General features: G+C 39.9%; 1 protein-coding gene across 5 annotated transcripts; it reads left to right on the forward strand.

Moving 5' to 3' along the window:
• The first annotated feature begins 27359 nt into the window (after positions 1-27359).
• MAP3K7 (mitogen-activated protein kinase kinase kinase 7) lies at positions 27360-94972 on the forward strand. 5 transcript variants are annotated; one of them, XM_059700916.1, is made up of 17 exons: positions 27362-27691; positions 47797-47907; positions 50822-50887; positions 51365-51410; positions 52497-52635; positions 54734-54858; positions 57120-57248; positions 59471-59601; positions 61779-61860; positions 64289-64419; positions 65023-65152; positions 67788-67868; positions 71666-71730; positions 85517-85625; positions 90623-90684; positions 91366-91481; positions 93252-94972. In XM_059700916.1, the coding sequence occupies exons 1-17, from the start codon at positions 27572-27574 to the stop codon at positions 93430-93432; spliced, it is 1824 nt and encodes a 607-aa protein (XP_059556899.1). In that variant the 5' UTR covers positions 27362-27571; the 3' UTR covers positions 93433-94972. The 5 variants fall into 5 exon arrangements, with proteins under 5 accessions (XP_059556903.1, XP_059556899.1, XP_059556900.1 ...); XM_059700917.1 differs by lacking the exon at positions 67788-67868; XM_059700920.1 differs by lacking the exons at positions 90623-90684; positions 91366-91481; positions 93252-94972 and adding an exon at positions 84674-84741 and having other exon boundaries at positions 27360-27691.
• The last annotated feature ends 49207 nt before the right edge of the window (positions 94973-144179 follow it).

A 144179-nucleotide genomic window follows, 5' to 3' on the forward strand; every position in this document is an offset into this window, starting at 1 on the left:
CTTACATGACACAAATGTTTCCTGTCCTAAATATGTTTTCTGTAAGGCATGAGAGAATTCCACGGTTACCTGTAGGCATTCTTTATTCTCTGTGCTTTAGAATCAGAGAGCTTGTATATCCCTCTGACCTTCAGGAAGGACTAAATCAAAAGCATCCCGGGAAGAGACCAGTGTATTTCAAATTGTGTTCAGCAGAGCCCTGGGGGTTGTCAAAAGATTATAAGAGGAGAAGAACATGGAGAGAGGCCCCTCACTCCCAGCTTCTACCAACTGGCTCTGCTTTTATCATTTTATATAAATCCAGTAAAGAACTGGTATAAGAAACGTCCTGATGCTTCCTGCACATTTATTAACAAATGCACTTTAAGAGCAGTCCACCAGGCTTCCACATGCCGCATTCTTTAAACACACACACACACACACACACACACGCAATTAAAAACAGAAGTATATTAAGTTAAAAATCTCTGTATCACAACTCCAACCATTCATTTCCCAATGTTAAAATAGCAGTTAACATTTTGGTTGATACCCTCCCAGAAATGTTATCTCTGTGGGCAAAGATACAGGTATGTGAGCGCTTTCTCTCTCTCTCTCTCTCTCTCTCTCTCTCTCTCTCTCTCTCTCTCTCTCTCTCACACACACACACACACACACACACACACACACATACACATACACACACAGATTATTTGTTTTAAGAAAACAGGATTATATCATCTTTGTTTTCTCTCTCAATCATATCATAGAAATATCTGTGTCATTACATACAGAACCTCCTAATTCTTTGTAATGACTCTATAATATTATCCAAAGTATAATTTATTTAATCTCACATCTATTGTTGAATAGTTGGATTTCTGCTTTTATATCATGTTCTTCCCCCTACCAAAAATACATTTCCTACACTCTACTGCAGCAGTTCTCAACCTGTGGGTCGCGACCCCTTTGGGGGTCAAACGAACCTTTCACAGGGTCGCCTAAGACCATCGGAAAACACATATATAATTACATATTGGTGTGTTTTTTATTATGCTTTGAATATGTTCAATTTGTAACAATGAAATTGGGGATCACCAAAACATGAGGAACTGTATTAAAGGGTCGCGGCATTAGGAAGGTTGAGAACCACTGCTCTACTGGCTAACGTCTACATACACACAAGTTTCTGTTTTTTATGTTACTTCAAAGTAACCACACTAGCAACCTATGAGAAGCAACAATTTCAAAAAATGTAAAACATAATTTCTCAATACAATATACTTCTCTACCCAAACATTTTAAACACAATAAAACAGGATTGGTGTTAATTTCTTTTCAAGAAAACAACAAACATACATCCGTTTGAGATTGCTGCAATGCCTCAAGAATGGGATTTATGCTTTTTGGAGCAATTTGGCTGTGTCTATCAATACTTAAAATGTGCATATCTTTCAACCTAATACCACAGTAGCTTTTCTATAGGACTATTCATACAAATTCATTAATTCATTCAACATATTTATTGAGCCAATCTAAATGCTAGCAATTTTGCTAGATTCTCATGGAAGAGTGGTTAAAAAAAGAAAAAAGAACCTCAGGGATGCATTTATCAGTAGGATAAATCTACACTGAATAAATAATTACATAGTATATGTGTCATTAATTGCAATAAATAGCAATAGAAAAATTATAATAAACTATTTTAACATTGGGGTTTTTTTTCTCAAAGAGCTACAAACTGTTATACAATCTCTCATTATACTTTACCTCTTAAACCCATCTTTGATAGTATATTTCTAAAGCATTCTGCGTATGTCCTTTCATTTTTTAAAAATACACCGCAATATACAGACAAGCCACTTAAGTCTGATGAACCTTTGATTGACCTTGGTAAATCACTGCTTTCAGCTCACTTAATAATTGTAATCTTTGTCCCAAGTTCATTGTTAAGATACTTAGGCCTTTATGTCTTACCATCCCCTTCATTTTTCTATTATGAATTCATTTTTACAATAAGGATAAAATAGGATTTTCAAATATTTAATAAATACTGTGCCTAAATAAAACCAAGAAAGGTAAAGCTAAATTTTTGTCTGCCAGTCAGTGCCAAACCTGCACTATTTCAAAATCATTGATGATAAGATGGTTTAGAAGAGTCCAAATTCAGTTTGGATGTACCATTGTTTAATGGATTCAAGTCTGCAGTTTAATACATGAAAAAGAATGTATGAAAGCTAACATCCAACATAAAATATAAAGTATTTGTATTGGAGGAATAAGACCTAGAAAAAAGATGTGGCCCTTATCAACAGTTTAGTTTTCAAAGATGTCATTTGGAATAGTAGCAACAGATACCAAGATGAACCCACAGAAAATGTCTGAATATATCTAGAGGACAAGTGAGATTTGACCACTACAGGTCTATTTCTATAACAGACCAAGGATGCTCCTGGGAAGTAACTCATCTTTAGGTTAGCAGCCACTTTAGGAGTACCAGTGAGGTACCAAGTGTAACAAGCTAATGTCAACACTAAGGGATACTTTTGGCCACATTAGCAAGCTTATGTGAGATGTGTGGAGACTTCCTGAAAGCACTGGTAAGAATTTAAGAGGCCAGAATGATCTCAGAGTGGGGCCTGGGGGTTTGAGGGGAATAAGAAGGGTGGAAATGGAGGGGAGAGCATAACCAGAGAAATATTATTTTGTTTATCTTAGTGTAACCCTGTGACCCTTGGCCCTGGTGCACCCTAAGGAATGTGAGTTAAATAACATAACACAATGCCCTAACTGGGAAAAGTCATTAGGAAGTTGGCCCTGTGCCAAGTTCTTTCTTTCAAGTTTGGGTTGATTTTAAATTTTGGAAGCAGAGTTCTTTTCTATTTGAATCATGAGTAGAACAGATCACTAGAGAAAGATTATTTGAGGGCTCATTAATGACACTAACTGGTGTAAATCAATGTCTTGAAACTATGATGGGGGTGGGGGGAAGAAACCCTGGCCTCTGGAGTTTGAGATAGGAATTTACAGGGAAAGGGGCATGAGGAAACTTACTAGAATGGTAGTAATGTTTTATATCTTGATTATATAGGTGCATTTATTTGTCAAAACTCAGCAAAAGTACACTAAAGAGCTGTGCATTTATTATGTGTAAATTTTACCTCAAAAGAAAAAATTTAAAAAATATTGAACTCTTGTTAATGATATGAATGCTGAAGTATTTAAGGGAAAATGTACCAAGGTCTGCAATTTACTTTCATCAGTGAATACATCAAAAACTAAATGCAGCCGGTTTGGCTCACTGGATAGAGCGTCGGCCTGGGGACTAATGAGTCCCAGGTTCGATTCTGGTCAAGGGCATGTACCTTGGTTGCAGGCATATCCCTAGTAGGAGGTGTCCAGAGGCAGCTCATTGATGCTTCTCTTTCATCAATGTTTCTAACTCTCTGCCCCTCTCCCTTCCTCTCTGTAAAAAATCAACAAAATATATTTTTTTAAAAAGAAAACTAACTGCATTGCCCTAGCCCAGTGGTCAGCAAACCGCGGCTCTCGAGCCACATGCGGCTCTTTGGCCCCTTGAGTGTGGCTCTTCCACAAAATACGTCACGTGCAGGCATGCACAAACAGTGCGATTGAAACTTCGTGGCCCATGCACAGAAGTCAGTTTTCGGCCTGGGTGAGTCTATTTTGAAGAAGTTTTATTCAACGTACCTATAGTTTAACTAAGACTTAAAACTTTAAGTAAAGTTTATTAAGTTAATTTTAGGGAATGTTGTGGAGTGAAAGAAGATGTAGTGTCGAGGATTGAGAAAGGTATGCTGAGATGGGTTGGACATATAGAGAGGATGAACGAAAGGAGATAGATGAAACAAGCATACAAGACGAGTGTGGATGGGAGAGTTGGAAGGGGTCAACCTCAGCGAACGTACCTCAATCAGAATGAGGACGTTTTTAGCAAAGGCCAGCTTAGGAGTGCCCTAATTAAGTTAATAACAATGTACCTACCTATATAGTTTAAGTTTAAAAAATTTGGCTCTCAAAAGAAATTTCAATTGTTGTACTGTTGATATTTGGCTCTGTTGACTAATGAGTTTGCCGACCACTGCCCTAGCTGGTCTGGCTCAGTGGATAGAGTGTGGGCCTGCAGATTGAAGGTTGTGGGCTCGGTCCCCAGGAGGGGGGGGGGGGTGAAGGAGGCAGCTGATCAATGATTCTCATTCATCATTGATGTTTCTATCTGTCTCTTCCTTTTCCTTCCTCTCTGGGATAAATAAAAATATACTTTTAAAAATAAAATATTGAGGAGAAAAATTAATTCCTTGGATACAAGATTTTAAGTTTAAAAGAGGCCATAGTAGGCTAAGATTTAGTGTTTACATCCCATCTAAAGCCAACAAAGAACCAGAATGAGATGGGACTAGGGAAGATCAGTATGTCAGCTATCTCACTGCTCCTGCCTGACTTCCCCAGCACCCCAGGTTATACTGATTCTCCCACCTGGAGGGTCAATCTTTGCCTGTTTATCCAGTCATTCCATTTGCAGTTAATATGGAAACATAAACAGCTGTCCACTTTATAACCATCCCCGACTGACACACACATCGCCCTCCAAACAAAGAAGCTTAGAAGCTGACACACTTGTCCATATCTCCAGTATTATCACTGGCTTCCATGTGGCTTCCTGAGCCTCTTCTGCCCACAGTCAGGCTTCAGATTCAACACCCCTATGATGACCAATGATTTCTGGGAATACTCTGGCCCTTTTAATTCCAGCTCTGGGAAACTAGTTGTAAGGGTGGAGTTTCTGTTTTGGTTCTTGTTATCTCATCAGGTTTCTGTAGTCACTCTCCCAGTTTGGTGTCTGAGGCCCAGACTATCACATAAATAGATGATGACTGCTGTAACAGAATGACCCCAGGACAGGCGGCTAAAGGAGGCTAAAAAGGGTCCTTGACTTGGAAGGCATGAGGCTCACAAAAGGGTTGAGATGATAAAAGCTACATCTAAAGAGGTGGAGATCAAGCCCCTTAGTTATGCAGCAAATATATTTAAGTTCCTACAATGTGCTAGGCACTATGCCAATCACTGAGTGGCGAACAAAACAAATATAGTCTCTGACCTCACAGAGCTTACAGTGGTGAAGAGGAAGTAAATAAACACTAAATAACAAATACATATACACATTATTATAAAAACTGCAAAAATAGGGTTCTTTGTCAGAATATTAAGGAGATCCACTTTAGACTGGGTGGGGAGTAATGTCTCTCTGAAGAAGTGTCATTTAAGCTGTGACCATGTGAGGTGTCAGGGGGAAGAAATTATCAAAATGAAAACGAGAAGATACAAAAGTTTATGAGACAGATTAATGTTAGAGGAAAGGGAAGAAAATTTATTTGACTGGAGCAGCATGAGTGAGTGGGTATGAGTTCTTAGATATGGTTTCAGACAAGTGAGCATGGGCCAGTTCCTGGTGAAGGCCTTTGGATTTTATTTAAGTACTAGAGGCCTGGTGCATGAATTCGTGCATGGGTGGTGTCTGGCTGGCCCACCCCGATCAGGCCAGTTAGCCAGCTGCATTGCATGTCATAGTGATTTGTTGTTCCGGTCACTTGGCTTTTATATATATAGATAATGGGAAACCACTGGTTTTTAGACACTGAAATGAAGTCTTCCTGAGTATATTATCTGCTCCAGAAATGGCTCCAGTGCTGGGTACCAAGTCTTCTGAAATAATATAAGAATGTCAGTTCTAAGCAATCAGGAATTTTTATCTATGTTGCTCACTGCTCTAGTTCCATGCCCAAAGTAGTAGGTAAACATTTGTTGAATAAACAGTATATCTTTAAAGATAACAGATCTGCTATATGATTGTAGATTTAGGTGATACTTAGAGTTTCAATGGTTCTGTTCTCCTTTATGCACCTAACTATGGTTTTTACACCATAGACACCTCTTATTGCTTTACAGTAAAAAAAAAAGTAACTCTCTAGCACATACTCTAAGAGAAGAAAGGCTTTTAAAAGAGAAGACTATTTATTTGGTGTTTTGATCACAAGTCTTATTGGGAAAGGGAGAGTCTCCCTTATAGTTTCATATAGTCTATACAGTAAGCACTAGGAAACCTACAGTTGCAAGTAAGAAAAAAATGTAAACTGTAAAGGGTGATGGGAGAGTGTTGGTGGGACAATTGGAACTCAATGGTTCATGTAAGTAAGCATCCAGAGAAGGATACCCAGGCACCACTGAACCCAGATGCTCAGGCCTCGTCATAGGATGCTAGTTCCCTCCATCCAAGCTACAATTCACTTTACAGGCTTTGTTCTCAAGCAAGTCTTCCTAAGTGGCCAAAAAGACAGTTACTAGTAGCTCCAGATAGGCAAACTACCAGTCTAGCAATCCTAGCAAAAAGAGAATGCCACTTTCCCACAGTGCTAGCTGAAGTCTATTGGCTCTGATTCCCTGACTTGATTTACATATTTGCCGAAGCCTTTTGCAGCAAGGGTCAAGGATCTGGAGAAGGGGCTGCACATAAATGGGTACACTAGACAAGAAATATAAATTTAGAAGGCATGGGGGAAAGTCAGGCGGAGATCTTACCCTCTAGTGGAGTGGCCCCCTGAATCTCCGGACCCATCAGCTTTTACTAGAATATACATGTGCCCTTTAGGAAAGCAAACACACATATCAAAGGTAAGGTTTGGTAAACAGTAAAAAATTATCAGGTTAGGAGATTGCCTTCAGCCACCATTGTCTCGACAGAACAATCGGTGCATAGCTTTTAGCCCTCGCTAAAAGCCCAAGGTCCATAAGCCTTCTAAAAGGACTTCTTGCATAATTATGACCTACTGGTCTTAGCCTCCAGCACATATCCACTCCTGAACCAATCACTGTGGCCAAAAGAATGTACTATTTTTCATGGCCACACCTAGTTGGTGTTCCCACCACTGAAGTGGGGGAACAGTCAATTTTGCCTAGAACCCAAGTACAGAGAGGGGTCATTCTCCAAAGGAAAACCAAGATGCTTATGCCAGAAGAAGGGAAAGTGAATGTTGGGTGGACCAATAAAAAGCCAACGAAAGACTAATAAGAATCATTTCTATGTGCAAAGAATATTAAAGGCAGAGAATGACTAATAAACAATTGTGTATTTTTTTTCCAAAGGAACACACATACGAGGGCAAATCTTCAAATTACAGAATCTATGTATATAAACTTTCTGCTGTTTCCTCCAGGTCTGGATGAGTGCAAATTTCAAGTAAACACTCCAATCCAATGCATGAACATGAAAAAAAAAACAAACCTAGCTCTTAAATTATAAATGTTTACCCTGACATATGTCAGGAAGACAGTAACCATTTATAAGAATTTTGTGCATTTCTAAAGAAGTTTTAACTTAATATTTTATAAATTAAGCTGAAAATTGCTGCAATGTGGAAAGCTAAATGTGGTACTTATTTCAAACTGCTAGATGCTATTCTGCATAACATTAAGAATTTGTGTGTTGTGAAAACATAATACCATATACAGATGAAGTATTATAGAACTGTATACCTGAAACCAATATGATTTTATTAACCAATGTCACCCCAATAAATTCAATGAAAAAGAAAAAAAAGAATCATTTGTCTTTTGGACCAGTTATTTCCATAATTTAAAATGTATTCTGTTTTGAGCATTTTATACTTAATCAAAAACTAAAAATCTTAAGTGTAAATATCATTGAACCAGATATGAGAATATTGAAAAATGCTGATCTCAATGAGACATTAGTGGAATAATAAAGTAGACCTTGAAACAAAAAAATTATACAATAATGAAAAGTTATTTTTGAATAGAATTCTTGAAATAGAAGAATGACTGAAACTGAAGAGAGAAAAAAAGAATTAAGTAGACCTACCAAAAATGCAAAATCAGTTAACTATAATTAATAGGAAAAGCTTAACAGAGGAAATATACTACAACTCTAAATCTTGCAATATAAGTACTGAGGTGAAAATTAAACACATTGAGTAAAACCAATGACCTACTAACAACTATTAACATTTGCGAGACTAGCATACATTTGCAAGAACATCATGTAAACATAGCTGGGAACTTTAAGCTTCCGTGAGTGTAGAGAGTTAAAACTAAATAATCATTATTCTTACTCATTGCTATATTTATAAAGCCTAGCATAGTGCCTGCCACATAGTAGGCATACAATAAGTTTCATCCAATTAAAGAATATATATAAAGAGATAATATGCAAATTAGCCAGGACAGCGTAATGTCACAACCTTTCAGGAGGCTGTGCGCGCAGGGGACTGCGTGCACAGTGAGGCAAGCCACAGATGGCGCAGGCCCGCAGAGAACAGGGCCTGCCAGCCACACACGCCGACAGTCCCACCTCTGCACGTGAGCTGCAGAGGAAACACCTTTTCTGACCGCTCATTGGCTAAGCTCCCTGTACGCCACTCTCAGTGTGCTTGGCAACTTGGGTAATAAGAATCCAAGAAGGTGATCTAGGGTTTTTACACCTCACTCCTGAAGGAAAAAATGAAGGTCTGTTGCTGGAGAGGCTAAGAAATGTCATATTCTGCCCTAGCTGGTTTGGCTCAATGGATAGAGCCTCGGCCTGCCGACCGCAGGGTCCGGGTTTGATTCTGGTCAAGGGCATGTACCTAGGTTGCAGACTCCTCCCTGGCCCGGGCCCAGGTCAGGGCTCATGCAGGAGGCAACCAATCAAAGTGTCCCTCTCACACTGATGTTTCTCTCTGTCTTTCCCTCTCTCTTCCTCGCTCTCTAAAAATCAATGGAAAAATATCCTCAGGTGAGGATAAAAAATAAGAAAGAAATGTCATATCCTATGAAAGAGATATCTTGAAAATGCCTAAAGAAAGTTGTCATTTTTTCGTGGTAAAGGGACTGGAGTCCATGTTGATGAAAACACCTTGGCGACTACGGCAACCAGCAGTGGCAGCAGGAGCGGGGTGATGGGGGCAGCGCCTTACCCTGACCAGCCTGGTTGCCTCCTGCAGAGGGAGGCCAGACTGTGGCTAAGGGAGCAGGCCTAAGCCATCCATAGGACATCCCCTGAGGGCTCCCGGATTGGAGAGGGTGAGGGTCAGTCTGAGGGACCTCCCCCCCCATGCACAAATTTCATGCACTGGGCCTCTAGTCCTATATAATAAAAGCCTAATATGCAAATCGACAGAACGGCAGAACGACCAGTCACTATGACATGCACTGACCACCAGGGGGCAGACACTCAATGCAGGAGCTGCCCCCAACCCGCAGGCCCCAGGCTAGCCAAGGTGGGTGCCAGCAGGGGGCCCCCCAATTGCCCTGCCAGTAGCCCCACAGAGGGAGGCGACTGGTGGCAGCAGCGGATGTGGGGCCGGCAAGCAGGTGGCACCAGGCCAGCCAAGACAGGTGCCAGCAGGGGCCCCCTGATCGCCCTGCCGGTCACCCCACAGATTAGCCCTGATCGTCAGCCAGGCCTGGGGACCCCACCCATGCACGAATTCTGTACTCCAAGCTTCTAGTGGCATATATAATCACTTAACCCAGTTATTTCCATTATTCAGTGGGTTATTTGATCTGGAAGTGAAACTAGTTAATCCAATAAGGCATCTACATAAATGTAAATCTACAATCAAATATGCCACTCATATGTTGGGGTATGTTTTTCAGGCCTGAAAAAGAAACAAAACCCTGCCATCTGTAATTAGCAGAGTTGCACTGCCACAACCAAGATCCTTTTTGGATTGTTTGCAGAATACCAAGGTCTTAGTTGGGTTTCCCCTAGAACAGTGGTTCTCAACCTTCCTAATGCCACGACCCTTTAATACAGTTCCTCATGTTGTGGTGACCCCCAACCATAAAATTATTTTCGTTGCTACTTCATAACTGTAATTTTGCTACTGTTATGAATGGTAATGTAAATATCTGATATGCAGGATGTATTTTCATTGTTACAAATTGAACATAATTAAAGCATAGTGATTAATCACAAAACAATATGTAATTATATATGTGTTTTCCGATGGTCTTAGGCGACCCCTGTGAAAGGGTCGTTCAACCCCCAAAGGGGTCGCGACCCACAGGTTGAGAACCGCTGCCCTAGGAGCAAATCCTAAGGCAAGGATTGAGTGCACTTGATTTATTTGGAGCAGTAACCCTGACAGAGGGGTAGGAAAGTAATAGAAAAAAAGAAAGGCATCCAACACAGGGACATTGTTAAAGCAACTACCCCAGTTGACACCACAAGAAAGCTCTAGAATTATTCCAGCAAAGGGGTGAAGAACCTGAGTATGTATACCAGTGATGGTGAACCTATGACACGCGTGTCAGAGGTGACACGCAAACTCATTTTTTTGGCTGATTTTTCTTTGTTAAATGGCATTTAAATATGTAAAATAAATATCAAAAATATAAATCTTTGTTTTACTATGGTTGCAAATATCAAAAAATTTCTATATGTGACACAGCACCAGAGTTAAGATAGAATTTTTTAAAATGCTGACACGCCGAGCTCAAAAGGTTCGCCATCATTGATTTATAACTTTACCCCATAGATCACTGGGTTAAGGGCCATCACCTGAGGGACATTAGTTTCCACATTTTTTTCAGCCTACCAAGCATGTGGACAAAGTGGAGTAAAGTTAGCCCCTCAACAAAGATGTAGTTGCTGGGCCCTTGGACGTCAAGCTGGGATGGATGGAAAGTAGTAAGAGAATCTGAGAAGATATGGGTGAGACACTCATAGTGTCTGCTACACTAGGCAAACAATAGCAATCTCTCTATATAAAACCCTAATATGCAAATAGACCGAACAGCGGAACAACCGAACAACCGGTCACTATGATGTGCGCTGACAACCAGGGGGCACGCGCGCGAAACATGGCGGGCATTGGTCGCGGTGGGATGGTGAAGCAGGTGAGTGGGGGCCCAGACCAAGGCAGGGGGCTGGTCACTGTTATGAGGGTGAGCCTCTGGTGGTTCCTGAAAATTCTTTGCTCCCGCACTGGTGGTCCCACCTGGCGCTCGCACCTGCTGCCGGCACCAGCCCCACTCGCACCCTCAGGGCTTCTGTACCTCCCCCTGCTCCTGAGGGGCAATCAGGGCTGGCAGCTGCCTCTTGCACCCGCTACTGGCAATGGCCCTGCTCGCACCCGCTGCCGGCACCTGGCGCTGGTCCCAATCACTTGCTGCCATCAGCGGGTGTGAGCAGCAGCTGCCAGCCCCAAGGGTAAATTGGGGCAGCAGTTGCCACTCGCACCCGCTGCTGGTGCTGGCCCTACTCACACCTGCTGCTGGCACCAGCCCCAGTAGCTTTGCACCATTAGCGTGTGGGAGTGCCAGCAGCAGGAGCAGGGCTGTTGGCAGACAAAGGACCAGGGGCAATGGTGGGAGGGGCCAGGCAGGGGCGCGGAGGATGGGCCAAGACCCGCCGCTGTGCCCACTGCAGCCTCATGGCCCACAGTTCCTTTCAGGGTGCACGAATTTGTGCTCTGGGCCCCTAGTTGTTATATAGCAGAAGAGGCCCTAGAGTAAAAAATAGGATATGATAATAAAATGATTCCACTTTGTTAGTTTAATAACGAAGATGGCTTATATTGATTAATTAAGCTTTGAATTATCTGGATGTATGAGGAGGGTAAAACTTACTCTCAGATGATCATGTATAACTTCTTAGCACCAAGCTAAATAGCTTTTAAGGGCACTATTGTTAGTGGCCTCTACTGTCTACCCTCAGTGAATCACTGTTGCTTGATGAAGGAGTGAATAAATGATTTATGACTGAGCTATCCAGGAACACATATGCCAGAACACAACATGCAGTCATAGCAGCCCACTTGCTATGAATTTAAATTTTTTTAAATTCACTTTTGACAACAGGGATAACTTTGATGCAGGACTTTTTCTTCTGTGAGACAGCCATATACTCTTTTAGCCATACAGTAGCAAGAATAAAAATAATAGCCCTACCCAGTTTGGCTCAGTGGATAGAGGGTGGGCCTGCGGACTGAGGGGTCCCAGGTTCAATTCTGGTCAAGGGCATGTACCTTGGTTGCAGGCACTTCCCCAGTGGGGGGTGTGCAGGAGGCAGCTGATTGATGTTTCTCTCTCTCATCGATGTTTCTAGCTCTTTGTCCCTCTCCCTTGCTCTCTCTAAAAAAAATCAATAAAATATATTTTTAGAAAATTAAAATAATATATTAAACCCCAATAATTTCCCCCTAATATAAACACAATTATACAGTAAATTAAAAATCTAAAGTAAAAAAGCATCTTGAAAGACATACGGTTATTTAACTTCTTTTTCTCTGTATGTTCAATGTCACACATTCTTTCTCAAGATCTAATGGCATTTGAAAGCTAAATTTTTAATATAGATTTTATGTCTTATCATAAACCTCCAGTTAAATTTTGTTGCTTTCAGAAATCGTTTGTATGACTGTTCAGTATGCTTCAGTTGGAGGTGAATTATCATTTCTGGTACATATTTTTCTTTACAAATTAAGCTTAAGAAACAGGAAATAATGTATTCTTTGTTGTTCAAAGGGGATCGATTTGAGGGTTATTAAAGTTGATAATGAGTCCTTTAAAAAAAAGTAGAAATCAATTCTGAGCAAGAAAGTTAAGGTAAGCAATATTATAAGAAACTGAAACCAAAGATGACTTCATTTTTGTTAATTTAATAAGTACCATGTGTCAATTCGAATGTTATTGTTTTTCTTTTAATGAAGATGGCTTATACCAATTAAGTTTTGAATTATCTGGATATATGAGGAGTTGTAAAACTTACTCTCATTTAGGTTGATCAAGAATTGCTTAATTTGATCTCAGAATGAAATTTCCCTTTAGGCTATGAATTTCATCCAGTATAGACCAGAATAATGATATACTTTAAGCAACTGCCATTTATCAAGAAAACCAGAAGTATTTACTAGAATAAATTTCTAAAGAAATTTAGAGATTTAAAACCCTAACATAAACTGATGATAATATTTAATATTTTTCAACCTCCCCAAATTATCAGTATCTCCTTAATGCCATGCAGCATAACAACATTACATTTAATGCACTCATTACTTTGAGTAAAACAATAAAATGGGAGTTACTGAATTTATAAAACCAAAGATTACAGCCAAAATCAAGTTGTTCTCAGCAAGGTTAATTGTCCCATGGACCCAACTGTAAACAGTTTTCAACTTTAATTAAAAGAAATATATTACAAATCAGAACAGAATCACTAACATCAACTTTCTTCTTTGAAACAATAGGAAAATGGGCCCTCGCCTGTTTGCTCAGTGTTTAGAGCGCTGGCCCCTACACCAAAGGGTCTAGATTTGACTCTCAGTGAAGGGCACATACCTCAGTTTCAGGTTAAACTCAATGTGCGTGATGCAGGAGGCAACCAAATGATGTGTCTCTCTCAAATCAATGTTTCTCTCCCCTCCCCCTCCTTCGTTCCTCCCACTCACTCTAAACATCAATGGGAAAACATCCTCTGGTGAGGATTAAAATATATATATATATATATATTAAACAGTAGGAAAATGGGCCCCAAATTAAAATACCAATATATTTTAGTTCTTCAGAATGAATTAAAATTATTTATTAAATATATGCCAGTGCGTATATATGACATTAATGGTTCTGAACTCTGACTGAGCTATGAAATAGAAAGTAAGGCTGCCTCAGTCACATCTTAGACCTACTGTATCAGAATCTCAAGGAGTAATACTCACTAACTTATCTGCAGGCTGAGGCTAACTTGTCACATCATGTTATCCATTTCTGTTCTTCTATATAGAATTCATTCATATTAACATTTTGGGGCACCACATATTTTCCAGGCACTGTACTATATATTTTCACATACTATTTCAGATACATTAAGCCTTAGATAAAGACTGACATGTTAATAGTTAACAATATTGATATGATTAATATCCCTATTAACAACACAAAGTAATTTATTTATTTTTGTTAATCTACAACTGAGGATATATATTTTTTTCCGTTGCTTTTCAAAGAAAGAGAGTGGGAAGAAGGAAGGGGGAGAGAGAGAGAGAGAGACATCGATTGGTTGCCTCCCACACAAGCCCCAACCAGAGGTGGGAAATGAACCTGCAACCCTGGAACCTGTCCTCGATTGGGAATCGAACCCATGACCCTTTGGAGCACAAGCCAATGGTCTGACCACTGAGCAACACTGGCCAGGGCCACAAAATATTTTAATGTTGATAGGAATATAGTATAATTCACATAGCATAACCCACTTAGCTCAATACTGACCTCACAGCTAGGTTTCAAATATTAAAAATCTACACTAATGCCGAAACCAGTTTGGCTCAGTGGACAGAGCGTCGGCCTGCAGACTGAAGGGTCCCAGGTTCGATTCTGGTCAAGGGCATGTACCTGGGTTGCGGGCACATCCCCAGTAGGAGATGTGCAGGAGGCAGCTGATCAATGTTTCTCTCATCATCAATGTTTCTAACTCTCTATCTCTCTCCCTTCCTCTCTGTAAAAAGTCAATAAAATATATATATTAAAAAAATCTACACTAATAAAAGACAAAGATACTAATTGACTGTACCTTTGCTATGCCCAAGCCACACCCACCAGCCAATCAGAGCAACTATATGCAAATTAACCCAACCAAGATGGCAGCTGGCAGCCACAGAGCTGGAGCAAGCCAGAGGCTTGGCTGTCCCGGCAATGGAGGAACCAAGCTTCCTGCCTGCCCTGGCAGACTGTGGCCTCTGCAAAAGGCAACAAAGTTTCAATTACAGAAGCTAAATAAATCCCAGATACCTGCTTCCAACCAGCCTCCACTGGGAGCTTGGGTGGCTGTGGCCAGGCTGCAAACAGCCATCAGTCCCTCACCAGGGCTGGCCAGGCACCCCAGCGGGGACCCCCACCCTGAAGGGGCTGTGGCCAGTCTGCAAACAGCCATCAGCCCTTCACCCAGGCTGGCCAGGCAAACCAGCGGGGACCCCCACCCTGAAGGGTCTGTGGCCAACCTGAAAACAGCCATCAGCCCCTCACCCAGGCTGGCCACACCCTCATGGGGTAAGGGTCCCCGCTGAGGGGCTTGGCCAGCCTGCCAACAGCCATCATCCCCTCACCCAGGCTGGCCAGGCACCCCAGTGGGACCGCCACCGTGATCCAGGACACCCTTCAGGGCAAACCAGCCGGCCCCCACCCATGCACCAGGCCTCTATCCTAATAATAAAAGGGTACTATGCAAATTGACCCTAACAGCAGAGTGACTGGGAATGACTAGTCACTATTACACACACTGACCACCAGTGGGTAGACGCTCAATGCAGGAGCTGCCCCCTGGTGATCAGTGTGCTCCCACAGGGGGAGCTCTACTCAGCCACAAGCCAGGCTGCCAGTTGCCAGTACAGCAGTGGTGGTGCTAGCTCTCCCGCCTCCTCAGCAGCGCTAAGGATGTCTGACTGCAGCTAGGCCTGCTCCCTGCTGGCAAGTGGACATCCCTCGAGGGCCCCAGGCTGCCAGAGGGATGTCTGACTGCCAGCTTAGGCCCAATCCCCCAGAGAGCGGGCCTAAGCCAGCAGGTGGTCATCCCCCAAGGGGTCCCAGACTGTGAGAGGGCACAGGCAGGGCTGAGGGACTCTCCTGAGTGCACAAATTTTTGTGCACCAGGCCTCTAGTTTATCATATTAGCCCTGGTCAGCATGGCTATTGGTTGGGCTGCATCCTGGGCACCAAAAGGTTGCTGGTTGGATTCCAGGTTGGGGCACATGCCCAGGGTTTCGGGCTTGATCCCCAGTGAGGGTCATGCAGGAGGTGGCCAATGGATGTTGAGTTCTCACATCTCTCTCTCTCTCTCTCTCTCTCTCTCTCTCTCTCTCTAAATCAATAAAGATATATATTTTTTAAATTATCAGATTATTTCCTTGTTTAACAATGCAAGCTAAAACTACTAGCGTGGGTTTAATAATCCATGCTAATATTGTCTTCTGCAAGGAACAGTTGTCATAATTCATTTCCTAAATGTCTTATAACACTTCTAATATTTCTTCAAATATCTGAGCACTAAATATTGATTTCCCAAACTTAGATAGAACAAGTGAATATTAAAGATTAAACTAAAACCCCCTTTGATGACTTCCTGTTTAGACTATTTCCCTTAATGTTCTGAATGCCCCTGGGCATAACTGAAAGACCCTGTTACTTTTCCCGTACCATTGTGTTAAAGTTTAAGTGAGTTACATCATTGACTCGATTAACAGTTTTTAGAAGATTAATTAGCATCCCAACAGAAATTTAACTGAACTTTTCATTAACACCTTAATCTTGATAGTATCAATTTTCCTCTCTGAACACTCTGAATTCCCAGAGACGGCTTCTAAATATGGAGCCTCTATTTACTTAATGGAGCTTTATACCACTGAGAGCAGCTCTGTGGGGTGCTGGGGAGCTCAGAGGAAGATGTGAAATGGGCCGCTTACGAAAAAGAATGCAAACTAGGCCCTCTCAGCCTTGCAAATTTCAAGCACTATATATCCCTTACCCTGATTGCAACTTCAGCAGAGTGAAGTGGTTTGTTTATTGAAATAATGAATAGTAGATGGCATCCATTTTAGTGGAAAGTTTTAATTTGTGATTCCCTGAGGCTGTGTGAAATGAAGCACCCTTATTTATTCCTGTAAATGAAGCCAAATTACTTCTGGAATTTCTTCAGAGAAAGACCATCAAGAACACTGATTTGACACATTAGTTTCTGAAATAAAACATTTAATGAATGTGCTTTTGTAATGAAGAACACTATTTCTATCAAGATTATTTTTATTCCTGAAGTATGTTATTAACTGATTAAGTTTCTACTTTCAAAAACTAATGCTGAGGACATAGTTTTTGATGTCCTCAGAAACTCAGAAAATAAAAACCTCTATTCTGTCTGATTTTACATTTATTTTAGTTAAAATATCAGTTATTTCTGAAAGCGATCATTAGCACCACAATAACATCTTATTATTAAACTTCAATGAGCAAACAATTCAAATGGATTAAATAGTAGTGAGTTTTTAGAAATACGAGACTAAACTTTACCCTTGCCAAATCTTAAAAGAGAACTACCTTAAAAATTCATAATTTTAAGAATGGAGAGATTTAAATTGCCTAGGAGAACAAAACAATTTCAAAACTCTCAAATACTTAAGAAATATCCATGATAGAGAGGAGAACCAAGATGGTGGTGTAGGCAAACGCCTGTACTCACTGCCTCCCACAACCACATCAAAATTACAACTAAAATACAGAACAACCATCATCCAAAACCACTGGAAAGCTGGCTGAATGGAAGTCCTACAACTAGAGAAGTAAAGAAGAAAGCACATTGAGACTGGTGGGAGGTACAGACGTGTGCTACTTAATCGGGAGGGAGACTGCCTCTGTGGAGGCTGCCCAGAAGAGCAAGCGGTCCAAGGTCCACACCAGATGCCCAGCCCAGGGTCCCAGACCTGGGAAAACAAGTTACTAGCAGTAAGAACTACCAGCTGTAAAAACCAGTTCAGACGAACTGAGTGACACACAGTCTGCTAGAGACCCAATTACTCCTCTTAAAAGGCTGGCACCACAAACTGAATTTACAAGCTCCTGCTTTCTCTGAGCTCCAGTGGCAGGTGAGGCTTTGGGGGACCCAGACACATATGAGGAGAAACTGGACTGTCTGGCACCAGGGCAGGAACTTGGGGGTGGCTTTCTTCTAGACAGAAGTGTTTGCAGGGATCATTGTTCCCCTGCTGAGACCTCCCTGGTGCAGGGCTGACTGGCAGCCATTTCTGTTTGCTCTGCCCTGGTGATTCCCTGAAACCCCGCCCCACCCAATTTACAACCCCAACCAACCTGTATGCAGCAGCTTTTGCATATAAATGGCCTGTTCTTTCTCAGGTTTAAAAACCTGTCAAACAAGTTGCAGCTGGGTCAGGGAACTTGAAACCTATCAATAAAAGGCCCAAGACCTGGCACCGGCCCCAGCACCAGCCTGCCTTGCTTCACAGCTGGGCCTCATCTGGGCACTTCCAAACACGATAAAAAGAGGAGGAATCTGCAGATCACTCTGTAGCTCCTGCTGGGTGGCCCCAGACAGTGGCTGACTTTGCACCTCCCTGGAGACCCAAGAGCCAGTGTACCCAGTGGTCAGTGTCAGACCATGCCAGATTACAACTCTTCACAACTGTGTGCCGAGCCAGCTCAGCGAAGGGATCCACAAGTCTGAGTGAGGGCGGTGAAGGATGGAGAAATGACAAAGAGAATAAGCTGGGTCTAGGTGGATCTTCCTGTGCCTGGCTGAGACCACAGAGAGAGATCCAGAGGCAAGCTGAGCCTTTATTTTATAGCCAGAGGTAAACAAGATAGTGGTCACCATAGTTACAATGTTCTTATGAGTTTCACTTGTTTTGGCAGCACTTGCTGCATCTCCCTCAGCCCATTAGCTTCCCAGATAAGATCTAGGGAGCGTCATAAGGTCAAGCCTAATTATGCTAAGAGGACTATGCCCTCTAAGCTGGGACTTGTTATTGGCTTTGCCAACAGGTCAGTCTGAGGCTTAATCCTATAGTTGTGCCCTACAATCCGTAAGAGACACACTCAAGGGGCAGACTCAGTGAGCAGCAAAGCCCCACTGAAGCAAGTCCTGCTCCATAGGGGTGGCTCCTGCATAGGAGCTCTCCCACTGTACTCAAAGCTGGTCCTCATAGCCAATTGGCCTGGAGGTCAATTCCTCCCAGTGACACCAACAGCAATCAAGTCTCAACTACAACAAAACTGTGCTTACAGCCCACAAAGCGGTGCACCTAGAGCCTCCATCTCAGGTGACTGGAGAGGCTGAGCCAATGGGCCCTATAGAACACCTACTACACAAGGCCACTCTACGAACTCAAGGAGACATAGCAGCTCTACCCAATGCATAGAAACAAACACAGGGAAGCAGCCAAAATGTGGAGACAAAGAAACATGTCACAAATGAAATGAAATGAAATGAAATGAAATGAAATGAAATGAAATGAAAGAAATGGAAGAAAGCAAACCACTGGATAAAGAGTTCAAAACCATGGTGGTAAGGTTACTCACAAATCTTCTAGAAATCTCCAAAACAATGGAAAAGGACCAGTCAGAAATTAAACATACAACGACTGAAATAAAGAATAATATACAGGGATTCAACAGTAGAGTAGAGGATTCTGAGAATCAAATCATCAATTTGAAATATGAGGAAGCAAAAAACACCCAACCAGAAGAGCAAAAAAAATAAATAAATAAATAATCCAAAATTATGAAGATAGTGTAAGGAGCCTCTGGGACAATTTCAAGCATACCAACATTCACATTATGGGGGTGCCAAAAGAAGAGAAAGCAAGATACTGAAAACCTATTTGAAGAAATAATGACAGAAAACTTCCCCAACCTGGTGAAAGAAATAGACTAACAAGTCCAGGAAGCACAGAGAGTCCCAAACAAAAGGAACCCAAAGAGGATCCCACCAAGACACATAATTAAAATGACAAGGTCTAAAGACAAAGAGAGAATCTTAAAAGCAGCAAGAGAAAAGCAATTAGTTACCTACAAGGGAATGCCCATATGACTGTCAGTTGATTTCTCAACAGAAACTATGCAGGCCAGAAGGGAATGGCAAAAAATATTCAAAGTGATGAATAGCAAGGACCTACAACCAAGATTACTCTACCCAGCAAAGCTATCATTTAGAATTAAAGGTCAGATAAAGAGCTTCACAGACAAGAAAAAGCTAAAGTATTTCATCACCAGTATTGTATGAAATGTTGAAGGGTATTCTTTAAGAAGAGTAAGAAGAAGAAAAAGAAAAAAATATATAAACAACAAAATGGCAACAAATACATACCTATCAACAATTAAATATAAAAAATCAAAATAAACAAATAAGAAATCTAATGAACAGAATAAACTGGTGAATAAAATAGAATCAGAGACATGGAAATAGAATGGACTGACAATTCTCAGAGGGAAGGGAGTGTGGGGATGGGAAGAGATTAAACAAAGATCTTACATGCATATATGCATTACCTGTGGACACAGACAATAGGGTGGCAAAGGCCTGGTGTGGGGTGGGACCCGAGTGGATGGGGGGCAATGGGGGAAAAAGAGGAACATCTGTAATAATCTCAACAATAAAGATTAAAAATAAATTTTAAAAATGCCATTGCTTTCTCACACCATGTAATTTTAAAAAAATAAATACACAGTATTAGAGATAATATTAAACACTGAATTTGTATAAATATCAAATATATTTTTCAAATTTTTGGTAAAAATTTTAATAACTTTTCTTCATAACTTTTAATATAAAAATGTTTCCTTGAAATGCCTACTATCAATTCCCGATCAAGACATTTTAAGAATGAGCTCTTTGAATTCTTGATTGTCATCATCAAAGAAAACTTTGTTCACACAAATAAATAAAAAAAGTATAAATATTTTTATAATCATTTTAAAGTTTACAAAGGTTGAAATTATGTTAAAGACTAATAATTCTTCCTTTTCTTTAAATGGCAAATGTAATGTTCAAATTCTTGTGATAATATGAATAAATGAATTTTGAAACCAGTTGAATTTTTCATGCCAAGTATTTCAAAGACAATGATACTTTATCTGCAGGACACAGGGGCACCACCAATGCAACTGCCTTGCAGCGAGCATGGTTGGAGGAGGGATAACATTAGCTACAAAGAGAAAGGTCAGCTATCTGTAATGTCAGAGGAAAGGCTGCCTTGAAGCTGCATCTACCAGAAGACTCTACCTTCACAGACATACTCTTACCAGCCACACAAACCCTTCTAGCAGCTCCATGGTTCTGTGAAAAACCTAGGATGAAGATGTGGAATAAACTTAAATATTAAAGAAATGTATACATTTGGGGAGCTTCTTTCCAGCAGTGTCATTGAAATGCCATAGCTATCTTCTGTGTATTGCAGTTTTGAATACAGTGCAGCAGAAAACTACTTCTGAACTTCCTGAAAAGACTATTTGATCAAGTTGGACTAGTTTGGTTCTGGGAGAAGGAGTTAAAAGTAGCACTTTTTAGGTACAGAGCTCAGCCTAAATAGACTTATGAATAATGAACATTTGTTGGTTGTATACCATTCCCTCCTTTGCACCTCCTGAGAGTCTTCAGATTTTCCTCTGGTTAGCAGCTGCTCCTTCTCAAAGCCCATGCTTCCTTAAGTTCTGGATCTAAGCTAACTAAAATATTTGCAACCTCAAACCTCGTGGCCTCCATTCCTCATTCAAGGGTAAAGTTGCCAAGGGCTTTTTCTTTTTTAAATTTCCTTTTCTTTTTCTTTTTTTATTTCCATTGCTTTCCAGAGAGTGGAAGACAGGGAGGGGGAGAGAGATAAACATCAATTTAAGAGACACATAGATTGGTTGCCTCCCGCTCACATGCGGAAGACCAACTGGGGCTGGGATACATATATGCCCTTGACCAGGAATCACACCCGAGACCCTTCAGTCCCTAGGCCTACACTCCAACCACTGAGCCAAACCAGCCAGGGCACCAAAGGCTTTTGAAAAAGAAAGTTCCTGCTCTTTTGAAATCGCTACCAAAGAGATTCTCTCTGTCGTAACATTGGAAACTGCAGTATGTCAGATGAAAAATGACCCACAGGGATGAAAATTGGGGAAAGGAAAAAATCTTACTCTTTTTATGCATAAACAGAAATATGCACATAGTACAAAAACAGATATATAGGATATCTGTGGTATTAACACTTTAGAGGGCATTAGAAAAAGTCTTAAAATACTCCTTAGGGGGGCAATTCTATATAATAAAAGCCAAGCGACCAAAACGGCGAAATGTCCAGAATGACCAGAGGCCAGAATGACCATGGGCCCTCACCCAGCCAGCCCCACCCCCAGTGGGAACCCCCACCTCAATGGGGGGCATAGCCAGCCTGCAAAACCCCCGCAGCTCCTCACCCCTGCCCCCCAGCGGGGACCCCACCCCAATCCAGGGCCCCCATCAGGGCAGGCTGGTCAGCCCCCACCCATGCACTGGGCCTCTATCCTATATATATATATATATATGTAATATAATAAAAGGGTAATATGCAAATTGATCCTAATGGTGGAACAAACAGAACGCTCACTTGACCAGTCACTACCAGGCACACTGACCACCTTTTGGTCTCTTTCCCTGGCCGGCAGGCTCTGATTGCCTGATGGTGAATGGGGAGCCAGAGGTGGGTAGCGGCCCACCAGTAGCCCCACACACAGAGGGCAATTCGCGGCGGGGGCGGCGAGCAGAAGGGGATGGCTGACCTCTCCGTCCCTTCCCCCTGCCATCAGGCTCCAATCACCTGATGGCAAATGGGGAACCGGGGTGGGTGGCAGTGGGTGGCGGGGCCGGCTGTGGGCAGCCAGGGAAGATGGCCCTGATCACAGGCCAGGCCTAGGGACCATACTTGCGCATAAATTTCATGTGCCAGGCCTCTAGTAATAAAAATAAAAAGGTTGAGAAACACTGTTCTAGGGCAATGGCAAATACCATAAAAGGCAGAAGACAGTAATGGAAACTCATTATTTTTTAAATATTTTTATTGATTTCAAAGAGGAAGTGAGAGGGAGAGAGAGGAGAGAGAGAGAGAGAAACATCAATGATCACTGATTAGCTGCCTCCTGCATGCCTCACACTGGGGATTGAACCCACACCTGGGCATGTGCCCTGACCAGGAATCAAACCATGACCTCCAGGTTCATAGGTCAACATTCAAAAACTGAGCCACACCAACTACGCAGGAAACTCATTATTAATGCTAGCATTAAGTTTATGGATCAAAAGACACCAAAAGCCCATTCTAGCTCTTGAACTTAGCCAATAAATCCACTTTTTTGTTTAAGCCATTTTGTGTTGAGTTTCCTATCATATATAACAAGTCATATTAACTGACAAAATATGGAACTCTGCATCTGATATATTATTATATATGCCAATACAACAGAACACTGAAGTGGAACTATTTTAGTCTGTTTCTGCTAAGCCTCCATGAAAACAGATGCCAGATATCTTTAAATTCAAAATAAGACGAGAATCCCATTTAGAACATGCAAAAAGATGGTGGGAATGGATCTCAAAACTCTTTTGGCTCTCTTCCCCTGGATAGTGTAAAAGGGTTAAAATTGAAGACAGAGTCCAAGGTGAGAGAGGAGTTACGAGGACACTGACATAAAGTTGGGTGGGGAGAGTGCTCAAACTGGGAGGAACTTGAAGGAGACCACTTAAATAGCTTGATGTGCATCTTTGGAAATTTGTAGACACACAATAGACTAGTGAACCAAAGTTGATGTGAAATTATGAAGTCCAAGTTTCCATCCTTAACTCAGTTAAAGGGAACACAGTAAAAAAACTGAGATTAACTAAGATGGGTTCAGCTCCCCTCCTTCATTTCTCTATATTGATCCTTGAACAACACAGGGGTTAAGGACACTGATCCCTGTCATGCAGTTGAAAATCCATATATAACTTCTGACTCCCCCAAAACTTAACTACCTTTGGTATCCAAGGGGAATTCATTCCAGGACCCCTCACAAATACCAAAATCTATGGATGCTCAAATACCCAATATAAAATTGTGAAGATCTATGCATACAGTTGGTCCTCCACATTCGCAGACTCCTAAGCACAGATCAGAAACAACACAGATATTTACTGGGGGGGGGGGGGGTGAAAGACACCCACAGCCCTAGCCAGTTTGGCTCAGTGGGTAGAACATCAGCCCATGGACTGACAGGTTCCAGGTTCAATTCCAGTTCTGGGCATGTACCTCAGTTGCAGGCTCGATCCCAACCCTGGTCAGGGCTCATGTGGGAGACAACCAATCAATGTGTGTCTCTCTCACATCCATGTTTCTTTCTCTCTATCTCTCTCTAAAAATCAATGGAAAATATCCTTGGGTGAGGATTAACAATAACAAAATAAAACAACTCCCACAAATCTGCATATAAGAGAACCCACCCAATTCTAACCCATGTTGTTCAAGGGTCAACTGTGCTTAGGATTCTGATCTCAAGTGACAAAAATACAACTTGAATTACCTTAAATGAAATATGGAAATTTATCAGTTCACATAATGAAGTCACAGAATGGAGAGGTAGATTTGACCTTGGGGATGACTGAATCCAGGGACAAAAACACTGCTGGGACTTTCTTAATAGACACTAGTGAAAAGGTGTCAGGCAGACACCCCCCTCCCCCCCCCAAAAAAAAAGACAAGATGGTCTTCAAGCAAATAGACATGAATTGATTTTAGACTAATATGAATATCAGAAGTCAAAATTGGTGGATAAGACACAGCAGCAGAAATATTGGGGGTAGATGTTCAAAATCATGTAGAAAATTCACTTTAAAATGCATCCAACAACAAAAAAATAGAGCCTGGCCATTGTTGCTCAGTGGTTGAGCATCAACCTATGAACCCAGAAGGTCACGAGGGTCATGGTTCATTTCCGGTCAGGGCACATGCCTGGTTTTCGTGCTCAATCCCCAGTAGGGGTCATACGGGAGGCAGCCATTCAATGATTCTTATCATTGATATTTCTATCTCTCTCCTTCTCTCTCTCCTTTCCTTTCTGAAATCAATAAATATATATTTTTAAAAAGACAGATTCATATATGTATGTATGTATGTACTGGACAGATGTGATAAATCAAGCACAATAAAATATTAATGGTAGCATCTTGGTAATAAATATGTCTTCACTGTAAATTTTTCTGTATGTTTGATATTCTTCATAACAAAATGTTGGGGGTAGGGGGTTACAGGCAGAACAGCAGAACAGCTTCATGGCTATATATAGTGATTAGTCCCTTGTCAGCAGAATTCTAGTCCCAAACCAAAGGTATAGAACACACCTCTTGCATTCTAAGGAAAGGGAGGACTGGCCAAAGCTATTCATTCATCTACAACATATAACAAATATTTCTTGAGTTCTCATTTGGTAGCATCCACTGTATTAAAATCAAGGTGTTAAACCAGATATGACCTGCAGAGTCAGAGCACAAGGTTAAGAGGTGACGATTCTAGCTTGGGAATTCGTATAGAAAAACTACAGGTAAAAAATGGTTATCTCATTGACTTAACCTGCTTCAAATTGGTTTTATTAGTGCAGTAAGCATCATTTTACATGTAGAAATAAAGCTGATTTCTCACTTGGACAACTGAGTGGATGATGGGATCCTCCATGGAGACAGAAAATGCACACAGAACAAGTATGTGGTATGTGATAACTTTTAAATTTGCTTTTGGAATCTTGAAATTTATGTGTTACAGCTCAATAGAGATGTCCAATGGGTTCAGAATTCTGGAAAAAACCTGAGCCCTAGGAGAGATTGGGAGTCATCATCATAACAGTGGTATAGGTCATCAAAACCCTGAGTAAAATCATCCAGAGTATCGCGAGAAGATATTATTCTTTCATTCTTTTATCCATTCACCAAGCTCTCATCAAGTGTTTCTAGAACTATGAAAAAAAAAAAATGAGTATTTTCCAGGAATTCATAACTTCTCTTTCTTTTTTAATCTTCACCTGAGGATATGTTTTTATTGATTTTTAGAGAGAGAAAGGGAGAGAGAGAAACATCAGTCTCTTACTGAGAGAATTTTACATCCTTGGTCCTTAAATCTTCATCTCTAACTCCAATTTTCTCATTAGGCTTCAAGCCAAACTAATGAAATAAAGAATAACAGCTAGTTTAAAACAAAAAAGTTGTGTTGATAGCACAACACAGGCCCTACTTTCCGCCTTGGAGATACATTGACCTAGGACAGTGACGGCGAACCTTTTGAGCTCGGCGTGTCAGCATTTTGAAAAACCCTAACTTAACTCTGGTGCCGTGTCACATAGAAATTTTTTGAATTTGCAACCATAGTAAAACAAAGACTTATATTTTTGACATTTATTTTATATATTTAAATGCCATTTAACAAAGAAAAATCAACCAAAAAAATGAGTTTGCGTGTCACCTCTAACACGCGTGTCAGAGGTTAGCCATCACTGACTCTAGGTTCTCCTGGCTTGTGAGGACCACAGTTGTTTCAACAAGGAGAAAAGTGGGATGCTCTAAATGACAGCCCCTGAAGAGCGAGACAGAACTGTTAGTGTGTTATGGCTGCTGCTCACGCTCCTTTATTGCTGGTTGGAGTTTGGGGTTCATATCCAGGTGGCTATCTCCATAGATTATTTAAGTCAGGCACCACTTAACTCCAGGAGCCTCTGCTTGCTGTGGACACCTGGGCTCTCCAGAACGCTGCCCACAGCCAACACAGGAGCAGGCATTTCTTCACACGGACCTAGAGCTGGCCTCACTTCACCTCCTCCCACCCGCCTGCTTACAGCGAATGTATGTTGCTGATGTACAAAGATGCTTGCAAAACTCTACAGCTAAACATGCTGTCTTTTCTACCCAACCATGCTTCTTGTGATTTGGACTTCATGTCCCAAGACTGGCCTTCTTTTTGGCTAGCATTCAGGCTCAATGAAACCTTACTTAAAAATACACTTCACTGTGGAAGTCAATTTTTTTGTTTAACATTTTAATCTTGGAGTCTATTTGCTCATGCCCCCAAGATGGCAAACATTTTTTTTTCAAGGCTATTGTTAATGGTTAATTATAAATGCACGGTGCTCCACACTCTATGTGTACTATTAATGCAACCCACAACTTCAGATAAACACAACACGTTATATCAAATTATAAATATCTACTTTACCTAATATTAACTTCCGTTCCTGCGCACTCAGCCTACGTATTGCTATTCAGGTTACAGGCGCTGGCTTGCTCTGTATTATTTGCTTTAGAATCTCTCATAGTCATGGGTTGGCTCAAAGTAACAGTAGTAACTGCTTCCTGGCCTATACATTGAAGGAAACACATTTTCCAAGGATTCTTTAAAAAAAAAATAGTGCAGCTTGGTTTAGAAGTAAAACTACAAAGTAAGTTTCGTCACAAAAACAATCCAACACTACCCCGGCTGTCTGCAGGTCTCTGACAAAACGGGAGCGGGTCCATAACATACTTCAAGAACCAGAGTCGGAACCAGAGCTTTCAACTTTCCCGCTGGCTCCTACAGGGCCAACCGCACCGACGCTCCGTCTTGCTCTGCGCCACTTCCGTTCGCGCATTTTAAGGACGTCAGAGCGTCAGCTCTCGCGGTATCATCTGTGGCTGGGGCACTTTAACAAAGATCTCGCGAAGTTTGTTTTACAGCTCCAAGTTGGCCTCTGACCCTCCCCCACCGCACCCTCAAAACTAGTCTTCCTTTCTCTGTCTCGGTTACAACATTCTTCCCTCCCTCAGCTCTCGTCCCACCTCCCGTTTCCGATTTCAAGCCGGAACCGGAAGTCTAGTGGGCGGGGCTCGGCGGCGGAAAGCGCAGAGGAGCCGGAGCGGGGACTCGGCTGTGGCCGCTGCCCCTGTCCCTTCCACGGATCGCCGTGGCTCCAGGCTGACGGCAGGTCCGGAGGCGGGTGGGCGCGGGTCTCCCCCGGAGTGTCCGGGCGGCGGCCTCCCCGGCCCCCCCGGGCTCCGCGAGAGATCATGTCTACAGCCTCCGCGGCTTCCTCCTCCTCCTCGTCTTCGGCCAGTGACATGATCGAAGCCCCCTCCCAAGTCCTCAACTTTGAAGAAATCGACTATAAAGAGATCGAGGTGGAAGAGGTGAGCGAGGCCCGGCTAGGCGGTGCGGGCCCCGGCCGGTCCCGCCTCTGCCTAGTCCCAACTCTTACGGCGTCTCTCTGTCCCTCTGATTTGCGGGGCCCTCGGGGTTCACCTGGGGTCCTCATCGCCCCACGGAGACCGGGTGTAGAGGAGCTCCACGCGCGCCGCTGCTCCGAGGTCGCGCTCTCTGGGCCTTCCTTAGGCATTCTCGCGTTGGATTTGAGTCATCTCAAGGGGGAAGATGAACTGGGGAGACCGTTCATCGGTTAAGGCGTAAATTCATCCCAGACCGTGGCCGTTTGGAGCGTCATTGCACCGAGACGCGGCGCTCTTAAGGGCCAAGGCTTGTCCTCTCGCTCTGCCTGGCGCGTCCTGGGCGCTCGGTGAATGGTCAGCTAATGCATCTTCATGTATAACGAGGTGTTTCCCCGAGTGTGGAATGGTTTCTCTCGCCGATTCCTTAGAGCAGTCGTCAGAATGCTACATGTTCCGCCTTCCATTGGACTAATTTAGATGCATTTCAGCCTTAGTAATACAGGCTGGTTAGGATGAAAAGCTATTTCAAGGAGCATATTCTGAAGAGATAACTAATGATTTCCGTGATCAGACACCTCTGCTAGAAAATCCGAATCCATTCTCTGTGCTGTCGTAATTTAAGTTTAGAGCAAGGTAATATCGTGTCTTTAGTACATTGCTTCTTTTCAGATTCACAGAGGAGTAGATTGGCTCTAAGGACCATCACATTTAGAAAAGCAAAAACTGTACATGTTTTAAAGACTCGCTTTTGTAAAGGGTTAAACTTTGGTTGAAAATACTATCAGATATTATTTGTGCATCATTTTAAAAATTATTAAGTACTTTGCATTACATATGCCGTGAAGAACCCTGTATGTCCTATATTATAGATTCTCAGTTTTCACTACTTTCAAATTCCAAAATTATTTTTAAGTAGTGGAACACTAGAAGTAGTGAGGTAATTTTCATTTAACAAACAAGTGGTTTTCTATGCATGTTTTGGAAAAATATTGTATTAATCATATTTTTTATTTCATAAGGTAACCTTAGAGATCACTGAGAACAACCTTATTTTACAAGGCAGTTATAAGTGGGATGAGAAAGGCCTTTGGAGTTAGAGGAAGGTCCAGTATATCAGCCATACCACTTAATAGCTGTGTGATTCAGAGCAAGTTTCCTATCCCCTGTGAGCTTTAGTTTTCTAGCTATAAAATAGGGGTAATTTCTATTTCATTTATTTGTATAACAGAGCCTACTAGGCAATATGCAAACCACCAAACACAGTGTCTGACACATATTACTCAGAAACTGAATTCCAGAGAGGAAGTGACCTGCTTTAAGGTCACATGGCTAAAAGAAGGACCTGTATTTTGAAAAGGGGGGGAATTTTTTTCATGTGTAAGTGTTTTGTTTTGTTTTTCCTATTGATGCTATGATAAATTCCTTTTTCAGAAGTGGGTAGTTGATCCAGCTTTCATGGCTAGCATTCTTGCTTTTTTAAGAATAAAAATTCAGTGAGTCAGTATAAAAGAATTGCAGTTTTTAAATAAACATTTACGTCTACTCTGGTGAACTGTCATACTTGTAGACTACAAATTGTTATATAATAATAACTTGTACTTCATGGTCAACCAAATGCTTTCACAGACTTACATCATTTGATCCTTACAACTTTAGTTTTTGCACACTACTTTCTAAAGCATTTTACATTCTTGCTTGGAGGAATGAAAGTTACTAAGGAAACACTTTGCTGCTCTTCTCCCAAAGCCATTTAACTTCTGATTAGGTTTTTTTATTCCCAAAGACCCTTCTTTGAGTTCAGATAATGTTTCAACCTTTCTTTGGTATATTTAGGACATTCCTGAGATCTAGATTTTTGTTTTTAAATGAAAATTTCTAATATTAGGCAGTCATTTAGTTTTTTTTAAAATATCCAGTTTATTTGCACTTTAAGGTTGACTTTCAGCCTTCCTGATGTTGAAGCCATTACATAATTTCCATCATATATTCTTCATATGCACACATTAAAACAGTGTTACATGATCCAGGGTGTACCATGGATTCTCAGTAACTATTTCTTTCTTTCTTTTTTTTTAAAATATATTTTATTGATTTTTTACTGAGAGGAAGGGAGATAGAGAGCTAGAAACATCGATGAGAGAGAAACATCGATCAGCTGCCTCCTGCACATCTCCTACTGGGGATGTGCCCGCAACCCAGGTACATGCCCTTGACCGGAATCGAACCTGGGACCTTTCAGTCCGCAGGCTGACGCTCTATCCACTGAGCCAAACCGGTTTCGGCAGTAACTATTTCTTAACTTCGATTCTGCGTCTAGGTTAAAGTCATGAATAAGAGAATACAGAAAGATGACCAGAAACAAAAAGTATTTTATATTGCTTTCAATATTTTATATGTATACATAAATTGCCTATAAATAAAAGAAAATCATAATCTGTATTTCTCACATAACAATGTAATTGAATCAGAATTATGTCAATTCAATTAGAAACTGTTAGAAAAACATTCCAACTACAAGTCAAATAAATATGCAATCATGTAATAGGTGTATATGTTCCTGATATTGTGACTCAGTAATATCAGTGTGGCATTTCCTAAATTCAATTCTGATATCAAATTATGTAAGGCTTTAGCCTTAGAAATCTACATAGGTACTTTTTTTAAAAAGTAATTTAGTTTTTACTATCTGGATCTAAGTGTAGAGAATAAATTGTGAGGTATCTACTTTGGAAACTAGCTTGCAAGAAGTGGTGAAAGGCAGTGTGGTATGGTGACAACTATACTGAGCTGGGTATTTAAAAAATTTAGATGCCATACTGATTCTACCATAATGTAGTAATTCAGTAAATTTGAACAAATCTTCTGGACCTCTGATTTCTCACATGAAATGAGGGATTGGACAAGATCATTTAAGATCTCTTTCCATTCTAAAATGAAAGCACATTTATTGTTTCCAGTATTTATGCTTTAAGGACAGTGATCATGATCTTCCATGGAATAGTTGGACCAACTAATCCAAATTAGACAAGTGATAGCCCCATTTTATAGATGCTGACAAGTGATCATTGAGTTTGATTTGTCAGAAGCCTTATGCCTAAAATGGTAGAGTTAGGAATTGAATTTGAGATTTCCTGAGTCAGTTGCTCTTACCACTGGATGTTCCTTTAGTTCTTCCTAAAGTACAGTAGGTCCTCGGGGTTACGTGGGAGATCCATTCCTACGGCACGATGTAATGCGATTTTTGCCATTAAGTCGGAACCCACCTACATAAGCAACTACGTCATTCATAAGGAGCATATACACAGCAGTAATGAAGTGAAATAGTAAAAAAAATTTAAAAGAAAGATAACAATTCCTGACCTTTACTTGTGGTAAATAAATAGTAAAAAACATAAAGCACATATGTACATACTTTGAAATGACGGAATTTTTTTTTTTTTTAATAAATAAATGGGAGATGGCGACATAACTACGAAACAACCTACATCGAGTCTGACATAACCCAAGGACTGTCTGTAATCTATAACCAGACCTTATTTTTCGAATGAGGAAACAAATACTGATTTCCTTGATAGTAATTGGTCCTGAGCACTTAATGAACATTCTCCTCCCTGCACAGTACTGCTAAGGTATTGAGAAAAATGAATAGAAGAATCTTAGGATTCTCTCCTTTGAAATAGTCACTTGTGAGACAAGAATAAACGCAGAACAGTTAACACATTTCGTACTGCTCAGGAGTTTTCTCGTGTTTTGCGCGCCATCTGTTAAAGACCGTTCACGAGTGTTCTCGTTTTTCACACCCATGGAAAAAGGAGCGAATCTAGATACCTATGTAAATTTTGTTTGGTCCCTCTTCATAGAGGAAAATGTTTTACGCAGTACCATACGTTAAAAAAGTACTAGGAACTTTAATTGTTTAATTGTTTTTGTAAATAAAAATGTTACAATTATTGAAAAACAATACCTAAAGTGCATTATGATGATTTAAATAACATGCAGTTTGCCCAAAAACGTGCGGTCCCTGGCGTATGTCTTAGAGATTTCTATGCGGTACTCAATGTGTTAATAATTACATTTTTAGGACCGACCACAAGTTTAAGACTATGAATCCTATATAATAAAAGGCTAATATGCAAATCGACCAAACAGCAGAACGACTGGTAGCTATGATGCGTACTGACCACCAGGGGGCAGACACTCAACGCAGGAGCTGCCCCTTGGTGGTCAGTGCGCTCCCACGGAAGGAGTGCCACTCAGCCAAAAGCTGGGCTCACGGCTGGTGAGCGCAGCAGCGGAGGTAGGAGCCTCCGCAGCAGCGCTAAGGATGTCCAACTGACGGATTAGGCCTTCTCCCTGCTCAGGCCAGCCAGCAAGTTGTGGGGAATGGGCCTAAGTTAGCAGTCAGACATCCCCTGAGGACTCCAGGACTGTGAGAGGGTGCAGGCCGGCCAGGCTGAGGGATCCCCCCTGCCGAGTACACAAATTTTATGCACTGGGCCTCTAGTATAATATAAATTGAGCACTTAAGCTATAATTTGAAAGTAGGTTTAACTCCAGAAGACTTCATTGAGTGGAAAAGAGTTTAAAACTAGATTTTGAATAAAGTAAGCATCAAAGATTGAGAAAAGTACTAAGATGAATTTTTTACAGTTGTTTCTCTGCCTGGAATGAATGCTCTTCCCCCCAGAACTTCAGGGCTGGCTCCTTCTCACCATTCAAGTCCCACCTCAAATGTCACTTTCTTAAAAAGCTTTCCTGAGCAACCTACATCTTTGTCACGTCTATTTATCCTTATGGTGCTTCCCAGTAACCAAAATTGTGTATCCCCCAGCAAAATGTAAGGTGCCTTATTCATACCTATAATTCCAGTGCCTAGCACCTAGAAGTTTTTCTATAAATATTATTTAAATGAGTAAATGAAGTTATTACAGCATACCCATGAACACTTAGTGACCATTTGGGTCTATTACCTATGATAAAAATAGTGGTTAAGATTAGTTAGTGATTTGGCTAAGGCAACATTTATACTAGAAATGAAATTTGATTCTTTTTAAAATGTTGATTTCATAACACTCCATTATACCTAGCAAATACTTTTTGTTTATCAGGAGTCAGGTGCTGTGAATAAGCCCGGTATTGGTGCCTTTAATAAAATGCTAAATAGATCATATGTGGTGTAGTTGCTTTTTAAAAGGAAGACTCACAGTGTTCACCTCAATTGTAGCATACTAGTGGCCCGGTGGACGGATTCGTGCACATTGGAAAGAAATTAATTAGAAGAAATATTTTAATATCGCTATTCACCCTTTCTCTATAATAGAAGTGTCAACTAAATTCACAATCAACAATGACACATCAAGACACACGCCTGCGATTGGCGCCAGCGAGAGCTTTATATGTATCGTGCATGCATATAAAGTCAACTTAGCCTTTTATATATAGAATAAACTTGCTTAATTAGACCTGTTTTCTGAATTAGCTAAACTTTTTCCAGCCCAGCGAAACACCCCAACTTCTCTTTCAGGTAATTGTCAGCAGCACAGCAGTAAATATCAACACAAAGCAGATTATTATTGTAGATAACGCAGGTAGAACAAAGGGCAAAATATTTAACTGCAGCGGTGTTTGACTATATTCAGCACAGTGAGAAAATCTGAAGTCATTTTCAAGGTCCACCATTTCTTCTTTTCAGTCGGGTCAAGTTTCTAAACTTTCTAAATCTCCGTTTTCCGGCTAATGAGAAGAAAATAGAAGAAAATAGGATTCTACCAAGTCTCCTATCTACCTACTCCAGGATTTCTGTGAGGATCAAATGAGATGAGGCACGGGAAAACACTTCACAGACATTTGGTTAAAGTGTAAAATGTTTGCACCTGGCTATAAAACAAGTGGTGTTCCTGGGCTGAAGAAATTGCAAGGAGGCTAGTTGCTAGGGAGGGGAAGCCAGGCATTGCTACATGACATCATTACCCAGCGCCCACAGCGACTGTTTCAGGGCTAGGTTCGGCTGTGGGCCGCATTTTGCGTCATGGGGTCTTGCAGCACTGGTTGCGATTTGGTGGGTTGTCACTCTGGGGTGCTGCGGGGCCTGTGTCCCACTTGGGGGAAGCAAGTGTTGCTTTGTTGGCGCCAGGTCTGCGGTGTTATTTCTTTGTAAATGGCCAGTGCACGTCATGGCAGCTCCTGCGTTGAGTGTCTGTCCCCTGGTGGTCAGTGTGCATCATAGCGACTAGTCGGGTGGTCGGAGGGACACTTAGCATATTAACCTTTTATATATATACTAGAGGCCCAGTGCACAAAAATTTGTGCACTCGGGGGGGAGGGAGGGGTCACTCAGCCCGGCCTGTGCCCTCTCGCAGTCTGGGACCCCTCAGGAGATAACTACCTGCTGGCTTAGGCCTGCTCCCAGGTGGCAGAGGGCAGGCCCAATCCCTAGGTGCAGCCCCTGATCGGGCTCAGAGCAGGGCCGATTGGGTGGTTGGGGCACCGCCCCCTGTCACACTCAAGGCAGGGTCGATGGGGAGGTTGCGGCGCCACCCCCTGTCATGCACACAGCAGGGCCCATCAGGGGGGTTGGGGCTCCATATCCTGTCATGCACAGAGCAGGGCCCATCAGGGGGTTGGGGAGCTTCCCCCCTGTCACACAGAGCAGGGCCCATCAGGGGGTTGAAGAGCTCCCCCCCTGTCACTTACAGAGTAGGGCCGATAGGGGATTTGGGGCACCGTCCCCTTTCACACACACAGCAGAGCGGATCAGCAGGTTTGGCGCCGCCCTCTATTACCCACAGAGCAGGGCCAATCAGGGGGTTGGGGCGCCGCCACTGTCACACTCAGGGCAGGGCTGATGGGGAGGTTATGGCTGTACCCCGTCACACACAGAACAGGGCCAGTGGGGGGTGAGGGGGGTTGGGGCACCGCCCTCTATCACCCACAGAGCAGGGCCGATCACGGGGTTGGGGCGCCGCCACTCTCACACTCAGGGCAGGGCTGATGGGGAGGTTATGGGCTCTACCCCATCACACACAGAGCAGGGCCCGTTGGGGGGGGGGGCGATTGGGGTGCCACACCCTGTCACACACACAGCAGGGCCGATCAGGGGGTTTGGGTGCTGCCCCCTGTCACACTGATCCCGGTGCCGGGAGGCCTCGCAGCTCTGCTGATCCCGGTGCTGGGAGGCATATTACCCTTTTACTATATAGGATAGAGGCCTGGTGCATGGGTGGGGGCCAGCTGGTTTGCCCTGAAGGGTGTCCTGGATCAGAGTGGGGGTTCCCACTGGTGTGCCTGGCCAGCCTGGGTGAGGGGATGATGGCTGTTTGCAGCTGGTCACACACCCTTCAGGGTGGGGGTCCCCACTGGGGTTCCTGGCCAGTCTGGGTGAGGGGATGATGGCTGTTTCAGCTGGTAACACACCCTTCAGGGTGGGGGTCCCTACTGGGGTGCCTGGCCAGTTTGGGTGAGGACCTGAGGGCTGTTTTCAGGGCTGGGGGTGACTGGAGCTCCCAACCGCTTCTTTTTTCCTTTTTTTTTTATTCTGGGCCAGCTTTAGCTTGAGGCTTGGCTCCAGCTCTTAGGCCTCCGCTGCTGAAAGTAGGTTTCTGGCCTTCGCTTACAATGTTGCGATTCTGCTGGCTGAAGTATTTGTTACATAGTTTCGTCACTGAGGCAAGCAAGCCTCATGTTAGCTTCAAGCTGCCTGGCTGCTCGTTGCCATCTTTGCTGACAGTTAATTTGCATATCTCGCTGATTAGCCAATCGGAAGGGTAGCGGTTGTACGCCAATTACCATGTTTCTCTTTTATTAGTGTAGATTAGAGGCCCATTGCACGAAGAGATTCGTGCAATAGGTCTTCTCCTGGCTGCCGGCACTGGTTTTCCTCCGGCACCCAGGACCCAGGCCTTCGCTCTGGCCGGAGCCTTCAGCCTTCACAGCTCCAGATGGAGCCTTCAGTCTTCCCTCTGCCACTTCACCCTATGTATGCAAATTAACTGCCATCTTTGTTGGGTTAATTTGCATACTCCCCTGATTGGCTGGTGAGTGTAGCGGAGTGACAGTTAATTTACATGTTTGTCTATTATTAGGTAAGATATATAGATACGTAGATATATAGATGAGCAAGGCACATATAATAGCACCATTTATATGTTCTAAAGCTTCATTATAGAGACATGCAAAGGCTTTGTTTTAAAGAGAAACATGTAAAGAACTTTGGAAGTGATGTATACTTTGTAGTTTTAGGTTATGAATATATGGGCAACTGATAATAGAGAAAAATCTAATTTAATAATAGCCTAAAAAATCTGAGTCCATATAATAATTATGGATATCCAAAATTATTAAAAAATTCTTCTTTGTGAAACTTAGTGATCCTTCGTCTCAGTAGATCTGGAATGTGATCACAGTGAAGAGGTAGCCCAATGATAACTTTTATGTTGTGTATGTATAGTTTAAAAGATGATACAAATATATTATTTGAAAGAAAGGCCTATTAAATGGGTCAGATGTCTTATGGCAAGCTTTGAAGATTGCATGAAAATTTCGAAAATAAGTTTGAATAATCTTTTGTGTTATCAAGTCTGTTTTGTCAGCCCATGACAGTTGTACTCCGCCACAGTTACTTAATAGATTTTGAAGTTCTGAAATAGTTGGAAGCTCTGAGTTCTAATTAATAAATGAAAGATCTATGCTTGTTCTATCATGTTCCAGATTTCTAGCCAGTGTAGTGGCAGCATAGCTAGGGTCCATTCATGTAGTCCAGTGGTCGGCAAACTGTGGCTTGCAAGCCACATGCAGCTCTTTGGCCCCTTGAGTGTGGCTCTTCCACAAAATACCATGTGTGGGCGCGCACGTACAGTGCGATTGAAACTTTGTGGCCCATGCACAGAAGTCAGTATTTTGTGGAAGAGCCACACTCAAGGGGCCAAAGAGCCACATGTGGCTCATGAGCCGCAGTTTGCTGACCACTGACATAGTCCATAGAACAGGCCAAACCAAACTGACAGCTATAGTCACTGAACTAAAAATAACATGAACTTTGGACAATTAAGAATTATTTCATAGTAAATTCAAAGAACAAGTGCATACATCTTTTTTGATTTAGTTTTGTTTAGATATTTTTCTTTTTAATAAACTGACTTGGGTGAAAGAATGGAGTAGTCTTCTATCCTAAGGAAATTAGTTTTTTTGTTTTGTTTATTTTAATTAAAACTTTATTGTTCAGATTATTACATTTGTTCCTCTATTTTCCCCCCATAACTCCCCTCCTCCCAGTTCCCGGCCCACCCTCCGCCCTCACTCCCCACCCACTGTCCTCATCCATAGGTGCACGATTTTTGTGCAGTCTCTTCCCGCATCTCCCACACCCCTTTCCCCCCCAAGAATAGTCAGTCCATTCCCTTTCTATGTCCCTGATTCTATTATGATCACCAGATTATTTATTCAGTTGATTCTTAGATTCACTTGTTGATAGATGCATGTTTGTTGTTCATAATTTGTATCTTTACCTTTTTCTTCTTCTTCCTCTTCTTAAAGGATACCTTTCAGCATTTCATATAATGCTGGTTTGGTGGTGATGAATTCCTTTAGCTTTTCCTTATCTGTGAAGCTCATTATCTGACCTTCAGTTCTGAATGATAGCTTTGCTAGATAAGTAATCTTGGTTGTAGCTTCTTGGTATTCATCACTTTGAATATTTCTTGCCATTCCCTTCTGGCCTGCAAAGTTTCTGTTGAGAAATCAGCTGACAGTCGTATGGGTATTCTTTCTGAGTTTCTTTCTCTTGCTGCTTCTAAGATTCTCTCTTTGTCTTTTGCTCTAGTATTTTAATTATGATGTGTCTTGGTGTGGTCCTCTTTGGATTCCTTTTGTTTGGGGTTCTCTGTGCTTCCTGGACCTGTAATTTATTTCTTTCACCAGGTGGGGGAAGTTTTCTGTCAATATTTCTTCAAATAGGTTTTCAATATCTTGCTCTCTCTCATCTTCTGGCACCCCTATAATTCTGATGTTGGTACGCTTGAAGTTGTCCCAGAGGCTCCTTACACTATCTTCGTATTTTCGGATTCTTTTTTCATTTTGCTTTTCTGGTTGGGTGTTTTTTGCTTCTTCGCATTTCAAATCTTTGCCTTGATTCTTGCGCTCCTCTGGTCTGCTGTTGGGAGTCTGTATAGTATTCGTTATTTCAGTCCGTGTATGCTTAATTTCTAGTTGGTTCTTTATCATAACATCGAGGGTCTCATTAGATTTCTTGATGATCTCACTACATTTATCGGCGGCTTCTAAACAGTTCTTGAGAGACCTTAAAAGTGTGGTTCTGAACTCAATATCCTCCATTGACAGTTTTGTCCTGTTTCTTTGTCTCTGCATTTTTATGCTTTCTTGGTGCACCCCCTAGTGGTCTTTGTGCGCAGTCTTGTTGTAGTTAAGCCTTGATTGTTGTCGGCAATACCAGGGGTGCTTTGACCTCCAGGCTAACTGGCTATGAGAGTCAGCTGTGTCTGCAGTGGGAGAGCTTCTGTGCTGGATCTCTAGGGCGGTGCTAATCTAGCCTTTGCCTGAGGCTATCCGGCAAATGGCTCTGTGCAGGGCTTGGGCGGGGCGGGTCCCCGGGGATCAAAAGGGAGGGCCGGAGCAAGCAGTTATGGCTGCTCTCAGTTCCCTCCCTAGGGGCTCTGCCTCTCAGAGTCCCAGCAATCGCTGTAAACCTCGGAGAGAAAGCTGCCTTCGAGTTCCGACGGAAGCCAGACAGTCCCGCTTCTCCGGTTTGAGTCTGGGTCCCTAGAGACTCACCTGGATCTGGAGCTCAGAGTCTGAAACTCCCTCCCGATTGAAAACAACAACTGCGCCCTCCGCCGTCAGCCCGCTCGCGCGCACTCCGCACCTTAGTATTTCACTTCAGCACTGCGCCTCCTCTGAGTCTGGGTATGATATTTTCTTTCCTCCTAGTTGTAGAATTTCCACTCAGCCAGCCTTCCTGTGGTTCTGGATGATGTCGGTTCCGTCTTTTAGTTGTTTTTTGAAATGGTTGTTCGAGGCAGCAATCTCCGGCGTTAACCTATGCCACCATCTTGGTTTTTTCCCCCCGGAAATTAGTTTTTAAGGAGTTGCTTTTTTTATACACACACACACCAAATTCTGATTTTTATTATTGTGCTTTTTAAAGCTATTTGCCTGGAAATATCTTACATATCATCTCTCTTATTTTTCTGTTACATTTTTTATTAAGAAATTAAATTTAAGTCTGCTTTACTACATGAGACTAAAATTGTGGACTCCAAATCAAAAGGAGACTAAACCGTGGGTGGTAGAGATGCATATCGTAAAAAATAAATATTGATCTAAGAACATTTTAATTTGGAAAACATTCATAAATTTAGAAGGACATATTTGTAAATTGACTCTTTTTAAAACCAAAGCCCTCTTTGCATTCCTCTGTTCTATTTTTACAGATGAGCAATTGTGAAAAATATCTGAAATATTATTTCTAAGTTCACCATTTTAGATAGATGTTTATGATGGGGGAGGTACTTGTAATTTGGATGTACACCCTTTTTTACATTTTCGGTGAAAATTGATCCTTGGAGAAAGTTGTCATTAAAATAATTGTTATGATAATGTATCAAAGAAACTTGTTTTACTTATATATGAATGCAATCCAAAAAGCATATTTGATTTGTGAACTTGAATTAGAATTTTGGTAAAGTTTTGTAGTTTAAATTTAGAGTTTTGTAGTTTAAATTTAGTTTTTTCATTATTTATCTCACTTGCCAGTGTGTGTCAGTTTGCTGTCAATGCCACTTTTTTCTATGTGGCAAGAAAAACATTGGTTTGCTCACAAGAATTCTCCTTTTTCTTTTTTATGCCCAAGATGGAATCTCAGTGCTCTGGAAAATTTCCATAAATAATATCAACAGCAAGGGCGGACTCTCTGGTTTATGTGATGGCTTGCACTGAAGTATCTTGTCTCAGTGTTAATTATGTTTTTAATATAACCTAATGCAGTGGTTCTCAAATATTAGAATCACCTGAAGGGCTTGTTTAAACAGATTGCTAGGCCCATCCCTTGGACTAAGTCATTTGGAGTTGGAACCTGATAATTTATATTTCTCACAAATTTCCAGGTGATGTTGATGCTTCTGAACCAGAGACCATCCTGTGAGAGCCATTGGCTTATTGCTTTTGCTGTTTTTATATCTGCTTCTTGAAACTCTTCTCTAGGCTTCTTGTGACACTCCCCTGGTTTGCCTGTCTCCTTATTGACTGCTCCTTCTCAGTTTTTGCAGGTTCTTTCTCTGTGTTTGAAGTGCTTCAAAGCTCACTTTTGGGACCCCAGTACTTACTTAAATATTATTTTTTGGTGATCTCATCCAATTGATTGACTAGAAATACCAACTAAATGCTGATGACTGTCCCAAGTTCTTATCTCCTGCCTGACTTCTTCTTGACTCATGTTTCCACTTTATTTCTTGGTATTTCCACCCAGATATCTTGTAGGCATCTGAAACTTTGTATGACTGAAACAGAACTCTGTGTTATTTTTTAAAAATCTGCTTGCCGAATTGTTTTTTATCCTTTATGAACTATGTTGCCTAGTCTACGTCTTCCTCTCCACCCATTTTACCTACATCCAAACAATCAGCAAGCTCTTTTGACTTTCACTGTAAAATATAACCCAGATCTGCCCATTTTTCTGCACTACCATCAACCTTGTCCTCACAGCTACCCTCTCTTCCTTGGGCTGCTGTAATAGCCCTCCTACCTGATCTCTGTTTGTATATTCTAGCTTCCCTCCAATCTATTTTTCACATAAGAGCTAGAATGAATTTTTTTAATGTGAAATTATATTACATCTTTTCTCAAGTCCCTCCAATTGCTTTCCATTGCTCTTAGACTGATATTCAGAGTCCTTATTATGGTGCAGAGAACCATTCAGGATCTAGATGCCCATCTCTCCAGCCTTATTTTGCTTCACTCTTCCCTTTTCCATCTATGCATTGCCCACACTGAACAATATATCTCCGGGTCATTATTAAAATGTCTTGTTTCTCAATGAGGCCTTGCAGGACTACTATGTTTAAAATTGGAGTGGGGAGAGTTCATGTACATGTATATACACACAAATTACGCTCCTTTTCTTCTTAGCACATTTATCATTTTCTCAAAATTATATATTTTTCTTATATCTTCTTCTTTGTCTCCACTAATGAGAATATGAACAGTAAGAGGAAAGATTTTGGATTGTTTACTTCTGTGTCTTGAGTGCCTAGCCTATATAGATGGGTTCAAATATGGTCCAATAGGGAATGTGGGGGTTTTCCCCCTTAGGGCCTTTACGTTAGTTATTTCTTCTTCTTTGGTTGGTTCCTTGTATGCCATTCATTATAAAGTTAGTAACCTCCTCAGATGCCTCTCCCATACTATCTTGCCCTAAGTTTCCACTAATGTCTTCGTCACATCATCCTATTTTTTCCTACATGGCATTTTTTTAGAATATGATATTTTTTTTATTCATCTTTATTGACTGTCTTCTTTCCCTTCCCCTTTAATTGAAAGTACATTCCATGTAGATCAGGAACATTGTCATATTTACTGCTATATTTCTGATATCCCAGAGGCATTGAAGAAATATTGGTTTCAGGAGTAAACAAATGAGGTTCATTGTTCTCTTGGCATAAGCCTCACTTTCACCTCTTGAAAGCAGGAGATCTTACCCCATTTCTCTCTGCTTGCTGACTAGATCTTCCTCTTTGGCTTTTACTGATTGTCAAACTTTCTATATATCTGCCATCCCACAGCTTCTGATATAGGTTCCAACACTGTGCCCAACAACAGCCTCCTTCCTGCAACCACAAGATTCTTTAATTTTCAGTTACCTTGCTTTTCTCTTGGCAGGATTTTTTCTGTGTCATTTCCATGTCTGTTGGGGCTGAGCAAACCTGAGTAGGGCTTCCATCTGTCTATCTCCCTTGCCATTCTTACTCATTTGTAGCTTCCCATGTTGGCAGAGCATATTCTATGAGGCTGCCTCCTCCAGAGGTTCTTAGTGAAAAGTAGGGGGATAAATCCTTTGTGCCCTCTAATCCCTCAGCTTGTTCCAGAAGGGGAAGGGGTGGTTCTTAGCTGCTGTCATGTACTCTCATTTTTGGCTTTCTTCAGCTAGGGTTTAAAAAAGTGTTTTGTTGTTTTGTCTTTAATTTCTTCTTTATCTCACTGTTATACCATAAAGTCAGGGGTCAATTCTTTATATATTTTTTAATTTTTACCCTTAATATCTCTACATTTATGCCATTTTAAAAAATGAAGTCATTTTTTGATACTGCAACATGATGATTTATAAGATATATATATTTGGTCTTTGTTCAGGGTTCCAGGCTCACAGCTCCCCAAAACCTCAGAATTTCATAAGTGAGGAGAGCCATAAAGGATGTCTTTTGTTATGTTGATGTGGTTACTGTTGGACCACACCTGAGGATGGGGGCTGGTTGCCAGGACAACCAACCTTATGATTAGACTTTTGGAACTTGAAGTCCCACCTCCCCGACCTCCATGGAGTGGCGATGAGTTGGAGGCTGAATCAGTGGCCAATAAGGAATGATTAAATAAACCATGCCCATGTAATGAAGCCTCTACAAACACCCAAAAGGACAAAGTTCAGAGAGCTTCCAGGTTGATGAACATGTGATTAGAGGAGACTGTCACACAGATTGGGTATAGGAAGTTCCCATACCTTGCTCTATGCATGCTCTCTGCGTTCCTGAATTATATTCTTTTATAATAAACTGCAATCTAGTAAGTAAAATATTTGTCTGAATAGCTGCTCTAGCAAATTAATTGCACCAAAGGAGAGTGTGGTTGGTCAGAAGCATAGTCTTGTAGAATTGATCCTGTAAACTGTGAGATCTGTTGCTATCTCCAGGTAGTGTCAGAATTGAGTTGAATTGTAAGACACCCAGCCAGTATCTGAGAATTGCTTGGTGGTGTGGATAAACTTCCCCACCACACATTGGAATTGGTGATTAGACAGGCTGACATTTAAATTCTTTAAACATTGACTCTATGTGTCTAACTCTAACCTCACACCTTTGAAGTTACAGCAGTTATTTTTTCCTATCATGTAGTTCACTTTATATGTACAACCTGGGTGGGCATCTTGGACTTTATTATCATTTTTAGATCTGTTGTTCCACCATACTTATAAAATAGCTTATGGCCTAATTTAAGTCAAGGCTTTTTGAGGCATGGACTCTCATCTTACACGACTATGCCTATTTTGTATTTGAGTGTTCCAAAAAATTGCTTTCTTAAGCATTGTGTTCCCATAGTTTTAAGTTGAAAGCTCAGAGTCAGCCATCATCTCAGCACTAGGTGGCACTTGTGCATCAGTTAGTCATACATTCCTAACACAGTTTCTGCAACAAGTGCATGATCCACAAATAAAATGTTTGGAGTCCCTATGTGGACATTCCTGAGAATAGGAAAATGAAACAAGAGGAGGCCTAATAAATACTAGTTGCTTTGATGTATTTGTAAGTACATGGTTGAAGAATATAGTAAATTACTGCATAATCATTATTTCATAGTAATATCAAATAGGTAGGAGGGTCTACATCCATATCTTCTTAGCCTATGTTGCCATAAAGTTTAAATTTCATTTAGGATCTGTTTGCTATTTATCAAGATCAATTATAGAGAAATGAGTAGTGCAGCACTGGTTCATACCCAACTCCAAGTACTTATTGTTCTTTTGTAGTGTTTAAGAAATGCCTGGTTTTGATTTGTGAAACCTATGGATATTCACTGAGTAAAATGTCAGCATCTCTCTTTTACTGTTAAGAAAACAGGAGCTCAATAACATTAACTTGCCCAGCATCATAACTAATAGGTAAACAGAACCAATATTCAAACTCAAGTCTGTTGGATTCTAGAGCCCAGACATGCTCTTTCTATTATTTTGATGGTGCCAGGTTTAGCCAATACCCATTTATGTTAAAGCAACTGAATGACAAGTGCAAATTACTGATGTTGGTTTCTTTCTCTTATGAGAGGTGTGGAGTAGAGCAAGAATCTAAAGAGCAGCAAGGACCTGAGCACCCTGGGCTAGAAAGGGAAAAAGGGAAAGTCACCAAAGGAAAGACTGGCTACCAAATGTGTTGGCTTACTTTTGCCTAGCGTCAGTACAGTTTCCTTTAAATAAACCGATGACGCACAGGAGCTGAATAGTGAATTGGTACTGTAGGCTTTAAATCCTGGTTTCTCTGAATACTTACTGACCATGTGATCTTGGGCAACTTGCAAACTTGTGACTTGGTTTACTTACCTTTAAAATGGAGGAGGATTAAATGTGTCATTTTATGAAGCACATAGACTGGTACCAGGCATATGGTAAACAATAAATGTTAACCATTTGAGTGGTTTCATATATTAAGCAACATGAGAAATGTCTATAATTACCCTAGCACCAGCCAACTTTGTTATAGAAGAGTTTTGTGTCCAGGAATTTGTTCATGTAATTTTGGCTCAAGTGAAGACTCCTCCTTCAAGGGAAGCTATAGCTGCTACTTTCTGAGATATAATACAGATATATATGTACAAATTAGCATTCTTAACATTCTGGTGTTAGATTGCCTGGTATCAACCAGATTGCTATTTACTAACCATATAGCTTTGGGCAAGTTAGTAGGCCCTTGTGTTGCCTACTACATAGAAAGTACATCAAAAATGAGAACCATATAGGGAGGTAGAGTTTTCACTTAAGGAAAAATAAATAGATCCATTGGAAGTTGAAAGATTGCAGTAAATGGCACTTAAATAAAGTTCTTTATAATGATAGAATCCCATGATGGTTCTATTTTGTTTAGTTGTTATTTTTATATTATGTCAAGTCTCAAACATTTATAAAAGTAGACTAGATTGAGAGATCAAAGAACCCATGAGGGACCTATCAGTTAACTTCAATAATGATATAATACATGACCAATCTTTATTTTATAATTTTTAAAAAAGTAACTTTAGTGATGTATTTTACATGTCAGAATACATGCATTTAAAGTGTTACAGTGATATGTACAAATTACTGTGTAGCCATTACTATAATTCAGTTTTCAAACTTTTTTTTTGCCTTGGTAGTATTCCTCCTCCTCATTTACTGTTAATCCCTATTTCCGTGCTCAGCCCCAGGCAAACTTCTAATTTACTTTGTATCTCTATGGATTTGCCTTTGTTGGACATCTACACTAATAAAAGACAAAATGCTAATTGACGATACCTTCGCTATGCCAATCAGAAGAGTATGCAAATTAACTCAACAAAGATGGCTGTTAAATTTGCATACTGCAGGTGGGGTGGGCAGCGCAGGATCCAGGCCTCGGATCTGTGACCCAGCGAGGCGGGGCCGGCAGTGCCCGACGCTGCCTGCAGGATTGGGCCTGCTGTGGGCGACCTCAGGCGGCAGGGCGGGACAGCGACATCCACTGCCCACCCCACCGCGGGATCGGGCCTGCCATGAGCAACCTGGGGAGGCGGGGCAGGCACCGTGGGATAGGGCCTGCCATCTGCCACCTGGGGAGGGGGCCTAAGCCAGCAGGTGGTTATCTCCCAAGGGGTCCCAGACTGTGAGAGGCCACAGGTCGGGCTGAGGAACATCCCCCCTCCACCCCACCAGTGCACAAATTTTTGTGCATCGGGCCTCTAGTCTACACTAATAAAAGAGAAACATGGTAATTGGCGTACGACCGCTACCCTTCCCATTGGCTAATCAGGGCAATATGCAAATTAACTGTCAGCCAAGATGGCCGCCGGCAGCCAGGCAGCTTGAAACTAACATGAGGCTTGCTTGCTTCAGTGACGGAGGACTCCAACGTTCCCTGCCGCCGGCCGCTGCAGGCCTCTGAGCCTGCAGTTTTAAACATTGTAATAAATACAGACGCTAAACAAAACTCCAGAAACCAGCTTTCAGCAAGCTGGGATCTCAGAGCTGGAGTTGATACAGAGTTTCGATTGTAGAACCGAAACAAACCAGATACCTGCTTTCAGGAGCGGAGACCTAAGAGCTGGAGCCTCAGAGCTAAAGCTGGTTCAGAATAAAAAAAAGAAAAAGAAAAAAAGGAGCAGTTGGGAGCTCCAGTCACCCCCAGCCCTGAAAACAGCCCTCAGGTCCTCACCCAAACTGGCCAGGCACCCCAGTGGGGACCCCCACACTGAAGGGTGTGTGACCAGCTGCAAACAGCCATCATCCCCTCATCCAGGCTGGCCACGCACCCCAGTGGGGACCCCCACCCTGATCCAGGACACCCTTCAGGGCAAACCAGCCGGCCCCCACCCATGCACCAGGCCTCTATTCTATATAGTAACAGGGTAATATGCCTCCCAGCACTGGGATCAGCGGAGCCACGAGGCCTCCCGGCACCGGGATCAGCGTGACGGGGGCAGTACCCAAACCCCCTGATCGCCCTGCGGCTCTGTGTGTGACATAGGGTGGGGCCACAACCTCCCTATCCGCCCTGCTCTGTTCATGACAGGGGAAGGCGCCCCAACCCCCTGATCGGCCCTGCTCTGTGTGTGATGGGGTAGAGCCATAACCTCCACATCGGCCCTGCCCTGTATGTGACAGTGGCGGTGCCCCAACTCCCCTATCGGCCCTACTCTGTGAGTGACAGGGGGGAGCTCCTCAACCCCCTGATGGGCCCTGCTCTGTGCGTGACGGGGGGGGGAGCTCCCCAGCCCCCTGATCGGCCCTGCTCTGTGCGTAACAGGGGGCAGCGCCCCAACCCCCTGATTGGCCCTGCTCTGTGCGTGACAGGGGGTGGCGCTGCAACCTCCCCATCCACCCTGCCTTCAGTGTGACAGGGGGCGGTGCCCCAACCACACAATCGGCCCTACCCTGAGCGTGACTGAGGGTGGCATCGAAACCTCCCAATCCGCCCTGCTCTGTGCATGACAGGGGGCGGCGCCCCAACTCCCCAATTGGCCCTGCTCTCAGCCCAACCAGGGGCTGCACCTAGGGATTGGGCCTGCCCTCTGCCACCTGGGAGCAGGCCTAAGCAAGCAGGTCGTTATCTCCCAAGGGGTCCCAGACTGCGAGAGGGCACAGGCCGGGCTGAGGGACACCCCCCCTCCCCCGCCGAGTGCACAAATTTTTGTGCACCGGGCCTCTAGTCCTATATAATAAAAGGCTGATATGCAAATCGATTATGCTATGATGCACTTTGACCACCAGGGGGCAAACGCTCAACACAGGAGCTGCCCCCTGGTGGTCAGTGCACTCCCACAGGGGGAATGATGCTCAGCCAGAAGCCGGGCTCAAGGCTGGCAAACGCAGTGCAGCAGCAGTGGTGGGAGCCTCTCCTGCCTCTGCGGGAGCACCAAGGATGTCCGACTGACAGCTTTGGCCCGCTCTCCTTGGGAAGCGGGCTGAAGCCATCAGTTGGACATCCCCCAAGGGCTCCTGGACTGCAAGAGGGTGCAGGCCGGACTGATGGACTCTCCCCCTCCCCTGCCGAGTGCACGAATTTTGTGCACCGGGCCTCTAGTTTCATATAAATGGAATCATATAATATGTGGTCTCTCATATTGGCTTCTTTCACTTAGTGTAATATTTTTTAAGTTCATTGATGTGTTAGCATGTATCAGCAGTGTTTCTTTTTCTTGACAAAACATTTTATTTTATACAGAAAGCCACATTTTGTCTGTCTTTCACAATGGCCAATCTTTTATCTACATTTTTATCCTTTTCCCCTCCCTGTCTAATGCTACTGAATTATTCAAAGCTATTTTTAATTTCATAAATATGATAGCTTAAAACATTGATTATGTTTCTTTTTATTTTTTCAGACCATTTTCTCTCTCCTCCTCTTGTCTCTTTTATTTCCTGTCTTCAAGAATCTTTTTTGTTTGCTGTTTTGGTTTTACTTGAGAATGAAGAGGTGTGTAGATCATAAACTTTCAAATATAGAGACAAGTGTATTTCATTTATCCTCACTTTAATAAGTCTTTCAGATTGGCTTTAGTGTTATATGTTGGACTGGATTTGCTTGTTTCTAATTCTCATGGTGTGTGTTTTTTCTTTTTTAACTTAGGTTGTTGGAAGAGGAGCCTTTGGGGTAGTTTGCAAAGCTAAGTGGAGAGCAAAAGATGTTGCTATTAAACAAATAGAAAGTGAATCTGAGAGGAAAGCTTTTATTGTAGAGGTAAGATGAGATGTTATTTCTATTGTATAGTTTTTTTCACCTAAGATATTCTGAATTTAATTATGAAAAAATGTTTCTCAATTGTCACTTCTCCATATACTTGAATATCAGCTATTTGGATGACTAAAGGTAATGCCATAGGAACATTTTTTCATTCACAATCTTCATTCTGATTAAAAATAAGGGGGAAAGGAGACTTAACTAAATGAATTCATCCCTGAATTAAAATATAATTCAGATCTATTTCAAGGCATCAAATTTAAATTTTAAAATAGAAAAGAAATACTATTCTCTCCCATTATCTAAAATTAAGATAAGAAATGCATTCATTTTGACTGGATATTTTTAGAAATTTGAATGATATTATTTTAAGGAAAAATAATTTCAAATTTGGTTTTTCTCATGTAGCGTGAACATTTACAACTCTGTTCTTTTATTGATATACTAGAGACCCAGTGCACAAAAATTCATGCATTCAGGGGTGTCCCTCAGCCCAGCCTGTGCCCTCTTGCAGTCTGGGGGATGTCCACCTGTTGGCTTAGGCCCGATTCCCTGCAGTGGGACATCCCTCTGGCAGCCTGGGAGCCCTCGGGGAATGGTCACCTGCCAGGTTAGGCCTGATCCCCTGGGGAACAGGTCTCAGCCTTAGCCAGACATCCTTAGCACTTCGGAGGAGGCGCGAGAGGCTCGCAGCCATTAGCCCAGCTTGTGGCTGAGCGGAGCTCCCCATGTGGGAATGCATTGACCACCAGGGGGCAGCTCCTGTGTTGGGCATCTGCCCCCTGGTGGTCAGTGCGCATCATAGCAACTGGTCATTCCCAGTTGATCCACCGTTAGGATCAATTTGCATATTACCCTTTTATTATATAGGATTGATAGAGAATTTAATAATCATGAGATTGTTAAATTATCAGACTTATTCTCTATTAATTTTGTACATTAAATCACAGTGTTTCACTAAATCAGTGGTTCTATTGCTTTTTAACCTTATCAGCCAGTGCATAAGTAGTCTTTATAAACCTTCTGAATTCATATCAGTGACTATATTTAATGATAATTTTTAAGTATACTACATGATATTTTTAAATGTGTAACATTGAGAAATGAGAACTTGGTTGTGATATGATGAACTGGATTTTGTAATTAATCGAATGAGTTGAGAAATACTAATGAATGGTTTGATAGTATCATAAAGAAAGATAATCTCCAGTAGTATGCTCCAGGAGTCTGGCCTCAGCCTTGCTTACTCATAATTTTTGTTTATAGTTTAGATTAGGTCATTGATTATATACTCTTCTACTGACAATTTCACAAAACTAGGTAAAAGCATAGGTGTTAAATGCTAGGAAATGAGAGTCAAAAAGATAATAATAGCTTGGAGAAAAAAATTTAATCAAGGTTATACATAGGTGTAATTTAAATTGTCGGTTCTCTGTATACTCTTACTAAAAGAAATTCAGTTCCTTATACCTTCTATCAAGTTTTCTGCTTCTAAGAGGCAGCTACTTTGAGCTCATCTCTTAATTTTGTCTGGTGTCCCCAATCCAGAGACTCTTTATTATACCTTCTCTAAAGTATCCACACCTCTAATCTTTGGGATGATGAAGAGCCACTAAGCTGTTTGAAGTCAGGGAGGGAGTTTTTTTGAGTCTAACTTTCAGCCCATCTCTCGGTTCTTTTATTAGCTTACTTGCTTACGAATCTCATGCTACCACCACTGCCCAAACTTTAGGAGGTTTTGTGAGCTAAATCTGCTTACTTCTCATTTTTTCTCATTTATTTTTAAGTCTGCCTTGTCTGTTATTGCTAGTCATTTGCTTTCCAACTTCCAAAATGTTTACAGTCTGTTCATCCTTCTGAGTTTATGCCTTAAAAAAAAAACACAAGCCTTTACTGTCTTAGTGGGATTTTGAGAGAGAGCAGGAATAAATGCTTGAATAATCTGCCAGCTAAACCTCAGTGCTAAATGTTAACAAGATGGTATATAATAAATATGTGTTTATATGTAATAAATGAATATGTATAACAAATAGTGTTATCAATACTATTAGGACCAAAGTCATAAATATTGGCTATAGAAAAGTACAGCTTTCTAGTTGCATATCATAAAAAGGTTTACCTTAATGAACTTCATATGAGCCAACAGTATATTGTAGGTAATAGAGAAGGGAAGGATGAAGAGAGGGAAGAAAAGAGAGAAGGTAGAGAAGAAAGGCAGCAAGGAGCATTTTGAGGGGACATATTAATAGAAGTTTGAGATGTAAACAAGAGAAATGAATACAGCCAAACTCCTCACTGACCTCAGTATGAATCATTGGATCAGGGAGGATTAAAACTGGAAGTAGGGAGACCAGCTAGGAGAAAGCTGTAGTTGTCCTGGTTGCAGGGTATTTAGCAGCTCACTTAACCCTCTCTGAGCCTTATCTTAAAGATAACCTCATCTTGCAGAGTTATGAGAATTACACAATATCCATAAAGTGTCCACCAGGGCCCAGCATAGAGTAGATAGATTATTCAACCATAGCTATGAAGATGATGATGACAACCATAAGATGGCTTTTTCTGGCTTCAGTAACTCAGCCCAGTGCCATCTCTGGGATGCTGTCGTAACATTTCTGGGCAAGTTAATTTCTTCTTGTTTGTACTTGTTATGCCTGTTATAACTCCTGTTATGACACTTTGCACATTGCTTTAATTATGTGTTTACATGTCTATTGCCCAACTAAACTGGGAGATCTTTAGGGCAGGGATTCTGTGCCATTCTGGGCAGGCACTTATGACCACAGTGCTGCTATGTAGTAAACAGTGATTGTTGAATGATTAATGTTTTGTACAACCTTAAGATTTTAATGATGCTGTCAAATCAGTTCCTCAAAAGTTAGCACTTTTTAAAAGAAAGCTTAATTTGTTACAGCTTCGGCAGTTATCCCGTGTGAACCATCCAAATATTGTAAAGCTATATGGAGCCTGTTTGAATCCAGTAAGTTTGTCACCTTTCATTGTCAACAGTATAAGAAATTACATGACAGATGTGTAGTTTGCTGTTATATTATTTGTGGGGATGGGAGGATTGTACTTTATATATTTGTTTCTAGCCAGTATTATTGAAGGAGTTGTCTTAGGTATTCTTATCCAGTAACCTCATCTTATGCGGCTTACGCTATTCTGTGATGGCACCTACTCATTAGCACTGGAGAAAGCCCCAAAGATCTTGTGATTATGTTTGTACATACTTCTCTACTCTTAGACAGTGGGTGCCTAGACTGACAAGGTTTTAGATCATAGATACCTTTTTTCCCCTGAGTACAGCCAACCCCCTCACTAGTGCCATTTACGTAGGGGCCAAGAGAATCTCTTTTAATGCATTTATAAAATCAAAAGTTGAACTAAGTTTTCTTTCAAGTCTTCTGAGATAGCTGTAGCTCTGTGGTTAATTATTCTGGCATGTTTCCTTTAGGTGTGCCTTGTGATGGAATATGCTGAAGGGGGCTCTTTATATAATGGTGAGTGTCATTAGACTTGTCTGTATCTAGTAGAATTGAAAAGCTTTTAACATAAACTGTAAGGTTAATATTTTTCACATTTACCTTCAGAGTTCCCAAAGGAGATAATTTAAAAAAAGAAATCTGCTAAAGATTAAAAATAAAAAGATAAGACACTACAACATTAGTATGTAAAATTTAGAAATGGAAGTATATGTACCTTTTAAATTGATGGTCCTTTTCATAATATTAGAAGCATTTAAGTAAAGTAAAATTTGCTTTTCAATAGGTTTTAAAATATCTTCTCACTTTTCTTTTTGCCAATCTTAACTTTGAGCCTTCATATTTTAGAACTCTTTAACCATACTTCTATTTCAGTCTGCTTTATTTTGCTTTCTTTACAAAAAATAAAACTGTGAAAACTCATTTTGCAAAACATTTTAATTATAACAATGAAAGAAAAATGTATTATTAACTAGTTACCTTTATAGAACAGAACTCTTTCACTCTAAGAAACACCAACCATATATGTAAATGTATCATCTCTTGTTGAACCATTTATATGAAGTAAATTGTTGCTTTTTATTTTTCAAATTGACATTATCTTATATAAATTTTTACTTACATTTACTGCCTATGTTTTCATCATTCTTAATGGGTGTACTCCATTGTTTTATTTGGTTAAACTATTTGTAGTCATTAACTATTATAGAAAGCGTAATTGTAAACATTTTGATTCACATTATGTCTCCTTCTGTACTACTAATCTATCTCTCATAATAGTGTGCATCACTTTGCTTATAATTTATATAATTGTGTGAGATACTTTTATTAATATGAAAAAGTATGGTAATATATATTAATTTGACTTCAGTGTATGTATAATTTAATGGAAGTGCTATAAAATGTTAGGTGCTTATGTGGTAGTTATCCATTTGAAATTATTAGATGTTTCTATCTTTTTATTTAGAAAATAATTAAAAACAGGACTGGTAGGAGCCTGTATGAAAAAGTACCCAGTCATGTGTTCTGATAGTGCTTGCATTCATTTTGTATCTTTTGTTATATGCAATAAAGTTCTTTTTAGTTTGTGCTTTTCTTTTGCAGTGCTGCATGGTGCTGAACCATTGCCATATTACACTGCTGCCCATGCCATGAGTTGGTGTTTACAGTGTTCCCAAGGAGTGGCTTACCTACACAGCATGCAGCCCAAAGCTCTAATTCACAGGGACCTGAAACCACCAAAGTAAGTGTCTCTCTCTGCCTCTCTCTCTATCTCTCTTCCTCTCCCTCTCCCTCTCCTCACTCCCTAATTCAAGCTATAGGTCACACATGAGCTCCTCTTCTTTCTTCCCTTTTGGCTGGCTTAAGAGTGTTTATTTTTACTCAGCATCAGTTAGTAATTTATCTAAGCTTGCATTTTAAAATATATTTTTATTGATTTCAGAGAGGAATGGAGAGGGAGAGAGAGAGATAGAAACATCAGTGATGAGAGAGAATCATTGACTGGCTGCCTCCTGCACGCCCCCTACTGGGGATCGAGCCTGCAACTCTGGCATGTGCTCTGACCAGTAATTAAACCATGACTCTCTGATTCATAGGTCGATATTTACCATTGAGCCACACTGGTCAGGCTAAGCTTGCATTTTAGAATGTTGTCTTTAGTGGCATTTTTATTTTAGTTGAATTTTATTTTTAATAACTCCTACCTTATATTAGCATACTTAGAATCTTTTAGCCTATCTTATTTGTGCCTGCAGTATATATTGTTGCCTCTAGAGTCAGTTTCATGGGAGCAGAGACGAGTCTATCTTGGTCCCTTGTGTATCCCTAACAGCTAGCACAATGTCCACATATAGTAGGAAAATTTACAGAGTAGTTATCATTTACCCTTTCATAGGAAGGCAAAAGGGCAAATCTGGTATCTGGGTAGAATTTGAAAATATTCTGGATTTCTCCATTTTGAGGATTCTGGGACTTTGAAAGAACTTCAAAATTCCCTAAGTAGCCCTGACCAGTGGTGTTCAGTGGTTAGAGCGTCAGCTAAAACACGGAAGGGTTGTAGGTTTGATTTCCAGTCAAGAGCATGTACCTGGGTTGCAGGTTCCATCCCCAGCCCTTGTCAGGGAGTGTGTAGGTGGCAACCAATCGATGTCTCTCTCTCACATCAATGTGTTCCCCCCCCCCCCTGAAAAAAAATCAATGGAAAAAATGCCTTTGGATGAGGATTAAAACAACAAAAAATCCCTAAATAAGTACTTTAAAAGGCTAAAACTTTTTGTGATGGAGAGTCCTCACGTGTCCTTCCCTCTCCCCCCCATCTCTGACCACCATAAAAGGTTTTCCCTAGGAAATCAGTCTCAAATATTCCATTCTCTTAATACTGTTTCAAAGTAGTGAAGCGTTCCTTCTGAGTATAACATGTCACTGTCGTGTCTAATCTGATACAGGTTCAGACTCTTGGAATCACTGTTCTCACTAGTGTACTGTATTTCTACGCAGAGGCTTATAGTGATTTCTTTCTCCTCAGGTCCCTGGTCAAATAATATTTAATCCCCAGATTCATGACACTTTTATTTTTTTAATTTGACTTCTGAGGCTGTTGGCTGTTGTCTCAGCTACCTATTTTGGCTAAGTGAAGAAGAAAGCACTTAGCCACTTCGCTTTTTTCTTTTTTTGCTGGTTATGAAAATTGAGTCCTCCATCCCCCCTGTATTGAGTTGAATAGCAAAGCAAAATCAGGGAAATGATAGCTCTTTTCCAGCAACAAATTGATGATTCAAAGGATACAGACACAAAGCATCAGGCACAAAGTATCCTTTTCCTGGAAGAGCCAGAAACATCAGCTGCAAATCCCTGAAGTATTCCTTTCCTTCTGTATTAGAGCATGTTTTGGCTTTGTAATAACTGCATTATTAAACAACATACATGAAAATATCTCACAAAAGGAAGGAAGTCGTTTCAGTTTTCTAACATTTTATATTTCATAATTACACAGCTTACATGACTACCTTCATTCTCTATCTACCCATATACCAAAAATCCATAAATTTTAGGATTTTAATTTTATTTTGGCCCAGAGAAAACTATAGTCAGGAAAGATTATGGAGATAGAGATGGAGACATCAAAATGAGGTTCTAGCAATTTTCCTAAGAGATCAATTAATTTTTACTGATATTCCTCTGAACTCTTAAGTTGTCATAGTGACCAGGTAACATTTCACAGAAGTTGAATGGTGACATTTTGCTTAACCCTTTCTATTTAATATACCACAGACGTCTCTTCTTGTAGAATCAAACATGAGTCTTGCAACCTATGATTTTATTATTATTTTTTTTAACAGTTTGCTGCTGGTCGCAGGGGGGACAGTTTTAAAAATCTGTGATTTTGGTACAGCCTGTGATATTCAGACACACATGACCAATAACAAGGGGAGTGCTGCCTGGATGGCACCTGAAGTCTTTGAAGGTAAAATGACAAGCATGATGTGATTAGTAATCTGTCTTATTACCAATATGTTCCTGATCTTGCCCATTGTTTTATTTCGATATGGTACGTAATTATAAAGTATATTCTCTAAAGTCTAAGGAGGTATTAAGTAAACATAGCCTTAGATCTTAAATCTTATAGCAAGATTTAAGTTGTCTAGCACCTTCTATGCAAGTTCAAGCATATGTGCAGTTGATCCTCATTCTCAGATTCCCTACTTGTAAAATTACCTGTGTGTAACCTTCAAATCAGTACTCATGGTGCTTTCATGGTTATTCACTGGCATGCATAGAGCAGGGAAAATTTTTGAGTTCCCCAAAACACATGATTCCTGCTAAGGTCAAACAAAGCAGTACTTGCCTTTAGCGCTCATACTGTGACATTTTTTCATCTCTTTAGTGCCATGTTTTTGTTCTGAGGGGTGTGTGTGCGCGCGCGTGTGCTTTTTGTTAGTGATTTCACTGTTTTAAATGGCCTCCAAGAATAGTATTGAATCACTTTCTAGTGTTCTTAAGTATAAGAAGGCTATCATGTGTCTGGCAGAGATGTACTAGCTAATCTTCATTTAGGTATGAGTTATAGTGCTGTTGGTGATGAGTTCAATATTAATGAATCAACAAACATATTCAATAAAGTGTCTTAAACAGAAACATACATATTAGGTGTTGGTCAGTTGACAAATCTGTTATAAAGAGGCTCACAGGAAACTACCCCTGTATTTCCACTAGGAGAAAGTGATTCAGTGTTCACTAATTCAGTGTTCACAGCAACTTTATTGAACATAAATACCAGGAATAATGGGAATTAACTGCTTTTGTATTGGTTTCCTAGGAATTAAAAATTGATCATCTAAATGAGCATGCCTTAGGAAGAATGCAAGTAATTGGGCGAAAATACAGTAGTAAGAGTAACAAGTAAAGGATAAGCTTATGTTTACTTTCTTTTACATCTCTATTTTTTACTCAAGTTCTAAAAGAGTGATCCATAAATTTCATACTAGGTTTCTTTATAAAAACATCAAGTCGTTTAAATATGAAAAGTTTAACTGAAGATGTATGATTTGTATGTTAGGATGCAAGAATGCCCATAAAATTCAAATACGTTCAGTAATCAGATTCTGATTAAGGTTTATTCTTTTATTTTTTATGAATTTGAAAGTGTTTTCTTTTGTTTTTAGCCACCCGCCTGAGAGAAAGAAATTTGCTATGCAAATGGTCATTTGAGTGGAACCATTTTGCCACAAAATTCAGTTTAAAAGTTAGTGGACAAGCGAGTATTTAAATTATACAAAGTTAAATAATGCCTCATAATAATAATGTTTTCAAGTTCAAATACAGAGTGCATATAATTAGCATTGTTTAAAAATCATGTATTTAATATACCTTTCTGTGAGTTAAAATAACAGCATTCCTGTAGTATGGAGACCAAAAATATTTGTTTATACAAAAAAAAGAGAAATAAAAGTTATTGTTAATTGTTTAGAGCAACAAAGCTCAGACTATTAGGCCATGCAGATTTTTTTATTTCTGAAAGATGTCAACACATTTAGCCCAAATTAGATTCTAACGTCATTGTAATGCTTACAATACACTGCTAAATGCATGTGTAGTGCATATGGTACGCTAAGTACATGAAGAGCTGCTATTATAATAATTGTTCATTCTTATAGTGGGTTGTTTGAGGTTTGGGTTTTTTTGGGGGGAGTTGGGTGTTTATTATAATGATTTATCCACCAACTTATAAATCCTTTAAATTTTGCTGCATAATCTGCCAACTGTAAATTTGTTATTCATAATATTCACTGTTTACAACTTATTTTTTAGTTTTCAAATTAAGAATTCTATCTTACCATATATTGAAAAGAAAATCTTAACACTAAATTAGATATTTGTTCTGCTTCAATAGTAGCATAGTGCTTTTCATCAAGAGAATGGGAGAAAATTTAAGATTAAAAAATTATAGAAAGGAATGTACAAGTGTTTCATTCTCTGCCCCAGATGAAAAGGTAGAACATAACTAACTTTCTAAAGTAGATTTTCTAGTTTATTATTAACACTTAATTCATTAAAAAATGTATTTTTTGCAAAGATGTAAGGAACTTCAGAAAGAGTAATTTCTCAGCTCTGCATGTGGGCTCCTCTTGTTTGTACATGATGTTCATTCTTAAAATTTATGAAAACAATTGTTTCTTTAAGTCATGAGAAAAAAAAGTCTTGAAATTGTACTACATTTTTTTGTAGGTAGCAATTACAGTGAAAAATGTGACGTCTTCAGCTGGGGTATTATCCTTTGGGAAGTGATAACGCGTCGGAAACCCTTTGATGAGATTGGTGGCCCAGCTTTCCGTATCATGTGGGCTGTTCATAACGGTTTGTGAACCAACATTTTAAAAAATATATTTGTATATTCCCCGTATGGAAAGTTGTTTCTCCTCCAAAGAAGACCATTTATCTTTAACATCTTTGGTACCAGAATACTTTTCTGCCATCAGTATCCCACCATCCCCACAACCCAAAACCACGCAGGGCAGGGCTTAGAGTGCCCCTGGCCTTTGTACAAGGCTGAGGGGTTCTGCTGGCTGTGCTGATTTGAGCAAGGTTATCAGTGGTCAGCGGGAACCAACTAACTACTTAAGGCCGTGGTCGGCAAACCGCGGCTCGCAAGCCACATGCGGCTCTTTGGCCCCTTCATTGTGGCTCTTCCACAAAATACCACGTGCAGGAGCGCACATACAGTGTGATTGAAACTTAGTGGCCCATGCGCAGAAGTCGGTATTTTGTGGAAGAGCCACACTGAAGGGGCCAAAGAGCCGCAATTTGCTGAGCCGCAGTTTGCCGACCACTGGTTAGGGGATAGAGAAGCATCTGCCTGGACTCTGTGGAGGAAATCAATTTAAAAATTAAGTTAATAAGTATATAAAATCTTTCACATCATTAAGATCATTGGGGCGCTATAGCTTTTTCTCCTGAGGAAGCACAAGGATCTCACTGGAGAGATTAAAGCCAAGAATAATAATAAGAGTTGTTACTTAAGCTATGCAGAAAGGCAAAACACAAAGTGTTCTATATCTTTTTTCTTTTTATCTTCTTCATCCTTATGAGGTGAATACTATGATTGCCTCATTTTACAGTTTTACAGATTAGGAAACTGAGACCTAGAGAGGTTCAGTACCTTGCCCAAGGTCACATACAAGATTAATTGCTGGTGCCCCAGCCGGGTGGCTCGGTTGGTCAGAGCATCATCCCATACCCAAAAGGTTGTGGATTTGATTCCTAGTCAGAGCACATGCCTAGGTTTTGGGTTTGGTCCCTGGTAGGGGCAAATAGAGGAGGAAACCAATCGATGTTTCTCTCTTTCTCCCTCTCTCTTTTCCCCTTCAAATCAATAAACATATCCTTGGGTGAGGATTTAAAGAAATCTTATAACTGGTATTTCTGGGTGGGATTCAGTCTATAGTTTTCTGACTCCAATCCTCACATTTTTAAGTTATGTTGATTTATGGATTCAATGTCCTTACATCCCTTCTATTCATTTTATATTTCTAATTAGAATGTTTTTAACGACCCATGGTTTGAGAATTCATCTTCTTCATTAATCAAGTTACTTCACATTTGCTTTGGGAAAATAAACTCTTCATGAAGGAAAATTGCTTAACCTTCCTAACTTTTAACATCATTGTCTGTTATTTAATTTCTGTCACTTGATTATAATCATTCTGATTACTGGCATTTTAATACACTATTTCACAAGTGATGCACAGATATCTGCCTAACTATTTAGGTCATTTGTAGACCTATCAAACAGTACTATCATCTGAGTAATCTTAATTAACATTTTACCAGTTTCCTGTACCACCTATCATTTTACTTCCTTTAATGTCATTGTAGAGAATACCAGAGCATTGACCAAGACTACCCCCCCCACCCCCTTCAAATCAGTCAGTTGTCAGTAAATAATTGAATGTCAGTGAAGTAAGGGATAAAAGAACTAATTTATTAATTGGTAAAATTACAAGGGTTTCATTGTATTTGAGGCCTTCTTTAAGTTGGAGACCTTACTTATAATATTAAAGTTTGGCAATTACAAGAAATTGTCCGTTTTCAGCTTATGAAATGATTGATTCACAGCAGCCAAAAGGACTCCTTCCCACAAAAGAATCATTTTGAGATAAGTTTTTAGGAATGGAAGATGATTTTTCAAACACATCTGAAATTTTTGCAGTGAATCTGAAAATATAGTTCAAGTAAGATTACCCCAAGATACCATTTAATTTTTCTTAATAAGACACAAATTAAGCCATTATTATTTGTTAAAAGAATATTTGTAACAGGTGGAATATTATTCTCAGGCTTACTATTACCATATTGAATGTAAACTTTTTCATTTAACTTTTTGAAAAGTAGCTTCTCCCCTTTATGAAAATACAGTGTTAACCTAAAAGACAAAAAAACAACAACCCTACTTTTATTACTCCAAAAAAAAATCTTAAATTACAGGTCCATAAAATAAATATTGTTTTAGAAATACATATAAAAAGCTGACAACATTCTTTGGGTAAATTCTTTCCCCCTCCTTTAATTTTTATTCATAGGTACTCGACCACCACTGATCAAAAATTTACCTAAGCCCATTGAGAGCCTGATGACTCGCTGTTGGTCTAAAGATCCTTCTCTACGCCCTTCAATGGAAGAGATTGTGAAAATAATGACTCACTTGATGCGGGTATAATCCTTCTTTTGAGGGGCTTTGTGTTTAGGGGCATGTGATGTGTACTGAGTTTTAATGGAGCTTTAAAGTAAAAGAACATTATTGCTAATTTCTGCTTTATATTTTTCTGTATTTTCCAAGTTACAAAGGACATTTATTACTCAATAATCAGAGGATGAAACACTATTATAGGGGGAAAAATTTAGTTATTTATAATGAAAAGGGGCTAGACTAAGTTTTGGGACTTGCTTTTTCCTCCTGCTTAACTTAGTGGGTAAATGTGTTTGTTTCTGGGCCTGTTGCCTCATTTGCAATTAGGTGGTCTCTAGGGCCTTTACAGGACCTAGGTATTTTATGACTTTTAACACTTGCTAAACTAACTTTTTAATTTTCTTTATCAAGCAGTCACTTATGCAGGGCAATAGAGAGATTGCATTCGTAGACACAAGTGATTTTTTACCTTTTGTTTTTTCATTGCATATTTTCTGCCTTTTATTTGCCATTAAAAAGTTAAATTCTCTTCTAGAATTTATAGAATTTTTAAATTTAGAACAACCTTTTTAAATGATTATCAGAATTTCCTAGTCTATAAATCAGACACTTTGAGAATTATTTGAATAATTTTAGGACTCTGTTTTTGGGGCACTAACAAAATCTATCAAGCAGTACCTTGACTTTAAAAAGTTAACATTCTATAAAAGTACCTGAATTTCAAAACAATTTGCTCAGTAGAAGAATCTTCCAATATCCTTAAATATAGCTAAGTGATTTCCTAAATGGCCAAAGATTTAGTTTGTTCATTCTGTTGAAAATAATTTAGACAAATCAGCTTGAACTAATCTGATTAAAACTAACCAGCATATTTGGGTAGCAGCTACATACATATATAGAATTCTAAGCCGTAAAGATATGTTCTTAAGAAAACAACTTAGTCTCTTGAGTCACATACCTTAAAACATTGGGATATATAAATTGGTCAAATTGTAATTGTGCTTAATATACGTTTTGTTTAATTTGAGAAGAAAATTTTTTTCTCTTAAATTCTAATTTTTTGTGCACTAAATGTTTCTACTATTACATGTTCAGGTCATGGAGGGATATACATAACCTTTTCCTTTTGTTTAAAGTATTAGTTCTAACCATCATTCTATGGCACACCAATCTCAGTTATCAGACTAACAATCATTTCAACAATTTGGAAGTTTATATCACTACTTTGAGAACATAAATATGTTTCATATAACTATGAGGAATGATACTATTGAATGTCATATGATCCCTTAGAGAATATTTGCTCTTTTCTTCAAGATTCTGGTCTCTGCATTGTTTAATACACTAGAGCTTTGGTTGGCAAACTGCGGCTCGCGAGCCACATGCAGCTCTTTGGCCCCTTGAGCGTGGCTCTTCCACAAAATACCACGTGCGGGCGCGTACATATAGTGCGATTGAAACTTCGTGGCCCATGCGCAGAAGTCAGTATTTTGTGGAAGAGCCACACTCAAGGGCCCAAAGAGCCGCATGTGGCTCTCAAGCCGAAGTTTGCCAATCACTGCACTAGAGGCCCGGTGCAGGAATTCCTGCACCAGCAGGGTCCCTCGGCCTGGCCTGTGGGATCAGGCCAAAACTGGCTCTCTGACATCCCCTGCGGTGTCCTGGATTGTGAGAGGGCGTAGGCCAAGCCAAGGGACCCCATTGGGGCTGGGGAGGGACACAGGAGGTTGGCCAGCTGGGGAGGGACCACGGGAGGGCTCCAGGGCGTGTCTGGCCCATCTCACTCAGTCCCAATCGGCCAGACCCCAGCAGCAAGCTCACCTACCGGTCAGAGCATATTCCCCCTGGTGGTCAGTGCACGTCATAGCGAGCAGTTGAGCGGCCTTAGCATATCATTAGCACATTATGCTTTAATTGGTTGAATGGCCGACCGAACACTTAGCATATTAGGCTTTTATTATATGGGATGGCATTGATCACAATTAAAATTCAGAAAAGGAGCATGTTGTTGTCATCTTTATAAATATCAAAAACTTAGATATCTACAAATTGATTCTGTGCCTTAAGGAAAATAAAGCAGTATCTTTGCTGCATTCAAGTCCCATGATAGCAAAGTAATTAGGATATACTTTTCAAGTTAACTGTATAGGATTTCATTTGTATGAAAGGAATTTTAAGTTAGATTTGCTTTTTATCTGCAGTACTTTCCAGGAGCAGATGAGCCCCTGCAGTATCCCTGTCAGTACTCTGATGAGGGACAGAGCAACTCGGCCACCAGTACAGGTAAGCAGAGAGATCGGAAGAATAATCATCTAATTTTTTTTGTATCTTTCCCCAAAGATTATAATCTCCATTTGCAGTTTAATTTCTTCATTTCACAAGACTGACTACAGTTTGAGTTTCCAGGTGCACCATTCTTCATGAAGGTCCAAGATTAAAGAGTTGTTAAAGTTGTGCTTCTAAATCTTGGAATTCTTGTATAGTTATATATAAAACAATTGCATGTTATATTACTGTGAATGCTATTCTTTCTTTGAAAGATAGTTTATATATAGATACTGCTAGATCAAATACTATTAGAAATTATTGTAAATATATGTAACAACATTGTTATTCATTATGCTCACCTTATTTTTTTGCTCTTTATAGAAGAGTTTACAGAGACTCTTCTACAATTTTAGTTCAGAGTTCCTCAGTTTTCTAAATATTATTCATAGATTATGGTCATCAAAAAGGATAATAGAGCCCTGGCTGGTGTGGCTCATTTGGTTGAGCATCGATCCATGTACCAGAGGTCACTGGTTCCATCCCAGGTTGCGGACTCAAACCCCAGTAGGTGGCATGCAGGAAGCAGCAGATTAATGTTTCTCTCTCATGGATGATTCTATCTTTCTCTCTCTCTCTCTCTCTCTCTCTCTCTCTCTCTCTCTCTCTCTCAAGTAAATAAGAACTTAAAAAATGATAGTAGAAATAATACTCTTAGAAAAATTGCACTAAATATATATTTGGGAATGCATTATGACATTTTATTATTAATTAAAATTAAAAGGTGTGTGTATATACTCAAAATTTTATTTTTATTGACAAATATTTTCACTGACCTATAGCTCCCACCTCAAAAATAATTATATTTATTTTAAACTGGTTACTGTTTGGCTAGTTATTTCCAAATTCCAGTTTTACTGAAAATATTGTAGTTGTGCTAAACTTTAAAGTGAACGCTAAAATTCTGTTTTGTTTTGTTTTTTGCTTCTGCTTTCAAACCCTCTCCCTGTTATTATACTTGACCTTTAACCCTTTGATCTTTTCACTGACCTTCAGTCCTCCTAGGTTCTTCCTTTTTTCCTCCATTTAATTCCAAGCAGTTTTTATAATTCCATTGGGAATAATTCTCAGCCTTCTAGCCCTTTACTCAAGCTTCCTTGGCTAAACCACAGGTCTGGTTAAATCTGACTCTCAGCTTACTCCACATATCAGTGCAGCTGAATGTGGCTGGAGATGACACACATTTATTTACTATCCTCAAATCTCTATTTAATGCTGCTGGACAGTTGTACTTTATTTTAGTCCATCTCGCTTCTCCGAGATGATTTAATTTTATATTTTAGCCTCGCTCCTCAAACTTTAAACTCTCCTCACTCTCACCTAACCTTGTTTACAATTTCTCTGAAAAAAAATGGAGTAATCAGTAGATGGTTTCCACAAGCTCCTTCACTATATCTGCCCATCTACTCTGCATTTTCTTCTATTACTATGGCTGAACTGCCTCTGCTTCTAGCCAAAGGCAAGCCTGTGAACTCGTGTATTAAATCCCATTCCAGCAATCCTTCCCCCTATCTCTGGCATCATCAGTTTTAGCCTTTTTACTGGTATCATTCCCAGAGCATATACAGTCTATATTTGATTTTCTAGCTTCTCTTCCCATTCTCTCTTGTGTCCTCTCCTCTTCAGGCTTTTATTATACCAATACTTCAGAATTGCTCTTCTCACATTGTCACCAGTTATCTCCAGATTATTATATCTAAATAATTTTCAGCTCTCATCTTTTTTGACTATCAGTAGCATTTGATACAGTTCATTACACTCCTTCTTACAGGACTTTCTTCAGTTGGTCTCCAGGATCCCATACTAGCCTAGATTGTCTTATATCTCTTGCCACTATTCTGATGGTTTCCTATGCTGATTATTTCTTATCTTCCCAGGCTATATATTATGTTAGAGTACCCAGGGCTCAGTAATTTGGACTCTTTGCTTATCTGTCTACACTTATTTCCTTGGTAATCTCGTTTAATATCATAGCTTTATGTACTATCTATTTGCCGATATTTTGCTCCATCCCAGACCTGAACTCTACACTCATCCAACTACTTGCATGATATCTAATAGGAATTCAAACTTCATTTTCCAAACTAAGCTCCTGGTACTCCTTTCAAACTCACTCCTACCTTGATCTTCCTCATCTTGATTAATAGGCACTTCATTCTACTAGTTCAGGCTGACAACTTTAAAGCATCTTTGACTATGAGAAGACTATTTAGGTATTTTGGATCCCTTTTTGTGCTATTCTTAAATTTTACTTAAAAATTTTGGGGGAGGCTATCTCCATTAGCTTGGAAAGTCTATTTATGTCTTGCTAGTTTAGAAAAGAATTTACATTACATATTGATGAAACATTTGTATTTATTATTCATAAATGTTTCTGCTTTCCTAGGCTCATTCATGGACATTGCTTCTACAAATACCAGTAATAAAAGTGACACTAATATGGAGCAAGTTCCTTCCACAAATGATACTATTAAACGCTTAGAATCAAAATTATTGAAAAATCAGGCAAAGCAACAGGTTTGTTTTGTTATTAAAGTAAAATCATATGGTAACCTTAGTAGTCATAATGTTATACCAACTGAAATGATTTGCCATTTTCCATTATACAAATTCTGAATCTTGTTTCTGAAACAGATAAGCTTAAGAGTAGAGACATATGAGAATCTCCTATTACCAAATTGTTTTCCCTTCTGATGATTGCTGCCTTTGCCAACTGTGCAGCTCTCTCCCTATGGTGATTCCTAACTTTAATGGTTAATGTTTAAAAATGTCAAATGGCTATTTCTTGGCTGTACTATCCAGTTAAAGTTGTCCTAAATCTATCATTTCATGTTGTTCAGATATATTTTTGCTATTTAAGGTGTGATTTTATTCATCTTGCCTAAGGCATTTAGGTTAACTAATAATTGGGGCATTTAACTCCAGTGACCACCCTTCTCTGAAGGCCAGTATTACAGCTTGCTCTCCCTTAACCCTATAGCTCCCTTTCCCTGAAAACTTCCCTTTTCTTTCAGAAACAGAACTCATAAGAATCCCAGTTGGTATTTTTCCTCCTTCTAGGCTGTCTAGGATTTTAAATCCAGAGTTTCAGTAATTCACATTGACCTGTAATTTTAACAGAGTGAATCTGGCCGTTTAAGCTTGGGAGCTTCCCGTGGGAACAGCGTAGAGAGCTTGCCCCCAACCTCCGAGGGCAAGAGGATGAGTGCTGACATGTCTGAAATAGAAGCCAGGATTGCTGCAACTACAGGTAAAGAGGAAATAAAAGTGTGAAGAGGAGTGAAAATGATAGTTTCAGTTATCAGGGATTTTTGTGTCTTAAAAATTTTTGAAGCAGGAAGTAGGCTTAAAAGTTACTTTCTACCTTTTAGCAATAATTTACACATTTCTCTCAAATTTCAATAAGGAAGATGATAGGACTTATGAAATTATTTGGACCATACACTATATGTTTCTATTTACAGATTTTATTCTTTCAGTGTAAACATGAGCAGAAAATCTAAATGAGAAATTGAAATTTTACCAAAATCATGCTTTGCAAGTTTTTGAATATTTTAATTTTTTTAAGAGAGAGAGAAACATTGATGTGAGAGAAATACATTGGTTGTCTCCCACACGCACCTGACAGGAGATCGAACCCGCAACCCAGGTAAGTTTCCTTACTGGGAATCTATCCAGCGACCTTCTGGTGCATGGGAGAATACTGCAGCTAACTGAGTCACAACAGCCAGGGCTGGAAGAGTATGAGTGATTCTACTAGAATGTTGTGCTAAACTCAAATAATAGCAAATATCTTGTTTTGAAATTAGCAAAAAAATGTATTCCAGATTCATATATGATTTGACCTTACTATCTGCTCCTCCTGCTCATAGCAAAGGTAGTTAAGTTGGTTGTGGTTAATGCTTTTAATTATAAAATAAAAGATTATGTTAATTATATTTGATCTGGAAAACGCTAACATTTCCATTTTGTCAGTTCTTAAAATTATTAATTATGGAAGGACTGGTCACACACAAAAATTATATGTGTTGTTACCTGAGTAAACATCTAACCTTCTTTTCTAGCTAGGTTTCATTTTAGTAATGGTGGTTTAATTTGCCTTCTTTCTGATTCCCCCAGGAGTGGAGGGAAGTCATTATACACCTAAATACATTTCTTTTGTGAAAAATGTGGAAATATAAACAAAAAATCAGTCTTTCATAGTGTTCCATAGTTATATATGTATGTACATGTATATTAGCATATATGTATTTTAAAAATTAGCTAACCAGGTTTTTGTTTTGTTTGTTTTTTAGATCTTTTGTCATTCATTTGGTTTTTTTCTAAATTGAATATTCTCATTTTGTGTGGAGTTATTTTCAGAAAAAAGTTGTCCAGAGGACAATCATACTATACTTGACTTCAACTAATCATGATCAATGATTTTATTAGTCAACATTAGAATCAGGTCGATATAACAGAGTGTCCAAAATAACAATGTCTAACACATAAACTTTTATTGTTCACACTTAAACAAATCTGGAGGTAGGCTTCATTATCATTAGGCGACTAGATTCCTTCTGTCCCTCTGTGCCACAGTCCCTATTGTGTGGCTTCCATCCTCATAGATACTTGGGTGCTCCAGATTGTTGTTACAGCGCCAGTCATCACATCCACACAATCCAGACAGCAAGAAGGAAAAATTAGGAGAAGGCCAAAGGGCACATATCCAAGCTCTTCATGGAGCTTTTCCAGAGTAAAGTCAGGGCTCTGTTGCTAAGAAAAAGGGGGAAATAATGATTGGGAGGGCACCAGCAGTCTCTCCCATACAGATGGGTCTTCAGAAGCGATCAAGTTGATGGGAGATCACTAGCCACTGATAAGCTCATCTGGTCTCTATGAGTCACAAGTGTTTCTGTGGAGGCGGGGAGACTCACTGTAGTATCAGATAAGTAGGGATATGCCCGCACACTTCGGGGAATCTTTTCCGTTTCAGGGATATCATTCAAGATAGACCTGCCAAATAGTGATTTCCTCCTTAAAACAGGAAGTAGTGCTATAATAATTTTATATCTGCCGGTGTCAGTATTCTAGTCAGGTACTGGTTTATAATTATTCTTCACAGAAATGATATTTCACTAGGTTAAAGATAACTATACGCATTTAAATTACCCTATTCTTTTTCTGCCTAAATGTAGAATAGTTGCTATTGAACAGTCATTGAATTCTACACAGTTCAGATGTTTTTAGTGAATTACCTTACTTTGAAAGGTTCATTTTCTCTAGCTTTTCAACACTATTCATGTTTAGCAGGAATGTACCCTAAACTTTGAAACTACAATAAATAATTCAGTCTACTAGAAGTATATGTAAATATTTATAATTATAAAAGCATATACATTTTATACTTTGATGCAATAATTATCATTTAACCAATGAATTCTACTTTATAGCACACTTCAAAAAACACCTAACTTGAGCATATATTCCTGTATTTTTATAATAAAACAAATGTGGTAGCTTATTTCTTTTAACTCCTCTCTTCCTCCCCACTTTCATCCTAGCCCTTCCATTGTATATCAGTGGTTTCACTTAGGTAGATTGTCTCTATGAACATTTTGTATTTAGCTTCCTCATTACCCTGCAGCTTTGTTTGTCTCTGTCCCTTTTTTTTTTTTCTTCTGCTAATTAAAGCCAGTGTGTGAAACATCTTGTATTGGTAGTTGTTTGCTCCTTAATCACGCCTTTTCTGAGCATGGATGAAAAGTCAGATAGTTCTGCATGCCTTTCTGCACGGAGTGTTATTAACATAACTATTTGAAAACTATTTCGTTTTTGTAATTTATTGTTTTCTGTGTTACTTTTGTGGTTGTTTGCATGTATACTGTGTATATGTGTTTTTGCAGCCTGTTCCAAGCCTAAACGGGGCCATCGTAAAACTGCTTCATTTGGCACCATTCTGGATGTCCCTGAGATCGTCATATCAGGTATCATAGGCCAACTGAGTTGGTCTAATAACTGTGGAACCGGAATAATGATCCCTGGTACTTACAAAATGCTTCTTGCTCCAATTTTTGTAGGACATGAAAATAGGTACCTTGCATGCAGTAATTAGGGAGACAGATTGAAAATGTATACATTATCTACACTGAAGTGGGCTTGACAGGATACCTCAGATATCCAAAAATGAGGATAAAATAGAAGGCAAAGTAAACCTTTTCACAGAAGGGAGAATGCCTGCCCAGACTTTACCAACTTCCTCTCAGCTTTTAGGTGAGTAGATAAACTGAACCCAGACCTTTTTTGCACCCAGCAGAAAGAGGAAACAACTATTTAAAAAATATTTGTTGTCCTTGGCTCCTTTTCTTTCTTAGTTACTATTTTAGGGGTGTCCGCTAGGCTTTCTATCCCAGCCTCTTTCTGTTGGTAGCAAGTGAAATATGAAGTTGAGAAAAGAGGATTGCTAAATACCATTTTGCCTTAACTTAGAAAACAGAAAGTAAAATTAAATGAGATTTGCTGTTTTGCATGGTATCTTGCCAAAGAATCATGTTCAATTCTGATTCTTGTGCATTATCAGGACAGTCTTCCTACAAATTACTTTTTATACCTAACTCACACATGGTACTTAAAGTTCTAAATCACCATTTTTTGATAGAAGCTTTAATGGCATGTGTTACCTTCAATATTGGTTAATATGTGTTATCCAAATTATTTCTTAATCCCTCTACTTTAGGTGTTCCTCTACCTCCTGCCCCCAAATTTTGATAAGAAAATTACAATTTCCCTTCCACACATTCATGGGTGTGCTTTGGGTGAATTCTCTAGCACTCTGGTACTTTGCCTGTGATTGTGCTTTTAGCATACTATTGAATACCTAGAGGGTTTTTTTTTTTCTCCTCAAGGAAACTGAAAACTGAGGATAGAGACAATGTCTTTGTTATTTAGTATTAATTGAATCAGAACTGGTCAATGTCTTTTACATAGTGCCTGTTTAACAAATTATAATTGAGGTTCAGTGGCCAGGAATTAGCATACATATAGGATCTATATAAATTATAAATATGTATAAAATATAAATTATACAAATCCTAGGGGCCATTTTATGTATACAAAACCATTTTTTTTAGCGTAATTTTCATTCTGGTTATCAAAGTAGTTTGTTTTATATCATCACTATTGCTGTTCAGAGAATAGAGTTAACCTATTTGTTACATTGTAATTTTATTTATTGAGTCATGGGTTGCTTTCAAAATTAACAAATACTTGAGATCATTTTACTTCATGGTAAAAGGTACTATATGTTTAAGGGAATAATATTCTAACTAAAGTGGCAGCATTTTACACACATATTGCTGAACTATGATTATATAAATGTTTGAGGGAATCAGGAAAATTTAGGCAAATGGTAGTACAATCTTAATCCAGGTCCTAGGGGTAAACACACACACACACACACACACACACAGAGAGAGTGGGCAATACAGCCAATACTATACAAGATGAGGGAGAGAGAATAGGAGAAAATAATAGTCTCAGTGGTTCTCAATCAGGGTGAATTTGCCCCTCCCAGGGCACATTTGGCAATGTCTGGAATCATTATTGGTTGTCGCAGTTGGCAGGTGCTGCTGACATATAGTAGGCAGAAGCTAGGGATCCTGCTAAACATCAACACTGTACCAGACAGCCTACCACAGCCAGGATTTGTCCAGCCTAAAATGTCAGTAGTGCCAGTGCTAAGAAAACCTGGTTAGATAGGCATCTTGCTCCTCTTTTCTACTTTTTGTTCTTTTATACTACCATGTGTAACATAGGTATTCACATATTAAGGAACCATTAACAAATGTAAAATAAGTGAATTTCTAAATTAGTATTTAGTTGCAAAAAAATTCAGAATCAATCTAAATTTACTAAGAACACACCCAGTAATTTTCATTTTTAATGATAGGTATTTGATATTTTTTTACATTCATATTTCTAAATTACAACCTAAAATTTAATATTGGAGCAATAAGTATTTGTTGATTGTAATCCTTTTCTGCTTTGTCTGAACTATTTGCCAGATGGTTTCTGCTTTGGTTATGCTAATTAAATACATTGCTTAATATTGCTTGCTTTGACTCATGCTGTAGCTTAAAGATTTTTCATTTTATGGCATTTGTGAACTGTCAGCTCTTCTTTACCCTATTTCCTTAAAAGTTTTTACTTCCCTTTTCTCTTAACCTTCACCTAGATTTGAGTTTGTTTTTGTTGTTATTGCAGTGGTGATGTAATGATTTTTAGACACATGTGCTGGGTGGTTCCCCAGGTTCACAAATGTTGCTTATCTGAAAAGAGAATTCCAGACACTTTTACAAGCCTGTCTCATGTAAGCTAATTTTAGAATGATTGTGTTGAATGAAATGTGCCTAAAATTGCTTATTAGTCATGACGGTAGTGGGGATCTTTTTTGTCTTCCAAAAACAGGGATAGTTAAAAGTTTTCATAGAAGTATCTTAGTGTGCCTGATTCAATAAATGTGCAGTTTGTTGCTCTGTTAGTTTGTAATCAAAAGTTGGAACTGGAATAAAATGAAATCTGAAGTACATTTTTGAGTTATAATTACATAAAGAATTTTAAACATAGTTTAAAATGGAAAAGAGTGATGATGTCTTACACTTTCAAGGGTGGCTATACATTTGAGCTTTTATATTCACTACGCATTATTGCATCAAACATTATTTTATTGTAAGATCCTTTTAGTTTATGTGTAAAGTAGTAATGGGGTCTAATGGATTAATGTGCTAAATTATATTGCTGATTGGTTTAAAATAAGATACTTAGAATATGGAAGTGTAAATTTTAAGAATGAATTCTGCTTGCTGATCAGGGCACAGCTATTAGAGTACATGTTCCTGGGGCTGCCCACAGTTGAGAAATTGCATAATATAGCTTTCAGAGTCAAAAGAATTTCGAGTATTGTGTCAGCTGTTACTCATAATATTTCGGTGTTTCCTTTTAGACAGCTGATCTCTCATCCCAAATAAAAGTGCTGAGTGAAGCTAATGCTTAATTCATTCTCTTTTGTTGAAGACTTAAATTTGTAGAATTCTCTGATGAATTGATTTTTAAATTATTACAGCATAGAAGTTCCTGAAGCAGGATTAACTCAATAGCCCATTTAAAAAGCTGTATATTTGAGAACAAAAGAGAGTCATTCATCTCCAGTAGGAAATTAAAGAGTTGTTGTTCACAACTAACAGATTACCTGAGTCTGACAAAGACTAATGGGCTTATGTAAGTGTGACTAGGTTTAATCAATTTTAAGCCTAAGCATCCTTTTAGGCCCTGAAACGAAGAAGGTTCTGCTGTTGGTTAAAGTCAGTCATGTCTTACAACCTGATAGCTGTCTTGCTGTAGAAGCTGTAACGTAAGGCCCTTGAAATAGATGCCGTCATCAGCCCCACCCCCCAAGCATTCATCTATTTAAATACATGACAGAAGATGGTGGGAGAGAGTTCAGCAGCTACTCCTGTGGTAGGAGTGGTTATTGTATTAGGGCATGCTTTGTTGTAGGCCGGCAACTTTTGAGTTAAAACATTCCAGCTGTTTCTCGTCCCCCTTTTTTTTTTTTTTTTACACCTTTCTCTCTTTTTATTTTTTAAATAATAAATTCAGTTTTTTTCTCACAAACATTTTGTATAGATTCAAGGAGCAACAAATTTGAACTTCCTACTGTAGCAATCAACTCCTTATTGTATGTCTAAATAGATTTCGGTATTTTACTTCTTTTATTTTTTAAAAGGCAACGGACAGCCAAGACGTAGATCCATCCAAGACTTGACTGTTACTGGAACAGAACCTGGTCAGGTAAGACTTAACATTCAAATTCTCAGTCTTTGAAGAATAATAATGGGCAGAAATAAAGAATTAACTGTAATATATACTCTGCAAAATTATTTTATGAGTTGACTTAAAATTGTGATAGAGAAGTTTATTTATACATGAATTAAGTTCTTAGAAAAAAAATCTAGGTGCCATTATTAATTTAACTTGAAGGATAATTTAGAAAATAGCACTCTGTGCATGTTATGTGTTTTTTATGTATGCTTTAATAAGGAAGTATTTAGTCTTGTAATTTAATAATTTAATAATTATCATTGTCCTCTAAAGGAAATCATGAACTATTTCCCCAATAAGATGTCATTCCTCTGAAATCACATAGAACACTGACATACCTGGAGGACTCTTAACATCTTTTAATTTGTCATATTCACTGGATTTATAATTTTATGAAATAATAAGTTAAGACAATATTTACTAAGCAGATGGATAAATTCTAGAATAGCTTCTATCCCAGTGGTTAATATTTTTATTCTTCATCTTTATATTTCTGGATGCTCTGCTAAACTCCTCTTATCTCTTTATCATTGCTTTTTTGTAGATGATCCAGACAGTGCTATAATTAAGCCATTACTGACTAGTACAGAGTTTTGACCCCCCCCCCAAGTATATAAAAGTTGCAGCTTAGTCATTGTTTTTTTATCTCTTATTCAAATTGTTCAACTTGATATATATAACATATATAAGTCATATTCTTAAAATGAATGAGAACTAATTATGAGATGTTTGTTGATTCTTTTTTTCAGTTGTGCAGAAAAAAGTAAATTTTGTGAGTATAGCATCCATTTGAATTAATAAAAATATCACATGGTCCATATTCATATAAAATTATAGGATTATATATTATAAACAATGTGATTTAACTTATGGTAAACTGTATTAGTACTTTTTGTCCTAGAAAGATACTTCATTTTTATAACATACTTTTAATTTTGGAGATTCTTTGTAGTTGTTAATAAAAATTTGAAAGCCTTTATTGGCATCAACTTAACTAACAAAAATCACTTAAGATATTTAAATGGTAAATACCCTTGATCTTCATTTATATCTGGAAATATTTTTATTTCTCACAGACCTATACACACACACACACACACACACACACACACACACACACACTCATACTCACAGATATGTACATACATAGATAAAATATATATACACATATTACTTTATTATGTATTTTATTATATTAAGTCACTCTAAATCTTGATTTTATTTATTTAATAGCAGCTTTTTTAAATATATCTGCTTTTGTGAGACTCCAGAATTTCTGAATGAAGTTTTCCACTTTTCTCCCCCTCAAATACTTAAAGTATTAATGAGGGCATTTAGTAGGAGATAGTTTAACATCTGGTATTTGCTTTGATTCTTTACAGGCTTGATGAGCTCAACCTTTTTAACTGTTTACTATTGCTCTTGATATTCCAGTTATGAGAAACTCTAGCCAAGTGTTCTCCTGTTGAGTAGGAATGAGAAGCTTGCCCTAGACAGTTCAGGAGCATCTGCTAGAACAAGTGCTTTTCTGTGTCCTCTAATAAAGGCCTTGCTATAATTCAGCACTGACCTCACCACACCAAGTCTTGCTTATTTCCTCACAAGTTCTGTGTTACTTGAGATTATGATTATTACTCCTTTCATTACTTACTTCCTCACAAGTTCTGTGTTACTTGAGATTATGATTGTTATGCTTTCCATTTACAATATCTTCAAGTAGGAAAACACTGGAACTGAGTCAGACCATGATTGTGCCGCAGTCAGTAGCATGAGCTGTCATGGATTACTCCAAAAGAGCTGGAGTGAGGGAAGTGTGACATGGCAGTAAAATGTATTCTAAAATAGGTGATATATAGCCAGTTTTTAAAATTGATTCACTCTTTCAAAATTACCGAAGTATTAGAAACTTAAAATGCTTAATATCCAGTTTGGGACGAGAATAGCAAACAGTAAGCCCAAAATGTACTAAAGTGTACTATGAAAACATTTTCCACTAAAGCTGTTATGATAATTGACCATTAAATAGTTTATATTACTCATGAAAATAACGTTCATCATTTGAAGAAGAAAAGTATGCATAATATGGATTTTTAAAATTAAAGGTATAATTCTTTTCAAAGTCTGGCTAAGCAATGATTAAACATATGCACCAGGTTTGCTTGTTTGTTTTTTGTTAAGACCATGGTGATTGAGGAAGAAAATAATTTGCCCACCTAGTACAGTCATCAGAGGAAGAGAGAACCTACTAATGAAGTATAACATTACATCTTATAGAGGAAGGTAAAATGACCAGAGTCTGTATTTTAGCTCTTGGTTCAATAAGATCACTTAGACTTTCCATCTGTAATAAAATTAAATTGGTTGTTTTTATACTGCCACTTCTTTTGAGAGGTATAGTGAACCAAGCAAGCTTCTTTATTAAAAGTAGTTGTGTAAGTATTTTTGTAGACTCAGTTTTAAATTAATTAATTAAATCAGGAAGCTTATTAAGCACATGTAATGGATCTGGCCTCCTAGATACTTTGAAAAGATACTGAGAAAAAGCAGCCGCTGATATCCAGGAATTGATCTGACACTGAGGCCTCAGTGTTGTTAGAACATAAACAGTTTCTCAGAACACCAGTAGACAAGGTTATGTTGAGACCATGGTAAGATGAGACAAAACAAGACCATTTTGAAATGTTGCCTAAGCACAGACAAAAACAAGGTCACTGTGTCACCAACGAAATGCCAAACTGCCTTCTCCCAGCTGATATGAGTGGCTGCTGCTACTTGTCCAGTTGTAGCTTTAGCCTCACTCTGGTCTGTCCTCCCTGTAGAATTGCCCTTGCTTTGTCGCAGTAGCCAATCTAGAGCGAACCCCTCCTTCCTTGGAGCTTCCCCAAATCACAAAACAAAATTCCAAATCCTATAATAAGCTCTTTATAAAGCCCTCTTACTGAGACACTCCACAATGCCCCATGGTGAGCTTTCTGGTTCTCTTCAACAAAAATTAAACCCAACTTCTCCTACTCCAGGTGTGTTCCTTTTGGTCTTTGGCTGCATGGGGCGGGGCCGGGGGGGTGAGAGTAAGGGGGGGCATAGACTACCAAGAAGGCCCAGTCCCCAAGGAGCATATTTGAGCAGATTTTTTTTTTTTTTATTGTCTAAAGTTTTACATATGTCTGCTTTTTCCCCATTGACACCCCCCTCCCCAAGCCATTCCCACCCCGGGCAAGCCCCCACCGCCCCAGTGTCTGTGACCATTGGTTATACTAATATGCATGCATACAAGTCCTTTGGTTGCTCTCTAACTTTCCCCCTCCCCTACCATTTGTCTCTGGATCTATTCTTGTTCTTCAAATTATATTGATCATTATATCCCACATATGAGTGAGATCATGTGATATTTATCTTTCTCTGACTGGCTTATTTCACTTAGCATAATGCTCTCCAGTTCCATCCATGCTGTGGCAAATGGTCAAAGTTTCTTCTTTTTTAGAGCAGCATAGTATTCCATTGTGTAGATGTACCAAAGTTTTTTAATCCTCTCATCTGCTGATGGGCACTTAGGCTGTTTCTAAATCTTAGTAGCTATTGTAAATTGTGCTGCTATGAACATAGGGGTGCATATATCCTTTCTGATTGGTGTTTCTGGTTTCTTGGGATATAGTTTGAGCAGATCTTATCTCCAGATCACTTAAAAGCTATAACAATAACAGGTGCCATTTATTTGTGTACCAATTTTGTGCCAGTCAGGCCTTTAATATATGTTATTTAATCTTAACCCTATAAATTTGTATTGCTTATTTTCCTTATTTTGTTGATTGAGAAACTGAGGGTTAGAGAAACTTACCCAAGCCTCTTAACTTCCCTTACACCATCATTAATTGCTATCACCAAGTTTTTTTTTCTTTTAATATATTTTTATTGATTTCAGAGAGGACAGAAGACTTAGGAAGAAGTAGAAACATCAACAGTGAGAGAGAACCTTTGATCGGCTGCCTCCTGCACGCCCCACACTGGGGATCAAGCCTGCAACCCTGCAACCCGGGCATGTGCCCTGACCAGGAATCGAACCTTGACTTCCTGGTTCATAGGTCCATGCTTAACCACTGAGCCATGCCTGGCTGGGATATCACCAAGTTTTAAATCCAGATCTGAATCCAAAACACCCAAACTCTACACTGTTTCATTCCATCGTGTATATAAAACTGAATGGTACACATGCTAAAGTAATCCTAGATTTCTTTAATGTCAAATGTTTTGGCTTCCAATAGTCTGCATTGTCATTAATTATTTAAATAGTGATGTTGAATGATCACTGTATCATGATTGAGCAAGGCTAAACCACCTTGATAAAAAATTTCTACAGATGACTGCACAAATTTATGTTTTATACATCTGGGTGAGCCTTTCTACGTTTCACTAAAATTATACATTCTCATGTATACCTGCCTACCCTTTCTGAGAATGCGTATAATATAAGTCTATTTTCAAGATTTCTTTTGGTGGGGGCTGATGTTAGTAAAAACCACAACTGGAAGACAATGCAATTATAATTATTTAGAAAGCTAGACATACTATACTTTTGTAGGGAGTTTAGAATCTACTTTTATTAGTCAAATAGGTGACTTGGGGCAAGTTGCTTCATTTCCCTAAACTTCAACAACCTCATCTCCCAGTGGGGACCATCATACCCATACCTCATGGTTCTTATAACATACTAGAGGCCTGGTGCATGAAATTTGTGCGGGGGGTGGGGGGGGTTGTCCCTCAGCCCAGCCTGCACCCTCTCCAATCAGCAACCCCTCGGGGGATTTCCGACTGCCGGTTTAGGCCTGATCCCATAGGGACATCCCTCTCACAATCCGGGACTGCTGACTCCCAACCACTTGCCTGCCTGCCTGCCTGATTGCTTCTAACTGCTTCTGCCTGCCAGCCGGATCACCCCCTAACCACTCCCCTGCCAGCCTGATCAACGCCTAACTGCTCCCCTGCTGGCCCGATCGCCCCAACTGCCCTCCCCTGCTGGCACAGTCGCCCCCAACTGCCCTCCCCTGCAGGCCTGGTCACCCCCAACTGCCCTCACCTGCAGGCCATATTGTGGTGGCCATCTTTTGACCATATGGGGGTGGCCATCTTTGACCAATTGGGGGCGGCCATCTTGTGCGAGGGCATGGCAGTCAATTTGCATATTTCCTCTTTATTATATACGATGAAAATACCAGACACACAGTAGATGCTTAATACATGTTGTATGCCTACACCCCAGAGTGTGCATTCCAGGGCTCTTATGTCCTTATTCTCACTATAGGGTATTACTATCCAGAAGTAAAGCACTTGGAAAGAAGTAAAACTTATTGGCATTCTGTTCTTTCTGTATCATAAGAGAAGCTTCTATAAGGGATTATGGAAAATATTTGCCTTAAAGGCCTTTAATCACATATTCAGAGATATATTATCATACTTTTTTTATTTAAGGGATATAATTTATGTCCATCTTCAACTGCACCTTCTTTGGTATAAATATTTTCTATGAAATTCTAAATCAGAAGCTTACATAATAGTTTTAAATAATTACTGGTTCATAGAAATTTTGTGTCTTTATATTAGAGAATTTAAAGACCATATAAGAATAATAAAATTCTAAAATTTTCTTATTGTGCACTATAGTGAAACCAGAATTGGATTGAACCTGTACCTTCAGATTAGAAAACAATGTTTTCAGTATACCCTGCCATGTATGGATTTAATTGAAGTATCTGTGATTGTTATACTAGAGGAAGTGCCCTTATAAATCCAGATTACCAACTGAGGTCTATTTCTTTTTAATATTTATGTCATTCAAGTGTTTCTTTAGCAAGAATATCGTATAAATTGACATTTAATCTCTGTGTTTTGTGCTTGTATAATTTTAGCAACTAAGCTTTGTGAGGGTTTTAAATAACTTTAAAATGTCAGTCTAAATAGTTGCACTGGCCATAAATTCTTGCCTCATGAAAATATTTTCCCAGTCTTTCAGGTGAGACATAAAAAGAAGCAAAGCTTTATTTTTGTCTGTAAAATAACACCCAATTTCTTTTTATAAATATAGAGAGAAAGTTCTGGTCCACGTCCAATTCTTGTTCATGTCTATCGATGGTAATTTGTCCCTGCGGTTTAAATTTGGCTTATTATTCTTTTGCTGCCTTAAATTGCTATGTGGGTATTTCTGTTTTTCATACCTACTTTCATATCCAATTCTTTTTTTTTTTTAATATATTTTATTGATTTTTTACAGAGAGGAAGGGAGAGGGATAGAGAATTAGAAACATCGATGAAAGAGCAACATCAATCAGCTGCCTCCTGCACACTCCCTACTGGAGATGTGCCTGCAACCAAGGTATATGCCCTTGACTGGAATCGAACCTGGGACCCTTCAGTCTGCAGGCTGACGCTCTATCCACTGAGCCAAACCAATCAGGGCTGTATCCAATTCTTATTATAATTCAGGTTTCTCTATATCTCTAAATCTATTAAATTTTACAGTTCATGTAAGCATAAAAAAAAGTAATTGCAGTGTCTTGAAGGAGCAACCTAAATGAGTTAAAAGTTTGAGAATGTATGGCCATTGTAAGTTTACCAGTGGATTTTTAAAAATAGCTACTATAAGACATCTTCCATAGCAAGTTGTAATCAGTAACACAAATTGAGCCCACAAACTAGATTTTTTAAAAATTGTCAGGTATTACCTATACCTCTTATTTATGTCTTTTATTTTTCAGGTATTCAAAAATTACAGTTATGGCTTATTTAAAAAGATTTAGTTTTTTTATATAAACATTAAAAGCCAATGCCCAAAGATTCGCGCAATAGGCCTTCCTTCCCCTGGCTGCTGGCACCGGTTTTCCTCCGGCACCCGGGACCCAGACCTTTGGTCCAGCCGCAGCGGAGAAGCCAAGCCTATTCAGTCTTCAGTCTTCAATCTTCGCTCCACGCCTGCGTATGCAAATTAACTGCCATCTTTGTTGGGTTAATTTGCATGCTCATCCTGATTGGCTGGTGGGCATAGTGGAGTGACACCAATTTGCATGTTTCTCTTTTATTAGTGTAGATATTAATATTATATTATTCATTGAGATATCAATTCCTCGAAATCTGAAGACTTTTGAGGGATTTATATGTAGCTCTTTAGAGCTTTTCTTGAAGCTTTAAAGAAACACTAGTTTTGAAACTTGACCTAAAAATATTAGCCTTGTTTTTTTAGTTTTATAGCTGTAGGAAAAAAATGGCTGCACATGAGATGAAAAGAAATAAGTAACAAAGAATTCTCTTGGGAAAGATATAAATTTAAGGAATACTATAATTCATAGTAGGTCCAAATAGGATTTTTTGTCTTAATATGACATGTTCAGTGGCTTTTTTAGTATACAAAATCTATTCTTGTATTTTGTAAACCTAGTTATTACTTGTATCTTATTTAATATCTTATAACTGATACTGAGTCTCACATGTCACAAACACTTATATTTATTTCTCTTAAAATGTTAAAGTAAAACTATTAATATAAAATTAGGTTGACTATGAAACCCTCCTCTGCTAGCATTTTGAAAAAATGTTTTATAAATGTTTTACAGTACAAATTACAGTATAACTATGGTCAAATCATTGTACTCTTTTTAAATCACAAGACTTGCTTTCAGTAAAAGAGGTTAAAAAGACTCAGCAATAATGTCATAATATCTGTACTTGTTGTACTAAGGGTAACAGCAATCTAAAAATAAGAGATATATTTCATCACTGGTTCTCTTTGGTGTGTATTCTTACTCTTCTTATGTATAAAAGGTAAATAAGCCTAAGCACTCGTATTATTTCTGAGTGCCAACAACTTATGTTATCATTTTATTCAATGAGTATTGATTATGTGGTTATTACATAGTCAGTAATTTTCTGAATCCTGAGGACTGTAATACAAAAATACACATGATCTCTGCCCTTAGGAGATTTTTATGCTTTTGTAAAATCACAAACTTGGAAAGTATAAAGCATTTGTGACTCAAGTTGAAGTTTACTAGTATGTAGGACAGGCTATGAATACAGCCAAAATTCAAGGAGAAAAATGTCTTTGTGATAGGGTTTAGTCACTGAATATGTTTTATATAAGAACTGTAATTTTTTTTAATCTAGAGAGGGAATTATTGGGTGCTACAAATTTCATATATTCCCATCTTTATGTCAAGACACTTCAAGTACATTATTTCATTTGATTTTTCACAACCTTATGAGATAGGTAATACTGTCTTCATTTTACTATTGAGTCTTAGAAGTTAAAGAGCTTACCCAAAGCCACAGTGCCCTAAATGGCAGACCAGAGACTCAAACTCTGGGTTGTATTGTCTTCAAGGCCTGACTTCTAACTATTGCTATTTGTCATCCACACTTGATAAATGACGAGCCTACAGCTCAGAGAGGGTAAGTTGCTTGTTTCAGTTTACACAGCTATAAATAGCAGAACTGAGATTGAAACCAGGTCTCCCAAGTATTAGACTAAATCAGTGAGAATTTTTAAAACATATAGTACCTGACTATTTAGTCAGGGGCACTGGCCTCTTTTTCCTTAGATTGTCAAATTAAAAAAATAACAACCAACACAACAACTATCAGGTGTGAATAAATCAAAATTATACCTTTTTTTCAGGTTGGAAAAAAATATATTTTTTAGTGTGCCACAGAATTTTAGTAATTAGCTTATGTGTGCCATGAGATGAAAAAGGTTGAAAATTGCTGGACTAAATCATGTGAATTTGCTGACATTTGACTGGTTTTGACCTATAAAAGTGGCAGTTATATTTATTTCCATTTCATATGTGCTCTTTGCACTATACCATATAATCCTTGAATGAATATAAGGTCAAGCTTAAAAGCAGGAAGGGAAACAGGATATAAGGAATTGTCAGAGGAGGCATGATCTGGATAAGTAAGATAAACTGCCTATGGAAGTTGAGGAAGATCAGGGTGAGAATTTCAGAACTGACCCAGTAATAACCAGTAGACATTTTCTGTTCTGCACACTGCTAGGCACTCCTCTCTTGTTACACAGGTTCTGGCTTTGTGTACAAAGAACCAGGGATGTAGCAAGAATGAGCAAATCTGTTGAAGGGAAAATGAGCTGGGCCTTACATGATGGAGAAGAATTAGCAAGGAGAAAACAGAATGAGCATTGTGGTGCACAGGGCTCCTTTATAAGTGATATGAATGAACTAAGGTTTTGGAACTACCAGTCTGATACCAAGTTTTTAAATTGTTAATGGTATAGAAAAGCTTTTGGGAATTATTGAAGCAATTTCAGTAGGTACCCAGAAGAAAGTAACATTCCAACACTTTTTCTTTTCTTCCAAATTATTTTATGATTTAATCTCTTAAATTATTATGTGTGCCTTTCATTATTTAGTATCCTCAATCCACTGTGGATTTTCAATGTTTAAACTCATAGAATTTTAGCACTGGAAGGAACACTGAAAGTCATCACATTCTTAACTCAGCCCCACCCCTTCTTCAGATAAAGAAAGCAAGACTGCTTGAGGTAAACTAAATCAGACATTACACCATAATTAGAACTCATATCTTATAATTTCTCCTGAAGGGTACTTTTCACTACTGTGCAGCCTCTCATTTTTATTTGATGCAGTCTTTGAGTGTTCCTGTGTTTACATACTGAAACTGGACAGAAAATCCTTTATGAATTTATTTTTTATGTTTGACTTTATATAACTCCATATCCTATTGGGTATTTAATAACACCTCAAGAAAAAAAATTCTTATGAAATCCATTTTAGTTTATATGTCCTTGAGAGTTTTAAATATGATATATAAATACATAGACAAGAACACATGTAATATGTAAGCAATGAAACCTAATGATAAAATGACCACTTAGGAGCCCACCACCCAACATAAGAAAGGGATCATGATCAATGCTCCTGAGTCTCCTGTGTATTCTTTACCTGTGACCTCCGTGTCATCCTCTCGCCAACCCACAATGCCATTTTCTATTGTATATTCTGTTTCTGGACTTTTTATTAATAGCCTTTGGCTAAGAAATTCTCTTAAATGACATTTAAGTTCATTAAATGTATTTTTATAAATGGATGTTAAGTTTTTTGAAATACTTTTTATGTGTCTATTGTGGTTTTTCTTAATTTTTTAATATAGTGAATTGCATGAATAGAATTCCTAATGTCAAGTGACCTGTTCATTTGTAGAATAACCTCAACTTTTATATATTTCTGTTGCTGAATGAGTCAGGAACTGTTTCTCATTCTTTCAAGAATAATTTCTTTAAGATGAAAAATGTCTTCTTGGATATTTGGTAGAACTCACCAGTAAAACCTTGCTATTTTCTATAAAGTATAGAAATTTTCATAATTTATGGATTGAGGGGTGTTTTTTTTGTATTTTTCTATAATGTATAGAAATTTTGGTAATTTATATGTTTTTTGGAATTAGTATTTCACTTTGGTTTGTTTTGATTTTGTTTTTTATTTACTAACCACAAAATTTGTATAATATTCTCTCATTCTTATTTTGTTTCTTTTGGGAAGCTTATAGCTTGGCTCTTTTTTTTAACTATGTAAGTTAAATCCTTAGCTTGTAAATTATCACTGCTTCTGACTTTTTCACATAAATATTTGAAATTAAATATTTTTCTCTAAGTGCTTCTTTAATTGCATGCCACAGTTTTAGTGTGATTTGAGTTAAAATTCAGTTCAAATACTTTTTAATTTTCATTTTGGTTTTTTTGACCAGTGAGTTATTTAGAAGTGTTTTTAAATGTTTAAACATGCGTTTCTTTAAAGATTATTTGTGAATCAATACAAAAAGATATGGCTTATATGATACTAAATTTTTAAACTTTTTTGAGAACTATTTTATTGCCTACTGTATGACCAGATTTCATAAATGTTCCCTGGGTGCTTTAAAAAATTCATGTTCTCATTTCTCAGGCATAGGGTTCATGGAGTTCAGGTTGTACTGTGTACATGTTTTGTTCCTTGGTCTGATTTTATGTATCATTTACAGAGGGGTTTTTTGTTGTTGTTAATCCTCGCCCGAGGATATTTTTCCATTGATTTTTGACTTTTTTTAGAAAGAATGGAAGGGAGGGGGAGAGACAGAAAGAGAAACATGATATGAGAGAGACACATTGGCTGCCTCCCTCACACGCTTCGACCAGAGCTAGAGATCGAGCCTGCAATCGAGATATGTGCCCTTGAGCAGAATTGAACCCAGGACCCTTCAGCCCACAGGCTGACTCTCTATCCACTTAACAAAACCAGCTAAGGCTACAGAGGATTAGTAAATATTGTAACTCATTATGATTGATCATGAATGTTTCTCAAAGTTTTATTGTTTTATCTCTTTGGAAGCCATGTATAGGTACAGCCTGTATTGTAATAGGCATAGCATGTAAATTTTGAACTGTTATATTCTGAATCTCTTTCCCTAGTAATTTTTTAAAAATATATTTTTATTGATTTCAGATAGGAAGGGAAAGAGATATAGAAACATCAATGATGAGAGGGAATCATTGATTGGCTGCCTCCTGCATGCCCCCTACTGGAGATCGAGCCTGCAACCAAGCATATGCCCTTGACCAGAATCGAACCTGAGACCCTTCAGTCTGCAGGCTGACGCTCTGTCCACTGAGCCAAACTAGCTAGGGCTCTAGTAATTTTTTATGCTCTAAAATATATTATAGATATTAATATCTATAATAATAAAACCATAATATGCTAATTAGACCGGACAGCTGAACGACCTTTCCGATGTCATTCTGGACAAAGCCGCCATGGCGGGGGCCAAGGCAGAGGCAGTTGGGGTGATCAGGCAGGCAGGTGAGCAGTTAGGGGCGATCAAGCAGGCAGGCAAGTCAGGTGAGCAGGTGAGTGGTTAGGGGCGACCAGGCAGGCAGGCAAAGGCGGTTTGGGGAGATCAGGCAGGCAGACAGAGGGGTGATCAGGTAGGCAGGCGAGCAGGCCTAAACCAGCATTTGGACATCCCCCAAGGGGTCCCAGATTGTGAGAGGGTGCAGGCCTGGCTGAGCAACCCTCGCCCCCCCCCCCCCCCATTCTGTGCACAAATTTTGTGCACCGGGCCTCTAGTAGCTATATAACCTTATTTGGGGTAGTTTTTGCCTAGTTATCTCGTTTTATTCTTTAACCTTTTGTTTTCTCTATTTCTGTGACTTAGATATGTCTGTTTACACAGCATTTAATCTAGCCTGATAATCTGATTTTTTAAATATCTAACTGGAGAATATAATTCATTTATATTTATTACTAGAGGCCCAGTGCTCGAAATTCATGCAGCAGTAGGTCCCTAAGCCTGGCCGACAATCAAGCCTGGCCCCCTGATCTGTGGGGCAACCGGGAGGCCCCCACTGGCACCCGCCTTGGCTGGTGGCCTGGAACCACCCGCTGGCCAGCCCCACCCCCGCCTACCGGTCATTCACAGGTTGTTCTGCCATTCGGTCGATTGGCATATTAGGGTTTTATATAGATAGATGATTACTGTTTTCTCATTTTGTGCTTTATTTTTTTTATCTCCTTTTCTGCCATCTTTTGAATTCAATAAGCATATTTCTTATTCCACTCTTTCTCTCTGATTGGAGAGTTAGGTTTATTATTACTTTTAGTAATTACCTGTGAAATTTTAACATTCATGCCCAACCTAAAGTTAATATCTTCACCCTCATCCTGAACAATATAAGTATTTTTAAATTTATGTTCCTCTTGCTGATGTTATTATTTTTATTCACATTTTAGTACCATATTATTTATTTATTTTGTATTTCTATAAATTAATCATTATTTTCATTGTTTAATATTTTTGGTGTATGGATTCATACTTGTGTTTACCAATAATCCTCATTTCAATTTGGCCCTTCCATTAGGGAAACATTTTTCTTCTCCCTGAAGAACTTATGGAAAGAGTCTTATGGAAAGTTATAGAAAACTTATGGTAAGAGTCTATGAATGCTAGACTCTGTTTTTGCTCATCTGAGAATGTTATTCTGACCTTATTCTTCACATTTTTGTTGGCTAAACAGTTCTGGTTCTCAGTTATTTTATTTTAGAATTTTGAAGATAATTCTGATTTCTTCTGGTTGCTATTAAGAATCTAACTGGTATTTTTTTTTTTATAGGTAATCTATCTTTTCTCTATGCTGCTTTTTACTCTTTTCTATTTGTCTTTGTTTTCTAGAACTTAATTATAATTTGTCCCATGTTTAACTCAGTATTGTAAATTTTCTCTTATTTTTTTCTCGGGCTTTGTTATATCTTCATCAATTCTGGAAACTTTTTGCAGATTCATAGTGAATACATTTTCTCCCCTACACCCAGAGCCACAAATTTGCTTATCTTCTTTCGTAGGATAGGTTTATTTTTCCTAGTTCCTTCTTTCCCTGAGTGTGAAGCCTTTCTTGGCTTTTGGCTTTAAGCATGAAGGTCCTCCAGCTTTACTCCCACCCTACAAAGGCCCAAGATTTTACACCTGGTCCTCTGGGTGCGGCAGGCAGTCAAAACAAACACTTTAGGCCATTAGTGATCAAGTGTTCAGGATGTGTGTGTATATAAATTGTGTGTGTAGAGGATTTGAGGTGTTTTTGGATTTTTTTGCAAGAGTGTTTTGGGACCTCTACTGATAAAAATGCAATTCTGTCCTTTGCCTTATAATGGTAATTTTTTTCTTGTCATTTAAAAAAAAATAAACCTCCTGTAACTTTTTCCTATAGGTGAGCAGTAGGTCATCCAGTCCTAGCATCAGAATGATCACTACTACCTCAGGACCAACCTCAGAAAAGTCAGCTCGAAGTCATCCATGGACCCCTGATGATTCCACAGGTGACCAGTTTATTTTCTCATTTTAATTATGAAGTGGAATTTACCATGTTTATGTTCATTTAGTTGTGTCATTACTGTAATTGTAATTATACAACAGAATGAAGGCAGGCATTGTACAGTAGTTTAGATTTTCATATTAATAAAAAAATATTTAGTAATAAACTTAAAAATGTCCTTTTAAGTACTGAGACGGAGACCATTAGCCCTCGCATTTTTTTCCCCCCCCCAGATACTACACATGTATTTTGAAGATGGTTTGTTTGGGGTTTCCCAAATAGGAGATACCGTATTCTTGATACTTTAGTCTGTTATTGTCCTATTATGATCCATTCTACTGGATGGTAGTAGTAAAGTCATTATCTTCTAAATCCCTAAATTCAGCAGAACAGCAAAAATAATCATCTTCATCTCAGTCTTTTGTTTTAAAGATACCAGGTACCTTAGAAAAAATTTCTGATTGTGACCTTTTGAATCAATTTTAAATAATAGGGAAACTTCATTTTAGTTATATAGTCTGTTAAATGGGCCTTTAAAAGTCTGTTAAGAGTTATTAAAACTCCCTAACATGAATAACTTAACTGGTCAAAATATTAGTATTAAAATCTAGTCATAGGATAGTTTCATTACGGGCAAGTAGAAAATTATATGTCATAGTGGAATTAACTTTTCCTCTGCACTAGAAGAATACCTTGATAAATACTCAGCAGTATGCTCCTATAAAAATTATTTATATGTTATGATGCCAGAGAACAAACAACAATCTCTTAGATCTTGGAAAATTAAACCATTTGGTATTTTATATAAAATCAACTATGTTATTAATAGTGGCAATTAAATTGAAATTAAAAAGTCAGCTCTCTGAATTTACAAACTAAAATACTGCTTATAAGTATTTATAAATATTTGGCTTGGTTTAGTCAAATTTATAATTTAAAAAATTAATTGGGTGGCCTTTCTCTGTGTCATGTAAGATAGAACTATGTTTAGCCAGGGGTGTACTCTCTAGTTTTAGTAAGTTTAAATTTAGCGGTAGCAAAAACTCTTCTAAGTTTCACCCCAGCACAATCCAACCTAGGATTGCTCAAAACATTTACCACTACTCGGCACATGTGCAGAATTCATCATGACGTGCTTTTGCTCAGAGGCAGACAAGGAAATGCTCTTGACAGAGTTGATCATTGACAGTTACGTAATAGCTCTTTTTGGTTCCTAAATCCTCAGTGAGGGAGTACTCTCCCTGACATTACAGCATTTGCCTAAATCTGGGACTCCACATGGCAGGCCTCCTGACTTCAGCCTGGACTAAACTCAGCATGAGGATAAAATCAAATTCTCTTGGGTCCATCTCACTTAACTGCTGTGTTTACACTTCATGTGCTCTCCTACCCTTCCAACCCCCATCTCATTTTTTTTCTTTTCTGGAACCTAAAGTACCACAAAATATCAATAGCTGGAAATCGTACATAGGTCCAACTTGTTATATTAACTGATTTTTTTCTTTGCCTTGAAATTATTACAAATGTGTGGTTATCATTTTTAAATAATGTTGAATGCAATTTTAGAAGGTGAGGCTCTGCTTTAAATTTATAATTAATGAAGTTCAGCTTTGCACAATTTCTAAGAAAAGTGTTGCTAACCAAGCTAATATAATAAATTACAGGGAAGAGGTAGATAAACCCTTTTTCTTTGAAGGTTCACTGATTCAGGAAAAAATTAGAGGTGCATACATAAGTTAAAACAACCTAATTAATTCTTTTATTATTATTATTTAAATGGGAAAGCCTTCTATGTATTTTCCAGAGAAAAATAAAGAGCAGAACGTTAATAATCATTGTACATAATGAGTGCTTGTGGGTTTCTGGGTTTCTATTTATAACATAGTAGAGATTAAAAAAATAAAAAAAATAAATGTATAGTGAGAGAGTTGCCTGGGCCTAGTAGAGGAAGCCACAGAACTTGGGAAAACTCACTGGAGAGTTTCTCCTGGGCTTAGAACTTGGCCAAGATAGAAGTATAAGACATGGCCCATTGTTACAATCTGATTAGAGTGTCATGATATAGACATATAAAAGTAAAGTAGTCATGACATGTAATAAACTACTAAATTTGTAGTGCCAGCTGAGAATTTTAATAGCGAAAATCAATTAGGTAAAACCTGGTGTCGTCTGCAACATTTTGTAAAATTGTGAGACTTATTCTTTAATCATAAAGCAGAAAGAAGACAGTACTCCACATGAAAGGAACACCTTCTTAGAGAATATGAGATGGTTATAAGTATTGTGTTTGAGGAGCCAGAAGATATATTTTGGCCTAATTTAACCAAAGAAATGTGAGTCTCCACATTCTGGAAACAAGATTAAATTTGATTAGCAATTGAAACATTAAAGAACAAACTCTCATGGAATATCTCTTCGTTGTCTTATAATCAGTTATTACTATTAGACACTAAAAACTAAAGTTCAGTTTGTGTATAAGTGAGAAAGTGAAATCTCACTTCTTGGTTTAGAGAAAAACTAATATCTAACAAAGGACCTTAAGTTCCCACCATTGAAGGGCTTTAATTGTTTGAATAAATATTGGGACTTTTTTCCACTCCCAGAATATTGTGAAACATTGACATAGTATACTTAATTCTGAAACACAGATACAGAGTACTGATTAATAAGATACATCAAGTATCAAAGATTTAAAAATGAGTAATAGGAGTGGAAGTGTTAAATTGAAAAACTCTCAAGACAGTTGTTCCTGTAAAGTCAAGAGGAAATCATTTATTATTTTTTTAATTTATTTTTTAATTCTCACCCAGGGATATGTTTACTGATTTTAATATATATTGATTTCAGAAAGGAAGGAGATGGATAGAGAGATAGAATGAGAGAGAATCATTAATCAGTTGCCTCCTGCACGTCCCCACTGGGGATCGAGCCCACAATCCAGGCATGTGCCCTTGACCGGAATCGAACCCAGGACCCTTCAGTCTGCAGGCCGATGCTCTATCCACTAAGCCAGACCAGCTAGGGCTTGTTTATTGATCTTAGAGAGAGAGACATCAATGCGAGAGTGCAACATAGATTGGTTGCCTCTCCTACTCATTCCGACTAGGGATCGAACCTGTGACCTTTCAGTATACAGGACGGCATTCCAACCACACTGGCCAGGGCAAGGAGAAATCATTTTTAACCAATTTTAACTTAGTGGCAAGTAGTGTTCCATGGGAGCCTAGTTTGAAACAGCTGTTGGGAACAGGGAGAGGGTTGGTCAGAAAGATAACAAATTAACTATACTTCTCATTCAGCCATTTCAGAAAAACTTTTATATTACTGTATGATTTTAGGGTAAATAAGGCTCTCCTAGGCAATACTGTTATTCTGTCTTTAATAAACATTACTGTTCAATCTGAAATACAAACTTGAGTGTTTTAAAACGCCCTCTCTTCCTTATTGTCCATTTAGTATCAATAACAAGAATAATAACCACTATGTGTTGAGTGCTTATCATATGCCAGTATTGCGTGGTATTTCTTATATGCATTATATCATTTGGTCTATTAGCTTAGCTTTTGGAGTTATTTGCAAGCACATTCTCAATAGTTTAAAAAAAAACCAAAAAACTACTAGTGTACCGGTCAACAGTAAGTCAGGATGTTACTGAGCCATCAAACTCTTAAGTTTTTTCATGCATTGGATGCAGAGCCTTGCTGCTACCCTGACCTTGCCTTTATCCACACTACTCTTTCAGTCAATTGCTTGTCAGAAAAAGGGCTGAAGAACAGCTCACTTGTTTAGTTCATTTGTTCTCTACTAACAGTGGGAAAGCAGCTACTTCTGAAATAGGAAAGTCCATCTTACTTCACAGTTATCCTGCCTGCTTCTGGAATTGTGTTTAAATATTAATGGCAGGAAGAGGCCATTCCATGCTTCTCGAGCAAGTAGTTAGGGCAGTTTACCTCTATTAAAATACAAACAAAAGCTATCTGTTCAGACAGTTTGATAAAATTTGACTGGTTGTTTGAATTAACCCATTTCACAGTTTGAGCATGACTTTGAGCCACAATTTTCTTATGTGTGCTATACCCCAATCAATAATCTCTCTCATTTTCCACAGTGAGTCTCATTAGGAGGGTTGGGGACTCACTAGAATCTATATACATTGGAGGTGACCCACTGGAAGAGAATGTGTCTCTTGCTTTCCCCTTTTCCCTATTAAGGAACACTAATGTTGCCAGAGTTGACATAGCCTTATAGTAAACCTAGCATGATCAGGAAAAGAAGCAGATGTGGGTTTGATTAGGTAAAGTCTGTGAAGACTGAATTGCAAATGTAAAGGGCATGATTCTGAATTAAAATATAAAGGGTTCTGTATTCATGGTTCTGTATAACAACAAAAGTGTTAAAACAGCAATGTAAATTTAAGTTCTAAATAAACTCTGACAAAAGGACACAGATTTTCTTACTTTTAAAAGATCAGCACTTTAGTATATCCCTGTTTTTTGTTTTTAATTATAGAAGGGCTTATGAGCTTTAATATTATTTAACTTATAGCCAACTTAAATTGTAAGTATGAGAGTATGGTTGCATTCTAATTATCTGGTAATTGGATATCCTCTGTTTAGTTTACCTTTAGAATTCAGAACTAGACTCTTCATTACCAATAATAACTTTTTAAAAAATATTTTTATTTCAGGGAGGAAGGGAGAGAGGAAGAGAGATAGAAACATCAATGATGAGAGAGAATCATTGATCGATTGTCTCCTGCATGTCCTTCACTGGGGAACAAGCCCGCAACCCAGGCATGTGCCCTGACCTGGAATTGAACTGTGACCTCCTGGTTCATAGGTCAATGCTCAACCACTGAGCCACACCCACCGGGCCAGTAATAACTTTTATATGTTATTTACTTTAGGGGGAAAAAAACCACAATATTTCATGCATGCTTTCCTGCTTTTGTTTTAAAGAATTTATGACAGAAAATAAATAAAATCCATGCTTGAATTACAGATACCAATGGATCAGATAACTCTATCCCAATGGCCTATCTTACACTGGATCACCAACTACAGGTAAAGGAGTCCTATACTTTCTCAGTCATTGTTTACTTTGTCTTACAAAAAATTTAAAGAATTTATCTTTAAAGCTGACATTTGTGTTTCTGTCATTGTATATTCATTTATTTATGCTTTTAACCTCCTTCGTCTTGTTAAAATAAATGATTCAGTTAAGTTAATTAAATCTAAAATGGGCAAAATCATATGTTCTTAACAGTCATGTTAAAATACTCTCATATCTTTAAGACTGCCAAGAATAGCAATTTTTTGTTCTTTAATTTTAGTGCAATAAAATGTAAAATTCATATAAGCTCATTTCTATGTAATAAATTTTGTGATATATTGTTGTGTTCATAGTGGCTAAATATCTAAATAATACACTTTAGTGTCTCCATTATACCAGATGTTTTTTGGTATAATGCCTTTTGGCAACCTGAAATATAAAGCCTTGAGCCTAAGAGTACGCTTCATGGTTCTCGGGAACAACTGTTAAAACAGCAAGTGTAAATTTAAGTTTGAGTTAACTCTGACAAAAGGACACAGATTTTCTAGGGCATGGTTGAACACTTATTTTTAAAAGATCATTACTTGAGTGCTATAAAAATAATACATCACAGTAACTGTTTTAATTCTCATCTTAGCTAGATAATGAGATTTGATTTAATTATATTTTAACATTTTTTAATTTATTTTCAGCCTCTAGCACCATGCCCAAACTCCAAAGAATCTATGGCAGTGTTTGAACAGCATTGTAAAATGGCACAAGAATATATGAAAGTTCAAACAGAAATTGCATTGTTATTACAGAGAAAGTAAGTATCTCTTATGAATAAAAATTAAAACTCAGTATTTTGAGTTTGAAATATGTTAAGGTGCAATATTAAATAAAGACATGAAAACTTTATCATTTTTAGAATTAATCATTAAGCATATTTCTAGCATGGAGATTTTGTATATGTTTATATTTAAGCACCTGTGGCTATTTTTCATGCAAAACTCAATCCTTTTGACTATATCATATTATAGTAGTACTAAGGAAAGTAAACTGGTGGTACATAAACATGTTTTATGCTCTCAGAGTTATAAAGTTAAGCTATTTAGATTTGTTTTCTTAGACATAGGTAAAATAATTTGATTTACTAATAGTGCTTTGTCTTAGAAACATAAAGTACAATTTTTACAATACTTTATTTGCATTTCTTGTTTTAAAAAAATCTTTACTTTGCATGAAATTCTATGCCTGTGAAGCTGATTTATGGTGGTAACTAAAATGAAATATAGGCAAAAAATCATGGAAGCTATATATACACCTGGTAACAGGATTCCCTCTATTAATTTTCATCGAACAAAAAATAATCTGGCTTTCTGAAGTAATCTGTGGAAAGTTTTCTGTTTGTACTTCCAAGAAAAATAAAAATATAGTTTCATCACAATTTACTGATAATTGTGATTTAAGTGATTTCAACCTAATACAGTAAACCCTCGATTTTGCAGACCTCAATTTAACAGACTTTGGATTTAATGGACAAAATTTCCTGTCCATATGTCATACGTGAAAATGAACACCCCGTTAATTTTTAAATGCTTTTAACCAAGATTTGCTTATAATTAAATTAACAGGTTTTTGGTTGTTGTTGTTTTTTGGTGTTATTAATTCACTGTTATTTTAAACAAATTTTAGCGAGTAGGCCCTATGTTGGAAAGAAAACACTAGTAATTTCACTAGCATAAACTGTATTTCTTATTTCACATGTTTAATCTATACTTTTTCCGTACTTTAATCATTTGAAAGAGAAGTTCTGTGCTGGAAAAACCAAATAGTAGATTGAGGGATGTGAAAGCTATGATAATTTTAGTCAATTTAAATACTTACTTTAACTGAGAAATATTACTCAGAAATCATTTTTGGGATTTTTCATTAATTATTGAGATATATTCAGTAGCCTTCCTTCAGGAGCTAATACTTAATATCCCCCATATAAAAGGGACTTTTAAAAGTTTATTAGGCTACTGAGGATCTTTCCTGAAAATGCAGACATGCAATTTAAAAGTGGTACTTTATATTGTTCTCAGTTTTAAAATAGGTAAGAGATTTAAGTTGATAGCGTCTATTTTAAATAGTTTGCAAATGTTCTGCTGGCTACCACTTTGCACTGTAGTTAAATAGAATTGTGACTTCAGAATATAAGTACATGAGTATAAAAGTGGAATGCGAACTATAAAATCTTTAATTGTTATTTTCCTGTAGTCAGATGAAACCCTTCCCAGCTTTTTCCTCTTCCTTCCTTCACAAAAAGGCTATCAAATGAAATGTTCTGAGACTTCTATTATTCCATATTATCTGTTTTCACTAATTATCTAAGTACATTACTTATTAAAAGAATTATGATATTTGTATGTTTATACCAGAAGAGTGATTGATAGTTTCCATTCCAGCCCATAAATCTATTTGAGTGGTATACCTAAGATGTGTAATGATAGACTCAGAATAAAAGTTATAATTCATTAAGCTTCCATCATTAGCTATAAGATATGAATTTTTCCATCATGTAGAATATCTTATTATTGGTATTTGTTTTTAGGCAAGAACTAGTTGCAGAACTGGACCAGGATGAAAAGGACCAGCAAAATACATCTCGTCTGGTACAGGAACATAAAAAGCTTTTAGATGAAAACAAAAGCCTTTCTACTTATTACCAGCAATGCAAAAAACAACTAGAGGTCATCAGAAGTCAGCAGCAAAAACGACAAGGCACTTCATGATTCTCTAGGACTGTTAAATTTTAAAATATGCAAAGAAAGACTTTTTTTTTTAAAGAAACAAAAACCTTTATAATGACAATCATGAGTGTTAGCTTTTTGGCATGTTCTGAATGCCAACTGCCTATATTTGCTGCATTTGTTTCATCGTTTATTTTCCTTTTCTCCTGGTGGACATGCAGTTCAACTGTCTCCTTGCGTAACATGGGGGCATCCGTGACTTGAATAAGCAGCAATTCTCAATCAACTTCCAAACAGATGCGTGAGCCGTGGCTGTATATGCATGCTCTTTGTGTGAAGGCTAGCCTAACAAAACCAGGTGGTATCAAACTAGCTATGTGCAAAACACCTTTTTTTTTTTTTTTTTTTTTGAGGTGGAACCTCAAGAATGATGCTGTTCTTGTATCTCATCTCAAAAAAAAAATGAATAAATTTTTTCCCCCAAAGGATGCTATATACGAAGTTAAAGACAGGGTATGGTAAATCTAGAATAATTGGTGGTGCATTTTAGAAATGCAATACGTTGAGGGATAGTCAAAGTGAAAGCTTTGATGCCAACATCCTTGGATCAGTACTGAACTTAGTTTCATCCATAAAATATTTAAAGGTAAGTGGTGGCTACTGTATTTAATAAAAGCATATTTCATTAGATGAAAATTTGACTAGGACACATTAAACAAAGTGGAACCCTTTATAAGGTAAAAAGATTTTTAATTCTGTGGCATGTATGGGTGTTGAAATTGTAAAGCTTTTATGACTAATGTTAATATCTCTCCAATGAGATTAAAAGGTAAATGAACACTATCCAACTTAAATGATAATTCCTCCCTGTAATGATTATTGGATTGTTTTACTATATATTTGAAAAACTGAAGAGAAATATGGAAAATGGAAATAATTACTCCAGTGAAAAGGCTTGACTTAGATACTTTTACAATATGATATGCATTAAAAACTAGAAAATCAGGAAATGTTAGTAAGAAATTAAAGAAGTAATTATAAATTTATCAAGTACCTTATTTATCGATATTAGAATAATTGATTTTCCTTGCAAGCCCACCCTAGAATGTTTGTTGCCTTTCAACACTTTTAAGGAAATTCCAACACTTAAAAAGAGAGAAAATTTATATTGTTAACAGTAACTTTGCTACCAATTTTGAAAATAAAAGTAATAATAAAACTTCATTGAAATAATAGGCTATATAAGATCTATTTTTTCAGTTGGTATTAAAATAAGTCATATTTTGATACCAGTACAAGGTGTCTTTTAAATAAGGATGTCATCAACCTCATTTTTATAGCATTAATGTTTTTTAAGAAAAAATTTAAAATGAAAGTATAATTGATGTGATTATTAGAACTATATCGTGATTGTACTGTAGTTTTGCTCAGATTAGCAGGTTGATCTAAGTTACCAAAACTATTCTTAAAAATGCTAAGGCAGGTAACTTTTTCTTTCATTATTTTTTCCTCCTTCCACTGAGTTTTATAATGTAATCTTTGTGTATACAAGCAATAAAGGCAAAGGACAGTTTGTATTAAACTGTGTCATTTTTTAGCTCTTCAAAATCTGTTAGTAAGTTTCTGATAAATAAATGTCTACCATCACTTCATTTAAACAAAAGGAGGGTAATTATTTCCAAATAATATGATTACCTAGCTGGAAGTAATATTGGGCTTCAACATATTAATAGTAAAATAAAATTGGCACAGAAAATAACTGTAGACTAAGGAAAAGCATAACTCAACCATAGCATTGCTATTTATATTTGTCACTCCTCCAAAAGGGATCTAATCAGTGTTTAAGGATGTTTTTGATTATCAGAGAAGAGCATGAGCTATGCAAGTAGGCATACTAAGGCTTGACTTTTCCATTAGGATTTGGCATTATAGATTTTTTATTTCTTAGTCATTAATGTGTTTTTTCTCTACATCACATATTTAAAGAAGAAAGTTTTTGTTAGTATTGTTACATGTAGTCACTTCATAAAAAATATCTGAATAGATAAATGGAAGTAAATAATAGTTTTAAGTATGATGCCAAATACAGAAAAGGCTTTTTGCACACTTTCCTGTTCGTTAACATTAAGCTCCTGGGATTTTCAGTACTGTAATCTTCCTGGACACTGGGTGCAGTTCAGCCTTACTCGGTTTTTAAGTAGTTGTGTTGCCAAGCTCATACTTTGTAAATCCTGATTATCTTCAATAATCAGAGAAAAGGATTTCAGTGATTATTAAAATCCACAGCCAGTTTCATCAGTGTCCTTAGCCATCAAACCTTCAAAGAGATGTTAACAATGAGCCAATTTTTTAATTCTGGTTTTAGTATTAATTCTAATCCCTGGGGCTTTTTGTTTTTGTTTGTTTGTTTTTTGTTTAGTTTTGTTCTTTGGGGGAAATAACAGACAAGTGGCTAAAAGCTCCCAATATAAGAAATTCATGAACAGTCTCTGAATAAGCCAGAATTATGTTTTGTTCTTACCTCCAGGAAAAGAAAGCTAAGCTTTAATCTAAAGGGAAGTACTCCTCAACCATAAAAACACTTAGTTCAGAATATTTACCTTAAACTTCAACAACATAAAAAAAGAAATGAAAACCATAAAAAAGAACCAGACAGAAATGAAGGATCCAATAGCTAAAATGAAGAATAATTTACAGGGTTTCAACAGTAGAGTAGATGAAGCAGAGAATCAAGTCAGCAATTTGGAATATAAAGAAGCAGAAAACACCCAATCAAAACAGCAAAGAGAAAAAAGAAAAGTAAAGATAATGTAAGGAGTTTTTGGGACACCTTCAAGGGTAAAACACTCGTATCATTGGAGGTGCCAGAGGAGAAAAGAGAGAGCAAGAAATTGAAAACCTGTTTGAAAAAATGACAGAAAACTTCCCTAACCTGATAAAGGGAATAACTATAAAAGTCCAGGAAGCACAGAGAGTCCTAAACAAGATGAACCCAAAAAAGCCCATTTGCATGACACATCTATAATTAAAATACCAAGGCTTAAAGACAAAGAGAAAATCTTAAAAGCAACAAGAGAAAAGCAGCCAGTTACCTACGAGGGAGTTCCCATAAGATTGTCAGCTGATTTCTCAACAGAAACTTTGCAGGCCAGAACAGATTGGAATGAAATATTCAAAGTGATGAAAAGCAAGGGCCTATAACCAAGATTATTCTACCTAGCAAAGCAATCATTTAGAATCAAAGGATAGATAAAGATCTTCCCAGACAAGAAAAAGCTAAAGTTCATTACCACCAACCAGTTTTATAAAAAAGGCCTTCTTTAAGAGAAGACAAAAATGATCAAAGATATGAACAATAAATGGCCATTATAAAGAACAAAATCTTGGCCTGGCCAGTGGCTTGGTTGGTTGGAGCATCATCCTTGTGCAGATTCGATCCTGGTGGAGCACATAAGGGAGGCAACTGATCAATGTTTCTCTCTCACATTGATGTTTCTCTCTCTCTCTCTCTCTCTCTCTCTCTCTCTCCTCTCTCCTCTCTCCTCAGCAAAAACATCCTCAAATGAAAATTAAACAGACAAACAAAATTTTACTATTTGGGACAGCATGAATGCACCTAGATATATTATGCTAAGTGAAATAAGTCAGAGAAAGACAAATACCATATGATTTCACTTATATGTGGAATCTAAAGAGCGATGTAAACAAACAAAACAGAAACAGACTCAGATACAGGGAAGAGATTAATGGTTGCCAGAGGAGAGGGGAATTTGAGGGGTGGTTGTAAAAGGTGAAGAGAATGAGAAGTACAGATTGTTAGCTACAAAATAGTCATGGGGATGTAAAGTGCGGCATAGAAAATATAGCCAATAATATTGTAATAGCTATGTATGGTGCCAGTTTGGTACTGGAAATGTTAGGGGAGCACTTTGTAAAGCATATGATTGTCTAACCACTATGCTGTACACCTAAAATTAATATAAAATAATATTGAGTATAAACTGTAATTGAGAAAAATTTTAATTTAAATAAATCATGTTTAAAAATTTACCTGATAGCAGCATATTGAAGATATTTGTGTAAGTGTTGTTACAAATGTTTGACTATTTTTACTGAACTATTCTACGGCAGCGGTCACCAACTGGTGATCTGCAGACCACTGGTGGTCCATGAGGTCCCAAAGGTTGGTGACCGCTGACTTAAGGAAACCTTTGGAGCAGTGGTTGCCAGCTGGTAGTCCGCGGACCACTGGTAGTCCGTGAGGTCTGAAAGGTTAGTGACCGCTGTTCTAGGGTATTGAATGTCATTTTTTCTCCAAGTTTCTTAATTTGTTTTTTAAGAATAGTTTATTGATTTCTTCACAATCTCAGTGAATTCTTCTTTGCATGAAGTACAGAATGGCATGCACTGCTAAGTGATTCTTCTGATTAGAAAACTGATTTTTTGTAATTTATCTAAGTAACATTAAGTATTTTATTCCTTTACCAACCTACTAGACCCCCCCAACCAACATGTGTGGGTGCATGTGTCCACCTTTATTTTAGTAAATCCATTCATTCATTAACATGCCTGTAACAAATTTTTATCGAGCACCCACGATAAGCCAAGCTGCTATAGCTAATGCCAAGTTACATATCCATTTTAGTCGCATGGTAGTCAAATGATATTCCCATTTCACAGGTGGGAAAATAGGCTCCTTAAAGTCGAGACTTGTGCCCGAGTCTGTCTTTCCATCATCTGTTTTAAGCAGAATCTTATGGAAGTGGACTCTGGTCACTGTTAATCTATGATGTCAAGAAGAGCATAGGTTCACATCCATTAACATGGCATGTCCCATGGCCATCCTGCCTCAGGGATGCGAGGAAATGTCTGTATAATGCAGACATGTGCCTAACTTAGAGGTGGGATAAAAGCTAGGCCACTGTCTCCTCTGAATCATCTGTCCCCACTTTTTCATAATAAAAGGAGGAATAGGAAAAGCTGGCCTCATAAGAATGTGAGGTAATTTCCATTTCATTAGTATCAAAATCTGACCAATAATGGTGTACAGTACTTAAGATTTTGATGTGTTTATAACTGATGCAGCTTGGAAAAATAAAACTTCAAAATGTGAATTTGGAGCACTTTAGTTGGAACACTAGTTGGGAAGTAGACTTGAAGTGATTTAGGTATTCAATAACCTTAGATAATTGACCTTAGAAAACAGCTTTCAGTTGTATCTCAATTAAATGAATGAACTCAAAGTTACAGAGAACGAACTGACAACTGTCAGATGGGAGGGGGTTGGAGGGGGGGCTGGGTGAAAGAGGTCAAAAAAGAAAGGAAGGAAGAAACTTTGTTAGAACAACCCATTATGAGAGAAAAAGCCATAAGAGGAAAAAAGTTTAATAAACTGAGAAATACTATTAGAAACAATGGAATTAACATTTACTAAGAGTATACTGTTTCAGGCTTTTTTTTCTTTACTAGTGCCCCAGTACACAGATTCAGGCACATTGAAAGGAAATTAATTAGAAGGTGGCTGGCAGGGCAGGACTGGGCGAGATGGGCCGGACACGCCCTGGAGCCAACCTCCGCAGTCCATCCCCTGCCAGCTGCACCTGGGGCGGTGCCAGGGCTCGAAGGGCATCTGCGGAGTGAGCAGGGTCCCTTTAGTAGGTGGGGCCCATCGGCCTGGCCTGCGGAGATCTGGCCGAAACCAGCTCTCTGACATCCCCCCAAGGGGCCCCAGATTGCGAGAGGGTGGTTCTCGGGTGAACCAGCCCAGAATCTGGCTCCCTCCTCTCTGGTTCCGAGAACTGCCACTGCCAAGTCACCGCAGCTTGGTAGCTTCTGTGTTGAGTGTCGCCCCCTGGTGGTCAGTGCACATCATAGCTACCGGTTGGAGCATCTGCACCCAGTGGTAATTGTGTGTTGTAGCTACCGGCTGGTCTCTTAGCCTTTTATATATATAGATTATTTAAAGTATTACGAAATCTTCTTTTCTCCCCATTGACCTCTCTCTGACCGTTCCCATCCCCTAGCACATGCCCTCAACCCCCTAGTGTTTGTGTCCACGGGTTATGCTTATATACATGCATACAAGTCCTTTGGTTGCTCTGTTACCCTCCCTTCCCTGATTTCCCTCTGAGATTGGATGGTCTGTTTGATGTTTCTATGTCTCTGTATATATTTTTGTTCATCAATTTATGCTGTTCATTATATTCCACAAATGAATGAAATCATGTGATATTTATCTTTATCCAACTGGCTTATTTCGCTTAGCATGATGCTCTCCAGGTCCATCCATGCTGTTGCAAATGGTAAGATTTTCTTTTCTTACAGCAGTGTAGTATTCGTTGTGCAGATGTACCACAGTTTTTTAATCCACTCATCTGCTGATGGGCATTTAGGCTGTTTCCAAATTTTACTATTGTAAATTGTGCTGCTATGAACTTAGGGGTGCATATATCCTTTCTGATTGGTGTTTCTGATTTCTTAGGATCACTGGGTCAAATGGGAGTTCCATTTTTAGTTTTTTGAGGAAACTCCATACTGTTCTCCACAGTGGCTGTACCAGTTTGCATTCCCACCAGCAGTGCATGAGGGTTCCTTTTTTTTTTGCATCCACGCCAGCACTTGTCCTTTGTTGATTTGTGGATGATAGCCAGTCTGACAGGTGTGAGATGGTACCTCATTGCTGTTTTGATTTGCATCTCTCGGATGATTAGTGACTTTGAGCATGTTTTCATGTCTCTTGGCTTTCTGTATGTCCTCTTTAGAAAAAGTGTCTATTTAGGTCCTTGGCCCATTTTTTGATTGGGTTGTTTATATTCCTTTTGTTAAGTTGTATGAGTTCCCTATAAATTTTGGAGATTAAACCCTTATCGGACATAACATCAGGCATTTCTTAAATGTTATCCTTTCTTTAGAGGTAAACTGAAGCCCAAAGATATTTGAAAACTTAGCTAGTACGGTAAATGACAGATTCCAGTTCAAACCCAGGTCTTAGCTTCAAGGCCTATAAAAATCTGTTTAGAACTTGTAATGTATTTTCTTGTGGACTTAACAAAGAGGAGGAGAGAGCTAGGTTCCTAAGCCCATTCAAGAAAGTCTATTTGGTCTTTAATGGAAACGAGATACTAATGCCCCCGAATATTCCAACAAAGACTGAGAGAAAACAGAAAAATGAAGTGGATGTTGTTCAGATGTTGACATTGTGGTGATTTTACTCTTTTAAAAGTTCTTTCCCTTTTTATTGTATGCTGCCCAGTAAAAATAAAAACCAGGCGGGAAGACCACCTTACCCATAACTCTACCCATGTTTCTTTGGCAGGAGCCCAGGGCCCTTTGCCATGGCCACAATTGGAGCCCCTGCAAGAAAACTACAAGGGCAGGAACTTTCCCTCACTACTGGCCCCAACCTGGATCCCTGCAGGTAGGGCTGGGCTTGAGGGGCGGGGATTCCCAAGGTTCTCCCAGAAGATTTGATGAGGATAAGCACAGTCCCAACAAGAGGGGGGAACTGATTCAGAACTATAGTGGTTTTAAGTTTTTTGTTTTTTTTAAATGCTCATTGTGGGGGGCCCAGCCTCAAATTCTGCTTCACAATGATAGGATATGACCCAGGGGTAAACTTTTTGTCCCCAGTTTCCCAAGCAATTCTTTTGCACAAACTTGAGAATACCTACACCATGAAGTGGATATAAAGAATAGCGGTTATAAATTTTTTAGATCCTAACACATCTAGCCCTTTGCGGTCATTTGTCTACTCTCAGCCACCAAAGCTTTTTTACCGTTCCAGTCATATGTCTGCTCTCAGCCACCACAGCAAGGAACCGTACGAATCTTAACTCTATTCATTCATGTATCAGTTCATAATTTCTCTGAAAGCTCTTAAGTGTCTAAGCGACCTTGTCACGAACCAAAACATTGCCCCGACAAATTGGAGATATCGAAACTCAGTATAAACAAACGCGATCGTTCCACACTCGCCATGCAAAACACCGTGGCGAGTCAGTCGCCCTTTGAGAGTGAAGAAATCGACAAGCTTCTGAGATACTTCGCAGAATTTCAAATAAAGCTTTACAAATTACGTTTAACTGTAATTAGGCATTCTCGCTTGTTAAGATATTTCAAAATAATACTCCAAAATGGCAAAAAGAAAGTTACCGAAAGAAGTGTACTGCGTATCTGAAAGTAATGATAAAGAGTTATTTTGGCACCTTGAATACTGACTCTGACGTAGAAAGTGATAACGTTTGTAGTGATTCTACTAGTAGTGACGTAGTTCCAAAAAAGAATTAATAAATCTTGTTTATCCTTCATAATCTTGCATGTTATGTATCACTGCTCTTCCAATGGAAATTAATTCCGACCAGTACGACACCCATGTCCAAATTTAATACGACCGCAAAGGGCTAGTATTGTGAAAGCTAAAAGGATGCATATGAAGTTATAATAAATATTTGGTCTTGTCCCCTGTTCCTGGCACACAGCTCGAAAAGCCCTCGGGATTTCCTAAGGGTGAGAGTAATAAAGGTGTCTTTTGTTCTGTTAATGAGGTGACTTTTTGGAAAGCCCACCCCCTCCCCCCCACATAGTGCAGTGGTGGGGACTAGTTACCAGGGAACCAACTACAGGTTAGAAAGTTGGAACTTTTAGTGCCTCCTCCAGACCTCAGGGGAGGGGAGAGGGGCTGGAGATTGAGTTCAGTCTCCAATGGCCAGTGATTGAATGGATCCTATCTGTGTAATGGAGCCTCCATAAAAACCCCAAAAGGACGAGGTTAGGAGAGCTTCCAGGTCAGTGAACTCGTAGAGGACCAGGGAGAGTGGTACAACAGGGAGCATGGAAGCTTCTTGCACTTTCTATACACCTTACTCTATGCATCTCTTCTACCTGACTGTTCCTGAGTTACATCCTCTTATAATAAAAGGGTGATTTAGTAAGTAAAATGTTTCTCTGAGTGAGCTGCACTAGCAAATTAATTGAATCCAAGGAGGGGTCATTGGAACCTCGAATCCAGTGGTTCTCAACCTTCTGGCCCTTTCAATACAGTTCCTCACGTTGTGACCCCCAACCATAAAATTATTTTCGTTTCTACTTCATAACTGTAATGTTGCTACTGTTATGAATCGTAATGTAAATATCTGATATGCAGGACGATCTTAGGCAACCCCTGTGAAAGGGTCGTTCGACCCCCAAAGGGGTCTCGACCCACAGGTTGAGAACCGCTGCAGCTGATCCATCAAAAAGAAGCACAGGTGACAACCTGGCTTTGCGATTGGTGTCTGAATTGGGGTGTGGGGGAGTGCAGTCCCTTGGGACTGAATCCGTAACCTAAGGAATCTGATGTTATCTCTGAGTAGATAGTGTCAGAATTGAGTTGACTTGTAGGGCACCCAGCTGGTGTCTAAGAATTGCTCGGTGTAGGCAGGGAACCCACACTTCAGAATTGGAGTCAGAATCATTAATGAGTCAAAGAAAGATAAAATCTGCCATACCCCTGGGATTCACACAAAATAGGAGTATGGAGGAAAGGATAAGATTTGGAAAGATGCAGAGATAGGATTTTCAAAAAACAATGGAAAGCCAACTCAATGTTTTTAGATAAGTGCAGGGAGCGGAGGTGGAGAGAAAGCTGTCTTTCTATATAAGAAGGTATACCTGAATATCAGAAAATCAAAAAATTTTGAGTATATGAACTTCGTTTTTCCCACCAAAGGAGGAAGCAAAGCAAGTAAAGGTGAAATTAGAAATTATTTTAGAGGTATACTATTCTACAATTGTGTTTATCATAACAATGAGTATAAAAAGGCAACCTAAATAGGAATTAGTCATCAGGGATGAATTAGTAGAGCTATTCTATATAATACTATATAGCCATTAAAAAGTATGATATAGTTCTATCATAGCTGTATAAATCTGTCCAAATTGAGAGTGTCAAAATATTAAAAGATTGATACACCTAGAAGTAAAGTTTATAAGAAAAATGCAACATTCTTAAATCTCAGTGTAATTCATTATATAAACAATTTAAAGGAGCTGTACAGTTATATCAATAGATGCCTAAAGGACATTTGCTAATACTTACAAATAAAATAGAAGGATTAAAATGTAATTTTCCAAACTTAATAAAAGCCACTCATCTAAACCAATAGCATATTAAATCAATGACTGTCATTTTAATTAAATCTGCAACGTTTTAATTAAATCTGAAACAAAACAGAGATGCACTATCTTCATTCAACATTTTAAAGTTTTAATTAATGAAAAAAGGCCCCAAAGTAGAATAATTAGTATAAACACTGGAAATTAAGAAACAAGACTATCTTTGTTTGCAGACTGTAAAATTGTATAGAAAGTTTACAAGATTCTATTTAAATTCTACTGGAATTATAGAATTTGATAAAGTGATTGTGATATGTATTGAAATCAGTAGTTTTTCTCTATAAAATAATAATTAGAAGTAGGAGTGAGATTTTTTTAAATTATACTGACAATTGCAATAAAACTATAAAGTACTGAAGAAAACATATAACAGGAAATAAGAAGAATTAAAGAAACCAACGTCTTCATGTATAATATAAAACAAGATTCTGAATTTAACATTTTCCTAAATAAGAAAACAATTTGATAAGATATTGTAGCTATATGTACCTGTAGATTATTTGTTTAATGTAATTTCAATAAAAAATCCAATGGAATTAGGAATGGGTTTGTTTTGAATGGGACCAGTGATTTTAAAACTCTTAAATACTCAACAGTTGAAGTATAATTTACATATTGTACATATTTAGGTGTACAGTTTGTTAAGTTTTGGTAAAATGTATTCACCTGTGAAACCACCATATTCAAGATTCTGAGTTTTGCCAATTTTAAAAGTTTCTTTCTGTCCCTTGATAATTCAATTTTTCTCCATTCACTCCCCAGACAACTACTGATCTGCTTTCTATAACTATAACTATAAGGTGCAGCTGGCAGGGGAAGGACTGCGGAGGTTGGCTCCAGGGCGTGTCCGGCCCATCTCGCCCAGTCCTGCCCTGCCAGCCACCTTCTAATTAATAGGTGACACTTGCCAACCACTAAGAGGCTTTCTATAACTAAATACATTTTCAAGTATTTAATCCTACAGAATATAGTCTCTTTTTGTCTGGCTTTTCACCCAGCATAATGATTTTGATGTTCACCCAAGTAGTTGTATGTATTAGTAGTTTGTTCCTTTATTATTTTTGAGCAGGGTTTTGTTGTATAGATTCAACAAATTTTGTTATTGATGGATATTTTGGGTTTCCAGGTTTTGGCTCTTACAAATAAAGCTCCTGTGAACATTTCTGTACAAGTCTTCATGTAAACATCTGTTTTCATTCCTTTGGGGTAAATACTTCAAAGTGGATTAGCTGAGGTTTATAATAGTTTTTTGTTTAACTTTTTAAGAAACTGCCAAACTTCTCCAAAGTGGTTGTAGAATTCTGTATTCCCACCAACAGTTATTAGAGTTCCAATTGCTCCACATCCTTGTCAGCCTTTGGTATGGTCGTTCTTTTTAATTTTATCCAGTGTAGTGATATTTGATTGTGGTTTTGATTTGCATTTCCCTAATAACTAATGATTTTGAGTGTCTTGTCATGTGCTTATTGGACTGTCATGTAATTTATTTTGTGTAGTGTCTGATAATATCCTTCGCCCACTTTTTAAATTAAGGTGTTTTTCCTCTTAATATTGAGTTGTAAGATTTCTATATACTTTTGTTATAGTTCTTTCCCTGATATTTGAGCTGTGAGTATTTTCTCCCAGCTCGTAGTTTGCTTCTTTCATTTCTCATTCATGCTTGTTAAAGAAACAAGACTTTAAATTTTGATGAAGTCTAACTTACCCATTTTAAAATTTTGTTTTATGTTTCATGCTCTGTGTTCTGTCTAAAAATTTTTTGCAAAGATTTTTTTTCCCCTATGTTTCTTCTAGAGAGTTTTCCAGTTTTAGCTTTTACATTAGGACTGTGACCCATTTTGAGTAATTATTGTGTTTGGTTGAAAATAAGGATCAATGTTTATTTTTTTCCATACAGCTATCCAGTTGTCTTTGTAAAGACTTTCCTTTCCCCCTATTGAGTTGCCTTAATCAGTAATGTAAGTTATATTACTTATATTATAGTAATATGTTATATTACTTATGAAATCAGTAATATGTTTTCCAACATTATTCTTTATTAAAATTCTTTTAGCAGTTTCCATATAAATTTTATTTTTTATTTTATTTTTTAATTTATCTTTATCATTGAAGATGTCCCCTTTGTTGTTTTTTTTCTCATTGACCCCCTCTACCCCACTACCCCTCTACCCCACACTTGCCCCTTCTAGGCCTTCACCACACTATTGTCTGTGTCCATGGGCTAAACATATATGCATATAAGTTCCCCATTTAATCATTCTCCTCCCACACTCCCCGCCCCGCCCAACCTCCCACCTTCCCTCTGAAATTCATCAGTCTGTTCCATGCTTCCATGTCTCTGGGTCTATTTTGTTCAGCCGTTTATTTTGTTCATTAGATTCTACATATGAGTGAGATCATGTGATAGGTGTCTTTCTCTGACTGGCTTATTTTGCTTAGTGTAATACTCTCCAGGTTCATACCTGCTGTTGCAAATGGTAAGAGTTCCCTCTTTTTTATAGCTACATAGTATTCCATTGTGTATTATAAATTGCACTGCTATAAACATAGGGGTGCATATATTCTTTCTGATTGGTTTTTTGGTTTTCTTAGGATATATTCTTAGAAATGGGATCAGATGACTGGGCCAAATGGGAGTCCCATTTTTAATTTTTTTGAGGAAACTCCATACTATTTTAGTATCAACTTGTTAAGTATTATTTAAAAAAAACAGTTTATTGGTATTTTGATTGGAATTTCCTTGAATCTATAGTTGGGGAGAATTGACATCTTAATAATACTGAATTTTCTAATCCATGAACATGGTGATTTTCTCCATTTATTTAGATAATTTCTGGTGTCTTGTGGCAATATTTTTGTATTTTTTAATGTACAGATTGTGGATATGTTTTGTTTTATTTATTCCAAAGTAGTATGTTAGCTTCTATTAAAAGTAAAATACTTTTAGACAGGGCTTCCCCACTCCGAGGAATCTACAAGATTAAGAACATCTGTATATAAGGACATGAAGTTACTTGAAACACTGCATAAAGGCCAAAAAAATACTTTTTTAACTAAAAAAAAAAAAAAAAAATACCCTGAACAATAAAAATATCTATCAACAGGGAAAAGATTAAATTAATTATGGTAAATTATGTAGTATCTTAAAGGAAGAATTAGGTCTATGTATATTGATCCAGATCAATGTCTATGACCTAGTGCTATGGAAATAGGACATTGTAGAACAGATGCAAGATGCTATTTTGGTCAAAAAAATTTTAAAAGCAAAACAAAAACTGTGTGTTTAATATGACACGCATATAAATATAGTGGAGAAGGATACTCCTAAAAGTGGTTATCCCAGAAAGGGTAGATGGTGGTGGAGAGATTATTACCTTTTTATATATTTCTGAATTATATAAATATATAAAAAGGTAATAATATCTTTCTATATATTTGTGTGTGTAATGTGAATGGCTAACTTGGTAACTTAAAAATCTAAGCAAATGTGCAGCAGTAGGGCACCGATGTGGAGACGGGACTATGAGTGGTCATGTGTTAAAAGATGCAGTGGTATGTGGGGGCACAATTTGCTCTTGAAGGGTGGGAGTTAGGCGATTTGTATATTTTAAAAGATTCTACAACAAAATTGAATGCATTCTTTGATTTACAAATTGATTTCCATTTTGAAAATAATTTTATAATACTTTTGCAAGTTGTAGCAAAGGAATAGGATTTCATAAAATGCATTCTAGGCATTTATAAAAGCAGAGTCAGTGTAAACAACCCTGATGTATCCCTTCAAAGATAATTGTTTTTAGATAATCAAGAATATTTTTTTAATTGATCTGTGATTTCCTTAGTCTGCATGCAAACAGTGTCACAAAGACTCTAATAAATGAGGAGGGAAGTAAGAGAGGGAGGGAAAACAAAAGAGCACAGCATAATGACTTGGTCTATACCATCTAGAAGAGGACAAATTACAACTAGCAGTTTTTCAGGGTTCTTCCACAGCCACATATATATGAATCATAAACCTCTCCACGCCTCAGTAAGGTTGGAAGCACACATGGAAAGCGTGTCTCCCCTGAGTTAGAAAGAAATGGAGGCAAATTCATAAATCAATGAGGAACAAATCCCTGCCTCTGCCTGAGACATTCAGTTTATAGCATTACGTGCAGACGTAACAACAGAATATACATGTGGACAGAAAACTTGAGTAAACAAAGCACCTTTGTGCCTAAAAGCAATCAGACATTGAAACCAGAAACCCAAGGAGCTCTCAGGAAGCAGTGCTCTCTCCGTGCTCACACACCTTCACTAGCCATGAAATGTCCTTTTCCTTTAAGCAGATAAAGTAAAAGTTTCCTGCTGTGCTTCTGTTCAGGTCCTGCCAATAGGTGACACTTGCCAACCACTAAGAGGACATGGCAAGAGACCAGAGAAAATACTGCAGAGAGATACCTTAGCTTCAAATCTATTGTAGCTTATTCTCACACTTAGGAGGAATCAGATGAGTCTACTTTCCCCAATACTAGCCATGCCAACAATCATACTTAAAACTACATGCCTCTAGCTTCAGTGACTATCTTAAAACTAACAGAAACCATGTACTCTTTGGGTAGGTCTGTAAATAAAAAAATACATATAGGAAATCTACGTTTATTTTTCTTTCTTGCCTAAGCAAGCTAGTACCTGGGCCGGTTTTGCTGCTTGAAATGTTTAAGCGTTGCTATAATTATGCCTTAGAACTTCACTTAGGATCTGAATAATCTGCCATTTCCCTTAAATAACAACCTGTCACCATGACAAATGCAGAGGTGGTTAGTCCACAGTGCAAAAGTAGGCTGTGTTTCAGCTTACTGTTCAGTGGATGAGCAAGAGGCAGGCTCATTAAAAGGAAACAGTAAAATATGCCCCTACCCAGACATAGGGCTTTGGTTATTTGGGGGGTAGAGGGATATCCTATTTTATACTCAAAGACAGCCAAATGGGACCTAGAAGTATTAAGTATTGGTTGCTTAAAAGATTTCCTTTACCTTTGTTCCGGATTCTCTTATTCTGCTGGCTATTAGGATTGGGGTATTTTATTATCCATTAAAATGTCACCTTTTTTGTCTTGTTGGATTTATTGGGGTGACATTGGTTAATAAAATTATATAGGTTTCAGGTCTACAAGTCTATAATACCTCATCTGTGCACTGTATTGTGTGTTCACTGCCCCAGGCTCCATCACCATTTATGCCCCCTTTACCCTCTTTACTTCTCCCACCCCTTCTTTCTGGTAATCACCATACTGTTGTCTATATCTGTGAGTTGCTTTTTTGTTGTTGTTGCTTTAGGGTGGTTTTTTTTCTGCTTAGTCCCTTCACCTTTTTCTCTAGCCCCCCAACCCATCTCCCTTCTGACAGCTGTCAGTCTGTTTTCTCTATGAGTCTATTTTGTTTTTTAGTTTATTTTGTTCATTAGATTCCACATATAAGTGAAATCATATGGTACTTGTCTTTTTCTGACTTGCTTATTTCACTTAGCATAATGTTTACCAGGTCCATCCATGCTGTTGCAAAGGGTAAGATTTCCTTCTTTATCATGGCCGAGTAGTATTCCATTGTGTAAATTATCATAGCTTTTGTAAACACTCACCTACTAATGGGCACTTGGGCTGCTTACAGATCTTGGCTATTGTAAATAACCCTGCAATGAACATAGGGTGCATACGTTTCATTTCATAGGACTGTTTCCACAAATTAATTTCAAGAACACATGGATATGCTCCTTTAATTTTTTTCTTGGTGGATAACTATATATATTTTTTTAGTGATTTTTTAATACATATAAAGAAAAGGAAAAAGTAAACTGTAATGATGGAGACAAGGACAGGCTATTCACTGACATGACAATCTCTAGTTTTTATTATTTGTAATTGTAGGGTAAGCATGCCAACTCTGGATGTAATGGTAACAAGTACATTTCTGTCTTTGCTTACATCAGCATTCATCATATTGCTCCTGAATGCAGGGAAGGCACTACAGTCATTAAAGGAGCTTTGCTTTGGAGCCTGAAACTGAGAGGCTTGTACTGACTGTGAGGAAATAGCACTTCCTGGAGGAAAAGACATGGGTGGTAGACCCGTTCTGGGCCTGGCTGGGTGCCACCTTGCTGTTGGGAGACTTGGTAGAGTCTGGAGGCCCGGCCTCAGTTTCCTCATTAACTAAACACAAGGAAGGCCTAGGTCCAATTCTCAATGCCTATAATCTCAATATTGTTAATGTTACCTCTCCCATCCTCCACTTAGGCGAATTCATTTCTTCTGTCACCTATACTAAAGGTGTTGATGATAAAATAAGAATGAGCCAAAATGTTGTGGGGAAATAGAATGTGTATTTGTTTATTCCTCCTTTCAGAAGTGATTGTAAGTCCTCTCATTACAGTAACAACAATATTTTTTTATTATTTTTTATTTTTTTATTAAATCTTTATTGTTCAGATTATTACAGTTGTTCCTCTTTTTTCCCCCCATAGCTCCCCTCCACCCGGTTCCCACCCCACCCTCTGCCCTTACCCCCTCCCTACTGTCCTCATCCATAGGTGTACGATTTTTTTCCAATCTCTTCCCGCACCCCCCGCCACACCCCTATCCCCCCGAGAAATGTCAGTCCACTCCCTTTCTGTGCCCCTGATTCTGTTACATTCGCCAGTTTATTCTGTTCATCAGATTATTTATTCACTTGATTTTTAGATTCACTTGCTGATAGATATGTATTTGTTGTTCATAATTTGTATCTTTACCTTTTTCTTCTTCTTCCTCTTCTTAAAGGATACCTTTCAGCATTTCATATAATACTGGTTTGGTGGTGATGAACTCCTTTAGCTTTTTCTTATCTGTGAAGCTCTTTATCTGACCTTCAATTCTGAATGATAGCTTTGCTGGGTAAAGTAATCTTGGTTGTAGGTTCTTGCTATTCATCACTTTGAATATTTCTTGCCACTCCCTTCTGGCCTGCATAGTTTCTATTGAGAAATCAGCTGACAGTCATATGGGTGCTCCCTTGTAGGTAACTGATTGTTTTTCTCTTGCTGCTTTTAAGATTCTCTCTTTGTCTTTTGCTCTTGGCATTTTAATTATGATGTGTCTTGGTGTGGTCCTCTTTGGATTCCTTTTGTTTGGGGTTCTCTGCACTTCCTGGACTTGTAAGTCTATTTCTTTCACCAGGTAGGGGAAGTTTTCTGTCATTATTTCTTCAAATAGGTTTTCAATATCTTGCTCTCTGTCTTCTGGCACCCCTATAATTCGGATGTTGGTTCGCTTGAAGTTGTCCCAGAGGCTCCTTACACTATCTTCATATTTTTGGATTTTTTTTTTCTTTTTGTTTTTCCGGTTAGGTGTTTGTTTATTTTTTTTTGCTTCTTCATATTTCAAATCGTTGACTTGATTCTTGGGATCCTCTAGTCTGCTGTTTGGTCTCTGTATAATATTCTTTATTTCAGTCAGTGTATGCTTAATTTCTAGTTGGTCCTTTTTTATATCCTCGAGGGTCTCACTAGATTTATGGAGGGTCTCACTAAATTTATCGGCGGTTTCTAGAAGATTCTTGAGTAACCTTATAACCATGGTTTTGAACTCTATATCCAGTAGTTTGCTTTCCTCCATTTCTTTCATTTGTGACCTGTGTTTTTGTCTCCTCATTTTGACTGCTTCCCTGTGTTGACAGAGTGACTTTCTGTGCTAGGTGTCCTATAGGGCCCAGTGGCTCAGCCTCCCCAATTACCTGAGGTGGACACTCTTGGTGCACCCCTTTGTGGGTTTTATGCACAGTCTTGTTGTAGTTAAGCCTTGATTGTAGTTGGTATCACTGGAGGAATTGACCTCCAGGCCAATTGGCTGTGAGAATCGGCTGTGTCTATGGTGGGAGAACTTCTGTGCTGGAGACACCCTTATGGGGCAAGAATTGCTTCAGTGGGGCTTTGGTGCTCACTGAGTCTGCCCCCTGAGTGTGTCCCTTATGGATCTGAGGAGCTGTAATCTGGATGGTCCCACTCTGACCACTGGGTATACTGGCACTTGGATCTCTAAGGAGGTGCTAATTTAGCCTCTGCCTGAGGATACCCAGCAGGAACTATGGAGAGATCTGTAGATTCCTCTTCTTTGTTTGGGGTTTGGAGGTGCCCAGATGAGGCCCAGCTGTGAAGCAATCCAAGCTGCTGTGGGGCCTTGGGCCTTCTTTTGGACGTTCTGGGTCTCTTTGAACCAGCTACAGTTTGTTAGGTAATTTTAGATTGCAAAGGGCCAGGTCATTCATATGCAAAAGCCTCTGCGCACAGCTTGGGTGGGGCGGCATCTCAGGGAATCAATAGGGCAGAGCAAACAGCTATGGCTGATCCTCAGTCCTACCCTAAAAGACTCCGGGTCTCAGTGTCCCGCGGTAATCACTGCAAGCACCTCTGAGAGAAAGCTGCCCTCAAGTTCCGACCAATGCCAGACAGTCCAGTTTCTCCCCGTATGAGTCTGGGTTCCCAGAGACTCGCCAGGAACTGGAGTTCAGAGCAGTCAGGAGCTTGAGACTCCCTCCCGATTGAAAAAGACAACCGCGTCCTCAGTTGCCAGCCATTTCCACATGGGCCTCCGTACCGCTGCACTTTACTTCCTGCACCTCCTCTGAGTCTCAGTGTGCTTTTCTCTTTCCTTCTAGTTGTATAATTTCCCCTCAGTCAGCCTTCCTGTGGTTCTGGATGATGTCCGTTTTGTCTTTTAGTTGTATTTTTGAAGTGGTTGTGCAAGGCAGCAATTTCCAGTTTACCTATGCCACCCACCATCTTGGTTCCTCTTCCTTAACAACAATATTAACATAAATTCTTCATAGTCATTTTTAAAATATTACCTTGATTGCCCTGGCCATTGTGGCTTGGTTGGGCATCATCCCGTGCACTGAAAAGTTGCTGGCTCAATTATTGGTTAGGGCATTTTTAGAAAAATGTTACCATGATTTAGGAGTCATTAAATGTTGCATAAACAAATGTCAAAATCAAACTCCATGGAGTACTGTAGAGAGTCCTGGATTTGAACCAAATTACTGCTGCTGCATTTGCAAATCCAGCATAATGAACTGTCTCAGATAATATGGCAGGGTAGCATTCCCAGATTCAACACATGACCCATTGCAAGTCTTGTTGTAGTAAACCTGAGGGACACTGAGAGAAAAGCTGCCTCCAAACATAGGTAGAAATTGAACTTAAATTGTAGCGATTATTTGTGTAATACTATAAATGTACACATAAATGACTCATTTAAGGAATATCCTTTCAGTTATTAACTTGGCATAAATACTAATCCCTGAAGATTAAGCTGAGCACTAATCACTTTCAGCATTTAAGGACCTTTTATAACCCAAAATTTCTTATTTACATATGATAATTTCCCCAGTGGTAAGGTGAGTAGGGCTGGTCATTGCTATGTAAGCAATAATATAGGACAAGATATGTTGTAACAAGGAATGGGTTTTCATCTCTTCATTCCCAATTTGAGCTTAATTAAAACTCCTCAGACCTTGGCTCTGTTTAACACCAGGGCAAAACAAGCCCTGAAGTGCTGACACCTCCTTCACTTCTGCCTGCTGGGTCAGCTCTTTAAGAGGCATGATTGTATAGCACATCCACAGTGGCCTGGCCACAGGTCCAGGACAGCAGGGTGCCTCAGAGCAAAGAAACAGAACACACCTCAGCAAGTATTTCAGCAATTTGCCTGACTTTTTTAAAAAAATATATCTTTATTGTTACAAGTTTACATATGTCCCCTTTCCCCCCCTTGACCCCTTTTAGCATTCCCCCTCTCCCTCCCCCACAGGCTTTCACCACCCTATTGTCTGTGTCCATGGGTTATGCATATATGCATACAAGTTCTTGGTTGATCTCTTCCCACACACCCCTGCTTTCCCACTGAGATTCATTAGTCTGTTCCATACTTCTATGTCACTGGATCTATTTTGTTCCAACAGTATATTTTGTTCATTAGAGTCCACATATGAGTGAGATCATGTGATATTTGTCTTTGCCTGATGTTTAAAATGCATTTTGAAGACAGACTTTAATTTTTTAAGGCAATTCATGCAGATTGTTTTTAAATCAAATGTATCTACTACCAAATGAACATCTGCTGCCCCACTCCATGCTCACAATCCATTTTTTCTCTTTACCCCTTATTTGTAAATAATATTATAACTGCAGATCCAACTCAAAATGGTCCTATCTTGTTTAACGAGGTACTGAGATTTGCTCTGAAAAGCAACTCAGATCAAAACCACAAGTCACGTAGCCAAAGCATGGTCAGAGGAGAGAACTTTGACCTCCAACTGCACCCAGACTGAAGTCTCACCTCCGCCCCGCCCCCTGCCCCCCCAACACACACACACACACACACACACACACACACACACACACACACACACAGCACCAAGGGGCCAAGACATAACCCAGAACTTAACTTGAACACTGTAACCATTTCAGAAGCCAAGGGTTCATTGTCCAGGAAGAAATTGACAAGCATTGCAACCTGAGGATTACATGTCCATTGGAACTATATTATCTTTATTTAAGAGCAGTTATTTCTGAATTGATAGTATTCAAATGAAAGAACTAGACATGTCATGAAAAAGGAAGGAAAATGTCAACAAGATATGTCAACATTTTTTGTTTTGTGCTCTTTATGAATAAAAGCAATGGTGCGAGGCTTGTTCACCATTATGTCTGGTGAATGAACATGCGATGATCCTGCATCCGGCTCTGCTCCCGTTTCTCGGCAGTCCACTGCCACCGAGAGCTAGAGTGAGCCTAATAGCACATACATTGCACTGTGACTGTCTTTGGCTTAAAACCCTTAAGTGGACTTCCCATGGTATTGGGGATAAATTGAGACACTACACACCTAACAAACCCTTAGCACCTCTGGCCACTGCCTTCCCCTTCGGTTTCATCCATACCCTCTTTCCAGTGGCACATTCTCAACCACTTCCCAGTAAACTCTTGCTCAGCCTTTAGGCCCCAGCTTAAACAGTACTTCCTCATCCCCAGGACTCCTTCCTTGAGCCCAATCTAAAGTAAGTTCCTTTGGTATGTTTTCTTTCTTCTTTTATTTTTTTAGGTAAAATTCATTTATATGTGGAATCTAAAATAGTCTCATAGAAGAAGAGAGTAGAATGGTGGTTGCCAGGGCCTCAGGGGTCAGGGGAGGGGGAGAGGGAAAATGGGGAAGTGTTGATCAAAGGGCATAAACTTTCAGTTTTAAGATGAATAAGTTCTAGAGATGTAATGTACAGCATGGCGACTGTAGTTAATAATATTGTTTTGTGTACTTGAAATTTCCTAAGGGGTTAGATATTATGAGTTCTCACCAGAAATAACAGAAAAAGCAAGCAAGAAAGAAAATGGTAAATTAGCTTGATTGTGGTGATCCTTTCACAACCTAAACATATATTAAAACAAGTTGTACACCTTAAACATATACAATTTTTACTTGACTATACTTGAAAAAAGTTGGGGGAGGAAAGCTCGGAGCCTGAGACTCATACAATTGTGTTTTGCTTTCTTTTTTTCTCCCTTATTTCTTTTACATGTGCTTTCCTTAGCCATTGAAGAAATGTTATATTTTCCAATTGGAATATTCTAAATATTTTTATTGTGGTAAAATACACATAACATAAAGTTTACTATTTTTAAGTGTTCAGTAACAATTAAATTCACATTGTTATGCAACCTTATCTCCTTCATCTTCAGAACCTTTCATCATCCCAATCTAAATATATTTAAATATTAATATTTTACCTAAGAAATTTGTTCAAAAGTTAGAAGTAAAATATTGATAAGCAATTAGGCTTTTTTTTAAAAAGGAAAACCAATAAAATATTTTTTTCAATATAATTTGATGAAGTTGCTGAATGTCCTAAGTAGAAAAATTGCTTTTGAAACATCTTCTATGTTTATGAACTGATTTAAATGTCATTTTTTTGAGGGTCCAGAGAGATAAAAAGCATATAGGTTTTGTGCATATCAATTAAAAAAACCTTCTATTCCAAGAACCAATAAACGAAGCTTTACAAGCATAGAATACCAGCCTCAGGAAATTTAGTTACTTGCTTTATGTGCACCTATTTGAACTGCAGTTGCTTTCACAGCAGAGTATGTATAATCAGCACCACGTGTCCATGTCAGAATCTCATAGGTAAGACTTAAAATCCGTTAGTAATGCCAGTCATTTTTGACAACAGTGCTAGTTTCTGTTTCTCCTCCAGTTGACCTCACATCTCCATGAAGTTCTGCTTGGGTGCTGGGCTCTGCTGCCGGGGTTCAGTGCAGAGGTGGGGCTGGGTCACCAGGGGCTCCACCATGACAGCTCGTGACAGTCCCTGGCAAGAGTGCCCAGAGTGCCCAGTCCGACCAATCATAATCAGCTTCATATGGTTTTACTTTACTTCCTCCATTTGATAGAAACAGAATCACCAATTCAAAGGATTACTGGGCAGCAAAGGTGAATGAAGCAAATGGCTAATATCTGACACCATTTCCAAAGCAACTGCCTGGATAAGCTTTTAATAGAATTTCCCAGGTTACAACTCTGAAGATGTAGAAGGCAAGTTACCATGGAAACAAATAGTCTCTTTAAAGAGAGACGGGCTCCTCTCCTAGCTTGAGCTCTTTCCAGAGGGAGGAGGGGGGAGGTGGGAAAAGAAAGGCCAAGGATCTGCAACTAGAACAATGAAGGGAAGTTTTCTTCTCGTAATTAAAATTGTACCAATGAAATTTTTTGGAGGGTCAGCTCAAGACTATTTCATTTTGGGGCAGTCCTATTAAAAGAAACCTTGAGTCTGATATTTTGAGATACTTAAGCAAAATGACATTTTACTGATCATTTCTGTAAATTGTGTTCTTTGTTCAGTTAGTGACACATGCTGGTGACAAGTGAAACCCTCCAGCACATGACATTGAAGGCAAAGATGTCACTTCCCTTTGTCTTCTATTCCCAACACTCCACCTGTGAGATGACATTCTGCGGGCTATTTTTCTCTGTCTCTGTCTATATTCTTTTAGTATATAATTAAAAGAATATAGATAAACAAAATAAACCCAAATAAACCAATTTTTAAAAAGGGCAAAGGACTTTAACAGCTATCTCTCTAATGAGATGTACAAATGACCAGCAGGCACATGAAAAGATGCTCAACATCACTAATCATTAGGGAAATGAAAATCACAATGAGATACTACTTCACACCCATTAGGATGTCTATTCAATAAACTAGAGGCCTGATGCATGAAATTCATGTGGGGGTGGGGGGGCAAGGGTTCCCCTCAATCCAGCCTGCACCCTCTCCAATCGGGACCGCTAACTCCTAACTGCTCACCTGCCTGCCTGCCTGATTTCCCCTAACTGCCTCTACCTGCCAACCCGATCACCCCTAACTGCCCCCCACCCCGGGAGCCTGGTCACTCCTAACTTTCCCTCCCCCCACTCCCTGCCAGCCTGGTTGCCCCCAACGGCCCCCCTCTGCCAGACTGGTGGCTCCTAACTGCCCACCCCCCCACCCCCCCCGCTGGCCTGGTCGCCCCACTCAGCCTGCTTGTTCAGTCGTTTGGTCATCCCTCACTAACCCCCCTGCCAGCCTGGTTGCCCCACACAGCCTGCTTCTTCAGTCGTTTGCTCGTCCCTCACTAACCCCCCTGCCGGCCTGGTCGCCCCATGCAGTCTGCTGCTTAGTCATTTGTCCCTCACTAACCCCCTTGCCAGCCTTGTCGCCCCACTCAGCCTGTTCGGTCGTCTGGTTTCAGATGTGATGGCCCCTGGCTCTTTATATATAGATAGATGATAGATAGATAGATAGATAGATAGATAGATAGATAGATAGATAGATAGATGATAGATAGATGATAGATAGATAATTAAGTATTGTTGAAGATGTGGAGAAATTGGACCCATTATGCACTGCTAGTGGGAATGTGTTATGGTACAGCATTACACAAAACATTATGGTATGTGTTCAACAAATTAAAAACAATTACCATTTGATCCAGCAATTTCATTTCTGGGTATATATCCAAAAGAATTGGAAACAGACTCAAGCAGATATTTGCACAACCAGGTTTATGGCAACATTATTCACAATAGCTAAAAGGTGGAAGCAACCCCAGTGTCCATCGATGGTGAATGGATGAGCAAAATGTGTGTACAAGCAATGGAATATTATTCAGCCTTAAGGAACAAGGAAATTCTGACACATGCTGCAATCTGGTTGAACCTATAAGACCTTATATTAAGTGATCTAAGCCAGTCATAAAAGGACAAATCTTGTGTGAATCCACTTATATGAAGTACTTAGAGTAGTCAGATTCACAGGGACAGAAAGTAGAAGCATGGTTTCGGAGGACTTATGGGGAGGTGGGAGTGGAAAGTTAGTGTTAAATGGGTACAAATTTCAGTTTGGGAAGATGTAAACAGTTCTGGAGATAGATGGTGGTGGTGATTGTACAATAATGTGAATGTACTTTAATGCCATAGAATTGTACACTTTAAAATGTTTAATTACATATATATAATTAATAGATGTACAGGTTTGGAGTTGTTTGTATGCATAGATGTTTTTTTACATATAACTGTATGGAATTTTGTCTTGCTCTTGATTGTTTTTTAAAAGAGAATATGGTACACACACATTCTTCATGTAACAAACCTTAATGGCATGAAACAACCATTTAATTATGCTTAGAATTAGGGATTCTTTGGATCAGGAATTTGACGTTGGCACAGAAGGGACAGCTGTCTCTGCTCCATGGTGTCTGGGGCTCCTCGGGAAGACTCAGAGGCTGGAGCTGGGATTACCTGGAGGCTTCTTCACTGAACGTGCCTGGCAGTTGATGCTGGGTCCTCACTGGGGCTGTGGACCAGAACCTATGCGTGTGGGCTCACAATATGGGCTGCTCCTTTGAACTTCCTTGTAGCATGAAGTTGAATTAACAAAGGAACTCTAAGAGAGCAGAGCAGAAAAATACGGCAATTTTACAATCTAGCCTCAGAAGTCACATTGTATCCTGTACTCGTCTGGTGGAGGCCCTTACACAGGTCTGTCCAGGTTCAAGGGGAAGAGCTCACTGGGAGGAGGGTTAGGTCCTTAGTTAGAGGAGCATCTTTGGAAAACAGCCATAATACACTCAATATTTTGCAATTTGCTTTCACAATATTTCATTGACATCCTTTAAAGTCAGTAAAAATGTCATTCTTCAATTTTTCTCATTTCTTTTTTTTTTTTTAAATATATTTTATTGATTTTCCACAGAGAGGAAGGGAGAGAGAGAGAGAATTAGAAACATCGATGAGAGAGAAACATCGACCAGCTGCCTCCTGCACATCCTCTACTGGGGATGTGCCTGCAACCCAAGCACATGCCCTTGACCGGAATCGAACCTGGGACCCTTCAGTCCGCAGGCCGACGCTCTATCCACTGAGCCAAACTGGTTTCGGCGATTTTTCTCATTTCTTTATAATTACAAAGTTACTTTAAATTCCAAAAGTAATGTAAATATAATAACAACACTTGGAAAGCAAACAACAACAAAAAAACCTATCCACAATCTCCCTTCTTCAGACAATCACAGTAGACTTTTTACTCCATAATTTCCACATAATGTACACAGAGTTTTGTGTTTGTTTTTTATTTCCCCTTAGCATATAAGCCCTCAGATTCACATCTCAACACTGTTACCTTGTTTATTTTTCTTGTGTGGACAAAGCAACAGAGTAAGTTATACCACGATATAAAGTCCTCAGCTCAAAACTTTTGCTTAGCCTAATCCTACCTAAAACTCACTAGGGGAAATCACATCAAGGCTTCATTCAAGTCCTCCCTCTTCATTCTCTAATGAACATAAAGCAGAGACTACACAGAGACTCTGGACAAGCAGCGTCGTGAGCGGGTTGTGCCTGATGCCGCAGCTGTGTACGGAGCAGCAGGTGGCTGGCCTGGGTGTGGAATGCTAGCCGGTGGGCTTTTACTCTGCTTGGCTTTGGAGTTCCAACAAAATACATGGAACTAGCTTTTAAGATCGGCAAGATCTTCCAAACACTGCTACAAACCATTGTTGGTTTTCATCGGCCACTGCAACATGAGCAAAATAATGACAGTGTGGTGAGTTTTTTATAGAGCTAAATGTATTCCATTTAAAAACTGTGCTTTAGCCTGAGTTCACCCCTTTGTTTTTCAATGTCAGCATTTATTTTCTTTTGTGACCTAATTTTGACCGATTTTTATTCCTAATTAACAAAATAAAAAGCTGACAATTCTAACCTCAGTCATCCTTAAACTTAGTTTCAACTGATCTGTGACACACTGATCTAGTCCAAACTGCCTCCTTGTGAAGAATCTTTGAGTTTGAGGTATAATGTTTGTCAAAGGGATTACATCCTGAGGCAGGAAAGAAAACTATTTGACATGAGAGGAGGATCCGAAACTGAATTCTGCATGTGACAGTCCAGCTATGTGAAATCGAGCTAGTCATTTATGCTTAGAGCTCTTACCTCAGCCATCGAATCCAGTCAATAATGCTGGCCTTCCCCGACCCCCACCCCCAACCCCCGCCTTCCCGGAGGGGTGAAAGCTTAATTGTTGAAAGTGCGAGTTCTGTGTGGGCGCTGAGTGTCTCATTGTGCTGCGTCCACAGAGCTCTCTGTCACAAAGGCTGCTCAGCAGGTCCTGTGATAGCTGGTGAAAACCGTAAGGAGGGAAGCTAACACACCAAGTGTCTCCCTGGGAGTTCCTCATTTCAATGAGAAGAATATTCTCTAATTAAAATACCACTGCTACAGATTTTTTTAAAAACAAATTGCCATCTAATTTCTCTTTGATCTGCTTTTTTCCACTTAGGTTGCAAGGTTTTACAGAATTTTCCCCAAACACTTTGAGTCTGCAGTAATTTCATTCCATTCTGATTAAACTTCAAAGGACAAAACACCGAGCCATTGGAACAAGCAAAGCCTTTGTTCCCTTCACGTATGCAGTGAGCATTTTGGGGGTGTCTACAAAGTGCCTGACGTTGTGCTGGGTGTGAGATACAAAGATGAATAAATACATCTGGGGCCTTGCCCTCACTGAGTGCAGTGTTTCCAGGGCGTGAGCGAGCCATAAGCAGAAACTGGAAACCAATGTGGTGACAATAGACATGGCATCACACAGCCATTTCATATAGGGCCCGGTGGCAGCCAAGTGGTGGTTCTGAGCTGACACTTTAAAAAAAATAATTGTAGCAAAACAGTATGAAGGACGTCTCAGAAAGAAGCGCCATCACGAGCTCAGGGCTGGGGCCAGGAAATGGCATGGTGTGTGTGTGTGTGTGTGTGTGTGTGTGTGTGTGTGTGTGTGTGTGTGTGTGAGAGAGAGAGAGAGAGAGAGAGAGAGAGATTGTGTTTTCATATTAAGAAAGGGTAGGAGCAGGTATGGTTTGGGAGACTTTACTGAATGGCATGGGGACAGGCAAATTAACCTGAAGCAAGCTGGCAGCATCAATATTATCTGTGGATTTTGGGATTCAAAGGTTTGCTTAGACAACCTGGAAAGAAGAAAAAACTGACTCCTGTGCAGATAAATTTGACTTTAATGCATGTCTCAAACACATCTATTGGAGGTCTGTAGACACAGACGCTGACCCTTGGGAAGAAGAACCCAAGATCTGTAGAGATGATTTGGGTGACCCTTGTCCTTTGGGGACCCAGTCCAAGGCTTCTCAAGCATTGACGTCCATATGAATCGCTGGAGATCTTGTTATGAAGCAGATTCTGATTCAGTGGCTGAGGATTCTGCATTTCTAAACGCTCCCCGGTGATATCAATGCTGCTGGTCCATGAGCACACTCTGGTAGTGAGATCTGTGCACTGTTGCCTGTTTGATTGCCTGCCGATCTAGACAGACCACATGGGTTCACTGCCTTCAGTAGCCATAGTGCAGAGACCATTGGAGAACCAAGCTTGGACCCCCATCCAGCAGGAGTCCAGGTCCGGGAGGGCTGGCTGCTGGCTCCACAGACCTAGGATTGAAGGGTGGAGTAGAGAGGAAGGAGGTAGACAGGGTAGATGGGGCTGACAGTTGCTCAGAAAATAGGCCCAGAAATCTCCTGTGACAAGAGTTAAGTACGATCTTAAGGGGCACAAGAAAAAAGCAGGAGGTCAAGCCAGGGCCTGGGCAGAGCCTTGGAGTCCAAGCACTGATCACTGACTGTACCAGGGACTGTGCTCATGCTTCACATTGATGTCACCCAAAGCCCTTGCAGAGCAGATTGTAAATTCCTGCTAGAAGAGAAGGAAGCTGAAGTGCAGAGAAGTTCAGTAAATTGCCCGACCCCCTGCAGGCACACTGTGTAGCCACAGTTCACACCCAGATCTGCATGGTCTGAAAGCCCAGGTCTTTCAGGGACCACACACTGTCTGCTGTCCCTTGTAACAATGGCTGAAATCCCAGCTCTGTGCCTGGACCTTAGGTAGGGTCTTCTGAAATCTGGATCCAAAAGCAAGCCATGTCAGCCATGAATGGAGAAAGCGCTAGGCCAGGCGGAAGCAGGTGGAGGGAAGTCAGCATCTAACGGAGACCTGGTAACTGGAACTGGACCTCCGAGGACACAATAGCCTGGCTCTCCTGATCCTGAAGGAGGTCCGCCTCCACGTAAGCCAACCAGGGGTCCGATAGGGCCTGCATGGTCTCGGCCCGTGCAGAGATGGACAACCTGGTTGGTGGGTATCTTAAGGCTACCTTGGATAAAAAGTTTGGCAGAAGTGGAATGTTTGCCTGAGGAAAAAATGATGGAGCGCTAAATGGGAAGGACTAGCATATGACAGTGTCTTGAACATAGTAAGCAAGCAGTTGGTGGTGGCTGTTGGTATTATTATTATTGTTGTGGGGAGAACCAGCCAGCAATATACTAGAAATGTACTCAGGCATAATTAGATATGAAATATTTTCAGGAAACCAAAGTATAAATGAGTCCACCCAGGTGACGAAGACAAACCAGTGGAAGCTTCATAATGTTTTGTGGAGGAGCATTCACCCCCACAACATTCTGCATCACTAAGATTCAGATTTCAGGATGCTGTTCACATGTGGTCACTGTTCGTGCCCACTGGTTCCTCCTCACTGATCTATCATCCAAACTGTGTGTCTAGACACCAGGAGCCTTCCTATTGAAAGAGCCTCCGCCTGCAGTCAGTGACCCTCTCTGCTCCTCACTGACGCTGTCTCCTTACCTGTAAAGTGGAGATGATCACGCCTGTGCTGCCCACCCCACACCAGGAGAGATGAAGTGTGCGAAAGGAGGGAAAAGCTGACAAGTCGTACGCACAGAAGCCATGGTATTACTCTTCGGATGTCTTGCCATTCTATTCTAATTTGGGAACTAATTCTTCATTAAATTGTTATTTAACCCTCTGTGTTTCCTCTAAACTGCCTCAGGTCCTTTGAGAAACCAGGTAAGGTTTAGTTGCACCTATCCATCCATCAAATAAAAGTCTACATGGAACCTAAAAGCAAAATTACATATGTAGATCTAAATACACCTAGATGTGTACAGAAATATGTATGTCTGTGTGTGTATATATGTGTACAGATATATAGAGGTATATAAATACAATTTCTCCTCTGTACTAAACTCAAAGGACTTCTTGTTAAAGTAGGTGAAACATTTGCACAATTAGTTTAAAAGGTTATTGTTTAAAAACAGAAATAGCTTGGAGCAGATGACTAGAAATCATTTCTCGCTACAGCACAGAGGAAGAAGCCATCTAATTCTTGGAAATTTAGACATTCCTCTAGTAATTTAGCACAAAAATTGGCCTGGCTCAATCTGCTCTTCACACTTTGGTAATTTAAAAAGACGCACAGAATTTTATTTTAATGGTAATTGCAAACTCATGCAGAAAATGTAAATGCACATTTCATGATTAGCTTACAGCATAAACTATGGCTTCTATTAATGTATTCCAATTTGTAATTCTTTTCACAGTATGAGATTTGAAAGCTGTGATTAAAATTAATTAGGTTAAGTAAAGTTTATCCCCCCTGAGCACTGCTATTGGGAAAAAAGCAAGAAGAAAATGCGAACTACATCTGGCTCTGCAGGAAGCTGTGTCTTCACAGGAAGTCGGCTGACTTCTCTTCTCCCCACAGAGGTTGCATGCTGCTTATTTGGCACGTCTCAAGCACCACGTATCTCCGCAAGGAGCTAATTGAACCATTAAAGTATTCTTTGCTGGCTCACAAAACCACATAGGCTGTGACTACATCATCTTCAAATAAGGACGTTAGGTAGATCCTTCGATTGTTTAAACACAATAAAACACGTACATCTGGTAAACCTAAGGTAACGGAGGCCACCCAGAATCCAGTACTATAATTACTACGAAAGAGGTACCAAATGAGGGAACAATAATAGAGATAACAACTAATTAACACCTGTAGGGAGCTCTGCTTTGAACATAATTGTCTTGAATATTATCTCAATCAATTTCCCCAACAATCCTAATAAGGAATCCTTACTGTTGTTCCGTTTCACAGATAAGGGTACTGAGGTTAAGTGAGGTGCCCAGATTCAAGGAGTGCTGGAGATTAGACCCAGGTCTACTGAGTTCCTATTCTTCATCCTGTGGCTCTGCTCTGTAGCTACTCAAAATAAAACAACAAAACTTTTAACTTATGCCTGGTCTATTTTTCATGATAGGTTGAAAATTCATTACTAAGTCTCGTATGATATGAACTAAGGCAAAGGTTAACAGCTACAAAATGGTGTGTATCCCAGAATGTACAGCATACATTTAGAGGCCAATTCAAGTCCGAGTGCAAAGCTGGCACAGGAACCCTACTTCTTATTAAAGATCCTGGTCAGAGTTCCCCAGTCTTCCCTAACTGTCCCTTTGCTTGACACAGAGCAACTTGTGCTACCCCAGCTCCTCTTGTTTCCTTTGGCCCAATGATCCCAGCCCTGGTCCACACACCCTGCCTCTGGGCTTGCCCAACCTGCACTCTGATTCATGGTGGACCTTCAGCTCCTGGGACTCATACTGTGGAGCTCTCCACACCGCCTGACCCGGCTTCTTCTAGGGAGGGCTAGATGGTTCTGTTGTGATGATGTGTGGTAACTTACTACGGAGAAACTCTCTCTGGCATTAAATGGCTCCTCCTCCAGTGTAGTGAAGAGAGCAATAGCTTTCAAATATGGAAAACAGTTTCATTCATAGAAGTTCTACTACGAACCTTGGGTGAAGTATTTAATGTCTTCTTTCACTTTAAAATCAGTGCTTTTGCCGGCCAGCATGTCTGATAGGAATTTCTATGGCAATGGCAATGGCAATGTTCTATTTCTGCACTTTTAGTATGGAAACTACCAGCCCCATGTGGGCATTAGCTCTTGAAATATGACTAGTGAGACTGAGGAACCAAGTTTTCCCATTTCTTATGCAGTTTTAATTAGTTTAAAGTGAAGATGGTCACATGTGGCCAATGGCTGCTGTGTTGGACAAAGCAGGTGATCCCTTGAGCCCCTCTCATCACTGGAGCTCCATATTAAAGAAAGTCTAAGGTAGGAACCTCTAGCTCATAAGAGAGCAGATCGGTGGGAAAGGGGGGTGGGGAGTGGGTGGAACCTAGTGATGACGCTTACACCCAGCATAGGAAACTACAAATCCCTGGAGACTAACTGTGGGTCAAATTTTTGCTTTTAAGGTGGAAGGTGGTGCAAGAGGAGTCCTCTATTGCCAGTGCAGTTGGGTCAAGGAAGCCCAGTGGCCAGTTCCTACAGGATATTGCTGGTGTGGTGTGGGGATCTGCTAAAATATCAAAAAGTGAGCAGGGACCAGTCTCTGGAATCCTTTGCTTGCAGAGGCTCCCAGAATTCTTGCTGTCTCCTCCTGCTACCTATCAGAGAGGATGGAGTGCGCTCCTCTGCCTTCTGTCCATCTACTAGTATGAGGAGCACGTTACATGGAAATAGGTTTTAGCTCTCCTGGGAAGTAATGTCCTATTAGAGCTGCCCAGGAACAGAGAGACTAAATCAGCGGTTCTCAACCTGTGGGTCGTGACCCCTTTGGGGGTCGAACAACCCTTTCACAGGGGTCGCCTAAGACCATCGGAAAACACATATATAATTACATATTGTTTTTGTGATTAACCACTATGCTTTAATTATGTTCAATTTGTAACAATGAAAATACATCCTGCATATCAGATATTTACATTATGATTCATAACAGTGGCAAAATTACAGTTATGAAGTAGCAATGAAAATAATTTTATGCCTGGGGGTCACCACAACATGAGGAACTGTATTAAAGGGTCGCGGCATTAGGAAGGTTGAGAACCACTGGACTAAATGAACTTGTGAACTCCTCTCTACTGAAAACCCATTCAATTCAACAAACACAGCACCAAACCAGGGCTGTAGCAGAACAAGATGGATGAGGCAAGTTTGGAAACCTCTGTCCTGGACACAGGACACACAGGGGCTGAGTTAGTGGAATGCAAACAGGTTTGCTGAATCGGATCCCGAGAGAATTTCTGAGATCAGAGACCGGCTGTGTGGGCAGGAAGTCGTTCTGAAGATGCACCCACGCAGGTCATGCAGGAAAGCTGAGGGCCAGGGTGGAAGCTGGGGGAGACTAGCAGAACCCCCAGGCTCTGCTTGGGGGCCCATCACTGGCGTAAACTCAGTATGTCCTGTCTGTCAACCCACCTTAGGATGGCTGTTTGTTGTCTTCGTGAATTTTTATCCTAAATGGGGGGCTGTACACAGCAGGGTCTCCCTTGCCTCTTTTTATCGCTAACTCTCCCTGTGAGCATGTCCTGCGCTGGATATTCCCCATTTGGGGGGTTTGTGTGTCTTGTATTTTCAGCACTACCAAGGGAGAGGGGGGCTGGTGGGTTTTACTAGAGCGAGGTGGGGGCATCAGGGCTCAGAGAGGCAGGTCCAGGTGAAGAGGGGCAGCAGCATGTTAGAGAGGGGAGGACGCCAGTTTACAAAGCGACTCCGCAGTCCAACCTCACATCCGCGTAAACTCTGGGTGTTAACGTCCACCTTTCTAAGAGAAAATGGAAGGTTTGCGCCACTTCCAGAGGTTTCTCGTGAGCTAGTGGCTCCAGTGGGCCTTTAGACTCCTGGGCTGGTGCTTCGGTCCCTACCTTGGCTCTCAGAAACTTTTCAGTGCTTTGGGGGGTGATGACATTAAATTAAATTAGTAAATTAGTTTGCAAAGCTGTGAATAAAATGTCCGTCATATAAAATTTCCATGAGCAAGATGTTGGATCTATAATGTACATGGCAGATTTATGTAGTAATATATATATACTTAATATTCATAGTGAGGAGCGTGCTCAAAACGATTTTGTGGATGGGGTGCACTCACAGCTGACTCAGGGTCCAGAATCCTTCCCAGACCGAGTCTTGCTTTTTGGAGCCACTAGGTGGCAGTACAGGCACAGCCTTCTCATCTGCTCTCTCTGGGATGACAAGTGAGGGGTTTCCTAACCTGGCCAGGGTGAGTCATCCCACAACTCCAGTGTCCTGGGATCAGTTTCAGTGTGCGGTTATCTGGAATTTTCTCTGTGCGCTCCGGCCTCACCGGCGGCTGCACAGTTTTCCTGGGCGCCTTACACTGAATTATGAGGGAAAAGCTTACCTGGACTCCCTGAGTGAGCAGAGCTGCTGAGGTCCTAGAAGGACACAGCCCGGGCCTCCTGCTCGGTGCTGTGGAAGCAGAGCCTCAGCCTGTGTCAGGTCCCAGTCACTTTCGGCTGCAAAGTAAGTGCTGTCAAAAGGAAATGAGAGGCTCGGAGTTGGTGATTTGCTGGGAGCAAAGTTCTCCCAAAACATGGTGTGTCACATTCTCTTTACAAAGAAGGGCCTATTTGGGAGTGAGTGAGCCAGCCCACCTGCCTTAGAAAGGAGCGCCCTGCACCAGAACTACGTCTGTTATAAATATTAGTTAATGCCTATTGAGCACACAGTAAGCACTGTGTTAGAGATGCCCTCGTGTAACTTCACAGTGACTCTAATGGGTATATATTTTCATCCCAATCCTCAAATGAGGAGACGGGACTAGAGAGGTGAAGTGATTTGCCCAAGCCCTGGAATGTGAGTGTCTCTCCGATCGAAAGCCCATACTTTGTCTCACTATATAGTTTTTAGCACATTCTTTAACTGTGTACATATAGTCACACCCCACCTCTGCCACAGAAAGGCCCAGTGTTCCAGTGCAGAATTCCTTGGAGAGTCAGAGCAAGATGCCAAGACAGAGGGCCTGGGCTGGCGCTGCCTCGCCCAGCAGGCTGGGCGGAGCCTGAAGTTCCCGCCGGCCCCGCTCAGCACAGCTTCAGCTGGATGGGCCATCCCAAAGGCCAGCGAAGCTCAGCAGTGACCAGTTTTGATGCTGAACGGGGGACGACCCAGGTAGTCCAGCTTGAGGGGGAAGGGGGCTGGGCAAAAACGCAGCCAGTTCCTGGTGTTTGGTCACAGGCTTCTGAGTGAGTGTCATCACATCCAGTGGATGGAAAGGCAGTCGCTGCATCTCCTCTGTGCCCCTGGACAGAAACCCTCTTAGGCCTTCGGGTCAGTTTAGAGATAAGACAGTGGGAGCCCAGAGATCCTGATTTCACTCAGGGACCATCTGGAGTCGAAAATCTTCCTCGAGGTTCTTTTCCCAATGGGTGTTCATGATGACTCTTTCACTGGCCAGCACCAACATGAGAACGAAAGGACAAAGTGGTGAGATTGTCATAATGCTGCATTTATTAGCTTTGGAAGACAATCCTAGTGTTGAGATTCTGTCCTTCCTATTTCTTGATGGTTAAAATGTTTCTCTTGGGAAGCAATGAAAGTTGCTTTATATCTTATATTCCCTGGCAAAATAAAAACTTGACAAGCCTATGAAGTACTCCCCTTTCCTTTAAAAAGTTTTTTTACACATTAAAATCTGGGAACCTGCTCTGGGTTGGCCTCAAACTTTGTTCACCTGCTCACATTAGGTGTGTTTCATATACTGCCATCTAGTGGTCACTCTAGCTCACACTCGCTGACTCCTCCCTTCGAGGACATAAATGGTAGGCGCCAGATCACACTGTGTGTGTGTGTGTGTGTGTGTGTGTGTGTGTGTGTGTGTGTGTGTGTGTTTGTACGTGTACCCAATTAGGTGCTGACAAGCAGAGAGATGTGTTAGCATGGAAAAATGCGGGTTTTGAAAATTGTGCAGAAATATTTGGGGTGAACAAACCTCCTACTCCAAACCCATGTGGGCAGAATTGAAAGCAGGTGCGTAGGATTAGCACTCTGTATTTTTTCCAACATCCACCACCAAAAGGTCAGAAGCACAGAAACGTTCATGCTCAGGAATGCTATCAGCTAATAGGACATGAGACGCTAGAGAGGAAAAGCTTTCAGGACTAAACTTGAACCAAATGTGTTCACAAATTAACTCATACCTTTGAACAACAGCGGCATCCCTTCAAAGGCTGAGAGGACCTATCAAGCTTTCAAAAATGGATACGTATATATTTCTGTAAGAACCTCGTGTCTTGGGTGAAGGGAGGATGTGAGTTTGCAAATACCAGACAGCCCTCACCTGTTGAGTGACCTACACACAGACATGTCCTGTTCACCTCTGTGCCCCTGGCAGCCGCAGCTCTGGAGCCAGCTCCCTCCACCTCCCATGGGCCTCCTCCCATGGGCCGCCTCCTCTCGGCCAGGGTAGCCCCAGGTCTAGTGTAGACAGAGGAGACCGGCCTGCATCTGAACAGCCCTCCTGAAATTCAGAAGGCCTTGTGTAAAAGGGCTAAGCCACGTGGCCCCTGTAATTTACCTGACTCGTCCTGAATTGTGTTGGGGATGTTTGGGTTCTGGACACTGGTGCATGAGCAGGAAATGTCAAACTGGCTAACAGGTTATATGCTGAAAGGTCACGTGGTACTTTGAAATTTGAAATACATTTACACATAAAACCAGGGAGCTTCAGTGCTTACCTTCCAAGCTGGCTCCAGGAGCCCATTGAACCAATCCTGTGTTTCTGAACTGCACTTCAGATCTCCTGGGAGCCACCTGAGCTTTCCCTGAGTGGAGCACAGGATGGAAATGGGGAGGTCCGGTAGAGATGTAGTCACTGATCCTTTTAATAATTCTCAGTAGAAACTCAGTGCGTCAAAAGAGTACCCAAGGGGGAAGGGGGCAAATAACAGAAATAAAGAAATAGCTCTGACTATAATTTATCACATTCACCAAAGGGATGTGTTCAAAGAATTCTTAAGGAAGACAGCAGCCAACGGTGAAAGGAAGAAAGTGCAAGGTGCAAATGGAATCTGTGGTGTCCTTGCTCTCCTGGGCTCCGAACATCCAGGGCTGACCCTCGCTCCCTTCAGTTTTCTCCTTGACTGACTGCCTATCAGGCTGACACACAGCCCTGCACTCCTGGGGCCTGGCTCATAGTAGGTGCTCAATAAACATCTGATGAACCGAACTGCCAAGAACAAGCATAATCCATTTATTCCATTCATCTCATGTATATAAAGCAAGTGCCTGCTGTCATGTGCTAAGTGCCAACAGTGAGCAAGGGCAGCTGGATCCCTGCTTTTATAGCTGGTAACAGGCTGAGTAATGGGCCCCCCAAAGATGCCCACATCCTAATCCCTAGAACCTGTTGTTACCTCACATGGCAAAAGGGACTTCCTAGCTGATGAAGATGAGGATATGAGTGGGGAGATTACCCTGGATCAGCTAGGGGGGCCCATGTAATCCCAGAGGTTGTTATGAGAGGGCAGGGTGATGCAGGCCCACAAGCCTTTCAAGCTGGAAAAGTCAGGAAACAGATTCTCCCTTGAGCCTCCAGAAGGCTTCCAGCCCTGATGGTGCCTTGAGTGTAGCCCAGTAAAACTGATTTCAGACTTCAGACACCCAGAACTGTCAGATAATAAATTTGCATTGTGTTTGAAGCCACTCAGTTTATGGCAATTTGTTACAGCAGCAATAGGAAATGAATCTAAGCTGACTATAGCTGTCGCTTATTAAACATTTTGCATAATGTTTAACAGACGTTACAAAAGTAATCCCAATAAATTATGATAATTGAGGAAGTATAGAGCTTTGGTTAGCTCATTTACCTTATGATTTCATCACAGATTGGTTTAATAATTCATTTTTCTTTTTGCCAACCAGTGCTTTTTGTGTTTGTGGCTACACTTTCCTAGGGTAGCCGGCAAGTCATTTGGTAGCTCCCAATGTCAGGTCCTGAGACTTCAAATGCTTTTAAAGACATTTGAATGATGAATCCCTCCCTGTGATGACAACTTTTACTTAGGAGGAATCTTGTTCCTTCATTGACAATCAAGTTCAGTTTGGCTTTCTGGTCAGGGCACGTTTAAAAACAGAGAGGAGATCTTGTTTGCATCCCAATTCTTCAATGGGGAAACAGAGACACAGATCTGCTCACATTTGCTTCGTCACCCAGGAGCAAGAATATGACGCAACTCTTTGACATCTAAACTGACATTCCCTTGACCTCTGCTCATGGATTCCCAAGGTCTTGGGGAACAAGGAATTAAACAGTAGCGGGGAGAGAGCTTGCAAGACGGAGAGGAAGGGAATTCTGGATAAAAACTAATAGTCACAACCTATGGAGTAAGAGAGCCTCCAGTTTTTAAATGAAAAGTTGGGGGAAAATTTGACATCAGATGAGTTTCATTTTGAAACTCATTTAACCCAAAAAGTCAAAACGAAACTCTAGGGGTGTGAACCCACAACAATCAAAATAAAAACAAGTTTTCACAAGCCCTTGCAGAGCTAAATATAGATTTTTTCAGATAGACCCACTCACCTCAAAATTCATGACTTTTTGGAACTATTTCAAATATTATTTTAAAAAAGAATGTCAAAAGAAAAAGTGTGTGTGTGTGTGTGTGTGTGTGTGGCATTTCTTTGTTTTGGCCTCCCCAAACTGTTGAGATGTGTTAAAATACTGCTTGTGGTCACCTACACTGGTAATATTTTCTAACTGTGGTCAAAAGAAGCTGACTCAAGGTTTGTGCGTTTGCTACCAGAGTCAACTGTCAAAAGCCAGTGCCCTTATGTACCTGTCTTTAGCCATTTTACTTCTGTGAACCTCTCTGTGTTCTGACATAACAAAAAGCAACATTACAATTGAAGACCAAAGTAGGAGCACTGCATACGGGCCTTTCCTTTTTCTGCTCATCCTACCTCCCCTTTGTTCAAAGGAGGAGGGCGGGGAGGGGGAGGAGGGAGAGGAGGAGAAGGAGGAGGGGGAGGAGGAGGAGGGACGGGGCAGGACCAACAAGGCAGCTGGAATCACCTGTGGCCCGAGGGTTACCCCGGAGAGATGGCCTCTCGGGTTCCTCTCTGTGTGGTGAGAGCTTTGACCCAGGCGTTTGAACTGCTGAGCTATTTCTTATTAAGACATGAACACGAAGCGTCAGCGGGAGTCTCGGGCCCTTATTTGTGGTGGCTGTTTTCCTGCCACGGCTGTTGTGGTTTACCGTCTTCAAAACTGCTTTGCTGAATCCAGTGGCTCTGCCTCAGATTTGGTGCTTCTCCCTTCTGCACCAGCCTCGGCCGTCAGTGCCAGCGTCCTGGTCCTGCCACCCTGCCCAGCGGCTCCTCTCAGGCCTTGCAGGTTCCCACCGGGAGCAGAACCACCCAGAGAACAGACCTTTAGTGTAGTGTGTGTTTCCAGGAATGGCAATATGGGGAAAACCAAGATAGATCTGCAGACTCCTGTGCAAAAGATGATCTCCCAAAATGGACAATGAAAATCAATCATCTAGCTCAACTGGCATGGCTCAGTGGTTTGAGCATCGACCTATGTACCAGGAGGTCACAGTTCCACTCCAGGTCAGGGCACATGCCCAGGTTTCAGACTTGATCTTTGGTGTGAGGTGTGCAGGAGGCAGCCGATCAATGACTCTCACTCATCATTGATGTTTCTCTCTCTCCCTCTCTCCCTCTCCATTCCACTCTGAAATCAATAAAAATATACGTTTTAAAGAAGAAAATCAATCATCTAACTATGCAGTTCAAGAAAGGAGTTGTTAAGTCAAAAGAATTTTGTGAACCACCCGAAGGAATTTATGCTAAGGAAATGATCATGAATATGTAAAGGGAAATTTCAAAAATAAAGACACAAGGATGTTTATTAGGAGCTTAACAAAAAATGGGGGGAACACTAAATAGTTAATAGGCATTCATTGAATATATTATGTTACAGTGATATTATTGCCATAATCGATAGCTAGCATTTATTGAATGCTTACTCTGTCCTAGGTATTGTGCTAATTGCTTTATAGGTGTTATCACATGTAATCCTTAAAACACCCCAAGAACTTAAACTGGGAGAAGTACAATTCCTGATCCATGAACATAGTGCTAGTAGAGTGAGATAGATAGTGTTCCCTCAAAATTCATGTCCACCCGCAATCTCAGAATGTGATCTCTTTTAGAAATAGAGTCTTTTCCGCAGTAATTTATTAAGAATCTGAAGATGAACTCGTCCTGGATTCATCGGTGATAGGTGCCCTTATATGAGAAAGGAGAGGGAGATTTGAGACACACAGGGATACAGGGATACAGTCCCTATGAAGAGGGGGCAGAGATGGAGTAAGAGGTCTCCAAGCCTCCCGGCACTCCGAGGAATGCCAGGGGCTGCCAGCAGCACCTGAAGCGAGGAGAGAAGGCGTGGGACAGAGTCCTCCTCGGAGCTCCAGCAGGAACCAATCCTGCCAACACTCTGACATCAGACTTCTGGGCTGCTGAACTATGAGATAATGAATTTCTGTTGTGTTGAGCCGCCGTTTGTGGTAATTTGTTACAGCAGCCACAGGAAGCGAACACAGATAGTGAGTAGTACACACGGGACTGGAACCCCAGCTGCCTCCAGAGCTCTCCCATTGGACGGTGTCCCTAGCAGCAGGGCGTGAAGTTGTATGTGCAATGTCACATTTGCATAAAAAATCAAACATACGCATAGAAAAGAACTGGAAGAATAAACAGCAAAAGTACTTATTTCTGGGTCGTGAGAATCCAGGTGGGTTTTGATGTCCTGCTTTTTGCTCATCAGCATGGAAGTACAATACTTTTCATAGTGAGAGACGCACTGAAGTATGTGGGAGTAAAGGGATGCCATGCTGCAGCTTACTCTCAGATGGTTCCGACAAAACAAACTACGAAACCTGCACAGACACCCAGGAAAAACAATAAAGCAAATGTGGGAAAATGTGAACTGTTGGGGAACCTGGGCAAAGGGTGTATGGAAATTCTTTGGACTGTTCCTGCAACTTTTCAGAAATTCTGAAATATCACAAAATTTAAAAGTAACCTCCCCTTAAAAAAAAAATGAGTCCTAACATGGGAGATATCCAAAGTTGAAACAGAAACAACTTTATAAACATAAATGACAAGACACTGCCGACTAGCGTCTTCCATGAATCAGAGGAGTTTATTTAAGGAAAAAAGGCGAATATCTGCATTACAGAAAAAGAGGACGCTCAAAGGGAAAATAAATGAAGAGAAAGAGAGAGAGGCAGAGAAAGAGGTGATAGAAGAAAGCAATGGCAACAGGAAGTCCCTGTTGAATGACCGCTGTGGGGCCAGCACAGCCCCTCGGCCTAGCTCAGCCCTCCAGTGGCAGTTTTTGCACATACTTGAGCGATTGAGGGCCAGGCCTGGACGAGGAGTCAGAAGACGAGGGTTTGTCTGACCTTAGGGAAGGAGTGAGCTCCCCCAGGTCATCTGTGCGTTCCCTTCAAGCTCTGATGGCAGCTTGAGTCACTGGTTACCCAATCCCCAGAGGGTGGCTGTTAATGATAACTATACAGATTACACTTCATTTTTAAAATTATTTTTAAATGTATTTTTTTACTGCTGATAGTATTACAGATATGTCCCATTTCTCCCGCCTTTACCCCGCTTCCCCCAGCCCCTGCCCACCCCCGCAGGTCTTCACTGTCCTATTGCCCGTGCCCGTGGGCTATGCCTACAGTATATAAGCCATTTGGTTTATCTCTGCTCATCTCCCCAGCCGCACACCGAGGTGTGTCAGTCTGTTCCAGGCCTCCATGCTTTGGGTTTTATTTTATTGGCCAATTCATTTTGTTCATTAGATAAACTATACAGATTACATTTTAAAAATAATATGGGTAGACAAGCTAGAAAAGAGTTGCATGGTCTTTCGAGAGTGTAAAATTATCAACAGGCCAGTTGACATTTTTTATTTTAATAGGGCAGAAATTCTAATTCTGTGCCAATTTTAAACCTCGCTTCCTACCAACGTGTCTAGTTTACCATCTGGGCCAATACAGGGAACAGTACGTCCGCAGTTTGGACTTAACTATAGGGGGGGAAAAGTCACAGTACTCAATGGCATTATTTCAGATGATCCATTTCTCTATCACTAACTTCTATAAAAATCTGTGACTATTACAAAAACATAACTCGGCGCTATTGGCATCGTCCTACTTGTGTACAAGATATTGCGCAACTGAGCTGGTTCCATCCACTGGAAGGAACTACCTGTTCCTTTCCTCCCAGGGTTGGTGTGTGAATGGGCCTGGCTTAGGAGTGGCCCCGCCCTCATCTCAAACAGCACAGATAAATATATGGTTTGGCAAAAACACATTGACTGTATTATGTGCACTTAATTGAGTCAAAGAATAATAGGTCCATTTTTATTCCCTTCTCAAGTTGTTTCACGTTCAGCGTTCCTTCCTCACAAAGGTTTGCTAATTGTTCCAATTTGCAGTGCCAAGTAATTTGTGCCTAGTAGTTCCATTGATGTGTGCATTTCTGGGTTCCTGCAAAGCAATTGTACTTCCCGGTGCCTCTGAGTAGATTTGGAGGGAAAGACTCCCACAAAGAGTAGAGGGTAGGGGCAGTGCTCCGTCCTGCCGTCATATGTGCGTATTCTGAGTGTCCCTGGAGGTATGGAGTCGCACAATGATGCATTGGCTGCCCAGGATGCCACCCACGGACCATTCAAATAGAATTACCAGCCAGTGGGAGGGCATCTGGGTGGGAGGTTTGGGGTGTGTGTGTGTGTGTGTGTGTGTGTGTGTATCCTAATGTATTAAAAACTAATTTGGAGTACAAATGAGAAGGTTTCCTTTTAGCCTTTCCTTTTTGAAGAGAAAAGCAGCCTCTTGGTAAGCTTCCAGGCCATCAGCTCCCACCTCCACTTCAAGCTCTTTGAATCTTTTTCTACAGGTTTGATTAACATTTTCTGCTTTGAGCCATGATCATGGGGTCCAAAAATGAATCCTAAATCTTCCTTTTAAAGTGAAATTTCCTCCCAAAGCCTGGCCTGGCAATGGCGTTTGAATCTTTGTTCTTATTTTTGGGGTAACAGTAACAGTACATACAAACTCATGCATAAACATGACTTAGTGATGGTAAGAGCAGATTTTAAATCATTTAGGTCAGTCAACCTTAACAGATAAGCATCTGAGGAACGAGTGACATTGACTAAGACACTTACATCGGCCCTGGACCACTGCTCCCCACCCTGAGCGGATGGATTCAAGCTGCTGATGAGCTTTTAGTTGACCTGGTGATAAAGTTAGAGCTTTCCTTGTGGAAATGATACTAAAACAGAGTCTTCCTTGTAAAAAAAAATGGCTAATGTTTTCATGAACGTGGTTGAGACTGTGTTTTCATATTTGAACTCAGGGCACTTAGTCTACATACATTCTCAGGTCTTCTCCTGGCCCACCTAACAAAGGAGGCGGAGTCAGGTTCTTGCAGCTCTTCGTATAGTAAGAGCACACAAGGATTTTGTACATTGTGTCTGATGAATTCTAATTTTTCCATTTCCAGGACGAGAAAGCTAGAGTTAGAAAGATGTTTTTTTCTGAAAGTTTGCACACTGAGTTTCTAATGCTTGAGGCAAAAGTTCCTCACAGGCTACGTGTTACTTAGGGACCCCAGGTGGTGGGGACTCCTGAACCTGCAGTCAGTGAAATAGTCACCAGGTGAGCAAAAGTGCCTTGGGTTTAGGGTGGTGGCTCCCAAACTCCAGTGTGCATATAAACCACCCAGCAGGGGGGCAGTTAAAAGTGTGGGCTCTGGGATCCCTGTGCAGACACAGATTCTGCAGGTGAGAGGAATTTACATTTTTAACAAATACTCTGGGTCATTCCGATGCGAAGAGTTTGCAATGAGAAACACTCTCCTACAAACTCTGATGGAGAATAATTAAACATGTGCTTTAATTAATAGTTTTTTGGCTTTCATATTTTCCACTAAAAATTGTATTATTTCAAATATTTTTCCTAATCAAAAACATTTAGGACACGAGAAGATACTCACATCATTAGTCATTTGGAAAATGCAATTAAACATTACGATGAGGTACAACTACACACCCATTAGAATAACCATAATCAAAAAGGCTGACAATTGCAAATGTAGATAGTAGTTGTGGAGAAATTGGAACCCTCATGTACTGCTGATGGGAATGTAAAATGGTAAAAACACTTTGGAAACACTCTGGCAGTTTCTTAGGAAGTTAAACATATACTTACCATGTGATCCAGTAATTATCCCAGGTGTGTCCCCAAGAGAAATGAAAACCTGTGTCCACACAAAGACTTGTACATGCATGTTCCTGGCAGCATCCTATATAATAAAAGCCTAATATGCAAATCAACTGAATGATGATGTACACTGACCACAGGAGCTACCCCCAGCCCACAGGCCCCAGGCCAGCCAAGGTGGGTGCGAGTGGGGAGTGGGTGGGCAATTGCCCTGCCAGTAGCCCCACAGATTGGCCCTGATTGCTGGCCAGGCCTAGGGACCCTACCTGTGCGTGAATTTCATGCACTGGGCCTCTAGTTATTTATAATCACCCTAAACTGGAAACAACCCAAATGTCTGCTAAGTGGTGAATGGATAAACAAAATGTGATATAGGTATGTGATGGAATATTACTTAATATTTTAAAAAGAACAAGCTACTGACACGTGGAACAACTTGGATAAATCTCAAAAACAGTATGTGAAATGAAATAAGCCAAACACAAAAGACTGGCGATTGTATGATACAATTTAGATAAAATTTATACAAAAGGCAAATCTGTAGAGACAGAAAACAGATCAGTAGCTGCCTGGGGCTGGGAGCAGGGATAACTATGAATGGACAAAAGGCAGGTGGAAATGTTCCAAAACTGGATTGGAGGAATGACTGCAGAGCTCTACAAAGATACTAAAAAAAATAAAAAAATTAAAAAATCATTGCCCTAACTGGGTTGGCTCAGTGGATAGAGCGTCGGACCGCAGACTAAAGGGACTGGGTTTGATTCCAGTAAAGGGCACACACCTCGGTTGCAGGCTCAATCCCTGACCAGGGCCTAGGAGCGTGCAGGAGGCAACCAATCGATGTGTTTCTCTCACATCGATGTTTCTCTCTGTGTGTCCCTCCTTCTCCCTTCCACTCTCTCTAAAAGTCAATGGAAAAGATCCTCTGGTAAGGATTAACAAAAATAACAATAATAATAGAACTACATAGTTACAATGGGTGCATTTTAAGGTACATAAATTACATCCCCCCAAAAGGTGTTAAAACAAACAACAAGCTCTCAGAAATGGCAACTGAATGGTATGTGAGTGAATGAATCTATTCATTCAAAAACTTTCCCTAGTATGTAGGAGATAGTGTTCAAAGAAACATATCTACATGTGACTAAGTGCCTTCCGCACTTTATCATCAATTGCAGCCTAATGTCAGTCGCATTAGGAGGTGGCTTTTTCTGTGCAGCTTGCTCTGAGTCACACTTTCAGCCTCAGCCCTCAGGAGCTCATCCCCAGCTTTCCTGCTGCTCTCAGCTTTTCTCAGCCTTACCCACCACTAGCCGCTCTGGCTCTAGGCTAATAGGCTATTCTGGCCTTTTAGGTTTCTTTCCAGGCAGAAAGGACCATCCACCATTCCCTCTGACTCATCTGCTTTCTTTTCCATATGGCAGGAGAAGAAAAGAGTTTTCAGTCACATCGTATGTCTCTGTGTCAGCAATTCAATTGTTCCCCTAGCAACCACCGCTTTTACTGCTGGCTTTCCGATACACACTGCCTTCCCAAAGAGCTTACAGTCACACAATATCTTGGTTCATGCCAGGAGCGATGTCCTAAAAAGGCCACTATCTCTTCTAGAGCAAACTATTTTTAAAACACCATTCAAACAGAACACAGTGTTGTTAGCCAAAGGCGATGATGGGGACAGCACAGAGGAGAGGGTGGCTCTCAGGGTCACTGGCTTCTATGCGGAGGTGGAGTGTGTGCAGTGGCAGACTCACCTCTCCCCTCCCGGCCGGGAGTGTCATGGGTCACAAGGGAAATCAGAAGTGAAGAGGAGGGAGAATCACACCAGTGGGAGCCATTCAGGGACTTTCCTTGGCGGATGGACGGAACCAGGTACTGTTTTTGCATGACAAGCATTTCAGATTTACCATTTTTCCATCGGACTCCCAATGGGAGCAGAGGCCCCTCAATGTATTTCTACACCCAGGTGAAAATGAAGACTGAGGGATAGCTCAAAAGTGTGGTTTCCTTTATTTTTCCACCCATTATTTATTTCCCAAGAGGATCTGCCTTTTTTTTTTCCTTAGAAAAAGGACACATTTCCTATATCATTCAGTGTTTGAGAACCAAGGGCATCTCAGACGATGGAGACCTGTGAAAGCTCCCTCACGAAAACATTTCCCAGACACTTAGGGGAGGATGTGGAGGTTGTGGTCATTCCATTTCACAGCTCCATCTATAGGGGTAAAATCGCTCAGTGACAACTTGATCGTTTTTTTTAAATTAATAAGTAAAGAGGTATTTTATCATTAGTATTTAGGAAACAGTGGCTCTTCCGCATTTCAGGAGAACACCTGTTTTTCAGACAGTTGATACCAAAATCTTTTTTAAAAAATGTATTTTTATTGATTTCAGAGAGGAAAGGGGTGGGGGGAGAGAAACATCACTGATGAGAGAATCATTGATCGGCTGCCTCCTGCACGCCCCCCACTGGGGATTGAGCCTGCAACCTGGGCATGTGCTCTTGACCAGAATCAAACCCGGGTCCCTTCAGTCCGCGGGCCGATGCTCTATCTGCTGAGCCAAACTGGCGAGGGCCATACCAAGATTTTTAACAAACCTCTGCTGAATACTGTGCGCACCAGGGGTTGGTATATTAGTTACAAGATTTGGGCCTCGTTTTAATGTCTGCACTATTTGAGGTTTTGTATTTTAAACTTTTGTTTCCAGTTTTCCTTTAAATCCGTTCTGTTCCTCATTTAGGCAGGTTTTCCTTGCGATTAGCCCAAATTAAGGCAATTTCTGTGAATACAATTTATTTTTTTAAAACTGTTAACACAGCTGCTATTGACCCAGTGGCTCGTAAAAGCGGAGGAAACCCCCTGGCGCATATTATGACCTTCGAGGAGAGACCCTGGTCTGTAAACACGGCTCTGGCTGCTGCAGCTGCCGAGGGTCTCGGCTTTGTGGCCCGGATGTCCTGCAAACAGCCCCTCAAGGTGTTTTGAAGGCAGTGTACTCCCTTAGGGATTCCCAGAACAGTACTAAGCCACCAAGAAGGGACAACTGGGAGCCCACGTTAAAGTTCCGAGTCTCCTTTGAAGGCCTGGAGGATAAAATCCAGTGGAGACCGATCACAAGTAGCCGAAAGGCAAACACACACAGAAAGGCTGGCAGCTGCTTCCTTTCCAGTCCAGAAAGAAGGGTAAAGGGAGTCATCACAATTAGCCTGTGGTCCGGAGGGATCAATACCATTTTGTCTTATTATGACAAAAGAAGAAGAAAGGTCTCAATGCCTGTATTCGTAGTAAAAACTGCCACTTAAAGCCAGCACTTGGATGTAATCAGCTGTCACTGAGCTGCTAAGAAGGGGTTTTCCCTGTACCTTCTCTGGGCATCCGTCTCCTGGCCCGCAGAGGGGACAGGGGAGTGTCCTCCCAGGCCTGTCCGTGGCCAGGGTCTGTGTGTATACCCACTTTCTCCCGGGAGTGGGCTGTTATTCCACGCTTCTCACGTGTCTGCCCAGCTGCCCTGACCTTCTCCCGGGCCCTTTCTCTCTCTGGGAACCGAGCTGCTCGCACATGCGATGTTCCTACATTCCGGTTCCCATGAGCCTTTCTTCTCACCCCATCCAAGTCCCAGGCAGAGGTGGTAAAGGTAACTCTGTACACAGGCCCATCCATGTGAGTAAACGCATTTATAAAAACGTGTTCTAGGAGATTCAAAGGACTGCGGTGGCCCAGACCTTGGTGCTCTGAGTCTCAAGGTGACTGCCCTCGGCAGGAAGTGACCCCGTCAGCATCCTGCTCAGCCCCGTGGGGCCCATCAGACATCCTGTTCCTGGCTGGCGAGGCCCGCCTGCCACAGCCTTGCTTTCTAGGCTGGATGAGCCATCGGGAGCCCCTAACCGCACGTTCTGTATCGAGCTGCGAGGCAGATAGCTCAGGAACTGGCACACCCAGGCCCAATCTCACGCAGCCTTCCCAGGCCCTTAACAAGAACTACATGTTAACAACCTGCATGTCCAGTGGAAATTGCCCCCAAGTTCAAGTCTGGTCGGAGAGGCTAAAGCTGCTCTGTCAAAGCTGCAGGACCCTTTCACAGATGACCCTGTTCGTCCTGCGGTTTTGACACTCACACAGGAGACAAGGCCCAGAAATCTCCCCATGCTCTTGTCTCTAACTTTGTCATCCACCCCTTTTCCTGGCCCCCTTCACACAGGTCAGAGCCCAGATGATTCCCACGGTAGGTGGAGGCTTCAAGGATGTGCCTTGGAGTCATTTTTTAAAGGGCTGAAGGGGTGATGGATGGGTGTGTGACGGGTTGCTGTATTACCCAAGTAACAACTGATGTCCATTGTAGAAAAATGGGTTTCTGGGCTATGGGAAGGGAGGGGTGCGGAGACACTGAAGGTGGGAATAGCAAAGGGGAGATGGCAGGGGCACTCAAAATACAAAAACAGATATGAAGAGCTATGAGATATAAATTTATACTTATGAGTGCGTATAAATTTACATATACATGCATATATTGGATGAAATTAAGAGGTTTGGTAAGTGTTCCAGGGGAAAAAAATAAAATCTACAACTTCACTTCTCAGAAAGCACACTTGGTAACCCTCTGGTGCATAGCATCATCTTGTTGGTTTTATATCAATGGAATCTAATCTATCAGTTTTGTAACATGTTCTCTTTCCAGTTAAGCATACGTCCCACAGACCATTTTCATGTATAGTAGCTGAGAGCTGAGGCAGGACTGAGCTCCTGACATCACCCAGTGAACGTGGGAGGGATTGCTTACCGATTGTATGACTTAGGCCATAGCATTTGGTTTGGATCTGGGTTCAGTGACGGACTCCCTCAGTCCTCAGATCTGCAGAATTACAGCCGGTGAGAGCTGGAAAGGACCAGAGTGATCCTGGAAGTCACACCCCTCATTTTCCAGATGAGAAAACTGAGGTCAGAATAGAAGCCAAACACGGCTTTCACTGCTCCTGTGTATTTTCCCTATACCCCCTCCACAGCATGAAGAAGCTCCCCTTTCAGCAAACAGCCCTGGAGAGGACTCAAGCTGGGAAGGTGTGCAGCCTCACCAGGACTTTATGTTTTATTGCTTGTTTTCTTGATGGGTTGATTTTTAGAGAGAGAAAAGGGGAGAGAGAGATACATCAATGTGAGACAGAAATACCCATCGGCTGCCTTCCGTAGGCCCTGACTGGGGATTGAACCCAAAACCTACGTATGTGCCCTACCTGGAATCGAACCTGCAACCTTTTGGTGTATGGGACAACGCTACAACCAACTGAGCCACCCGGCCAGGGCAGGGCTTTATTTAATGAAGTTCTCTCATACTCACTCAGCAGGAGCGGCCTGGCTGGGGGTGCATAGAGGTGGGCGGGGCCTGGGCCAGATACAGTGGATCAGCAGCCCAGCTGTTCTCACACAGGCCAGAGGAGGCACCTTACTATTCCAGGGAATGGGGCCTTACACATTGGGGACACAGCTCTGCCTTCTACAAGCAGAATTGGGCCACTTCGCACCACCTCCTCACTGCCACCCTGTTCAGAGTCACCTTCTCTCTCCTGGATTATAGCAGTAGCTCCTTACTGGGATTCCTGCTTCCACCCTGCCCACCACAGCCCCATACTGCTCTCCTACAGCAGCCAGTGGGGCCCTTTTAAAATATTAAAAATATTAAAACTCTTCTCAAAACCCCAGGGGCTTTCTGTCTCACTCTGGGTAAAAGCCCTTGCAACGCACAGGGCCCTTCCCCTCCCACCCATTTGCCTCTCTGTCCACCTACTTTCCTCTCTGCTTACTCGGCTCCTCCATACTGGTCTCCTTGATCCTTCTCAAATTGTCTCAGAGCCATTGTATTTGCTGTTCCCTCTGCCTGGAATGCTCTTCCCTACATACAATCCTAGTTGTCATGCTCGACTGCTTTGAGTTTTGGCACAAACATCACATTCTTGGGGGCCGGGCTTTCTCTGAGAATTTTAAGTGAGGGCCCTACTTAGAATTTTAAATGTTTTCCTGGAAATCCCTGCTTCCTCTTTCCCGACTTAAGTTTCCCCAGTCCTCATCATTATGTGACATACATGTTATCTGTCTCCCTCCACTAGAATGTAAGCTCTAGGTCCTAGGCCAGGGGTGGGCAAACTTTTTGACTCGAGGGCCACAATGAGTTCTTAAACTGGACCGGAGGGCCGGAACAAAAGCATGGATGGAGTGTTTGTGTGAACTAATATAAATTCAAAGTAAACATCATTACATAAAAGGGTACGGTCTTTTATTTCAATAGTTTTATTCATTTCAAACGGGCTGGATCCGGCCCGCGGGCCGTAGTTTGCCCACGGCTGTCCTAGAGTCTAGGAAGCCTGGGATCTTTGTCTGTCTGTATCATTAGTCCAAGTGCTTTTGATGCAAGTCATAGACATCAACTGCAGCTAGCTTAAGGGGAAAGGGCAGCAATTTATTACCAGGACACAGAAGCCCAAGGGCAGAAGGCAAGCCTGGGCCCTTCTTGGGAAGGGATTGGGACCCAGAGAGAAAGCTCTTGTTCTGCTTACCTCTCCCCATAAGCCTGCTTCTTCCTTCTCTCTGTACATACCAGCCTTTCCTTCTTCTCTAGACCATAGATCAGCTCCCACTCATTTAGTCGGCTACTAGTTATTGGATGTAATGTGTGCCAAGCGTTGATCTGGGTGCTCAGGAGGCATCACGAACAAAGCAGAGCCCTGCCTTCGTGGAGTTTACATTATGGCAGGAGAGACAGCCTACAGCAGCAATCAATGAGCACTCACTGCAGCGCGTTAATGAGAAGAATGTGGAGAAACTAGAGCAGAGTAAGAGGGCGGGAGGATGCGGAGCACGGGGTCGGGCAGGTGGGATGCAATTTTAAGCCGGCATCAGTGTAGACCCCAGTGAGACGATAAGACATGAGGAAAGACTTCAATCACCACAGAGCCAGGCTCAGAAACCCACCTCTCCATCCTCAAAGGAGAAATCTTGCTGGTGCCGCTTAGCCCAGGTGTCCGCCTGGCCTGACCAGCTATTACCAGGAAGGGCGGGGGCACACAGAACAAGCATGGTTTCT

This window comes from Myotis daubentonii, chromosome 6, assembly GCF_963259705.1.
Source record: "Myotis daubentonii chromosome 6, mMyoDau2.1, whole genome shotgun sequence".
Lineage (NCBI taxonomy): Eukaryota > Metazoa > Chordata > Mammalia > Chiroptera > Vespertilionidae > Myotis > Myotis daubentonii.

Coding starts and splice junctions, on each gene's coding strand:
- MAP3K7 (XM_059700916.1), top strand. CDS start 27,572: ATGTCTACAGCCTCCGCGGCTTCCTCCTCCTCCTCGTCTTCGGCCAGT. Junction 50,888..51,364: donor ATGGAGCCTGTTTGAATCCA/GTAAGTTTGTCA, acceptor TGTTTCCTTTAG/GTGTGCCTTGTGATGGAATA. Junction 91,482..93,251: donor GCATTGTTATTACAGAGAAA/GTAAGTATCTCT, acceptor ATTTGTTTTTAG/GCAAGAACTAGTTGCAGAAC.